Source organism: Bufo gargarizans, chromosome 5, assembly GCF_014858855.1.
Source record: "Bufo gargarizans isolate SCDJY-AF-19 chromosome 5, ASM1485885v1, whole genome shotgun sequence".
Taxonomy (NCBI): domain Eukaryota; kingdom Metazoa; phylum Chordata; class Amphibia; order Anura; family Bufonidae; genus Bufo; species Bufo gargarizans.
Genome location: NC_058084.1, coordinates 172,823,697 through 172,933,689, shown reverse-complemented (window position 1 = coordinate 172,933,689; position 109,993 = coordinate 172,823,697). Strand labels below are relative to the sequence as shown.

At 45.3% G+C, this 109,993-nt stretch overlaps 1 protein-coding gene across 1 annotated transcript; it reads left to right on the top strand.

Moving 5' to 3' along the window:
* The first annotated feature begins 1,486 nt into the window (after nucleotides 1-1,486).
* Nucleotides 1,487-87,513, top strand: LOC122939369 (collagen alpha-6(VI) chain-like). The gene is made up of 17 exons (XM_044295435.1): nucleotides 1,487-1,642; nucleotides 2,921-3,049; nucleotides 5,062-5,124; nucleotides 5,245-5,307; nucleotides 9,871-9,933; nucleotides 10,131-10,181; nucleotides 38,332-38,367; nucleotides 39,849-39,911; nucleotides 40,929-40,988; nucleotides 41,298-41,333; nucleotides 47,553-47,589; nucleotides 48,332-48,343; nucleotides 52,371-52,864; nucleotides 65,382-65,478; nucleotides 65,690-66,340; nucleotides 85,818-85,896; nucleotides 87,444-87,513. Exons 1-17 carry the CDS (start codon nucleotides 1,487-1,489, stop codon nucleotides 87,511-87,513), a joined length of 2,160 nt encoding a protein of 719 aa, XP_044151370.1.
* The last annotated feature ends 22,480 nt before the right edge of the window (nucleotides 87,514-109,993 follow it).

Genomic DNA, 109,993 nt, shown 5'->3' with positions numbered 1-109,993 from the left:
TTTTACAGTATTGAGCCCCTGTGATGGAACTCAATAATGGAAAAGAATAATGCTTTTATTCTAGTGTTTGTGAAATTGATTATATCATTTTTGGGAATTTTTTATGTACAGTATTAGCTTTCAATGAGGAAAATATAGCAGAGAGCACAGTGGTGCTTTTAACACCATGATATATTCAATGCATACATCAGAAAATCCTCGCATGTACTCACAGCCCTGACATATGCAACTATATTCCATACAGTTACGTGAGTTGCCGCATTGACTTTCATTGCAAAAAAAAAAAAGGTAAGCCAAATAGTACACACAAGCTCGGACTGGCCCACAGGGGTACAGGTGAAACCCCCAGTGGGCCCCTGAGCAAGGTGGGCCCTTAGTCTCCCACCCCCTGCACAAGTGGCAAATAACAAAGTAGACCTACTGCTCTACATATAGATAGGCAGTGTACAGCACCTCAACCAGCCTGTGTCCATTGTGACACAGTAAAGGGAGTTGTATGGGGAGGCAAGTATTTTCCTCCCAGTGTGTTCTGCTGGACTGATTGGCGGCCAGGTGGGGGTCAAACAAAGGACTTGATCTCAGGTGCCAGCAGGGGCATAGCTACAGGGGGTGCAGAGGTAGCGGTCGCTACTGGGCCCAGGAGACTGAGGGGGCCTAAAGACCCTTGTGTCGCGTAAGAAGACCTATATTATAGAAAGTGCTTGCTGGTCAAGTTACACCTCTGACTGGAGGGAAGGGGGTTAGGTCAAGAATTAGGCATGGGGGGGGCGTATCATTTTTTTCCTTAGGCAGCACAAAGGTTATGTGCTTCCCTGCCCCTGGCCAGAAAGCACTGATGGAAGGGGGGCCCAAGCTGAACTCTTGCACCAGGGCCCGTGAGCCTTTAGCTACGCCCCTGGGTGCCAGTTTGGGTTTTTGGCAACACCTAGCTGCCTTTAAAAGACAGCTAGGATCAGCAGAGGAGATCTCTGTGTTGGGATCTGAGACTTGTGCCAGGGTTGAGAGCTGAGACCCGTGTGAGGGGAAACAGGCCGACTTAAGCCTGCTGATGGACTTTTTGTGGCAGAACAGCCCGCCAGGTGTGAACTTTTTGTTTTGTGAACTTTCTAAAGAGTGAATAAACACTGAACTTTTTTATTTAAGAACTGGTTTGTGCTTCTATACTGCGTCCGCTTATCGTGTCTATCAGAGCGAATCCCCACAATTGGTGGAAGATGCGGTCAATCGCAGTGAGCCTGGCGTAAAAGCCAAAATATTTTTGTTGCTTTTTTTCGGGCACTGTTGCATGTCCTGGATAAAGCCTGCTAAGTTGCAACCAGCATCACGGGACAAGATGGAGGAGATAATAAAGCAACTGGTTCAGGCCAACCTAAGGCCACAACAGACCATGGAGCAACAACAATAGTTGTATTCAGAGGACAAAAAGAGACACTAAGAAGCCTTACGTGTACAACAAGAAACAAACCAGCTGCTGCTGCAACAAGTGATGGCTTTAGAGAAGCCAGGGATGTCTCAGGGAGTCCACGATGCCTGGAAAGCAGTCCTCACAGCGATTCCCAAGATGGCACCAACAGATGACGTTGAAAACCTACCTGGCGGTGTTCGAGAAGGTGTCCGTGAGGGAGAGTCTACCCCGAGACCAGTGGGCTGAGGTCATCGATCCGTTCCTGGCATCCGGACCCCAACAGGTTTACTTCGATTTACCGGACGAGCAAGCAGCAGACTACTATAAGGTCAAGTGTGAGATCCTGTCAAGACTGGGGGTGTGTTGGTCTGGGAATGTGTTGGTCTGGGACCATTGGGTGTATCAATGAGAGTTTAACCCAGCTCAGCCAGCGAGACTCCAGTATTATAATTTGCTGCATCTCTTGCAAAAATGGCTACCGCCTGACGTTCTGAGTTCCACTGCCATGTTGGACCGTATTGTAGCTGACAAATTCTGAAGGGCATTGCCACCACCCCTCCTGAGCTGGCTTGGCCAGATATCTCCTACTAGTGCCCTGGAGATGGTGGACCTGGTCGAACGGTATGGGGCTACTGAGGAACTCCAGGGGGGAACTCTGGGGAAGGGCGTAATAAAACCCAGAAAATACCCGCACCAGACCCAGTGACCTGAGCTGAGAAAGACCGTAAGGGATGTGCCCTTTGGGGATCCAGACCCGATAATCTGCTGGCGGTGTCATGAGCCCGGCCATGTACTGGCTGACTGTCCCCACCTGATTGAGCCCATGGACACAAACTTTGGGTACCGACAGTCATTGCATGCCAGAAGGGTCGGTGCGTCAGAAACTCCAGAGGCTCTCAATAATAAACATTTGTGTCAAGTGGAGGTGGGAGTCACTTCCGTGGTGGCTCTGCTGGATTCAGGAAGTCTGGCGACCTTTGTGAGGGCTTCCCTCGTGCGACCAACTGAGTTTACGGGCTGGAAAGTCAGAGTGTTCAGCATACATGGAGATTTGAAAGAGTACCCCACTGCTTTGGTGTCCCTAAGCACGTCGGCAGGCGGATCCATGTTGGCAGGCGGATCCATGAGGTGGCCATAAACACGAGCATGCACTATGAATTGATATTAGGAAGAGACTTTCCGTTGTTCCCAGTCCTGTGGCAGGTTGTTGTACATACTGATCCCCGAGAGATCGGGAAAGCTTCAGTAGCGAAGCCTGGCCAAGTTGAGGTGTTAGAACACAGGAAACCAAAGGTGGACTTTTTGTGGCAGAACAGCCCGCCTGGTGTAAACTAACACCAATACTGCAAGGTGACTTTTTGCTTGAAAGTGACTTTTTGTTTTGTGAACTTGCTAATGTGGGAATAAACATGGAACATTTTGATTTAAGAACTGGTTTGTGCCTCTATACTGCGTCCGCTTATATATGCTCTCTGCTGCTGTGTGAGCAGGTAATATTTGGCTTTATCCATACAGTGGTCCCCCAAAATAAAGTTTACTGGTGGATCCTATGCAACCCAGTCCGACACCGAGTACACATATCTTGCAGGATCTCCTGTACTGAAAGGTGTAGCCAACTATGATTTTCAGATTGGTGAGAAAAAGGTATAGAGAATAACAGGCCCATTAGGAACTATGAATATGTTTTACATACTGTATATTGTGGGAGCATTCCTTTCGTATATGGCACCTCCACAGACTTGGTGTGATTATGACCTAAAACGTAAAGGTGTGTAAGGGTATATACACACGTCGCAGATTTTTTTTGCGGAAATTTCTATGACTGAAAATTAGCTACATTCCTATAAATAGAGTTATTTTGGAGACAAGCAATTCAATTTCTGCCACCATGATCAGGTAAACGTTGCAGTTGCAGATATTTATGTAACAAATCTGCCACATAGGAATTTACCCTAAGGTTAAAGGGCATCTGTCAGCAGATTTGTACCTATGAAACTAGGTGACCTGTTGCATGTGTGCTTGGCAGCTGAAGGCATCTGTGTTAATCCCATTTTCATATGTGCCGACATTGCTGAGAAAATGAAGTTTTAATAAATGCAAATGAGCCTCTAGGAGCAATGGGGGCATTGCCTTTACTCCTAGAGGCTCTGCTTTCTTTGCAACTGCTGTGCCCTCTACACTTTGATCGACAGGACGAGTCAGTGAAAAAGTCATCATGCCTTGGTGTGCCCATTGATCACCACGTGTAGGTAGGGTTTTGGCCGTGTGTTGCAGCCGAACCGTCTGTTCTTACCCTTCATGCACATGGTCATGTCTGTATTTTGGTCTGCAAACAAAGGACCCGCAAAATACAGATACCTTTTATGTGCATTGAGGACTGTCCTTAGTTTCAATATGTACTAGAAGAGGTCATGCTTTATAATTTGCAGAACAGCCATTTGGATCCGCAAAAAATATTGATGTGTGTATGACCCCATAGAAATGAATGGGTTGGTTTTTCATCCGCAAAAATGCAGATAGCACAAAAATAATAAATACCAAAGTGTGAAAGAGGTCGAAACTATGTAAGGCTACTTTCACACTAGCGTTCGATCGGATCCGTTCTGAACGGATCCGATCATAATAATGCAGACGGAGGCTCCGTTCAGAACGGATCCGTCTGCATTATATTGGCAAAAAAAAGCTAAGTGTGAAATTAGCCTGAGCGGATCCGTCCAGACTTTTACATTGAAAGTCAATGGGTGACGGATCCGCTTGAAGATTGAGCCATATTGTGGCATCTTCAAACGGATCCGTCCCCATTGACTTACATTGTAAGTCTGGACGGATCCGCACGCCTCCGCACGGCCAGGCGGACACCCGAACGCTGCAAGCAGCGTTCAGGTGTCCGCCTGCTGAGCGGAGCGGAGGCTGAACGCCGCCAGACTGATGCAGTCTGAGCGGATCCGCATCCATTCAGACTGCATCAGGGCTGGACGGAAGCGTTCGGGTCCGCTCGTGAGCCCCTTCAAACGGAGCTCACGAGGGGACAGCCGAACGCTAGTGTGAAACTAGCCTAAGCTGGCTCACCAGTTTACAGGAATTTATCCTAAATGTATGTCTGGTCAATGTCAGTCAGTTTGAATACCCTTTATTTTAAATTACAGCTCAGAAAATACTTTAAGCCTGCCAAAAATAATAATTTGAGAGTTTTAGCCATCACGCATTTCATTTTTTGCAATGCACTTACAATAAATATTTTATCTTATCTGTTGATAGGCTATATTGTAAGCTTGTTTTCTATATTAAAAGGAATTCATATAGTATACAGTAGCAATTAATATTTTTACTTTCAATTAGTTGATTAAATCATACATAAAATGTATTTGTATAAATGTAATCTTACACCAGAAAATCAACATAATCTAATAACCAGATCAAATAATAACCTGTAAAGAAAAGGGGCTCAAATATCTCCAATAGGAAACATATAAACTCATAAACTACAGAAAATGCTTACTTCAAGTTCTTGTTTTAATGGTGGTTCTGCATGTTAGGATCCAATTGTTTCCCAAATTGTTTCTAAATATCACCTCAAAAAAATACTACATATTAAAATCTGGTATTCAGGGATATATGTATAGATATGTAGTAAAATCAGTTTACTGTCCCTATAGGGAGGTGAAGGTATTCCAGGAATTCATGGAGACAAGGGAAGAAATGGTCCAGATGGCATTCCGGTATAGTCTGATATAATGCATGTTTTTAAATTCCATTAAATTTTGAGAAAAATTATATATATATATATATATATATATATATATATATATTGTAATTTGCATGTGTCCTCTTTTACACAGGGTCCCTTTGGTATTCCAGGAGGTAAGGGAGAGCCGGGCAACCCTGGACAAAAAGGAAAGAAGGTTTGTAAAATATTATTTTGGTAAAACATTGCATTCTATTTATATGCAAAAAGTTATTATAAATATTAATTATAATATTTGAGTAGAAATTTCCTAACATCATACACCCGGAGAAACAATTCATTTTCCACCCTTCAGTACAGTATTCAACCATCTCCCTATCCAAGCCTTTATTATATTTTAATGCAATGTATTCAGTTATTTTTATTTCAATATTGTTTTCATGGTTGTCTATTTAAGTTTTTTTTATGGGGAAATATGTGAAACAGAAATTGTTAGTGTTTAACCTTTACATAAGAAGTTGCCAATTGTTCTCATAGTAGCTAAATCCTTGGATCTATGCAGGGGTAAACAACTGAGGGTTCCTGAGCAATAACAGCTGGCCCCTGGCCCACCCATAATAGCATAATCTTCTTCAAATTACAACCATAAATATTTTCAGCTAGTTCAGGGAAAAGAGTCACAATTCCCGCTGTCCTTTTGTGATTAAAAGGTAAATAATTGTTTCATTGGTGATCTAGGGTTTATTAGGGGTTACTTTCTAATATGTTTGCGGTGGAGGTTTTTGGTAAGGATGTGTTCCGAATATCCTCAATGCCAATAACCTTGTGGTCTTAGTTGGGGAAAGGGTTAATGATTGCAACTCTAGTGGTCTACAATGGCAACTGGGTTAATGGTAACATTTTAGAGAATGTCAGCAACTAGTTTGTTCTAGGACAGTGAAGAGATTGAATGCTTACAGTCCTGGTTGTCCAGTGGAGTGAAGTACTGTTGTAGTTTTTTTTGGGGGGGAATAAATATTTTTTAGCAAGCGCCTTCAACCTGCCACCTGAAACAGAAAATACATACTTACCTGCTCTATGCCACACTGGTCATCCCTTCTGGCACTGCTGTCTCCAACTTCTGGTCCCTGCACTGTTTTCTTCCAGTGGTGCATGACTGGCTTCAGTGTTGATGTGCTGCTTGTGGTTAGATGACCACTGAAGCCAGTCATTGGCTGGAGTGATGCATAGAGCCATGTCCATGCACCCCATGAAGAAAACAGTACGGAAACCAGAAGAAGGAGACAGCAGAGGCAGCACAAACGCAGCAGCATGGAGCACGTAACTATGTTTCAGGGGGCTGGCTGTGGGCACTTGCTAAAAAAAAATCATTATTCCCAATAAACCCCTTTAAAGTGTTACTGTAATTTCAGATTATTTTTAAATCTCTTAGGACATACTGCCCTCCAAGAGCCATAATTATTTTTGTCTTCTGTTCTGTTTTAATGGCACTGTTTATTTTAGGCTACTTTCGCACTCACGTTTTGGGCGGATCCGTAGTGGATCTGCAAAAAACGGATCTGTTACAATAATACAACCGCATGCATCCGTCATGAACGGATCCGTTTGCATTATCTGTAACATAGCCAAGACGGATCCATCTAAAGTCAATGGGAGATGGATCCGTTTTCTATTGTGTCAGAGACAACAGATCCGTCCCCATTGACTTACATTGTGTGCCAGGACGTTTGGCTCAGTTTCCTCAAGCGGGCAGCAAAACGCTGCAGGCAGCATTTTGGTGTCCACCTCCAGAGCGGAATGGAGACTGATCGGAGGCAAACTGATGCATTCTGACCTGTCCTTTTCCATTCAGAATGCATTAGGGTAAAACTGATCCGTTTTGGACCGCTTGTGGGAGCCCATGACGGATCTCACAAACGGAAAGCCAAAACGCCATTGTGAAAGTAGCCTTACCATAGTTTCTATTGGAAAATAGGAAAATAAAATCTTTGTGCAATTAAATTTGTGCAATTTAGTTTTTACACTATTCACTGTGCTCTAAAATTGACATTGAGGACCTTATTCTGTGGGTCAGTATGGTTATGGCGATACCAAATTTATGTGATTCTGACACTTTGCCTGAGAAACTATGCCTCTTGCATGTCGTTTCAGGCAGGTACAGTAACCATGACAGGCTTGTGAACCTTCCCAAGGCCCCAGACTGTCATGGCAACTGATTGGAGACTGGTGATTTTGCCACTGGAGCTCCTTTTCCTAACTCCACAGATGTCATAATCAATATTGACCATGCCATCTGATTGGTTAAATGAATGGAACTGTAGTCATCACTGATCCCTGACCTTGTGGCCAGGTACTGGCAACTGCCTCGTATGGAGTGGGTACAGCGAGTGAGCCTACTCCATACTCCTTACATAGCACCACAACTTAAAATGCTCTACTGAGCACTGAAGATGCCTCTGTGTAACATACAGAGGCTTCCAGCCTACCTCTTGTCACTACCCCAGTTACTAACTATGTACTTGTGCCCCAGCTATTAATGCCCATCATCCTACCTATCTGACTTACATACAGTCAGATCCATAAATATTGGGACATCAACACAATTCTAATATTTTTGGCTCTATACACCACCGCAATGGATTTGAAATGAAACAAACAAGATGTGCTTTAACTGCAGACTGTCAGCTTTAATTTGAGGGTATTTACATCCAAATCAGGTGAACAGTGTAGGAATTACAACAGTTTGCATATGTGCCTCCCACTTGTTAAGGAACTAAAAGTAATGGGACAATTGGCTTCTCAGATGTTCCATGGCCAGATGTGTGTCATTCCCTCATTATCCCAATTACAATGGGCAGATAAAAGGTCCAGAGTTCATTTCAAGTGTGCTATTTGCATTTGGAATCTGTTGCTGTCAACTCTCAAGATGAGATCCAAAGAGCTGTCACTATCAGTGAAGCAAGCCATTATTAGGCTGAAAAAAAACAAAACAAACCCATCAGAGAGATAGCAAATACATTAGGTGTGGCCAAAACAACTGTTTGGAACATTCTTAAAAAGAAGGAACGCGCCGGTGAGCTCAGTAACACCAAAAGACCCGGAAGACCATGGAAAACAACTGTGGTGGATGACTGAAGAATTCTTTCCCTGGTGAAGAAAATACCCTTCACAACGGTTGGCCAGATCAAGAACATTCTCCAGGAGGTAGGTGTATGTGTGTCAAAGTCAACAATCAAGAGAAGACTTCACCAGAGTGAATACAGAGAGTTCACCACAAGATGTAAACCATTGGTGAGCCTCAAAAACAGGAAGGCCAGATTATAGTTTGCCAAACAAGATCTAAAAAAGCCTTCACAGTTCTGGAACAACATCCTATGGACAGGTGAGACCAAGATCAACTTGCACCAGAGTGATGGGAAGAGAAGAGTATGAAGAAGGAAAGGAACTGCTCATGATCCTAAGCATAACACCTCATCAGTGAAGCATGGTGGTGGTAGTGTCATGGCATGGGCATGTATGGCTGCCAATGGAGCTGGTTTTCTTGTATTTATTGATGATGGGACTGCTGACAAAAGCAGGTGTTTCGGGCAATATTATCCTCTCATATTCAGTCAAAGAACTCATTGGACGGCACTTCACAGTGCAGATGGACAATGACCCAAAGCATACTGCAAAAGCAACCTAAGAGTTTTTTTAAGGGAAAGAAGTGAAATGTTATGCAATGGCCAAGTCAATCACCTGACCTGAATCAGATTGAGCATGTATTTCACTTGCTGAAGACAAAACTGAAGGGAAAATGCCCCAAGAACAAGCAGGAACTGAAGACAGTTGCAGTAGAGGCCTGGCAGAGCATCACCAGGGATGAAACCCAGCGTCTGGTGATGTTTATGCGTACCAGACTTCAGGCTGTAATTCACTGCAAATAATTTGCAACCAAGTATTAAAAAGTGAAAGTTTGATTTATGATTGTTATTCTGTCCCATTACTTTTGGTCCCTTAACAAGTGGGAGGCACATATGCAAACTGTAGTAATTCCTGCACCGTTCACCTGATTTGGATGTAAATACCCTCAAATTAAAGCTGACAGTCTGCAGTTAAAGCATATCTTGTTAGTTTCTATTCAAATCCATTATGGTGGTGTATAGAGGCAAAAATATTAGAATTATGTTGATGTCCCAATATTTATGGACCTGAATGTAGGTGTTTTCAGCACTCAGAAGAACTTAAGAACCTTTAACAACACTCAGTTAGAGCTTTGCTATGAAAGACTCTTTAAACCCTGTTTTCTAGTACAAAGAAACATCTTTCCCTAATAAAATATATAACAAAAATGGTTTATATCCCTGTCCTTATACAATACTAAAAATAAACTGAAACATCAGTTGCTCTTTAAGTTTTTTAGCAACATATATACAAAAAATGAAGATAAGAACTATTTTGCCATGGGCCCCTCCTATTCTAAAGAAAAAAAAATCTAATAAGGTTAAACGAGATGAAAAATATGCCAAAAATATCTAATGTTAGGGACATTGTTTAAATAAAACCTTTTTTTAATCATTTATTAACATTATTATAGTTGCTGATTATTTATACAATTTTATTAGTTTTGCATGTTAAATGTCCCATTCAGTTAGTACACCATGTGAAGATGAAGCAATGGCATATTGGCATACACACACAGACATTAAATAGACCGTATTAACAACTTATAGTATCATGCTAATGAAAGCTATGTGCATAACATATAAAGGAAGAAACATTTTGTTCTGTTCTTTGGCAGGGTGAACCTGGAGAACAAGGAGAAAAAGGAGACTTTGGGGGAAAAGGACTCAGAGGCGTTGAGGTACCGTGGCAGTTGAGACACAAGTTTTGGAGAGGTTCCACTGTACTATATTACAAACTGGTATAAGAAACTTTCTGCTCCATTTAGGCTTCCACCAAACAATCATAATTAGTTCAATGCAGAAAGGATATTATTTTAAATACACTTCCAATAGTGTACAACTCCTATAATACTTCTATATAATTATATTTTGATAGGGTGAAAAAGGTCTAGATGACTACGGAGCACCTGGCGAAAAAGGAGACAAGGTGAGTTTGTTGCCCATGCATGATACATACTAAAAAAATTACTTATATGAGATTTCAGCCAGGAGTTTTTCTATGACTTCCAGCAACGTTTGCAAAACTGGTTTTGTTTTAACTGTGGTAATATGATTTTCAGCTATATTTAGATAGAAGTATGCATTGTTAGTTGGCCTACGTTAGAGTACAGAGGACTCCATTATAGGGTAGACTTGCTTTGTGTGACTAGATAACATAAATATATGTAGCCAGTTGATTTTCCGTTTTGTTGGTGTTATTTTTGAGATCAAGAATAGCGCCACAATTGTAGCTATTCTTACTGGTAAAATGATGGAAAGCGGGAAGACCCTGATGGATCTTATTAAAGGGCTTCTGTCACCCCACTAAACTCTTTTTTTTTTTTTTTTTATACTTATAATCCCTATCCTGCAATATAGCTATACATTATGTTATTAATCATTTTCGTTCTGTAGATATGTCAAAAAACGTACTTTTATAATATGCTAATTACCTGTCTACCAGCAAGTAGGGCGGCTACTTGCTGGTAGCAGCCGCAAAAAAACGCCCCCTCCTCCTGTTGATTGACAGGGCCTGCCGCGATCTCCTCCTCTGGCTGGCCCTGTCAGCATTTCAAAAATCGCGCGCCTGTGTTGATTCGGCACAGGCGCTCTGAGATAAGGAGGCTCGCCTCCTCAGCACTCCCTCAGTGCGCCTGCGCCGATGACGTCTTCTCTTTCGGTGACGTCATCGGCGCAGGCACACTGAGGGAGTGCTGAGGAGGCGAGCCTCCTTATCTTAGAGCGCCTGCGCCGAGTCAACACAGGCGCACAATTTTTTAAATGCTACAGGGCCAGCTGGAGGAGGAGATCGCGGCTGGCCCTGTCAATCAACAGGAGGAGGGGGTGGTTTTTTGCGGCTGCTACCAGCAAGTAGCTGCCCTATTTCCTGGTAGACAGGTAATTAGCATATTATAAAAGTAAGTTTTTTGACATATCTACAGAACGAAAATGATTAATAACATAATGTATAGCTATATCGCAGGATAGGGATTATAAGCGGATTTATTTTGTAAACTGGGAATCATAAAACGTAACATTTACTAAGTCATTTAAAATAGTGATTACCACTGGGTGAGAGACAATTACATTTACCTCCACTATTGTAAATCAAATTAGTGAAAAAAGGGTGGGTCTTACCACGTCTTTGCAACATCCACAACCTATGGTGGAAGGTCCTGGCAGTTGGTGATACCTGGAACCAGCGTGACCAGGGTGCTTGTGTTAGGGTTGGCACTTAAACAGCTCCTACTATGCCCTATTATGGCTTTCCTACCTCAATGAAGGTTAGGGGCTGTTCTTATTGCCTGCCTAGCACACATGGAGCACCCGCCCCAACAGGGGCGACCCCACACCGAACCTTTCCCTCAGTATGGGTCTAGTATTCTGTATAGCCCTAATTACAAAGCCCTACATGCCATGTTTCTGTCTTGCTTTCCAGACATCATCAGGGGACTTCACACATGTATTCAAGGGCAACTAAAATCAAAATCACAAACATACACTAAGTACAGGTCACACATATTTCTGAGTACCAAACATAGAGTAACTTTTTAGCAAACTCAGATTACTTACTGAAAGATCAAGGTCGTTTTCACCTCGTACCTTTACTCAGGATGGGTGAGCACTCAATAGTTGTTGTCCCCCTCCTTATATTCCCCACCCCCCAGTGGGTGTACGCCCCCCTGATTACCTGCCTCACCTGTCCGCGTCCTCAGAGGTGCATGTTACTGCATGTAGAAAGCACGCCGCTCGCGTGCGTTCCACCGGACTGGAAGCTGGAATCACATGGTGCGGGCTAACCGGAAGTGAGGTAAGGACCTGCGTCTGAGCGTCACTAGTTACATAGCAACCTCCAGGCTCATATCTGCACGGCCCGATCATACAGCAAATGATAACTTGCCTGTTTTTTATATATGCACAATCGCAACTAGGATTTCAATTGGCAGGACAGCCGAGCCCATGCCACGATCCTCAACATGACAGCTGCCGGCTGGGTCATGGAGACAAATACATTTACTTCATTATATAGTATAATGTCCATATTCCATCCAATTAACTATTCATTTTTCGGACCAAATCAACCATCAAATCTCACATGCTCATCACATCAGATGAGCAAATGTGAGTTTAAGGGAGGTTTGGCCAGATTGTTACACTACTGTTAGTTCCACTTTTGAATGATGGGATCCTACTACAGCTTGTTCCAAATGGGCAATAATCATATGAAACAACAGTAATTCTGTTGTTCATTCAGGCCGGACGGGTGGACTGTCTTAAGATAGAAGATCCACTTCGCTTCGCATTGAAGGATCCTCTTATTAAAGTCGCTCCGTCTCATTCCTGGCTTGATCTTTTCAATCCCCATGAAGGAGAGGCAATCCGGCCTACCGTCATGTTCGGTGTTCACATGTCGTGCCACCGATGTGTCTCTGCCATTTTTTATATCACTCACATGCTCTCCTATCCTTCTCCTCAATTCCCTACCTGTCTTACCGACGTATTCTTTTCCGCAGTCACATGTGATTTTGTATACTAATCCCATGCTTCTGCAGTTAATGATGTCCTTGACTATGTATGTTTTGCCGGTGTTGTTGCTCCTAAATGACTTTGCCTTGGTCATAAAGGGGCACACCACGCATCTACCACATTTGAAGTTGCCACTAATGCCTCTCTCAAGCCATGTTTTTTTTTTTTTTTTGGGAGGCACTGGTGTATAGTGGCTATGTACCATCATGTCACGGATGCTTCTGCCACGTCTATAAGTGATGCTGGGGTGCCCCTTTACGACCTTACAAATGTCAGGGTCCATTTGAAGCACATGCCAATGTTTCGATATAATATCTCTGATTGCAGAGGAACAACCGTTGTATGTGCTAATGAGACGGATCTCCCTGTTTTCATTGGAACCCATATTCGTGGGGGTATCCCCTTGTCGGGCAAGTAAAGACACTCTGTCCTTATTGAGGGCCATCTGTTACGCTGGCGTCAGTACACCTGCTGGATATCCACGATCTAAAAATCGAGTTTTCCAGGTCATCGCCTTGTTTAATAAAGTCCGACCGCCTGGAGCAATTCCTCCTCAGTCGCAAGTACTGGCCTCTCGGTATTCCCTTTCTGAGGGGGTACGGATGGCTACTTTCCCATCTCTGGAGGGAATTCGTAGAGGTCGGCTTACGATATATGGATGTCTCCAGACAAATCATGTGGTTTATGCTGACACAGATGTCTAAAAAGAGGAGTTTCGATGGATCACATTCTGATGTGAAATGGAGGCCTATCTCGTTTTGGTTTAGTTGTTGAACCCAAACAGAGAAGGTCTCCATACTCCCCTTCCAGATGACAAAGACGTCATCTATAAAGCGCGCCCACTTTTGAGCGCACTGTAACTCGATTGTAGATTCATCTCTGAATACTATAGTATTTTCCCACCAGCCCAGGAACAAATTGGCATACGATGGAGCACAAGGACTCCCCATCGCCGTGCCCCTGAGCTGGTGGAAAAAACGCCCATTGAATAGAAAGTAATTCCTTTTCAATGAAAACTCCAGCAGTTCTAGTACAAAGGCATTGTGTGCCTTAAAGTGTCTCCCCCTTGAGGACAGAAAATATGATACTGCATACAAATCCCATTTGTGTGGGATAGATGAGTATAGGGCTTCCACATCTACACTCCCCAGTATGCAGCCCTTATCAAGATGGATATCCTCTATCTGTCTAAGGAGGTCCCCAGTATCTTTTACATGAGATGATAGGTAAAGAACAAAAGGTGCCAAGATTTTGTCTATGTACACTCCTAGGTTTTGGCTCAGGCTATCAATGCCTGATACAATCGGGCGCCCTTTCAAGGGCTCATAGCCTTTGTGTACCTTTGGAAGGCTGTAGAATGTGGCGATTTGGGGACACTCGGGATACAGGAAATCCAACTCCTCCTGACTGATTAGTTTGGCAAGTTTTGCCCTATCTAGAATACATTTTAGCTCTTTTTTAAAAACAGGGGTCGGGTCGCTCTGTAGAATTTCGTAACAATCCCGTGAAGCTAGTAGGTTCTCACACTTTGCTTCATAATTCTTTGTACTCAGGAAGACTGTGTTCCCACCTTTGTCTGATGGCTTAATGACAATGCTTTTATTCTTAGACAAGTCATCCAGTGCACACAGTTCATCCTGAGTACAATTTTGGGGTGCTGAATACAAGTGGGTAGTCTCCAGGTCAGTGCTGACCAGTTTTAGGAATACGTCCACACAATTCGTCTCGCCTATAGGGGGTGCCCTCTTACTCTTTTTTTTATAGATAGGGCAAAAACAGGGAGATCCGTCTCATTAGCACATACAACGGTTGTTCCTCTGCAATCAGAGATATTATATCGAAACATTGGCATGTGCTTCAAATGGACCCTGACATTTGTAAGGTCGTAAAGGGGCACCCCAGCATCACTTATAGACGTGGCAGAAGCATCCGTTACATGATGGTACATAGCCACTATACACCAGTGCCTCCCAAAAAAAAAAAAAAACATGGCTTGAGAGAGGCATTAGTGGCAACTTCAAATGTGGTAGATGCGTGGTGTGCCCCTTTATGACCAAGGAAAAGTCATTTAGGAGCAACAACACCGGCAAAACATACATAGTCAAGGACATCATTAACTGCAGAAGCATGGGATTAGTATACAAAATCACATGTGACTGCGGAAAAGAATACGTCGGTAAGACAGGTAGGGAATTGAGGAGAAGGATAGGAGAGCATGTGAGTGATATAAAAAATGGCAGAGACACATCGGTGGCATGACATGTGAACACCGAACATGACGGTAGGCCGGATTGCCTCTCCTTCATGGGGATTGAAAAGATCAAGCCAGGAATGAGACGGGGCGACTTTAATAAGAGGATCCTTCAATGCGAAGCGAAGTGGATCTTCTATCTTAAGACGGTCCACCCGTCCGGCCTGAATGAACAACAGAATTACTGTTGTTTCATATGATCATTGCCCATTTGGAACAAGCTGTAGTAGGATCCCATCATTCAAAAGTGGAACTAACAGTAGTGTAACAATCTGGCCAAACCTCCCTTAAACTCACATTTGCTCATCTGATGTGATGAGCATGTGAGATTTGATGGTTGATTTGGTCCGAAAAATGAATAGTTAATTGGATGGAATATGGACATTATACTATATAATGAAGTAAATGTATTTGTCTCCATGACCCAGCCGGCAGATGTCATGTTGAGGATCGCGGCGTGGGCTCGGCTGTCCTGCCAATTGAAATCCTAATTGCGATTGTGCATATATAAAAAGCAGGCAAGTTATCATTTGCTGTATGATCGGGCCGTGCAGATATGAGCCTGGAGGTTGCTATGTAACTAGTGACGCTCAGACGCAGGTCCTTACCTCACTTCCGGTTAGCCTGCACCATGTGATTCCAGCTTCCGGTCCGGTGGAACGCACGCGAGCGGCGTGCTTTCTACATGCAGTAACATGCACCTCTGAGGACGCGGACAGGTGAGGCAGGTAATCAGGGGGGCGTACACCCACTGGGGGGTGGGGAATATAAGGAGGGGGACAACAACTATTGAGTGCTCACCCAAATCACCGTTGTTTGAGGTGAGACACAGACTGACATGGGACACTTCCCATGATACAGCATGGATAAGAACTACCCACTATCCTGAGTAAAGGTACGAGGCGAAAACGACCTTGATCTTTCAGTAAGTAATCTGAGTTTGCTAAAAAGTTACTCTATGTTTGGTACTCAGAAATATGTGTGACCTGTACTTAGTGTATGTTTGTGATTTTGATTTTAGTTGCCCTTGAATACATGTGTGAAGTCCCTTGATGATGTCTGGAAAGCAAGACAGAAACATGGCATGTAGGGCTTTGTAATTAGGGCTATACAGAATACTAGACCCATACTGAGGGAAAGGTTCGGTGTGGGGTCGCCCCTGTTGGGGCGGGTGCTCCATGTGTGCTAGGCAGGCAATAAGAACAGCCCCTAACCTTCATTGAGGTAGGAAAGCCATAATAGGGCATAGTAGGAGCTGTTTAAGTGCCAACCCTAACACAAGCACCCTGGTCACGCTGATTCCAGATATTACCAACTACCAGGACCTTCCTCCATAGGTTGTGGATCTTGCAAAGACGTGGTAAGACCCACCCTTTTTTCACTAATTTGATTTACAATAGTGGAGGTAAACGTAATTGTCTCTCACCCAGTGGTAATCACTATTTTAAATGACTTAGTAAATGTTACGTTTTATGATTCCCAGTTTACAAAATAAATCTGTTATATTTGGGTGTAACCAGATATCACTACACATCCATCATAGTGTGGCGGTATAATTAATATTATTTCAATAGGGATTATAACTGGCCAAAAAAAAATATGAGTTTAGTGGAGTGACAGAAGCCCTTTAAGGGCTTGTTCACACGACCGTGGGAAGCCCGTGCCCATGCTGTGCACCGCAAATTTCAGTCCGCAATGCACGGGCACTGACTGTGGCCCAGTAGCATGGGGATCGAGAACCCATTCGCCTGAATAGGTCCTTGATCCGTCTTTTCCGCAGAAAGATAGAGCATATTCTAGCTTTTTGCATTGCGGAGGCATGGAACAGAACCCCAGGAAGCACTCCGTAGTGCTTCCGTAGTGTTCCGTTCTGTGCTTCCGTTCCGCATCTCCAGATTTGCGGACCCATTGAAGTCAATGGGTCTGCATCTGTGATGCAGAATGCACACGGAACGGTGCCCGTGTATTGCGGATCCGAAAATGCGGGCTGCAATACGGCAACGGGCAGCACACATTCGTGTGAATGAGCCCTAAAGTTGATGGGGTTTATCAGTGATTGGATTAGTCAGGAGATGGATTAGCCACAGCTCCATGGTTAGTTATCTGCTGTAGCTGAACTAAGTGTGGTTTGTCTATAAATGTTTCTGATTCCCATTTTAAAAAAAAGATTGTGCACTGTTTTAATTTTTGAAACTGAGACTAAATAGGATTATTTTATTAAGTGTTTAGTGCTTTGCTTTTGTTTACATTTATTATATTGTTATGGGATTTGTGCCTTATGTATAGTAGCTGCTATAGGCAGGGCAGGGTTTAAGTTGCATAGCGACCTGTGCGGGACATTTTTTGGGGGCACCTCTTCTACCACACACACCTCCAAAACCATTATTGGGAATAACATACATTAAATTAATAGCATTAATTTAAAATGTAACTTAATTTTATGAAGAAAAGAATGCACAGCTAATACTTAAAGGGGTGTTCCCACCTGGAACATTTATGACCTATAAATAGGATATGCCATAGATGTCTGATAGTGTGCCACCTCTGCGGGCTGCTCCTATCTAAAGAATGGGGCCCAGAAGTGAATGGAGAGCAGCTTTTCCGCTTGCTCTGCTATTTTTTGAAGTCCCATAGCAGCGAATGGAGAGGATGCCATGCATGCACAGTGTGCCTGAAACACTAATAGTGGTGCCATACAAAGCTCATGACATAAATACAGCACCAGAACCAAGCCAATTACATAAATACAGTATCAGAACCAAGCCAATTACATAAATACAGTATCAGAACCAAGCCCATTACATAAATACAGAACCAAGCTCATAACATAAATTCATCACCAGAACTAAACATATTACATCACTATAGCTCCAGAACCAAGCCCATTATATAAATACAGAACCAAGTTCATTAGATAAATACAGCGCCAGCATAAAGCCTGTTACATAAACACACCACCAGAATCAAGCATGGAATTTAACTACAGAACCAAGCTCATAACATACATACAAAGCCAGAACCAAGTCCATTACATACAGTAAATACAGCACCAGAACCAAGGATTGTACAGTGTGAAACTACAGCTCACAGTATTTAGTAAACAGGTATAAAGATATGTTGGGAATTAGACACAAACTATCTCACCCTTAAGCAAACCCTATATGTCAAAAGGGTAGGGGCTAAATGTCCCTGCCTAGCAAATATGGAGCACCCGCCCCGAACCTGTCTGTGATGTGGCCGTATCCCTAAAAAAGACCCTTACTCTATTCCTGACATGACATGTTTCATCCCAGATATGGGAATCATCAGGGGGTTAATGAGTGAAAAAAAATATATTAAATGCAATAAGTTTGAGAAAACAAAGACAGAATAGCAAACAAAAATACCCTAATTCCTATTCCTCCCCTATTAGGTATAGAAGGGAGAAGAAAAATGGAAATAAAGAAAGATAGGTATTGAACTAGTTGTTATGTGCTCCTGGACAGATAGAAAGTTAGTGACGGGCAACAGAAATACAAAAGTTACCAAATTATAGCTTCCCCCTCTCTAAATAAATAACAGTGGTTATTGCCCTACTAATTTCTTTCAAAAATGATTTTTATTAGAATTTTTTAAACCCGGGAACAAAAATTAGCAAAAAGACAGGGAAGTGTCCCCATGAATCTCACCATGTCAGATGCAGACCATTTACATTTAGCCACTTACAGGTGACATCTCCTCTGGAGTTTTTCTCTTTCCTTTTCTTTCTATCTGGTTCAGACCTCCATAGTTAGGTTTCTCAGGCCACGATTCATCTCTGCAGAGTTTGCCACCCAGATGTCTTCATCTTCTCATTTCACTTACACAAACTCCTGTTAGTACCACATGCTGTTCCCTGATTTTTGCAACATACACAGTGTGCCCTGAAAATAATGCACCACACACACAGTGTCCTTAATGGTAGCGCCCTCTATAGATTATGCTACACAGTCTGTGCCCTCATTCTGTGCTGCATGCCCTGTGCCCTCACACTGTATATTGTATAGTTCCACATGCTCTGTGACCCCATATACAGTGTCACGTGCTCTGTGTTCCCTTTTGTAGCGCTACATGCTCTGTGCCCCCATGCTCTCTCTGTGCCCTCTGATATACTCTGTGAACACATGTGCCCCTGTCTTCTCCCTGTGCCTTCTCATGCTCTGCACCCCCATGCTCTCTCTATGACCTCTCATGCTCTCTTTACCCCCATGGTCTGTCTGTGCCTTCTCATGCAATCTGTGCCCCATGCTATGTCTGTGCCCTGTCAAGCGCTTTGTGCCCCCATGCTCTCTCTGTGCTTCCATGCTCTCTCTGTGCCCTCTCATGCTCTGAGCCATCAAGCAATATGTGCCCCTATGCTCTCTCTGTGCCCCATGCTATGTCTGTGCCCTGTCAAGCTCTTTGTGCCCCCATGCTCTCTCTGTGCCTCCATACTCTTTCTGTGCCCTCTCATGCTCTGAGCCATCAAGCAATATGTGCCCCCATGCTCTCTCTGAGCCACCATGTGTCTGTGCCCTCTCATGCTGTTCCCCCATGCTGTCAGTGCCATCAGAGCCTCTTTGTGCCTTCAAATTCTCTTTGCCCCATATAATACTTACCTTTCCCTGGTCCCACAAAGTCTTCCTGCATTGCATTCCTGAATATGCCAGCGAGGCTGGCATCTTCAGAACGTCACAGGTGGTGCAATGACATCATCGCACCGTCTGCATCACGAAAGAGAGCTGAATTGCAGGCCAGGGAACCGATGGTTTCCTTGTCCTGTCAGCACTGCAGATAATGCTCAATTATACCTGCATTCTGTGGACACAGATATAATTGAGTGCAGGGGAACCCGGAAACCAGGTAAATCATCCCAGTTCCCCAAGAGGGGACAGTCTGGCACCCCCTTCTGCTCCGTTCTTGATAAATTTGGAGCTATATTTTGTAGTTTTTTTATCAAAAAATCTTGCTATGGTTTTTGCACCTCCCAGCTTTTTTAGTAAAGTAAGTCAGGGACAGTGAGTCATTTCATTAGAGGATGAGAAATATAAGGCTCTACAGCATCCTGTCACCTTCAGTCTCTGGGGGAAAGATTGAACTCCTCTTCCCGAAGGCTGTATTAAACTACTTACATTTTTATATTCATTAAAGGGATATTCCCATCTTATAAAGTGATGGCATGTCATATGTGTAACGGGGTTTTGAGAGCGCCCCCTAGTGTCTTTGGGGTCCCTAAACCTAGTTAACTCACTATGCCTGACAGGCGGATCCTGAGCCTCCGCTATCTGGGAGCTGGGGTACATGTCTGCGGCAGTGCCTCCACCCAGTGGAGCATCCGGGGTAGGGATGTGGGGTCCCACTGGGAACATACTTAGTGCAATGAGACTGACACACCTAACTGGAATTTACTTTATATAGTAAGCAGCAAATTAACCAACGTACATAAGAAAAATACAATAGAGTAATACAGGTAACAATGCAATGTGGATTTTCCTCACCCACCCACAAGCACACCTGTGTCCCACCCGCTTATCTTCGCCCTAGTGGCCGTTGGTGCACATGGGAGAGTTGGGGCCCTTATAAGTCCTGCTCTGCAGGGTCACTGAAGCAGCCTGAGCTGTGTAATGTCCGTCACTGGACCTCAGAGTCTTTACTGTGAGTGAGGAGACAGGTGCCCTGTGGTGATACAGGGAGAGGTTTGGCTTACCCTCACAACACGATTAGCCAGGCCAGTCAGCAGCAGTCTCCTCTCACTGGATTCACCAGACGTCTGGACTCAGTGCTTGTCTTTGCCAGCAGGCCCCTCTCTCAGCAGGTGTGATCTTGGGTAAAGCAGGTTCTCTCAGCAAGGTTCCATCTCTGTGCTGCAGTCTCTCACAACATGTCCTTTCTCTGGCTGAGCATGTAGTAACTTCCAGAAAGCTCCAGGACCTACGATGATGTCACAATCATGTGACCAATGCTCAATGTTTTATTAACAGCATACTGAGTCCATCTGCCATCTACTGGGCATTTCAGATAATGCAGCCTGTGTAACTTCACAGGGTTACATGCTCCCCCTTGAAAATACTTGCCTTCCACTGGCAAGTCCTAGCCAGGGAGCTTAACAAAAACTCAACAGAAAAAGGTTTAGCATACGTACAGTACAGTTAACACAGTAACATCCTAGCTAGCTAGTTATCTAGGGTAAAGAGTCGCTAACATTTACCACTTCAGCTAGTGCATGTAGGAAAGTGGCCATTTTAGATGCTGCTTGTGTCAGCGGGGCATAACTGGGCTCTCCTATATTATCATAAACTAGGGCCCTAGGGGGTTGCCGCACTCTGGTGCTGTGTCTCAGTTCTCGCTGTGGGAGAGGATCTTGGGACATCAACTGTGGAACTTCAACTCCTGCCCTCGAAGTAGAGTCTCTAAGGGAAGTTCCAGGCACAAAACATGGACTTTCTGGATTCAACCTTGGAGAACTTTGTGACCCAGGAGAGGTTTCAGGACTTGGTGAAACCACAGGAGTTAAAGGAGGCAATTGCTGTGTTTCTTCTGCGGGTGATGACCACCACTGATCCTCTGCACTGGGAGTTCCCGGGGTCTCCTCTGTCCCATTTCCAGGACTCTCTGCTGGGTTTTCCTCCAGTTCTTCACTACTCTCTTCCTCTTCATCAGCATACACAACTGGAAGCAGATGGTTTCTATGCCAAGCCTTTATTCGGCCCTCCGGGCCCCTAATGTTGTACACTGGCAGTCCTTCCAGTTTGGACACAACCTCAAACAGGATATCTTTCCATCTGTCAGCCAGTTTGTGTTTTCCAGGCACACCTAGATTCCGGAGAAGAACTTTATCCCCTGCTTGAATCTCCCGATATCTCACCTTAGAATCATACCTTCTTTTGTTCCGTTCTTCCATCTTTGCTGCAGCTTGGGTAGCCAACTCATAGGCCCGATGAAGGTTTTGTTTGAGGTTCCTCACATATTGAAAGTGTGTAAGTTGAATCTGTTCCATCAGGAGACACTCCCAAACGGACATCTATCGGCAATCGAGCTTCTCTTCCGAACATTAGGAAATAGGGTGAGAACCCTGTAGATTCATGCCTTGTACAATTGTATGCGTGGACCATGGCTTCCACATGTTTACTCCAAGACCGCTTCTCGACTTGCTTGAGAGTCCCTAGCATATCTAGGAGGGTCCTATTGAATCGTTCTGGCTGTGCATCCCCTTCCGGATGATAAGGTGTGGTTCTGGACTTCTGCACCTGCAACATGTCCAACAGCTCCTTGATCAACTTACTCTCAAAGTCTCTACCTTGATCAGAGTGTATCCGATTGGGTAGTCCATAGTGAATAAAATACTTCTGCCAAAGGACTTTGGCTACAGTCACAGCCTTTTGATCTTTAGTGGGGAAGGCTTGAGCATATCTGGTGAAATGGTCCGTTACCACCAGCACATTTCCAATTCCCGCTGTATCGCTCTCAATGCAGAGATAGTCCATGCACACAAGATCCATGGGTCCCGTACTTTTCAGATGACCCATAGGGGCAGCTCTCACAGGCAGGGTCTTCCTCTGGATACACCTCCTGCATGCCTTTACATGTTGCTCGACATGTTCCCTCATGCGAGGCCAATAGAACCGATCTTGTACTAGGCCATAGGTCTTGTCCACCCCGAGATGCCCATGTTGATCGTGGAGAGCTCTCAGGACCATCCCACGGTGTCTGTGCGGTAGTACCAATTGTTTTCTGTCAGGGTGATCATGATACTTCACAACCCTATAGAGTACTCCATCTTCGAGATGTAGTCGGCTCCATTCTCTTCGGTATAATTCTCTTTGACTCACAGGTAGAGAAGTCAGCAATTTAGGATTCTTAGTCTTTATGGCTCTGATAACTATCCCAATATACCAGTCCTGCGCTTGAGCCTTCCTCTTGTCTTCTGTGGTTATACTGGACCACTGTTGAAGCATGACTGGAGCATGGAACACCTCAGGCACGGCTTCTGGAGAGTGGCTAATGGAGTCTATCCCTCTTAGCTCAGGCAAATTCTTCTTGACTCTCGGCCACCACATACATCTGACAAAAGGCTCCTACCCCCGGCCCAGGGATCTCTTCCCACTCCTCTTCTTCTTGGTGAGGAGGGAGTCTAGGTCTGCGGGACAGGGCATCTGCGCTGACATTCTTGGGCCCAGGCTTGTACTTCAGGCTGAAACTGTAGCTTGACAAGGCAGCCAACCACCTATGTCCTGTGGCATCCAGCTTAGCTGTAGTCTGGATGTAGGTAAGTGGATTGTTGTCAGTCCTTACTTCGAATGTTGCTCCATACAAATAGTCATGCAGCTTATCCACGATGGCCCACTTGAGTGCCAGAAACTCCAATTTATGGACTGGATAGTTCTTCTCTGCTCCTGTAAGACTTCTACTTATATAAGCCACCGGCCTCAATCCTTCTGGATAACTTTGGTGCAATACACCCCCTAGGCCTTCCATACTGGCATCCACATGGAGGATATATGGTTTCTCAGGGTCTGCATAGGCTAAGACAGGAGCTTCTGTAAGTCTCTTCTTCAATGTCAGAAAGGCATCTTCACATCCTGAAGTCCATTTTTCTCCAAAGGGGTCTTTAGGATATAGTGCCTTAGCACCCTTTACGTCAGAGGTAATCTTCAGTAGGTCATGTAACTCCCGAGCAATCTTTGAGTAGTCTTTCACGAACCTTCGGTAGTAACCACAGAATCCGAGAAAGGACCGCAACTCACTGATGTTATTTGGTCTTGGCCAATTCAACACTGCTTCAATTTTAGCAGGATCTGTGGCTACTCCTTCAGCGGAGACTATGTGCCCCACATAAGTGACAGAGTTCTGGGCAAATCGGCATTTGTCCACTGATAGCTTCAGGCCTTCAGCTTGAAGTCGATCCAACACCTTTAGCAATCTTTGTTCATGCTCCTCTGGTGTCTTCCCGAAGACAATTAGGTCATCTAGATACACTAGACACTCTTTGGGATTCATATCCCCCACAGTTTTCTCCATCAGCCTCTGAAAAGTAGCAGGAGCTCCTGTGACTCCCTGTGGCATTCTGGTAAACTGGAAGAACCCCAAAGGGCAGATGAACGCTGTCTTTTCCTGATCCTCCTTCTTCATGGGTACCTGATAATATCCAGACCTCAAGTCAAGCACACTGAACCACTGGCTGCCAGATAGGGCGTTCAGAAGATCCTCTATCCGGGGCAAAGTGTACTGATCTGGCACAGTCCTCTTGTTCAGAGTACGGTAGTCCACACATAGCCGAACTGAACCATTCTTTTTCCTCACTACCACAATAGGTGAGGCATAGGGGCTCCGGGACTCTGTGATGATGCCTGCTCCTTCCATCTGCTGGAGTATGTCCCGGACATCTTCCACATCTCGAGGGGGTATTCTTCTTGACCTTTCTCTGAAAGGAGTAGGATCAGCAAGTCTTATAGCATGGGTGGCACTCTTAGAACACCCCACGTCCATCTCTGCTCTGGAGAACACTCCCTCTCGGGTGGCCAGTTTTGAACGCAGGCTGTCTTTCCACTGCTGTGGTAGAGGGAGAATCTTCTAGATCAAAATCTAAAGGTGCTTTCACATGATCCTTCTGTTCTGCACTCACAGACATGATGGACGAAACTTGATCTAAAAGGTGTATCACACCAATCTTTTGATGACGATCAATCCGGATTTCTGTGGGGGTTAAATTCTGTACCATCACAGGAAAGCTCCGACACCACCTTTTTCGCCAATCTTTTACCTCAGGTATGAGAGTCCACCCCTTCTTCTGATCCTCTTCAGGCAGAGACTCAATAAGGTATTGTCCAGTTCCCCCCAACATTTCATGGTGCATTGAGGCTATGGCTCGTAAGGTTTTGGTCTCACCAGGCTTCACAAATGCGGATTCTGTTCCTGAATAGTGGCACGACCCTGGTTTTGTTTCAAGGGCTAGTCGTCTACACTCTTTTCCTAGGACAGGGCTGACCTCCATCAATCGGTCTAAGGAGACGTCTCCCACTTCGGTCAGATAGGCCTTGAATACATCCTGTACCATCTTTGCATTAGTACCCAATATTATTGGGGCACACACTTTCTTGGCTGCAGGGCATATCAAAACTTCCAGCTCCATAGGACATATCATCCCGGTGTTTAACTGGGGAATAGTTATGGTCACTTTTATGCATCCCTCCACAGGTTGAGCTTGAGACCCAACGCCCCATAGCTGAAACTCTCCTGCAGGTTCCATAGGAATGTGTTTCAAATGACGTTCATAGAAGTCTCTGTAGATAATGGTGACTTGAGAACCTGTATCTAGTAATGCTGAAGCATGAATTCCTTCTACTTGCACGTGTATCAAAGATTTTGGCCCAATCTTGGCCCCTACAGATAAACTATATGTAGGCCGGGTCTTCCGTCGCTTGTAAGACCTGGTCATTTGAGTCTCCTCAAGCTCGGTTGCCAGCACCTCCACATCCACCTCCATGGAATTCGCAGGGCACTCCCGCTGAAAATGCCCTGACTTTCCACATTTAAAGCAGTCCCCTCGGCGGGGTGAATCCTCAGGAAACAGTTTTTTCTGAGTCTTCCTGTGTTGCCCCCCACTTCCAGGGGGAGGATCTGCTCTCTCTGGTGGTGATTTGCATAAGAGCTCCAATTCAGCCACCTTCTTCCTAAGAGCTGACAGTTCTGTATCCTCTTTCTCCTTCTGTAGGGGTGGACACGTCTGATCTTCCAATCTCCTGGCTGTATTTATTAATGTGGAATAAGGCAGAACTTTATCATCCAACTTGGCTCTCAGCAGAATCATAACTGGATTATTGGTCAAACCACCTCTCTGAATTTGCTTAGATAGCCGAGCATCCAACTCAGAGGCAGTGACTGCTCCTTTATGGAATAACTTTCCAAGCGATAGCTGTAACCGGTTGATATAGTCAGTGGCTTTTTCATGCTCCTTCTGCTTAGTGGCTAGGAACTTAACCAACAGATCATCCAAATCTTCTGATCTCCCATAAGCATCCTGTAAAACTTGTAGATAGTCGTGCACAGTAGCTTGCCCATTTACTCCCTTGTACAGTCTTATCATGTCTGTAGCGGGAAAACGGAGACTCTCCACCAACCGCTGTTTCTTTATGGTATCCGTACAAGACCATTCCTCCAACAACTGCATAGCATTATCCTTCCAGACCTCAAAAGGCTCTTCTCCTGAAGGAACAGGCTGATTCCCAGAAAACACCTTTAGTTTGCGGTAACTATGAGTGTGGTTTGCCGTCACTATGGCTTCTGAGAGTTTCTGTAGTATGTCCGATACATCACTACCTCCTGTAGGCAGGGTGCGTACTTCAGGGTTGTCTGGTTTCAGTAATGCTGTAGATGGATGAGATTCTGCTTTAGGAGTAATCATCCCCTGTCCTCTAGGAGGATGGGCAGCTTGTTTAGGAATGGCTCCGGTCTTTCCGGGGATGGGAGTCAGGAGCTTAGAATAATTTTCTGTGACATAATCTCTCTGTTCTAATTTAAAGGGTTGTTGCAGTGAGACCCTTTCTTTCTTATCAAGGAGAGCGTACACTAAGGAGCATCCTTCATCCGGGGCTCCATATAAATGAACGTTGGTAGGCATCTCATGGTCTCCCAAGTCCGTATGACAATATATTAACATGTAAGTTTGGCCTCCGGAATCCTGCAGGATATCCCTGACGGTCGCCATTTCTATTCCCAGTCGAATTTCTACACACAAGATGACGTGATTCATCTCACAGCAGGATGGGACTTTGCATAACATCACAGCTTGCTGTAATGGTACATTTCTTTGCTGGGCCCACTCTTTTGCAAAAGGAGGGAGTGGCCTGAGGACTTAACTTATTCTCACTGGTTGTACCCCAGTTCATCTCAGCAGTGCCTCCACATGTAACGGGGTTTTGAGGAGCGCCCCCTAGTGTCTTTGGGGTCCCTAAACCTAGTTAACTCACTATGCCTGACAGGCGGATCCTGAGCCTCCGCTATCTGGGAGCTGGGGTACATGTCTGCGGCAGTGCCTCCACCCAGTGGAGCATCCGGGGTAGGGATGTGGGGTCCCACTGGGAACATACTTAGTGCAATGAGACTGACACAGCCTAACTGGAATTTACTTTATATAGTAAGCAGCAAATTAACCAACGTACATAAGAAAAATACAATAGAGTAATACAGGTAACAATGCAATGTGGATTTTCCTCACCCACCCACAAGCACACCTGTGTCCCACCAGCTTATCTTCGCCCTAGTGGCCGTTGGTGCACATGGGAGAGTTGGGGCCCTTATAAGTCCTGCTCTGCAGGGTCACTGAAGCAGCCTGAGCTGTGTAATGTCCGTCACTGGACCTCAGAGTCTTTACTGTGAGTGAGGAGACAGGTGCCCTGTGGTGATACAGGGAGAGGTTTGGCTTACCCTCACAACACGATTAGCCAGGCCAGTCAGCAGCAGTCTCCTCTCACTGGATTCACCAGACGTCTGGACTCAGTGCTTGTCTTTGCCAGCAGGCCCCTCTCTCAGCAGGTGTGATCTTGGGTAAAGCAGGTTCTCTCAGCAAGGTTCCATCTCTGTGCTGCAGTCTCTCACAACATGTCCTTTCTCTGGCTGAGCATGTAGTAACTTCCAGAAAGCTCCAGGACCTACGATGATGTCACAATCATGTGACCAATGCTCAATGTTTTATTAACAGCATACTGAGTCCATCTGCCATCTACTGGGCATTTCAGATAATGCAGCCTGTGTAACTTCACAGGGTTACATGCTCCCCCTTGAAAATACTTGCCTTCCACTGGCAAGTCCTAGCCAGGGAGCTTAACAAAAACTCAACAGAAAAAGGTTTAGCATACGTACAGTACAGTTAACACAGTAACATCCTAGCTAGCTAGTTATCTAGGGTAAAGAGTCGCTAACATTTACCACTTCAGCTAGTGCATGTAGGAAAGTGGCCATTTTAGATGCTGCTTGTGTCAGCGGGGCATAACTGGGCTCTCCTATATTATCATAAACTAGGGCCCTAGGGGGTTGCCGCACTCTGGTGCTGTGTCTCAGTTCTCGCTGTGGGAGAGGATCTTGGGACATCAACTGTGGAACTTCAACTCCTGCCCTCGAAGTAGAGTCTCTAAGGGAAGTTCCAGGCACAAAACATGGACTTTCTGGATTCAACCTTGGAGAACTTTGTGACCCAGGAGAGGTTTCAGGACTTGGTGAAACCACAGGAGTTAAAGGAGGCAATTGCTGTGTTTCTTCTGCGGGTGATGACCACCACTGATCCTCTGCACTGGGAGTTCCCGGGGTCTCCTCTGTCCCATTTCCAGGACTCTCTGCTGGGTTTTCCTCCAGTTCTTCACTACTCTCTTCCTCTTCATCAGCATACACAACTGGAAGCAGATGGTTTCTATGCCAAGCCTTTATTCGGCCCTCCGGGCCCCTAATGTTGTACACAGGCAGTCCTTCCAGTTTGGACACAACCTCAAACAGGATATCTTTCCATCTGTCAGCCAGTTTGTGTTTTCCAGGCACACCTAGATTCCGGAGAAGAACTTTATCCCCTGCTTGAATCTCCCGATATCTCACCTTAGAATCATACCTTCTTTTGTTCCGTTCTTCCATCTTTGCTGCAGCTTGGGTAGCCAACTCATAGGCCCGATGAAGGTTTTGTTTGAGGTTCCTCACATATTGAAAGTGTGTAGTTGAATCCGTTCCATCAGGAGACACTCCCAAACGGACATCTATCGGCAATCGAGCTTCTCTTCCGAACATTAGGAAATAGGGTGAGAACCCTGTAGATTCATGCCTTGTACAATTGTATGCGTGGACCATGGCTTCCACATGTTTACTCCAAGACCGCTTCTCGACTTGCTTGAGAGTCCCTAGCATATCTAGGAGGGTCCTATTGAATCGTTCTGGCTGTGCATCCCCTTCCGGATGATAAGGTGTGGTTCTGGACTTCTGCACCTGCAACATGTCCAACAGCTCCTTGATCAACTTACTCTCAAAGTCTCTACCTTGATCAGAGTGTATCCGATTGGGTAGTCCATAGTGAATAAAATACTTCTGCCAAAGGACTTTGGCTACAGTCACAGCCTTTTGATCTTTAGTGGGGAAGGCTTGAGCATATCTGGTGAAATGGTCCGTTACCACCAGCACATTTCCAATTCCCGCTGTATCGCTCTCAATGCAGAGATAGTCCATGCACACAAGATCCATGGGTCCCGTACTTTTCAGATGACCCATAGGGGCAGCTCTCACAGGCAGGGTCTTCCTCTGGATACACCTCCTGCATGCCTTTACATGTTGCTCGACATGTTCCCTCATGCGAGGCCAATAGAACCGATCTTGTACTAGGCCATAGGTCTTGTCCACCCCGAGATGCCCATGTTGATCGTGGAGAGCTCTCAGGACCATCCCACGGTGTCTGTGCGGTAGTACCAATTGTTTTCTGTCAGGGTGATCATGATACTTCACAACCCTATAGAGTACTCCATCTTCGAGATGTAGTCGGCTCCATTCTCTTCGGTATAATTCTCTTTGACTCACAGGTAGAGAAGTCAGCAATTTAGGATTCTTAGTCTTTATGGCTCTGATAACTATCCCAATATACCAGTCCTGCGCTTGAGCCTTCCTCTTGTCTTCTGTGGTTATACTGGACCACTGTTGAAGCATGACTGGAGCATGGAACACCTCAGGCACGGCTTCTGGAGAGTGGCTAATGGAGTCTATCCCTCTTAGCTCAGCAAATTCTTCTTGACTCTCGGCCACCACATACATCTGACAAAAGGCTCCTACCCCCGGCCCAGGGATCTCTTCCCACTCCTCTTCTTCTTGGTGAGGAGGGAGTCTAGGTCTGCGGGACAGGGCATCTGCGCTGACATTCTTGGGCCCAGGCTTGTACTTCAGGCTGAAACTGTAGCTTGACAAGGCAGCCAACCACCTATGTCCTGTGGCATCCAGCTTAGCTGTAGTCTGGATGTAGGTAAGTGGATTGTTGTCAGTCCTTACTTCGAATGTTGCTCCATACAAATAGTCATGCAGCTTATCCACGATGGCCCACTTGAGTGCCAGAAACTCCAATTTATGGACTGGATAGTTCTTCTCTGCTCCTGTAAGACTTCTACTTATATAAGCCACCGGCCTCAATCCTTCTGGATAACTTTGGTGCAATACACCCCCTAGGCCTTCCATACTGGCATCCACATGGAGGATATATGGTTTCTCAGGGTCTGCATAGGCTAAGACAGGAGCTTCTGTAAGTCTCTTCTTCAATGTCAGAAAGGCATCTTCACATCCTGAAGTCCATTTTTCTCCAAAGGGGTCTTTAGGATATAGTGCCTTAGCACCCTTTACGTCAGAGGTAATCTTCAGTAGGTCATGTAACTCCCGAGCAATCTTTGAGTAGTCTTTCACGAACCTTCGGTAGTAACCACAGAATCCGAGAAAGGACCGCAACTCACTGATGTTATTTGGTCTTGGCCAATTCAACACTGCTTCAATTTTAGCAGGATCTGTGGCTACTCCTTCAGCGGAGACTATGTGCCCCACATAAGTGACAGAGTTCTGGGCAAATCGGCATTTGTCCACTGATAGCTTCAGGCCTTCAGCTTGAAGTCGATCCAACACCTTTAGCAATCTTTGTTCATGCTCCTCTGGTGTCTTCCCGAAGACAATTAGGTCATCTAGATACACTAGACACTCTTTGGGATTCATATCCCCCACAGTTTTCTCCATCAGCCTCTGAAAAGTAGCAGGAGCTCCTGTGACTCCCTGTGGCATTCTGGTAAACTGGAAGAACCCCAAAGGGCAGATGAACGCTGTCTTTTCCTGATCCTCCTTCTTCATGGGTACCTGATAATATCCAGACCTCAAGTCAAGCACACTGAACCACTGGCTGCCAGATAGGGCGTTCAGAAGATCCTCTATCCGGGGCAAAGTGTACTGATCTGGCACAGTCCTCTTGTTCAGAGTACGGTAGTCCACACATAGCCGAACTGAACCATTCTTTTTTCTCACTACCACAATAGGTGAGGCATAGGGGCTCCGGGACTCTGTGATGATGCCTGCTCCTTCCATCTGCTGGAGTATGTCCCGGACATCTTCCACATCTCGAGGGGGTATTCTTCTTGACCTTTCTCTGAAAGGAGTAGGATCAGCAAGTCTTATAGCATGGGTGGCACTCTTAGAACACCCCACGTCCATCTCTGCTCTGGAGAACACTCCCTCTCGGGTGGCCAGTTTTGAACGCAGGCTGTCTTTCCACTGCTGTGGTAGGGGAGAATCTTCTAGATCAAAATCTAAAGGTGCTTTCACATGATCCTTCTGTTCTGCACTCACAGACATGATGGACGAAACTTGATCTAAAAGGTGTATCACACCAATCTTTTGATGACGATCAATCCGGATTTCTGTGGGGGTTAAATTCTGTACCATCACAGGAAAGCTCCGACACCACCTTTTTCGCCAATCTTTTACCTCAGGTATGAGAGTCCACCCCTTCTTCTGATCCTCTTCAGGCAGAGACTCAATAAGGTATTGTCCAGTTCCCCCCAACATTTCATGGTGCATTGAGGCTATGGCTCGTAAGGTTTTGGTCTCACCAGGCTTCACAAATGCGGATTCTGTTCCTGAATAGTGGCACGACCCTGGTTTTGTTTCAAGGGCTAGTCGTCTACACTCTTTTCCTAGGACAGGGCTGACCTCCATCAATCGGTCTAAGGAGACGTCTCCCACTTCGGTCAGAAAGGCCTTGAATACATCCTGTACCATCTTTGCATTAGTACCCAATATCATTGGGGCACACACTTTCTTGGCTGCAGGGCATATCAAAACTTCCAGCTCCATAGGACATATCATCCCGGTGTTTAACTGGGGAATAGTTATGGTCACTTTTATGCATCCCTCCACAGGTTGAGCTTGAGACCCAACGCCCCATAGTTGAAACTCTCCTGCAGGTTCCATAGGAATGTGTTTCAAATGACGTTCATAGAAGTCTCTGTAGATAATGGTGACTTGAGAACCTGTATCTAGTAATGCTGAAGCATGAATTCCTTCTACTTGCACGTGTATCAAAGATTTTGGCCCAATCTTGGCCCCTACAGATAAACTATATGTAGGCCGGGTCTTCCGTCGCTTGTAAGACCTGGTCATTTGAGTCTCCTCAAGCTCGGCTGCCAGCACCTCCACATCCACCTCCATGGAATTCGCAGGGCACTCCCGCTGAAAATGCCCTGACTTTCCACATTTAAAGCAGTCCCCTCGGCGGGGTGAATCCTCAGGAAACAGTTTTTTCTGAGTCTTCCAGTGTTGCCCCCCACTTCCAGGGGGAGGATCTGCTCTCTCTGGTGGTGATTTGCATAAGAGCTCCAACTCAGCCACCTTCTTCCTAAGCGCTGACAGTTCTGTATCCTCTTTCTCCTTCTGTAGGGGTGGACACGTCTGATCTTCCAATCTCCTGGCTGTATTTATTAATGTGGAATAAGGCAGAACTTTATCATCCAACTTGGCTCTCAGCAGAATCATAACTGGATTATTGGTCAAACCACCTCTCTGAATTTGCTTAGATAGCCGAGCATCCAACTCAGAGGCAGTGACTGCTCCTTTATGGAATAACTTTCCAAGCGATAGCTATAATTGTAAAAATATGAATATTCAGAGAGGGCTCACCTGTATAATCAAGAGTGGAAGTGGGTGCACCTACCAAGAGGATTCACCCAATCCTCTAAGTAAAAAGTGGCAGGATCAGAAGAGAAAGTGGTAGGGCACACCAATATTCGGAATCACAAGGATAATTACAATATTTTATTATTAGGTGACATACACTGTTAAATAGCACACATAAAAATTAAAAACTGTAAAATACAATAAAATAAAAATAAAACAAGCAAGCATATAAATCAATAATCTTGCTAATGTTGCCCTAAAGTCGATTTAAATAGTGAATGTTATCTTTCCAGGTGGGTTAATTAACCCAATCAATGTCCCAATAAATAAATGAAGTGGGAAGTAAATCCGCTGTTTGGATAAAGTCTTTTCTTTAGTAACAGATATTGCGACTAAGTAGTCGCTGCGCTTACGTGAGCGCTACAATGTTGCTGCCTGCAAAGGCTGTTGTACTCACAGTTTATGGTGAAAATAGAGTCGGCTTGCTGCTTCACAGGTGGCGTCCCACGTGTGATCAGCAGTAATGATGCAGGTTACAGCAAAGTAGATTCGGGATCTTCAGTGCTTCTTATATGGACGTGCTGTCTCGGAGATTAGCCGACAGGTATTTAAGCTGATCTTTTTCCAAGAATAGACCACAAAGTCGGCTCTCCCAGTACGCCAATTTCACACCGATCCCTTGCGTCTTTACTTTTCTTTTCTTTTAGCGCTTCCAGTCCTCCGGTATTATGTTCTGTTCCATAGGATAGTTAGCTATAATTGGTTGATATAGTCAGTGGCTTTTTCATGCTCCTTCTGCTTAGTGGCTAGGAACTTAACCAACAGATCATCCAAATCTTCTGATCTCCCATAAGCATCCTGTAAAACTTGTAGATAGTCGTGCACAGTAGCTTGCCCATTTACTCCCTTGTACAGTCTTATCATGTCTGTAGCGGGAAAACGGAGACTCTCCACCAACCGCTGTTTCTTTATGGTATCCGTACAAGACCATTCCTCCAACAACTGCATAGCATTATCCTTCCAGACCTCAAAAGGCTCTTCTCCTGAAGGAACAGGCTGATTCCCAGAAAACACCTTTAGTTTGCGGTAACTATGAGTGTGGTTTGCCGTCACTATGGCTTCTGAGAGTTTCTGTAGTATGTCCGATACATCACTACCTCCTGTAGGCAGGGTGCGTACTTCAGGGTTGTCTGGTTTCAATAATGCTGTAGATGGATGAGATTCTGCTTTAGGAGTAATCATCCCCTGTCCTCTAGGAGGATGGGCAGCTTGTTTAGGAATGGCTCCGGTCTTTCCGGGGATGGGAGTCAGGAGCTTAGAATAATTTTCTGTGACATAATCTCTCTGTTCTAATTTAAAGGGTTGTTGCAGTGAGACCCTTTCTTTCTTATCAAGGAGAGCGTACACTAAGGAGCATCCTTCATCCGGGGCTCCATATAAATGAACGTTGGTAGGCATCTCATGGTCTCCCAAGTCCGTATGACAATATATTAACATGTAAGTTTGGCCTCCGGAATCCTGCAGGATATCCCTGACGGTCGCCATTTCTATTCCCAGTCGAATTTCTACACACAAGATGACGTGATTCATCTCACAGCAGGATGGGACTTTGCATAACATCACAGCTTGCTGTAATGGTACATTTCTTTGCTGGGCCCACTCTTTTGCAAAAGAGGGAGTGGCCTGAGGACTTAACTTATTCTCACTGGTTGTACCCCAGTTCATCTCAGCAGTGCCTCCACATGTAACGGGGTTTTGAGAGCGCCCCCTAGTGTCTTTGGGGTCCCTAAACCTAGTTAACTCACTATGCCTGACAGGCGGATCCTGAGCCTCCGCTATCTGGGAGCTGGGGTACATGTCTGCGGCAGTGCCTCCACCCAGTGGAGCATCCGGGGTAGGGATGTGGGGTCCCACTGGGAACATACTTAGTGCAATGAGACTGACACACCTAACTGGAATTTACTTTATATAGTAAGCAGCAAATTAACCAACGTACATAAGAAAAATACAATAGAGTAATACAGGTAACAATGCAATGTGGATTTTCCTCACCCACCCACAAGCACACCTGTGTCCCACCAGCTTATCTTCGCCCTAGTGGCCGTTGGTGCACATGGGAGAGTTGGGGCCCTTATAAGTCCTGCTCTGCAGGGTCACTGAAGCAGCCTGAGCTGTGTAATGTCCGTCACTGGACCTCAGAGTCTTTACTGTGAGTGAGGAGACAGGTGCCCTGTGGTGATACAGGGAGAGGTTTGGCTTACCCTCACAACACGATTAGCCAGGCCAGTCAGCAGCAGTCTCCTCTCACTGGATTCACCAGACGTCTGGACTCAGTGCTTGTCTTTGCCAGCAGGCCCCTCTCTCAGCAGGTGTGATCTTGGGTAAAGCAGGTTCTCTCAGCAAGGTTCCATCTCTGTGCTGCAGTCTCTCACAACATGTCCTTTCTCTGGCTGAGCATGTAGTAACTTCCAGAAAGCTCCAGGACCTACGATGATGTCACAATCATGTGACCAATGCTCAATGTTTTATTAACAGCATACTGAGTCCATCTGCCATCTACTGGGCATTTCAGATAATGCAGCCTGTGTAACTTCACAGGGTTACATATGATTTGTGAGGACCTGACCCCCATGAACCCTGGAATGAAGGAGCCGTAAGGCCCACACACCCCATAGCCACCATGGATCTTGAAAAAATTCCTACAGACTTAATTTTAATTAATAAAACTATGTTGCCATAATAATATTCTAGGGGGAATTTTTCAAGCTCTGAACTCCAGAATTTTGGCTTCAAGGAGTCGCACCGTAAGGATTTGTGACTTTTGGGCATATTTGAGCAAAAATGTTGCAGCTTTTTGCATTTTTAAACCACTCGCTCCAATTTTCAAAAGTGTGTAGGAAAGTGGGTGAGGTTAGCTATGTTAATTAATATCACTCCAGATTTATCACTGTAACTTTTTTAAAAGTCACAAAAATCACTCCATTAGTAGAGTGGTGTAAAAAAACTGGAGCAGCATTTCTAGACAAAAATGTTAGTTCTAAAGACAACTGGATCCATTTGATAAATTTGGCACAAGGTATGCCAACGCAGACTCCACCAAAATAGACTTCAACTATTACCTTCATGATACATTTTTCTACTATTGTTTTATTACATAATTAAAACACTAATTAAAATGAATGGTAATATTATAACAAATTGACATCCGTTTTCATAGTTTATCAGCTCTTGTATTTGTTTATATTGGTATTCACAAGTTTTTATTTCCTTTCATCCTTTATAATAAATTCTTACGCACTGAGGGGGTCGTTTATCAAGCTGAAATATGCCTATATTAGGCGTATTTCTGATGCAGATTGCGGCACAACAGCTAGTTGCGCCACAATCTGCGACTTCTCCCTGCTCACGTTAAGTCTAAAAAGGTACAAGCTGCAAACAAAGCGGGTTAGACAAAAGGGGTTAGTCAGCACATCCCAATGCGCAGGCGCACGTTGCTATGGCTGAAAACATAACATAGAACAAAACATACACGAATGCAACAGCACTCTGCAAACCAAATAAAGTACAAAAATGAATTATATTGCTAATGCTATGCTAATAAATTAGAGATTCTTGGCAAATCATTTTGTACAAAATTATTTGACTAACCCCCTTTGTTTGCAGCTTGTATTGGAGGTGTGGCTGACTCTCCTGTTTGGTCGTGCACCCCTGAATAGCCTGTTTACCTCATAGGCAGATTTTTAAATTAGTTTGAGTAACATAGTATATAAGGTCGAAAATAGACATTTGTCCATCCAGTTCGGCCTGTCATCCTGCAAGTTGATCCAGAGGAAGGCAAAAAAAAAAACAACCTGTGAAGTAGAAGCCAATTTTCCCCACTTTAGGGGAATAAAAAATTATTTCCCGACTCCAATCAGGCAATCAGAATAACTCCCTGGATCAACAACCCCTCTCTAGTAGCAATAGCCTGTAATATTATTACACTCCAGAAATACATCCAGGCCCCTCTTGAATTCCTTTATTGTACTCACCATCACCACCTCCTCAGGCAGAGAGTTCCATAGTCTCACTGCTCTTACCGTAAAGAATCCTTTCTATGTTTGTGTACAAATCTTCTTTCCTCCAGACGCAGAGGATGTCCCCTCGTCACAGTCACAGTCCTGGGAATGAATAGATGATGGGATAGATCTCTGTACTGACCCCTGATATATTTATACATAGTAATTAGATCTCCCCTCAGTCGTCTTTTTTCTAAAGTGAATAACCCTAATTTTGATAATCTTTCAGGTTACTGTAGTTGCCCCATTCCAGTTATTACTTTAGTTGCCCTCCTCTGGACCCTCTCCAGCTCTGCTATGTCTGTCTTGTTCACTGGAGCCCAGAACTGTACACAGTACTCCATGTGTGGTCTGACTAATGATTTGTAAAGTGGTAGGACTATGTTCTCATCACGGGCATCTATGCCCCTTCTGATGCAACCCATTATCTTATTGGCCTTGGCAGCAGCTGCCTGACACTGGTTTTTGCAGCTTAGTTTGCTGTTTATTAAAATTCCTAGATCCTTTTCCATGTCAGTGTTACCCAGTGTTTTACCATTTAGTATGTACGGGTGACTTGCATTATTCCTTCCCATGTGCATAACTTTACATTTGTCCGTGTTAAACCTCATCTGCCACTTATCTGCCCAAGCCTCCAATCTATCCAGATCGCTCTGTAGTAGTATACTGTCCTCTTCAGTGTTAATTACTTTACACAGTTTAGTGTCATCTGCAAAAATTTATACTTTACTATGCAAGCCTTCTACAAGATCATTAATAAATATATTGAAGAGAATAGGGCCCAATACTGACCCCTGAGGTACTCCACTAGTGACAGTGACCCAGAGTGTGTACCACTAATAACCACACTCTGTTTTCTATCCCTCAGCCAGTTACATACAGATGTTTTCTCCCAGTCCGAGCATTCTCATTTTAAATAATAACTAAGTATAAAGCTTAGTTTGCTCTGCATGCATGTTGGTACTTGTAGTCCCTGGATTTAATGGAGGCCATTTTGGCACTGAAAATGATAAAAACCAAAGGGGGCCCAGCATGCATGCGGAACCTACATCCCCTAAACTTCATGGTCGCTGTCATGGCACTTAACAGGTTGAACTTAGTGTTAGGTTCCCGTCTTACAGAGATCACCTTGACGTGCGGCAAACAGGCTCAAATAATTTTGTACAACATGATTTGCCAAGCATCTCTAATTTATTAGCATAGCATTAGCAATATAATTAATTTTTGTACTTTCTTTGGTTTGCAGAATGCTGTTGCATTCGTGTATGTTTAGGTTTAAGAAGGTAGTCATGGTGTGTACGGGAAAGGGGACGGGCAGAGGCCCTTCTCATTTACTATTTTCTATACCTGTTTTAGGTGTAGAAAAAGGTCTAGATGTAAGACAGCTCGGAAGCAGTCTTACATTTACAACTGACGCTGACTGCACTGAAGTTATAAGGAGGCCAGCGCCTCTTCATAACTACGGCGGAACCACTGCCAGCTATGGGCCTTTATTAAAAACGCCTGTCTTAATAAATATGCCCCGAAATCTGTTTCAAATAGATAAAACTTTACATGTTACAGAAAAAATATTTGTAAGTGAAACTATTTTGCTTTGTCTACAGGGGCAGCAAGGACAGCAAGGAGACATTGGTATTAAGGTACTTGTATATGTTTACTGTTCTTCTAGATAACTTCCTGTCCTATACCCTCTTTTCTTTTTCTTCACAATATAATATTCTTAAAGTTTAATACAGAGTTTAAGAGATGTCATAATTTACCTATATGATACATTACATATACTGTGGCGCTTAGTCATCTCCATGTACTGTATATACTTTTTACAAATGTTGTTTGGAAAGCTCTAGCGATGTGATTAATATATAACAACCACAGGGGTTCTCTAGGATTTCCTTATTAATGGCCTGTTCTCAGGATAGAACATCAGTATGAGATCAGCCAAGTCCCCCGCTGATCAGCAGTTTGGGAAGCGAGATGGTTCCCCACAGATCTAGTAAGCGCTGCAGACCCCCGCTGATCTAATAATGATGACCTATCCTGAGTCATCAAAATCCTGGAAACCCCTTTAAAACTAATAAGCAGTGCAAGATAACTAAAATAATACAAAATGCTTATGTTTTTCATAGATTTTAAATGGAACCTCTCATGTTGAACATGCAGTTCAGTTTGGTGGCAGCAGGTTATCGAGCAAAGGAGTTAAGCAGACTGATATATTTTTAGTATGGGAAAGATTAAAGGGAACCTGTCAGCATGAAATGCAGTACAATATGTAGGCAGCATGACATAGAGCAGGAGGAGCTGAGCAGAATGATATATATTAAATAATGAGAGAAAAGAAGAAATGAATCGCACATCCACTGCTAATGCTATGATCTCATCCCTGCGTTCCTGCAGGAGACAGCACAATTGTTCATTACATAGAATGATATATAGTTTTGCAGGAAAAGATTCAGGAAAACCTGTAATTTAGGAATTGAAATTTCTGCCCTTTTTAAGCATTTGAGTCATGTGGGCGGTCCTACTCAGTGGTTGACATCCTTCCCTGTATTCTTAGTTGTGCAGAGTTAGCTGTCAATCACTGAGTAGGACCACCCACATGACTCCTATGCATAAAATAGCACAAGTATAAATGCTTAAATTACACGTTTTCCTGAATCTTTTCCTGCAAAATGTATATCAATCTGCTCATCTACTGCTGCTCTATAACATAATTTATTGACTTTTTTTTACTTCTCATTCTGGGCTTAAATGTCCAGTGAGAGGTACAGCTGTTTCTGAGTTCAAGGTGTTGTTTGCCAGTCCCCTACCCTTCTGAGAAGACATGTAGGTAGCACTCTTCTCCAATCACTGGCGCTGTCAGAAGGCTCAGCATCTCTGATCGGAGATCCACTGACTCAACAGGGTCTCATTCTCACAGTCCACCCACACTGCCAGAGCACTGAACAGTACCCCGGTACTATAGTTTAGGGGATTGTTAACTCTTTATGTGCATCTTATAGATACCCGTATTTATTTTGAAATGTAAATACATAGTGTAAAAGAAGAGTTTTCTTTCATTTAAATATAATGCTAGAAATGAAATGAGAAGCAGGTGTATTTTAATTTGGCAACATCTTCCCAGGGAGAGCGAGGACATCCTGGTGTAGAAGGAGATCAAGGACACAAAGGAGAACCAGGAAAAACAGTAAGTATCATGCCTTTAATATTGAGATGACTGATGACTGAATTAACTATGCTAATAAAATAATAATCTCTGCATAAATCCATTTTGCCGTTGTTGCAAACAATGGCTAATAAATTTGCTACCCTTTTCTAGAATTATCGTGGCCAGCCTCCATCGCATGCATCTAAATAATACTTGCTTTCCACAGTGTAGTCTCTTTAGGCACAGTTCAAGTCCATAGTTCACACAGGCCCTGACCTCACTGTCATTTACTGCACATATGAAGTGAGTGTCACTTCATATGTAAAAAAAACACATGGTTGTTTGAAGATACCTCAACCCAACCTACATACACCGAGGCACAATATTTCCAGCATTGTAATGTCCACGGTAAATTCAGACTCACGGCACTAGAAAAATGACCCCTCCTATTACCTGGCACCTCCAGCAGGAAAGCATCCAGAAATGCTACTCCGGGTGTCATCGACTAACAGCACTTCTGAGACAGCTGCTCACCAGCTCCTACTACTAAGATCCGGGGGGGCCACAAAAACCATAAAATACACTGTCATTTGTAGTTTGAAGTAAGAGGTTTCTATTTATCTATTTGGATTAAAGGGGTTTTCCAAGTGTTTAATACTGATGGCCTATCCTCTAGATGTGTCATCAATATTTCATTAGTTGCAGTCCGCCACCCCCACCAATCAGTGGTCCAACCTTCTCACAGCTTCCCAAGCATAACTCCATTGGATAGCAACTGTGCTTTTTATTGCAGCTCAGGCCCATTCACTTGCCATGTGACCGATGAGCGTAATATCACTGGCCTAAAAAGAGGCCACAGCACTTACCGGAGCACTGCAGCATCTTCAACCAGCTCATCAATGGGGTACCTGTAGTCGGATCCACACTGATCTGATACTGACGACTTATCCTGAGGATAGGATATCAGTTTTAAACCCTCTGGACAACCCCTTTCTTGACTATAGACATATTCTGTTCATTGATCCAAATTTTAATTATGTATCTGTTTAACCATAGATCTATGGGAGGCAAGGTGATGTAGGAGATCCAGGTTTACCAGGACATCTTGGTAGAAGGGTAAGGCAGATTAATTTTACACTGGTCAAGTCATCTGCTTGAGGATTATACAATATTGCTTACAATATGGTTTTCATGGTTTTTAGATATTCTATTATTTAACTCAGAATCAAAGCATATAAATGATACATCGGAGCTTATCGGAACCATATCTACTGTAGCCGTTGTAGAGAACGCATCTGAACCTGAATATACAATATTTGTTTAACATGGCCTAGAATGAGGAAGGAGCCTGAGTGGTTCTTTGTACTTTGTGTAATCTTCACTTAATCATATACGCTAACTTACCATTCTTTCTTTCACCTCCAGGGACAAAAAGGAATTCGAGCCCAAACTGAACAATCTGTATGTACTAATTAAATGATTTTACTGTGTAAAGTTGACTCTCTGGGCATGTTATATGTCTTAGTTAAGTGCGTTTTTTTCTAGATGTGTCTGAAGATATGTGTGCACTCTTGATAGGAAGGTCTGATATCTTTAATGTATGGGCAATGGAGCAAAAACACGTTTAGTGCTGTTGTAGATGATGAAACTTATTAGTTTGATAACTCCCGTAGTCTTCTATGGAAAAATGTACACAAGTATCACCACTACCAAAAACAAGGTTGCCGACAGTCCGTAAAAATAGGTGACTTTTTTCCTGTGTCCGTGAAAAAAATGTCAGTGATTTTTAAAGGCTGATGGTACTTGACTAGATTATTTTGGTGGTAATTATCTTCATTTTACAGCTCACAATAAATGCTTGTAATGAGTTCTTACCAGTATAGTCAGCTATAGACATGTATTACTTCTTTATCTTCTTTATCATTCAATATGGTTTTCCAATTTGTCCATAACAAATGTTGGCTGTCCATGATTTTGGGTTAAGTTGTACAGAAAGAAAGAACATTTCTGGTTGGCAGCTCTGATGAAAAATTAGTGTTAAATGGAGTAACACTAAACTATATCATGTAGAATACATTCTGATATAAATCGAAGTTACTGGCATGAAGTCTGAGGCTCTGTTACTATCAGACTCTGATGACACTTCCCTTTCCAATTTCATTCAGGTTCAGTGTTCACATACAGGTGAAACTCGAAAAATTAGAATATTGTGCAAAAGTCAATTTATTTCAGTAATGTAAATTAAAAGGAGTTGCATTAATGCAGCTCAAAATGAGAATTTCTTGAAAAGGTTCAATATTCTAGGCTCAAAATGTCACACTGTAGTCAGCTAAATAATCCATACCCCCTGAGCAAAGTGTACCTCCAAAATTGAGACTTTGTGGTTTCATAACCTGTAAGCCATAATCATCCAAATTATAATAAATAAAGGCTTCAAATATCTCGCTTTGCATGTAATGAGTCTATCTCATATGTTAGTTTCACCTTTTAAGTTGCATTACTGAAATAAATTAACTTTGCACCATATTCAAATTTTTTGAGTTTCACCTGTACAATATATCCAAACCTGCAGTATTTAATCCAGGATGTGATAATGATTTAGATCAGGCATGCTCAACCTGCGGCCCTCCAGCTGTTGCAAACTACAACTCCCAGCATGCCTGAACAGCCTACAGCTATCAGTCTACAGCAGGGCATTGTGGGAGTTGTAGTTTCACAACAGCTGGAGGGCCGCAGGTTGAGCATGCCTAATTTAGATGATGACTACACCAATCAGTAACCTGTCAGGTTTTGTGCCTCTAATAGCTAATCATAAGGTTTACTACTGTTATATCCTGAACTAAAAGCTTGACCCATTAGTGGACACTTCAGGAAACATTTATCAAGTCTGCTATGACAGTTTTGTGGTGTACAAATGTCACAAGTGATGCCTGGGTGTGACATTTGGTGCACATTTTTGCAACTTTAAATCTCAATTATGATATGCGACTTTTTAACCACCTCCCGACCGCCTAACACGCCGATGCGTCCGGGAGGTGGTTGATTTGTTCCTCCTGGACGCATCGGCGCGTCATCCCGCGATACCCGAGATTTCCTGTGAACGCGCGCACGCAGGCGCGCGCGCTCACAGGAACAGAAGGTAAGCGAGTGGATCTCCAGCCTGCCAGCGGCGATCGCTCGCTGGCAGGCTGGAGATGTGATTTTTTTTAACCCCTAACAGGTATATTAGACGCTGTTTTGATAACAGCGTCTAATATACCTACTACCTGGTCCTCTGGTGGTTCCTTTTGTTAGGATCGACCACCAGAGGACACAGGTAGGTCAGTAAAGTCGCACCACACTACACTACACCCCCCCCCCGTCACTTATTAGCCCCTTATAAACCCCTGATCACCCCATATAAACTCCCTGATCACCCCCCCTGTCATTGATCACCCCCCTGTCATTGATCACCCCCCTGTCAGGCTCCGTTCAGACGTCTGTATGATTTTTACGGATCCACAGATACATGGATCGGATCCGCAAAACACATACGGACGTCTGAATGGAGCCTTACAGGGGGGTGATCAATGACAGGCAGGTGATCACCCATATAGATTCCCTGATCACCCCCTGTCATTGATCACCCCCCTGTCATTGATCACCCCCCTGTAAGGCTCCATTCAGACGTCCGTATGATTTTTACGGATCCATGGATACATTGATCGAATCCGCAAAACACATGCGGACGTCTGAATGGAGCCTTACAGGGGGGTGATCAATGACAGGCGGGTGATCACCCATATAGATTCCCTGATCACCCCCTGTCATTGATCACCCCCCTGTAAGGCTCCATTCAGACGTCCGTATGATTTTACGGATCCATGGATACATGGATCAGATCCGCAAAACACATGCGGACGTCTGAATGGAGCCTTACAGGGGGGTGATCAATGACAGGCGGGTGATCACCCATATAGATTCCCTGATCACCCCCTGTCATTGATCACCCCCCTGTAAGGCTCCATTCAGACGTCCGTATGATTTTTACGGATCCATGGATACATGGATCGGATCCGCAAAACACATGCGGACATCTGAATGGAGCCTTACAGGGGGGTGATCAATGACAGGCGGGTGATCACCCATAAAGATTCCCTGATCACCCCCTGTCATTGATCACCCCCCTGTCATTGATCACCCCCCTCTAAGGCTCCATTCAGACGTCCGTATGATTTTTACGGATCCATGGATACATGGATCAGATCCGCAAAACACATGCGGACGTCTGAATGGAGCCTTACAGGGGGGTGATCAATGACAGGCGGGTGATCACCCATATAGATTCCCTGATCACCCCCTGTCATTGATCACCCCCCTGTAAGGCTCCATTCAGACGTCCGTATGATTTTTACGGATACATGGATACATGGATCAGATCCGCAAAACACATGCGGACGTCTGAATGGAGCCTTACAGGGTGGTGATCAATGACAGGCGGGTGATCACCCATATAGATTCCCTGATCACCCCCCTGATCCATGGATACATGGATCGGATCCGCAAAACACATGCGGACGTCTGAATGGAGCCTTACAGGGGGGTGATCATCCCATATACACTCCCTGATCACCCCCTGTCATTGATCACCCCCCTGTAAGGCTCCATTCAGACGTCCGCATGTGTTTTGCGGATCCGATCCATGTATCCATGGATCCGTAAAAATCATACGGACGTCTGAATGGAGCCTTACCAGGGGGGTGATCAATGACAGGGGGTGATCACCCATATACACTCCCTGATCACCCCCTGTCATTGATCACCCCCCTGTAAGGCTCCATTCAGACGTCCGCATGTGTTTTGCGGATCCGATCCATGTATCCATGTATCCGTAAAAATCATACGGACGTCTGAATGGAGCCTTACCAGGGGAGTGATCCATGACAGGGGGGGTGATCAGGGAGTCTATATGGGTGATCACCCCCCTGTCATTGATCACCCCCCCTGTAAGGCTCCATTCAGACATTTTTTTGGCCCAAGTTAGCGGAAATATATATTTTTTTTGTTTGTTTTTTCTTACAAAGTCTCATATTCCACTAACTTGTGTCAAAAAATAAAATCTCACATGAACTCACCATACCACTCACGGAATCCAAATGCGTAAACATTTTTAGACATTTATATTCCAAACTTCTTCTCACACTTTCGGGCCCCTAAAAAGCCAGGGCAGTATAAATACCCCACATGTGGCCCCATTTCGGAAAGAAGACACCCCAAGGTATTCCGTGAGGGGCATATTGAGTCCATGAAAGATTGAAATTTTTGTCCTAAGTTAGCGGAAAGTGAGACTTTGTGAGAAAAAAACAAAAAAAAAGTCAATTTCCGCTAACTTATGCAAAAAAAAAAAAATTCTATGAACTCGCCAGGCCCCTCATTGAATACCTCGGGGTGTCTTCTTTCCAAAGTGGGGTCACATGTGGGGTATTTATACTGCCCTGGCTTTTTAGGGGCCCGAAAGTGTGAGGAGAAGTCTGGGATCCAAATGTCTAAAAATGCCCTCCTAAAAGGAATTTGGGCACCTTTGCGCATCTAGGCTGCAAAAAAGTGTCACACATCTGGTATCGCCGTACTCAGGAGAAGTTAGGGAATGTGTTTTGGGGTGTCATTTTACATATACCCATGCTGGGTGAGAGAAATATCTTGGTCAAATGCCAACTTTGTATAAAAAAATGGGAAAAGTTGTCATTTGCCAAGATATTTCTCTCACCCAGCATGGGTATATGTAAAATGACACCCCAAAACACATTCCCCAACTTCTTCTGAGTACGGCGATACCACATGTGTGACACTTTTTTGCTGCCAAGGTGGGCAAAGGGGCCCACATTCCAAAGTGCACCTTTCGGATTTCACAGGCCATTTTTTACAGATTTTGATTGCACAGTACTTCTCACACATATGGGCCCCTAAATTGCCAGGGCAGTATAACTACGCCACAAGTGACCCCATTTTGGAAAGAAGACACCCCAAGGTATTCCGTGAGGGGCACGGCGAGTTCCTAGAATTTTTTATTTTTTGTCACAAGTTAGCGGAAAATGATGATTTTTCTTTTTTTTCCTTTTTTCCTTACAAAGTCTCATATTCCACTAACTTGCGACAAAAAATAAAAAATTCTAGGAACTCGCCATGCCCCTCACGGAATACCTTGGGGTGTCTTCTTTCCAAAATGGGGTCACTTGTGGCATAGTTATACTGCCCTGGCAATTTAGGGGCCCAAATGTGTGAGATGTACTTTGCAATCAAAATGTGTAAAAAATGGCCTGCGAAATCCGAAAGGTGCACTTTGGAATATGTGCCCCTTTGCCCACCTTGGCTGCAAAAAAGTGTCACACATCTGGTATCGCCGTACTCAGGAGAAGTTGGGTAATGTGTTTTGGGGTGTCATTTTACATATACCCATGCTGGGTGAGAAAAATATCTTGGTCAAATGCCAACTTTGTATAAAAAAATTGGAAAAGTTGTCATTTGCCAAGATATTTCTCTCACCCAGCATGGGTATATGTAAAATGACACCCCAAAACACATTCCCCAACTTCTCCTGAGTACGGAGATACCACATGTGTGACACTTTTTTGCAGCCAAGGTGGGCAAAGGGGCACATATTCCAAAGTGCACCTTTCGGATTTCGCAGGCCATTTTTTACACATTTTGATTGCAAAGTTCTTCTCACACATTTGGGCCCCTAAATTGCCAGGGCAGTATAACTACCCCACAAGTGACCCCATTTTGGAAAGAAGACACCCCAAGGTATTCTGTGAGGGGCATGGCGAGTTACTAGAATTTTTTATTTTTTGTCGCAAGTTAGTGGAATATGAGACTTTGTAAGAAAAAAATTAAATAAAATAAAAATCATCATTTTCCGCTAACTTGTGACAAAAAATAAAAAGTTCTATGAACTCACTATGCCCATCAGTGAATACCTTAGGGTGTCTACTTTCCGAAATGGGGTCATTTGTGGGGTTTTTCTACTGTATGGGCATTGTAGAACCTCAGGAATCATGACAGGTGCTCAGAAAGTCAGAGCTGCTTCAAAAAGCGGAAATTCACATTTTTGTACCATAGTTTGTAAACGCTATAACTTTTACCCAAACCATTTTTTTTTTTTTTGCCCAAACATTTTTTTTTATCAAAGACATGTAGAACTATAAATTTAGCGAAAAATGTATATATGGATGTCGTTTTTTTTGCAAAATTTTACAGCTGAAAGTGAAAAATGTCATTTTTTTGCAAAAAAATCGTTACATTTTGATTAATAACAAAAAAAGTAAAAATGTCAGCAGCAATAAAATACCACCAAATGAAAGCTCTATTAGTGAGAAGAAAAGGAGGTAAAATTCATTTGGGTGGTAAGTTGCATGACCGAGCGATAAACGGTGAAACTAGTGTAGTGCCGAAGTGTAAAAAGTGCTCTGGTCATGAAGGGGGTTTCAGCTAGCGGGGCTGAAGTGGTTAAAAAATTGCTAAAAGTTGCATCTCCATGCCAGGCAACCCCCTGGTGTACTTTTACAGACATACAGTAGAAATACACCACATTTCACATAAATTTGGCCCAACCTCACAATTCAAAGACACTTTGCACTTACAACTGACGGCAAAACCACTAAAATGATAAATTCCCACTTTCTTCTTTTATTTGCTGCACAGCCTTGTGAGCTAATTAACTACATCCGGAAGACCTGTCGTAAGTATAATCCTTTTTTTAATCACACATCTTCCACTGGAAAAGTTTCATATTATTTTCTAAAGCTAATGCTTATCATGTAGGTTTTGCCTATATGCAGAAACATATGATTATTATTTGAAATGGAGAATAGTGGGGCAGATTTACTGTTGAATGCTCCAGCAGCAAAAATCAGGTGTACATGCCTTTCACCATTTATTAACAGTTTTAGACATTTTTAGACATTTTTGTCCACCTCATCCAGCAATTTATAGTCGGAGAGTGATAGTTGACATCTATGGCAATAACTGTGTATATCAGCATCAACCATTAACAATGTGTCTGCTGAAAGATCGGTCCATCTGTGGCTGTGCCGTAGCAGTAAGCTGCACTGCCAGGTAAATAACAACGGAGACTTGGCACTTGAAAGATCACCACAGTTCCCATTTCTTTCATTCAGCTATTTGTCGGGTGCTGGGAGCTGTAACAAATATTAATGGCCTCTCCTTAGAGTCCAGGAAAAAATAAATGTTTTAATAAAATGTATCAAAAGGAAGTGATACTGAATTACATTCCTGTCATAGCATTGTACATTGGGAACCATTTCCCAGCCAAGCTGCATGGCATCGGGTGATCATCTTAATGTTATTAATATGTTATGTAATTTAGTAATAACTAATGTAGGCCTTGTAACTGTACCACAGTACCACATACTAACTGTACCATAATGTAACATTGACATTGTCTTTGTCTTCCTTTTCAGCTTGTTGTCAAGGTAAGATTTATTTTTTGTACGCTCTTCACCAAGGAAACTGTAGATATGCAGCATATACAGGTGAAACTCCAAAAATTAGAATATCGTGCAGAAGTCCATTTGTTTCAGTAATGCAAATGAAAAGGAATTGCATTAATGCAGCTTAAAATTAGAATTTTGTGAAAAGGTTCAATATTCTAGGCTCAAAGTGTCACACTCTAGTCAGCTAATTAATCCATATCCCCTGAGCAAAGGGTACCTCAAAATTGTGACTTTGGGGTTTCATAAGCTATAAGCCATAATCATTCAAATAGTGACAAATTAAGGCTTTAAATATCTCGCTTTGCATGTAATGAGTCTATCTCATATGTTAGTTTCACCTTTTAAGTTGCATTACTGAAATAAATTAACTTTGCACAATATTCTAGTTTCACCTGTACAATATATCTAAACTTTGCTGTATGTATATGTGTATATATATATATATATATATATATATATATATATATATATATATTTTTTTTATTATTATTATTATTATAACGGAATTAGCTCTGCAACAGTAGGGGACATTTATCAAGGCATTTTTTTCGTGGTCTTGATTCCTCCTGCACCACTGGAGGATGCATACAATTTATATAGAGGCGCATACCTCTCATAGATGATGTGCATCCTTCCTCTGGCAATACACCCCAGTCTAAAATCTATGGCAGCCGCCTAGCTTCCTTAGGTTTCCACTTTATTCATGGCAGAAAACTGGCGTTTAGACAGAAAAATGTGGAAGCTGCTGCGATGCCCCCTTTTTCCACCACTTCTGAAATGGTGGAAAGTTGCAGATTTTGCCACAAAAATGGTGTGTAACAAAAAGTGCAACACTAGTATGCCACTATTTTGGAGTAAATAACTTAGTAAATGTCCCCCTTAACTGTTTACATTAAGCCTCAAAATCAACTACTTTAGTGCTATCTAAATATAAGTTTCCCTGACTAAACTAGTGGCTTATGTTGTGGTCAAAATATTAATAGTTGTGATCAGCCCGCATCATAGTTAGTGTAAGGAAAAGGCAACTCCATCTTCCCTCAGCCGCAGCCAGAGAACCACACCAATGCTACCATCTTCATTCAGTTCTGAGCAACTCCTCCCTCCTCCTTGCCCAGTATCCGTCTTTTATTGACTAAAACAAAAGGTGTAAAAGGGGCTGGCCCAAGACAAGGATACAGGAAGTGATGACATATCAAAGGACAGGGAGGGGCAGCCAATGTGGCTGTGCAGACAATGGACACACCCCATACAAACACATGTATACAATAATCTACCATTACCACTGAGAGACATGATGACAATCTATAAAACACACACACATCCTAAGATAAAATTTCCACAACAGTCCCTCCTCTTTGTCATATGCTCCCCAGTGTCCCTTGACGAATCTTGATCTTCTTTGCAAAAAAAAAAACTGTCTTGTCTACGAAAAGTCCTGAATCCATAAAACAAAACAGATGATGGAAAACAGAAAGTCAATCTTGACACGTAGCTTCTTTTCTTCGGGAGGTGACTTAGGAGGTGGCGTTTCGCGTTGGTCGCCGGCTGGTTTGGAATCCTCTGCATCTGGTCCATGGTTTGGTCTTCAGGGCGTCTTGTCTGTTCGGGCTTCGGTATATCAGTCGATTAGACATCAGGAACATCTCACTCCGGCGTATAGAAGGAATGGAGACAAAAAACATAAGTATATGTCCTATTTCCTTTCGCCCGGATCCAATGGAAAACCAGTGAGCCCCAAGACTTTAAAAAGGATTCTGACTCTCACTAGTCATAGCTCCGCCCCTGCCCTGCTCCTGTCAGTATGGGCCTGACCCTTGTCAATGGTGTCTGCTAGCCTGGCATAACCATATACCTTCCTCACAACTGGAGGATCCCAAATCTACGGGTCGCCTAGCTGCCCAGACACCCATACAGGATTAACAAGCGAGGAGCAGGAGCCAGAGCTAATATTAATATTGTCTATCAACAAATGCCTCCTTGTAACAAACAAAAGTGATACTCTGCATTCTTTGACTTAGTTGAGCAGCTTCTTGCAGTGACCGGTGTGGATCCAGTTGTCTCGTCCCTCGAACTTCAGAGAGGTTGGCGTCATCAGCATCACCTGGAATGGCCCAAGATATCTCGGCTCTAGTCCCGTCCCCGGATGTTTCTTTAGCACGACCCAATCACCTGGTTGGCTAGAATGAACACTGGTTATTGAGTCTGGGTCCGGGAGCAATTCCCGAACCCGGAGGCAGCCACTCCTACCTGGCTCGCCATCTGTTGTGGTAAAAATATTAATAGTTGTAATCAGCCCGCATCATAGTTAGTGTAAGGAAAAGGCAAAAACAATCAAATCGCTTTCCATAGCAAACTGACAAAGATGGCCGACAAGCATGGTAAAGATGGCCGACAAGCATGGTAAAGATGGCCGACAAGCATGGTCACACAAAGGAAATCAAGATAGTGTCTACAATATCCAGCAATAAAAACAGTTTTTATATTTCCCTATGTTTAAACCAGAGTAAAAACCTCCACTCTATGGGTGATTTACAGGCTAACAATACAAAAACCACTCTGAACGCTGTCTCTAATGTACAGACACTAAAACCAATTGCTGCCTCTATAAAATCGCCTCTTACAAAATCACAGTAACATAAAAAGTTAAGAAGTTACAAAAAAAACACAATTCCCTGTACTGCTCATCATACAATCTCTGTACAATCAACACAATGGAAAAACACTTACCCCATTCCTTACACCACTCGATGCGGCAGACAACAACCACATAGGTTGTTTGAACAGATTTTTCTTTCCTCTGATACCAGCAGATTGGAGGACACAGATTTCAGTTCACAAAGAGCAAAACTTTCTCAAAAATGAGAGTAAAGAAAAGGATATTACCTTATGCCGGCCTTTTATGCTTTTTGAAAATTAAACTGTGTCTCCTTTTAAGTTCTGCCGATAACAGGGAAAAAAAATTATTTCCTTCCTGAGCTCGCCATCTGTTGTGGTCAAAATATTAATAGTTGTGATCAGCCCGCATCATAGTTAGTGTAAGGAAAAGGCAACTCCATCTTCCCTCAGCCGCAGCCAGAGAACCACACCAATGCTACCATCTTCATTCAGTTCTGAGCAACTCCCCCTCCTCCTTGCCCAGTATCCGTCTTTTATTGACTAAAACAAAAGGTGTAAAAGGGGCTGGCCCAAGACAAGGATACAGGAAGTGATGACATATCAAAGGACAGGGAGGGGCAGCCAATGTGGCTGTGCAGACAATGGACACACCCCATACAAACACATGTATACAATAATCTACCATTACCACTGAGAGACATGATGACAATCTATAAAACACACACACATCCTAAGATAAAATTTCCACAACACTTACTACCAACACTCCTACAAAATTACATTAATGTGTGTTACCTCAGAACAAGATTAATGTCCATTTTGAGGCTAGCAATCACAGTGACAATCTCACTAGACAGGTTCTGTCTCCTCAGATGGCGCTCTCCCTCTAGTGCACACCTTGCATCTAGATAGCCCAATAAGCATCTGGACTTGTGTTACAAAGAAAGCTTGAAATTGAATGATAGGCTCTACTACCAACCTGACCATCATTCCATAAAAATCCAGGCCCGAAAACAGGACTTACTAAAGCCTTTAGCAAACTTCTTTTTTTCTAGGAGTACTTGGCTTTCCTGGATTCCTTATATCTCGTCCAACTTTCCCTGGAGAAGATATATACTACCTGGAGGCTAGTACACATATAAAAGAAATCTTGTAGAAATATAACAATCCCTGATCACTTTTCCTGTCATCGTCTCACACTCGATAGGGACGAGGGAAACATCAGATTCATGTATGCATGAATTAAAACTTTTATTTTTCATTTGCTGACTTGGAGTGTACGCTGTATCAAGAAAATTGGAATGTTACTCTATTAGTTATGAACAAATTAAGGCAAGCCTCTGTTATGTATCATTAACTTGACACTTTTTATAACATTTTCCCTTCCTAGGACAAACCACCTGCCCTGTGTATCCAACAGAATTGGTGTTCGCACTGGACATGTCCAATGACGTGAAACCAGAAACCTACAATAAAATGATAGAAATTGTGACTTATATATTGAATAATATTACTGTCAGAGGTAATAACTGTCCTACTGGTGCAAGAGTGTCTGTGATGTCCTATAACCAATATCCCAGGTATCTGGTGAGGTTTTCAGAGTTCCAAAGCAAAGAAAAATTGCTTAATGTCATAAAGAACATACCTCTGGAAAGTTCCAGTGAAGTTCGCAGTATTGGAAAAAGCATGAAATTTGTAGCCAGGAATGTCTTCAAAAGATCTCTACAAGGAGCCACTGTAAGAAAAATTGCACTGTTCTTCAGCAATGGTCGCACTGATGACCCTGCTGCACTCAGCACAGCCATCATGGAATACAACGCTCTTGAGATCATACCTGCAGTTATATCATTTACCCCAGCACCTGCAATCAAACGATCCTTTTCAGTAAGAATTAGTTTTATCTCATATATATATATACAAGTTGATGGAATGGAATTAAACTTTATATGTGTGATCGTAATAATGTTATATGGAAGTGATTACAATATTAGAGTGAAAGGGTAGGTTTATTGAGGAAAACTGTAAAAGGAGGTTCTAGTACCCTGTTGGTTGCCTCTAGCCTGCATACAGTATGAGATATAATTGACCAACAAGTTATAGGTTCAATATGATATCCTGCAGCACATTTAGTCATAGATGTTGCAGTTGGGCCTCATGTTTCAGCTGGGCTTGTAGATCCTTCATACCTTTGCAGACCATAATATGGATACTGTTGTATTCATGTAGCCTCAGTCTTAGGCACTCCTGCACCAGATCATGAGGCTTACTTCTACTTCAGTTTATCCTCTCAAAGACATGTGCTCTCGCTATATCCGAAATAAAGCAATAATTAGGTCACATGACCAAAAAGGTCCTTTGCATCCATGCAACGTATTTTCCAACAGTATACTGCTAGTCACCACTAGGTGGCAGCATAACCTCAGTGTTGTTTGCAACATACACCTATACAGCGGAATACATTCATATCACAGTGCAGTACCGTACATTATCAATAGTAGGTTTCTCACTGCCCATGAGTGCCGCTCAGATGCAATGTCCTTCTTATCCTGCCCAAAGCAAAATTACTCCCTCAGAGGTGTGAAATACTGCTTTAGGCTGCCTGCAACATTGCCCACTATTTAACAGGTATGTCCAGGACTTGTGCACACAATGTGTTTCAGCCTCCTAGTGCATTACCTTGGCAGCACCTGGCATTTCACAGCAGTATATACGTCTGCTAAAAAGCACATAATATGGCAGATCACATGATACCATATACTACATTGTGCTGTTACAATAAATAAGTTATACATTATGGGTGTATTTTCAGTCATTTGAAATATAGTCATATAAAAGTGACCACCACAGGTCAGACAGTAACCTATCACAATGAGTTAACTGTAAAGGATATGTAATTTTCTTGTAAGAGGGGTATAGCTGTTTCCAACTCTGTTACAGTCACATCAAAACCCCACTGGCCTAAAACCGGCTTCAGACAGTCATAATGTAGCCACAATTTATCAGCCTCAAGACCCGGGGATTATGCTTGCTATACCGGGTTAAATTGCAACCACATTACAGCAGTGTGGCCAAAGTGTGGCTTTCTTTATAAGGTTCTGCTGGAGGACCCCATTGAAGGTCAATTTTATTTTATTTAGGGATGAGCGAACTCGAACTGTATAGTTCGGGTTCGTACCGAATTTTGGGGTGTCCGTGACACGGACCCGAACCCGGACATTTTCGTAAAAGTCCGGGTTCGGGTTCGGTGTTCGTCGCTTTCTTGGCGCTTTTGTGACGCTTTCTTGGCGCTTTTTGAAAGGCTGCAAAGCAGCCAATCAACAAGCGTCATACTACTTGCCCCAAGAGGCCATCACAGCCATGCCTACTATTGGCATGGCTGTGATTGGCCAGAGCACCATGTGACCCAGCCTCTATTTAAGCTGGAGTCACATAGCGCCGCCCGTCACTCTGCTCTGATTAGCGTAGGGAGAGGTTGCGGCTGCGACAGTAGGGCGAGATTAGGCAGATTAACTCCTCCAAAGGACTTGATTAACTGATCGATCTGCAGCTGTGGATCATTGAGCTGCTGATCCTCAATTGCTCACTGTTTTTAGGCTGCCCAGACCGTTTGTCAGTCACATTTTTCTGGGGTGATCGGCGGCCATTTTGTGTCTTGTGGTGCGCCAGCACAAGCTGCGACCAAGTGCATTTAACCCTCAATGGTGTGGTTGTTTTTTGGCTAAAGCCTACATCAGGGTGAAGCTGTCACACCAAGTGCATTTAACCAGCAATAGTCTGTTCATTTTTTGGCCATATACAAAATCAGGGGCAAGCTGCGCCTGTCACCAAGTGCATTTAACCCTCAATGGTGTGGTTGTTTTTTGGCTAAAGCCTACATCAGGGTGAAGCTGTCACACCAAGTGCATTTAACCAGCAATAGTCTGTTCATTTTTTGGCCATATACAAAATCAGGGGCAAGCTGCGCCTGTCACCAAGTGCATTTAACCCTCAATGGTGTGGTTGTTTTTTGGCTAAAGCCTACATCAGGGTGAAGCTGTCACACCAAGTGCATTTAACCAGCAATAGTCTGTTCATTTTTTGGCCATATACAAAATCAGGGGCAAGCTGCGCCTGTCACCAAGTGCATTTAACCCTCAATGGTGTGGTTGTTTTTTGGCTAAAGCCTACATCAGGGTGAAGCTGTCACACCAAGTGCATTTAACCAGCAATAGTCTGTTCATTTTTTGGCCATATACAAAATCAGGGGCAAGCTGCGCCTGTCACCAAGTGCATTTAACCCTCAATGGTGTGGTTGTTTTCTGGCTAAAGCCTACATCAGGGTGAAGCTGTCACACCAAGTGCATTTAACCAGCAATAGTCTGTTTATTTTTTGGCCATATACTACATCAGGGGCAAGCTGCGCCCGTCACCAAGTGCATTTAACCCTCAGTAGTGTGGTTGGTCAAGCTGTGACACCAAGTGCATTTAACCAGCAATAGTCTGTTCATTTTTTGGCCATATACTACATCAGGGGCAAGCTGCGCCCGTCACCAAGTGCATTTAACCAGCAATAGTGTGGTTATTTTTTGGCCATATCCCAGTCTAATTCTGTCACTAAATCCATACCGGTCACCCAGCGCCTAAATACTAGGCCTCAAATTTATATCCCGCTAAATCTCTCGTTACCGCTGTCCTGTTGTAGCTGGGAAAGTTATTTAGTGTCCGTCAAAGCACATTTTTTGTTCTGGGTTGAAGTACAATTCCCAATTTAGCAATTTCATAATTTAGTGGTTTCTGCTATATCAGAGCTATTTGAAATCTATCCCTAAAAGGGTATATAATATTCAAGGTGCACATTGGGTCATTCAGAATAACTTCACACACACCCGCTACTGTGTATTTTCAAGTCTAATTCTGTCACTAAACCCATACCTGTCACCCAGCGCCTAAATACTAGGCCTCAAATTTATATCCTGCTAAATCTCTCGTTACCGCTGTCCTGTTGTAGCTGGGAAAGTTATTTAGTGTCCGTCAAAGCACATTTTTTGTTCTGGGTTGAAGTACAATTCCCAATTTAGCAATTTCATAATTTAGTGGTTTCTGCTATATCAGAGCTATTTGAAATCTATCCCTAAAAGGGTATATAATATTCAAGGTGCACATTGGGTCATTCAGAATAACTTCACACACACCCGCTACTGTGTATTTTCAAGTCTAATTCTGTCACTAAACCCATACCTGTCACCCAGCGCCTAAATACTAGGCCTCAAATTTATATCCTGCTAAATCTCTCGTTACCGCTGTCCTGTTGTAGCTGGGAAAGTTATTTAGTGTCCGTCAAAGCACATTTTTTGTTCTGGGTTGAAATACAATTCCCAATTTAGCAATTTCATAATTTAGTGGTTTCTGCTATATCAGAGCTATTTGAAATCTATCCCTAAAAGGGTAGATCATATTGAAGGTGCACATAGGGTCATTCAGAATAACTTCACACACACCCGCTACTGTGTATTTCCAAGTCTAATTCTGTCACTAAACCCATACCTGTCACCCAGCGCCTAAATACTAGGCCTCAAATTTATATCCCGCTAAATCTCTCGTTACCGCTGTCCTGTTGTAGCTGGGAAAGTTATTTAGTGTCCGTCAAAGCACATTTTTTGTTCTGGGTTGAAGTACAATTCCCAATTTAGCAATTTCATAATTTAGTGGTTTCTGCTATATCAGAGCTATTTGAAATCTATCCCTAAAAGGGTATATAATATTCAAGGTGCACATTGGGTCATTCAGAATAACTTCACACACACCCGCTACTGTGTATTTCCAAGTCTAATTCTGTCACTAAACCCATACCTGTCACCCAGCGCCTAAATACTAGGCCTCAAATTTATATCCTGCTAAATCTCTCGTTACCGCTGTACTGTTGTTGCTTGGAAAGATATTTAGTGTCCGTCAAAGCACATTTTTTGTTCTGGGTTGAAGTACAATTCCCAATTTAGCAATTTCATAATTTAGTGGTTTCTGCTATATCAGAGCTATTTGAAATCTATCCCTAAAAGGGTATATAATATTCAAGGTGCACATTGGGTCATTCAGAATAACTTCACACACACCCGCTACTGTGTATTTCCAAGTCTAATTCTGGCACTAAACCCATACCTGTCACCCAGCGCCTAAATACTAGGCCTCAAATTTATATCCCGCTAAATCTGTCCCTAGTGCTGTAGCTGGGCGAGTTATTTAGTGTCCGTTCAAGCACATTTCTTGTTCTGGGTTGAAATACAATTCCCAATTTAGCAATTTCATAATTTAGTGGTTTCTGCTATATCAGAGCTATTTGAAATCTATCCCTAAAAGGGTATATAATATTCAAGGTGCACATTGGGTCATTCAGAATAACTTCACACACACCCGCTACTGTGTATTTCCAAGTCTAATTCTGTCACTAAACCCATACCTGTCACCCAGCGCCTAAATACTAGGCCTCAAATTTATATCCTGCTAAATCTCTCGTTACCGCTGTACTGTTGTTGCTTGGAAAGATATTTAGTGTCCGTCAAAGCACATTTTTTGTTCTGGGTTGAAGTACAATTCCCAATTTAGCAATTTCATAATTTAGTGGTTTCTGCTATATCAGAGCTATTTGAAATCTATCCCTAAAAGGGTATATAATATTCAAGGTGCACATTGGGTCATTCAGAATAACTTCACACACACCCGCTACTGTGTATTTTCAAGTCTAATTCTGTCACTAAACCCATACCTGTCACCCAGCGCCTAAATACTAGGCCTCAAATTTATATCCTGCTAAATCTCTCGTTACCGCTGTACTGTTGTTGCTGGGCAAGATATTTAGTGTCCGTCAAAGCACATTTTTTGTTCTGGGTTGAAATACAATTCCCAATTTAGCAATTTCATAATTTAGTGGTTCCTGCTATATCAGAGCTATTTGAAATCTATCCCAAAAAGGGTATATAATATTCAAGGTGCACATAGGGTCATTCAGAATAACTTCACACACACGCTTCTGTGCATTTCCAAGTCTAATTCTGTCACTAAATCCATACCGGTCACCCAGCGCCTAAATACTAGGCCTCAAATTTATATCCCGCTGAATTTGAATACAATACATTGGGCCAAATAATATATTTGTTGTTGTGGTGAACCATAACAATGAGAAAAACATCTAGTAAGGGACGCGGACGTGGACATGGTCGTGGTGGTGTTAGTGGACCCTCTGGTGCTGGGAGAGGACGTGGCCGTTCTGCCACATCCACACGTCCTAGTGTACCAACTACCTCAGGTCCCAGTAGCCGCCAGAATTTACAACGATATATGGTGGGGCCCAATGCCGTTCTAAGGATGGTAAGGCCTGAGCAGGTACAGGCATTAGTCAATTGGGTGGCCGACAGTGGATCCAGCACGTTCACATTATCTCCCACCCAGTCTTCTGCAGAAAGCGCACAGATGGCGCCTGAAAACCAACCCCATCAGTCTGTCACATCACCCCCATGCATACCAGGGAAACTGTCTCAGCCTCAAGTTATGCAGCAGTCTCTTATGCTGTTTGAAGACTCCGCTGGCAGGGTTTCCCAAGGGCATCCACCTAGCCCTTCCCCAGCGGTGAAAGACATAGAATGCACTGACGCACAACCACTTATGTTTCCTGATGATGAGGACATGGGAATACCACCTCAGCATGTCTCTGATGATGACGAAACACAGGTGCCAACTGCTGCGTCTTTCTGCAGTGTGCAGACTGAACAGGAGGTCAGGGATCAAGACTGGGTGGAAGACGATGCAGGGGACGATGAGGTCCTAGACCCCACATGGAATGAAGGTCGTGCCACTGACTTTCACAATTCGGAGGAAGAGGCAGTGGTGAGACCGAGCCAACAGCGTAGCAAAAGAGGGAGCAGTGGGCAAAAGCAGAACACCCGCCGCCAAGAGACTCCGCCTGCTACTGACCGCCGCCATCTGGGACCGAGCACCCCAAAGGCAGCTTCAAGGAGTTCCCTGGCATGGCACTTCTTCAAACAATGTGCTGACGACAAGACCCGAGTGGTTTGCACGCTGTGCCATCAGAGCCTGAAGCGAGGCATTAACGTTCTGAACCTGAGCACAACCTGCATGACCAGGCACCTGCATGCAAAGCATGAACTGCAGTGGAGTAAACACCTTAAAACCAAGGAAGTCACTCAGGCTCCCCCTGCTACCTCTTCTGCTGCTGCCGCCTCGGCCTATTCTGCTGCTGCCGCCTCGGCCTCTTCCTCCGCCTCTGGAGGAACGTTGGCACCTGCCGCCCAGCAAACAGGGGATGTACCACCAACACCACCACCACCACCTCCGTCACCAAGCGTCTCAACCATGTCACACGCCAGCGTTCAGCTCTCCATCTCACAAACATTTGATAGAAAGCGTAAATTCCCACCTAGCCACCCTCGATCCCTGGCCCTGAATGCCAGCATTTCTAAACTACTGGCCTATGAAATGCTGTCATTTAGGCTGGTGGACACAGACAGCTTCAAACAGCTCATGTCGCTTGCTGTCCCACAGTATGTTGTTCCCAGCCGGCACTACTTCTCCAAGAGAGCCGTGCCTTCCCTGCACAACCAAGTATCCGATAAAATCAAGTGTGCACTGCGCAACGCCATCTGTAGCAAGGTCCACCTAACCACAGATACGTGGACCAGTAAGCACGGCCAGGGACGCTATATCTCCCTAACTGCACACTGGGTAAATGTAGTGGCAGCTGGGCCCCAGGCGGAGAGCTGTTTGGCGCACGTCCTTCCGCCGCCAAGGATCGCAGGGCAACATTCTTTGCCTCCTGTTGCCACCTCCTCCTTCTCGGCTTCCTCCTCCTCTTCTTCCACCTGCTCATCCAGTCAGCCACACACCTTCACCACCAACTTCAGCACAGCCCGGGGTAAACGTCAGCAGGCCATTCTGAAACTCATATGTTTGGGGGACAGGCCCCACACCGCACAGGAGTTGTGGCGGGGTATTGAACAACAGACCGACGAGTGGTTGCTGCCGGTGAGCCTCAAGCCCGGCCTGGTGGTGTGTGATAATGGGCGAAATCTCGTTGCAGCTCTGGGACTAGCCAATTTGACGCACATCCCTTGCTTGGCGCATGTGCTGAATTTGGTGGTGCAGAAGTTCATTCACAACTACCCCGACATGTCAGAGCTGCTGCATAAAGTGCGGGCCGTCTGTTCGCGCTTCCGGCGTTCACATCCTGCCGCTGCTCGCCTGTCTGCGCTACAGCGTAACTTCGGCCTTCCCGCTCACCGCCTCATATGCGACGTGCCCACCAGGTGGAACTCCACCTTGCACATGCTGGACAGACTGTGCGAGCAGCAGCAGGCCATAGTGGAGTTTCAGCTGCAGCACGCACGGGTCAGTCGCACTACAGAACAGCACCACTTCACCACCAATGACTGGGCCTCCATGCGAGACCTGTGTGCCCTGTTGCGCTGTTTCGAGTACTCCACCAACATGGCCAGTGGCGATGACACCGTTATCAGCGTTACAATACCACTTCTATGTCTCCTTGAGAAAACACTTAGGGCGATGATGGAAGAGGAGGTGGCCCAGGAGGAGGAGGAGGAGGAAGAGGGGTCATTTTTAGCACTTTCAGGCCAGTCTCTTCGAAGTGACTCAGAGGGAGGTTTTTGGCAACAGCAGAGGCCAGGTACAAATGTGGCCAGCCAGGGCCCACTACTGGAGGACGAGGAGGACGAGGATGAGGAGGAGGTGGAGGAGGATGAGGATGAAGCATGGTCACAGCGGGGTGGCACCCAACGCAGCTCGGGTCCATCACTGGTGCGTGGCTGGGGGGAAAGGCAGGACGATGACGATACGCCTCCCACAGAGGACAGCTTGTCCTTACCCCTGGGCAGCCTGGCACACATGAGCGACTACATGCTGCAGTGCCTGCGCAACGACAGCAGAGTTGCCCACATTTTAACCTGTGCGGACTACTGGGTTGCCACCCTGCTGGATCCACGCTACAAAGACAATGTGCCCACCTTACTTCCTGCACTGGAGCGTGATAGGAAGATGCGCGAGTACAAGCGCACGTTGGTAGACGCGCTACTGAGAGCATTCCCAAATGTCACAGGGGAACAAGTGGAAGCCCAAGGCCAAGGCAGAGGAGGAGCAAGAGGTCGCCAAGGCAGCTGTGTCACGGCCAGCTCCTCTGAGGGCAGGGTTAGCATGGCAGAGATGTGGAAAACTTTTGTCAACACGCCACAGCTAACTGCACCACCACCTGATACGCAACGTGTTAGCAGGAGGCAACATTTCACTAACATGGTGGAACAGTACGTGTGCACACCCCTCCACGTACTGACTGATGGTTCGGCCCCATTCAACTTCTGGGTCTCTAAATTGTCCACGTGGCCAGAGCTAGCCTTTTATGCCTTGGAGGTGCTGGCCTGCCCGGCAGCCAGCGTTTTGTCTGAACGTGTATTCAGCACGGCAGGGGGCGTCATTACAGACAAACGCAGCCGCCTGTCTACAGCCAATGTGGACAAGCTGACGTTCATAAAAATGAACCAGGCATGGATCCCACAGGACCTGTCCGTCCCTTGTCCAGATTAGACATTAACTACCTCCCCATAACCATATATTATTGGACTCCAGGGCACTTCCTCATTCAATCCTATTTTTATTTTCATTTTACCATTATATTGCAAGGCTACCCAAAGTTGAATGAACCTCTCCTCTGCCTGTGTGCTAGGCCTAAATATATGCCAATGGATTGTTGCAGTGGTGGCTGACGTGAAGCCTCATTCTCTGCTATGACATGCAGACTGATTCTCTGGTGACATGAAGCCAGATTGTCTGTTACGGGACCTCTCTCCTCTGCCTGGGTGCTGGGCCTGAATTTATGACAATGGACTGTTGCAGTGGTGGCTGACGTGAAGCCTGATTCTCTGCTATGACATGCAGACTGATTCTCTGCTGACATGAAGCCAGATCCTCTGTTGCGGGACCTCTCTCCTCTGCCTGGGTGCTGGGCCTAAATTTATGAAAATGGACTGTTGCAGTGGTGGGTGACGTGAAGCCTCATTCTCTGCTATGACATGCAGACTGATTCTCTGCTGACATGAAGCCAGATTGTCTGTTACGGGACCTCTCTCCTCTGCCTGGGTGCTGGGCCTAAATATCTGACAATGGACTGTTGCATTGGTGGCTGACGTGAAGCCTGATTCTCTGCTATGATATGAAGACTGATTCTCTGCTGACATGAAGCCAGATTGTCTGTTACGGGACCTCTCTCCTCTGCCTGTGTGCTAGGCCTAAATATATGCCAATGGATTGTTGCAGTGGTGGCTGACGTGAAGCCTGATTCTCTGCTATGACATGCAGACTAATTCTCTGCTGACATGAAGCCAGATTGTCTGTTACGGGACCTCTCTCCTCTGCCTGGGTGCTGGGCCTAAATTTATGACAATGGACTGTTGCAGTGGTGGCTGACGTGAAGCCTGATTCTCTGCTATGACATGCAGACTGATTCTCTGCTGACATGAAGCCAGATCCTCTGTTACGGGACCTCTCTCCTCTGCCTGGGTGCTGGGCCTAAATTTATGAAAATGGACTGTTGCAGTGGTGGGTGACGTGAAGCCTCATTCTCTGCTATGACATGCAGACTGATTCTCTGCTGACATGAAGCCAGATTGTCTGTTACGGGACCTCTCTCCTCTGCCTGGGTGCTGGGCCTGAATTTATGACAATGGACTGTTGCAGTGGTGGCTGACGTGAAGCCTGATTCTCTGCTATGACATGCAGACTAATTCTCTGCTGACATGAAGCCAGATTGTCTGTTACGGGACCTCTCTCCTCTGCCTGGGTGCTGGGCCTAAATTTATGAAAATGGACTCTTACAGTGGTGGGTGACGTGAAGCCTGATTCTCTGCTATGACATGAAGACTGATTCTCTGCTGACATGAAGCCAGATCCTCTGTTACGGGACCTCTCTCCTCTGCCTGGGTGCTGGGCCTAAATATCTGACAATGGACTGTTGCATTGGTGGCTGACGTGAAGCCTGATTCTCTGCTATGATATGAAGACTGATTCTCTGCTGACATGAAGCCAGATTGTCTGTTACGGGACCTCTCTCCTCTGCCTATGTGGTAGGCCTAAATATATGCCAATGGATTGTTGCAGTGGTGGCTGACGTGAAGCCTGATTCTCTGCTATGACATGCAGACTGATTCTCTGGTGACATGAAGCCAGATCCTCTGTTACGGGACCTCTCTCCTCTGCCTGGGTGCTGGGCCTAAATTTATGAAAATGGACTGTTGCAGTGGTGGGTGACGTGAAGCCTGATTCTCTGCTATGACATGAAGACTGATTCTCTGGTGACATGAAGCCAGATCCTCTGTTACGGGACCTCTCTCCTCTGCCTGGGTGCTGGGCCTAAATTTATGAAAATGGACTGTTGCAGTGGTGGGTGACGTGAAGCCTCATTCTCTGCTATGACATGCAGACTGATTCTCTGCTGACATGAAGCCAGATCGTCTGTTACGGGACCTCTCTCCTCTGCCTGGGTGCTGGGCCTAAATTTATGAAAATGGACTCTTACAGTGGTGGGTGACGTGAAGCCTGATTCTCTGCTATGACATGAAGACTGATTCTCTGCTGACATGAAGCCAGATCCTCTGTTACGGGACCTCTCTCCTCTGCCTGGGTGCTGGGCCTAAATATCTGACAATGGACTGTTGCATTGGTGGCTGACGTGAAGCCTGATTCTCTGCTATGATATGAAGACTGATTCTCTGCTGACATGAAGCCAGATTGTCTGTTACGGGACCTCTCTCCTCTGCCTGTGTGCTAGGCCTAAATATATGCCAATGGATTGTTGCAGTGGTGGCTGACGTGAAGCCTGATTCTCTGCTATGACATGCAGACTGATTCTCTGGTGACATGAAGCCAGATCCTCTGTTACGGGACCTCTCTCCTCTGCCTGGGTGCTGGGCCTAAATTTATGAAAATGGACTGTTGCAGTGGTGGGTGACGTGAAGCCTGATTCTCTGCTATGACATGCAGACTGATTCTCTGGTGACATGAAGCCAGATCCTCTGTTACGGGACCTCTCTCCTCTGCCTGGGTGCTGGGCCTAAATTTATGAAAATGGACTGTTGCAGTGGTGGGTGACGTGAAGCCTCATTCTCTGCTATGACATGCAGACTGATTCTCTGCTGACATGAAGCCAGATTGTCTGTTACGGGACCTCTCTCCTCTGCCTGGGTGCTGGGCCTGAATTTATGACAATGGACTGTTGCAGTGGTGGCTGACGTGAAGCCTGATTCTCTGCTATGATATGAAGACTGATTCTCTGCTGACATGAAGCCAGATTGTCTGTTACGGGACCTCTCTCCTCTGCCTGGGTGCCGGGGCCTAAATATCTGAGAATGGACTGTTCCAGTGGTGGGTAACGGGAAGCCAGATTCTCTGCTATGATATGAAGACTGATTCTCTGCTGACATGAAGCCAGATTGTCTGTTACGGGACCTCTCTCCTCTGCCTGGGTGCTGGGCCTAAATTTATGAAAATGGACTCTTACAGTGGTGGGTGACGTGAAGCCTGATTCTCTGCTATGACATGAAGACTGATTCTCTGCTGACATGAAGCCAGATTGTCTGTTACGGGACCTCTCTCCTCTGCCTGGGTGCCGGGGCCTAAATATCTGAGAATGGACTGTTCCAGTGGTGGGTGACGGGAAGCCAGATTCTCTGCTATGGAACCTCTCTCCAATTGATTTTGGTTAATTTTTATTTATTTAATTTTTATTTTAATTAATTTCCCTATCCACATTTGTTTGCAGGGGATTTACCTACATGTTGCTGCCTTTTGCAGCCCTCTAGCCCTTTCCTGGGCTGTTTTACAGCCGTTTTAGTGCCGAAAAGTTCGGGTCCCCATTGACTTCAATGGGGTTCGGGTTCGGGACGAAGTTCGGATCGGGTTCGGATCCCGAACCCGAACATTTCCGGGATGTTCGGCCGAACTTCTCGAACCCGAACATCCAGGTGTTCGCTCAACTCTAATTTTATTTTTAAATAACGCTGGTAGGTCAGTCTACTTCATCCGTCATTTGTCAGCTGTGCGCTGCATTGTTATAAACAAAACCACACAGCCCAGATGTGAACAGGAACCTAGATGGGATAGTTGAGTGAGATTCATCATGATGGCTCAGGTTATATAAACGCCAAAGTGTCAAGAGCTATTAGAGTTGTTTCACTTAGTTATGGAAATATAGCCTGATCCAAAAACCTAACTGAGGCAAACTGTTTCCAATCATCTTGGATTCATTTTGCATAAACCAAATGAAGAAAAATAAAATATTTTGTTATGTTGTGTATTAACTATAAACTTATATATAGATCTTTATGACAATCACTTTTTGATGTTTCAACAGATTGATGATTCGGGGACATTTCGGTTGATTGAGATTTCTGCACAAGATGATTATGAATCTCAAGTACAGACCTTACTGAAGTGTACCCTTTGTTATGGTAAGAAGTGAGAACTGAGGACAGAATCATACCCATTACCAAGGATACATTTTATCAGTTACTGAAAAGTAGTTATTTGTATATGCTGCTTAGTCTGCAGCAGCATTTATACACCAGAATTGTGTTACAAATTGTGCAACATATGCACCAAACTCTTGGTATCTTTCAGCTTGCCCTTCATTTTTCCTAAGTGTTTATGTTCTGTTTTCAGATACATGTAAACCAGATGTATTCTGTGCGGAAAGTAGTTCTGTACTAAAAAAGGCACCTATGGATGTGGGTTTTCTCTTGGACAGTTCTTATCACATGACAGTTGATGAGTATGCAGCAGCAAGAAACTTCATCGGCACATTGATTGACGGGCTTGATATTCCGAACACTGGTGCTCGAGTGGCTTTGGTTAGTAGTGCAACCCCCGGCTTTAGCCCAGACAATGAAGGGAAGCCTTATCTTGAATTTGATTTTTCAACATATAGAAGTACAGAGCTTATGAAGAGACACCTCCAGGAAAACACCCATAGCTTGCGAGATCCACCAGCTTTTGGACTTTCGTTGAAATGGATGCTTGAAAACATCATGGCTAAAACACCAGACCTAAAGAAAAATAAGGCCATTATCATGATATTAGCTGGGGAGACAAGCGACTGGGATAAACAAACTCTGAGGGAAGTTTCTTTGGAAGCCAAGTGTAAAGGTTTTGCTCTGTTTGTACTTTTCATTGGCAGAACTTATAATAATACTGAACTGATGGAACTTCCAAGTGCTCCCACAGAACATCACCTCCTCCAGCTGGGTGAAGTCCACAAACCAAATTTTGGATATGCAGCCAGATATACCCGGGCATTTCTGAAATCTGTTAAATGTAAGTTTTACAGTAACAATACTTTTTATTTTATCCACTGATTCTTTTAGTCCTACATTCTAAAAGTAACATTCTTACTATATTGACTATATTTCAAGCTATAATTGAATAACAGACGATTAAAAGTAAATATTTTTTCTCCAGGGGTTTATGGGTTTCATAGCCTGAATGTATATGGGAGTTCTTTTGTTTTGGACCCTATCTACTGAGATGGCTATCTAAAAGATCTCACACTCCAGGACATCAGAGAATTATACAGACAGCTCATTAAATGGAATCTGTCACCATATGCCTCCTACTCTAGGTCATTCAAATGACATTTCAACTTCCTGCTGATTCAAAAGCAGTTTACCCCCATCGCAATCGGTGGCCCCATTCCAGAGAAATTTATACTTTTGTTATATACAAATGACCTGCTTTGTGCAATAAGGGCATCACCTTTGCACCTTGTTGCACCTGAAGCACCACTTCCTTTGGCTGCTGGCCAAGCCCCCCTCGCCCCCATTTGAGATTACATGCCCCTGACTACAGCAAAAGGGAGCAGAACGTTAGATGCAAAGAGGTGCAATAGTGACACAGGTTTCCCTCAATGGGGCCACCAATCGAGATGGGACACACTGGGTTTGAATCAGCAGACAGGCTCACCTCACATCTGAAAAGTCATTTGGATTACTATGGAGGTAGGTGGTGACAGATTCTCTTTAAAGAGAACCTGTCACCATGAAAAACAATACAATCTGCAGTCAGCATGTTATAGAGTTCAAGGAGGCAGCGACGGTAGCAGTCAGTAGAGATGTCGCAAACATAAAATTTTCAGTTTGCGAACGGCGAACGCGAATTTCCTCAAATGTTCGCGAACGGGCGAACCGGGCGAACCGCCATAGACTTCAATAGGCAGGCAAATTTTAAAACCCACAGGGCATTTCAAACGGATCCGTCAATAAACTGACTAAACGGAGCCAAACGGAAGTCATTCAGACGGATCTGTTTGAACGGATCCGTCTGTATTGTGGATCCGTTTGTCACGTTGGTCTCCGATTTGTCATCCGTTTAGCGGATCCGTTTTGGAATGAGAAGCATTTCTAGGTTCCATCTTCATGTATTCAGATCCATAGGGTTGTAATGCTCCTATATTTCTCCAGGGCTATCTTGTTGAAATTCAAAGCTGGTCCGGCTTTGATAATGGACCACACCTTTCGGACTCTTGTACACAACTACATGCATGTAAAGATGTATAGTGTTCGTTAGCGGGCCATATGTCCCTGATCGTCATTGATCGTGCGTACGGGAGTACAGAGCATCATGATGCTGACCATGTTGTGCCGCAAACTGGGCTATTGTCCCGCACTCATATGATCTATTAGTGCAAGACTATATCCCCGCGGGCAGCTCAACTTGCACAGAATCATTGTACACTATGATGCTGTGTACTCTCGTGCGCACGATCAATGCCACTACGGGACATATGGCCCGCTCACGGACCGTATGTCTCTTGGGGCATAAAGTCGTGTGCAAGAGGCCTTAAAGGGGTTTTCTCATCTCATACAATGGGGGCATACCACTTTAAGATATGCCTACATTGTCTTATAGGTGCGGGTCCCACGGCTGGTACCCTCACATATATTAAGAACGAAGCCAAGAAAGTAGATGAGGTCGCACTGCGCTGCTGCCCTCCATTCATTTCTATGGGAGAGGCGGGGATTAGCGCTTGGTGGTGGACATACCATGGGAAATTTCTTGTCCTCCAGCAACAGTGCTCCCCGCTCCGTTCTGGATATAGGTGCGGGTCCTACCAATGTTACCCACACCTATCAGACAATGGGGGCATATTCAAGTGAAATCCCCCCATTTTCTATGTGAATACCCCTTTAAAAACTGTATGTCCCTTGCGTGTCCCTTGTGGTAATCACACTATATTAGAGCGTCATCGGGAAATCATTAAACGTTAAAATCACAATTTATTAATGAATTCCTGATGATGCTGATGGACCGTGACTCCCACAAGGGCTCATATGAAAGGGCACAAGATTGAACAATGAACAAGCATTTGCTTGTTCATGTGCCAATCATAGGGTCTACGATCAATAAAGAGCTAAAAGATAGCTCATTATTGATGGTCATGTTTTAATGGATCTTACCACATTGGCACTAATGCTGTTTTGATATAAAAACTACCAAGGGTGTTATAATAAACGCACAGTAGTGAGACTAGGGTAGTTTTAATTTCAACACAGCTGTAGTGCCAAGGTTACCCTGTACAGGACAATAAAAACACAGACACAGTGCAGTAAACTCTAAACATTTTTTTATTTTTAATACAGTAAATAAATAAAATAAATATAAACCTATTTTTTTTTATAACTGTTCATAACTGTGAGGGGTGGTGGACTGTTGTGGACTCGATGGTCTGGGGCTGGCAATGGTAGCCCCCCTGTCCTGGCGATCCACTGAGGTGAAACTATGGGCCACAGGAAAGGATGCAGGGCGTAATTGCGGGGTGTGGAGAAAGGAAGTGCAGCACGCCAGACCTGCAGGGTATTAGCGACAGTGAGGTCGCGGTATGGGCAATCGAGGGTTACTCACTTTTCTGAGGAGAACCCTGGGCAGGCATGCAACAGTGAAGGAGAGGTAGACACTAGTTCCTCTGGGGCACACTCTGTGGATAGGGACCAGGCCTGATGGTATGTGAGGAGCCCTGGATGTTGTAGGTGTTTTGAGTGCCTTAGGTAAGGTCCCTTTAAAAATCGTGATGCCAGTGCCTGTAACGGTGGCACACCGGTTTGCAGGAGGAGTAATGGAGTACACAGTTGGTAAACCAAACGTTGCTTTACTTTTAGAAAACAGTCCAACTTTGTACATGTAGTTACAGTAGATGATAATGCAGTCCTTTATAGTACATATGCACAGCAGGTTTACTTGCTAGCACAGCAGGTTTCAATCTTGCAAGATACTTGGAGGGTATGCAGTTAATGCTTGGCAGTACAATGCTGCTCTATCCCCACAGTGATACTAGCCGGCTGGATCCCAAGGCCCGGATGCCTAATTGCTGGCTTAAATCCTTGGTATAAAATCCTTCCTCTAGTATTGGCACTTGCTTACGGTTACAATACCTTCTTTTCCTAGCTGTCTTCACTGCTGGATTGGAAAGGTGACTGCAGGTTTCTCCCAGGAGGTGCTCTCCTACTACTGGGGTATCTCAACTGAGCTATCCTTAGCCTCAGGAGCTTCAGGCTGACTAGATGACTCCTCTAGTGCCCTGGAATACACTACTAAGGTTGGCGGTACTTTCCACTGGTGTGGGATGGGGGGTAGGTGTGGTATGGGGGATAGGTGTGGGATAGGGGTGGGGGGGTTGGGGGCGGTGCATGATTTCCCATGACCCGTTCTCTAGCATGATCTTAAACTCATGCAACTGCTCGGGCGTCATTGAGTCCATCAAACTGATTATGCTTAGCCCATAATGGTAGTTTGGGCTGCGTTGAAACGCCGACTCCGCCCCCTCCCAGCGGCGAATCAAGTCAGCACCAGACTGCTGGTATTCAGGGAAACCTGGGAAGGGGCAACACCTTTACTAACCCCTGGCCCCTTTACCCAACCTTGACCCATAACAAACAACACCGACAACGGTGTCACTTTTATTGCTGGGTGGTGATCGGCCACAGCTTATTTATTAAAGCGGCAAACCTTAATAAACCATAATATCGGAGCAGTATGCCAAACGCTGGCTCCAGCGGGCAAGTTAAACCGTAATCATCAGAGCGGTATGCCCACCGCTGGACTCCCAGCGGGCAAGTTAAACCGTAATCATAAGAGCAGTATGCCCACAGCTGGACTCCCAGCGGGCAAGTTAAACCGTAATCATCAGAGCAGTATGCCCACAGCTGGACTCCCAGAGGGCAAGTTAAACCGTAATCATCAGAGCAGTATGCCCACAGCTGGACTCCCAGCGGGCAAGTACGCCATCTGCTCCCACCATATCTCCGCTGTACTCAAATGCCGCCAGCTGTTACTTCATAGACTCAACCAGAACTTGCGACTCTCCAAAGCCAAAATCCACGGAGCAATATCCAAACTGCTGGACTCCCTGCGGGGGCTCTGAAAATAGAAAAAACAAAACAGAATAACCAAGTATCCATAACTGATCACAACCGAGCACCTCGCCCGCCTCTCAGAGATAACCGCAAAGGGAGGGAGGGCCAATTTTGCTTCCACTTGCAAGAGGAAGTGCCGGAACAGGGGAGGGGTATATGTAACCTACAGGATTCCTGCACCGCCCCCATCCTGACTAAGGAGGATCCCCCCGAGAATATTAACCCTTAACAGCCCCCTGATCTCCACCTTATTTAACTATTAACATACGGGGCCAGCTCACTGAATGCCCTGAGGGGGAAAAGGGGGGATGGGGTGACCATCAGTCCCTAAGCACCCTCCCTATACAGTCGGGCGCTTGCAAAACTCCATCTGATGTTGGGCAAAACCTTCTAGAGCGTCGGAAATGACCTCTACAAGATTCGCATAATCAGCTCGATTTGGCCTACCGGATCTCTGCCCGCTCACCAGGGCTCTCAAATTTTGGCGAAAACCTAAGAGCAGAGGGACCCGGTAGGGGACCCGGATTATCCTGAGCTGATACATGAGGGACAGGAGGGCTGGTTCTGGTGATTTGTTCCGATTCCGCCTCAGGAGGTTGTTCAGGCTCCCGAGTTCTGCTGGCACTTTTGTAGGAAAAAAATAAGGAAAGTTAGGAATTGTTCTTTAAATAAAACATCCATGTTCTATGCTACGTATACCATAGGGGGCTGGCCAAAACAGGGGAGCCAAACGCTCCACTGTCTCAGACAGCCCCTTACACTCAGATGGAGAGAACAGTTGTCCCTCTGACTGTAGGGGGCTGGCCAAAACAGGGGAGCCAAATGCTCCGCTGTCTCAGACAGCCCTGTACACTCAGACGGAGAGAACAGTTGTCCCTCTGACTGTAGGGGGCTGGCCAAAACAGGGGAGCCAAATGCTCCAATGTCTCAGACAGCCCCTTACACTCAGACGGAGAGAACAGTTGTCCCTCTGACTGTAGGGGGCTGGCCAAAACAGGGGAGCCAAACGCTCCACTGTCTCAGACAGCCCCTTACACTCAGACGGAGAGAACAGTTGTCCCTCTGACTGTAGGGGGTTGGCCAAAACAGCGGAGCCAAACGCTACCCAGTCTCAGACAGCCCCTTACACTCAGACGGAGAGAACAGTTGTCCCTCTGACTGTAGGGGGCTGGCCAAAACAGGGGAGCCAAACGCTACCCTGTCTCAGACAGCCCCTTTACAATTTATTTTTTTAATTTAATTTACAGTTGTTAAAAATATTTACCTTCTTGGTGCCATTGCCTTTCGTAGGAACCCCAGGGCCGCCGTATGGATGTAGGTGGTCCCTGACGTTCCTCCGGAGCCACTCGGGGCCTGAACCTCCTTGTTATAATCCCTCCTGAAGCGGTCCCGGATAGATCGCCAACGCGTTGTAACCAGTTTGACTATAGAAAAAAACTATAAAAACTAAAATCAGCATGATGAAAGGAAAAGAACAATATTTTAATGTATTAAAATACATATTGTTTTACTTACCATATTTCTCCTGAGCCACCGCATTTAGATCCCCCCAGGTCTCGAAAAGTTCGGCACAGATGTCCCTCCAGAGCCGCTGGGTACGACGATGATCAGCGTGGTGGCAGTCGGAGTGGTCCCATAATCCTGGACGCGCCTCCACCAGTTAGGTGAGGAGCAGGTTATCTATGCTCGGAACCCCAAACTCCTCATCTTCCCTGGAGGAGCCTACGGAACCCTGAAAAAAAAGGAAATACAAAATTTTATGTAAATCCTAATACAAAATGCAAATTAAAACTACTTAATTCAAGACTTACACGCCTACGACCGCCACGCTCATTCCTGCTGACTCTGGAGGCGACTGGGGGATCCTCGCTGGCGGCTCTAGGTGCAGATTGCTGAAACAAATTTTTTTTTTTGTAAGAATGTATTTAAATAAATAAAAAATTAAGATATATATATATATATATATATATATATATATATATACTTACTTCTTGAGAGCCCCGGTCCGGGCTTGGTCCACCTCCCCTGGACGCTGGTGATGCGGTAGGTGAGCCGGCCACTTCCGGAGAGCCCTTCGCAGATGATGAAGAAATCTATAATAAGAGCACATACTGATTAATGCAACAAATCAAACAGTAAAAACTCCAAGTGTTGATTTTATACTTACCGGCCACTGGATACGACGTCGCCTTCTGGGTGGGTTTTTCCAGTCTATGGTCTTCTTTGAGGACATCTGTACGCAACAGAATACCAGGCAAAATACAGATAACGTTAAAGGAACTTGTAGAGCACTATTTCCTCATATATCAACATTTTTTTTTTTTAATACTTACTTTTTAAAATATATATACATATTTGTGCTTGCCCACCGCAGAACTTTCTTTAAATTTTTATTTTTTTATTTTTTTGGGAACGACCCTAATAATGAAATGATGAAAAAAATTAATCCAACAGGAGCCATAATCCCCCCAAGTGCCATAAACACCCCCAGAGACAGCAGCCCCGCATAGTGTCAGCAGCCCCCCACAGTGACATCAGCCCCCCAGTTCCAAACAACCTTCCCACAGTGCCCTCAGCCCCCCCAATGCCAGCAGCCCCCACAGTTCCAGCCACAAAAACCCCTGCAGTGCCAGAAGCACTGCACAGTTCCAGCCACAAACACCCCCCAATGCCAGCAGCCCCCACAGTTCCAGCTACACCCCCCCCCCGCAGTGCCAGCAGACCCCACAGTTCCAGCCACAAAAACCCCTGCAGTGCCAGAAGCACCGCACAGTTCCAGCCACAAACACCCCGGCAGTGCCAGCAGCAACCACAGTTTCAGCCACAAACACCCCCGCAGTGCCAGAAGCACCTCACAGCTCCAGCCACAAACATCATCACAGTGCCAGCAGACCCCCCCAGTTCCAGCCACAAAAAACCCTGCAGTGCCAGAAGCACCGCACAGTTCCAGCCACAAACACCCCTGCAGTGCCAGCAGCAACCACAGTTTCAGCCACAAACACCCCCACAGTGCCAGCAGCAACCACAGTTCCAGCCACAAACACCCCCACAGTGCCAGCTGAAACCACAGTTTCAGCCACAAACACCCCCACAGTGCCAGCAGCAACCATAGTTTCAGCCACAAACACCCCCACAGTGCCAGCAGAAACCACAGTTTCAGCCACAAACACCCCTGCAGTGCCATCAGCAACCACAGTTTCAGCCACAAACAGGGCTGCCATCAGAAATTTTGGGGCCCCTTACACAGCTCAAGGCCTGGGCCCCCCCCTCCTACCCCGCCCCTTTAGAATCCGTCCTGACTCCACCTCCCCTCCACCCCCAAGGACCTACCCCCAATTTCATAATTTTTTTACAACTACAAAGACAGTAAAAAGTGATAATCAGTGATTTCAGTAAGGAATTCATTTTTGACCAAATAATATGAAGCCTGCTACCACGACAAGGTAGACTCTTTTAAGCAGGACCCTCCACTAACACTAACTACACTACCTGTTCTAATCTGCCCTAGCAATCTTCCCCTGGTACATAAAAAAAAAAAAAAAAAAAAAGCACAAGGTTTATTGTTACAGTGTTATGGCGGATCTGTGGATGACGTACTGTTATGGGGGGAATCTGTGGAGGACTTACTCTTATGGGGGGAATCTGTGGATGACACACTGTTATGGGGGATCTGTGGATGACACACTGTTATGGGGGAATCTGTGGATGACACACTGTTATGGGGGAATCTGTGGATGACACACTGTTATGGGGGATCTGTGGATGACACACTGTTATGGGGGAATCTGTGGATGACACACTGTTATGGGGGAATCTGTGGATGACACTGTTATGGGGGAATCTGTGGATGACACAGTTATGGGGGATCTGTGGATGACACACTGTTATGGGGGATCTGTGGATGACACACTGTTATGGGGGATCTGTGGATGACACACTGTTATGGGGGATCTGTGGATGACACACTGTTATGGGGGAATCTGTGGATGACACACTGTTATGGGGGAATCTGTGGATGACACACTGTTATGGGGGAATCTGTGGATGACACACTGTTATGGGGGAATCTGTGGATGACACACTGTTATGGGGGAATCTGTGGATGACACACTGTTATGGGGGAATCTGTGGATGACACACTGTTATGGGGGAATCTGTGGATGACACACTGTTATGGGGAATCTGTGGATGACACACTGTTATGGGGGAATCTGTGGATGACACACTGTTATGGGGGAATCTGTGGATGACACACTGTTATGGGGGAATCTGTGGATGACACACTGTTATGGGGGAATCTGTGGATGACACACTGTTATGGGGGAATCTGTGGATGACACACTGTTATGGGGGAATCTGTGGATGACACACTGTTATGGGGGATCTGTGGATGACACACTGTTATGGGGGATCTGTGGATGACACACTGTTATGGGGGATCTGTGGATGACACTGTTATGGGGGATCTGTGGATGACACTGTTATGGGGGATCTGTGGATGACACTGTTATGGGGGATCTGTGGATGACACTGTTATGGGGGATCTGTGGATGACACACTGTTATGGGGGAATCTGTGGATGACGCACTGTTATGGGGATCTGTGGATGACACTGTTATGGGGGATCTGTGGATGACACACTGTTATGGGGGGATCTGTGGTGTTATGGGGGATCTGTGGATGACACTGTTATGGGGGATCTTTTTTTTTTTTTTACATTGGAACTGCCCGGGCCCCCCACAGGGTCTGGGCCCCTTACTGGGGTATCGGCTGTGCCATCAGCAACCACAGTTTCAGCCACAAACACCCCCGCAGTGCCAGAAGCACCTCACAGCTCCTGGCAGCAGCCCCCCCCAGTGCCAGAAGCCCCCCATAAAGGCAGCCCCCACCACCAGTGCCAGCAGCCCCCACTGTTCCAGACACACACACCCCTTCCCAAGTGCCAGCAGCCTAGAAATAGAGAGATAGATAGTAAAAAAAGAAACAGACAAAACGTCATATACTTACCAGTCTCACCAAGTCGATAATCCAAAATGGCCGATGATGAGGGGGAGGGACAGGAAGTTACTGGGCATGCGCAGAGACGTGAACGGTTTCTAACGGATCCGTGTCAAAGCGGAGCCAGGACAGACGGATCCGTCCCCATTGACGGCCAGGCGGACACCAAAACGCTGCAAGCTGCGTTCGGGTGTCCGCCTGCTGAGCAGAACGGAGGCCAAATGGTGCCATACTGATGCATTCTGAGCAGATCCTTATCCACTCAGAATGCATTGGGGCTGTACGGATCCGTTCGGGGCCGCTTGTGAGAGCCTTTAAACGGAACTCACAAGCGGAACCCCGAACGCAAGTGTGAAAGTAGCCTTATCTGTGTGTGTCCTTCTTCTTACTTCCAATTTGGGGCACCGTGTGTGCGCCGTGCAATGTACTCTGCCACACGGTATGAGTGGTGTGTTAGCTAGTACTATTCTTATCAGTTTAATCCCTGTTACGTCCCCTATCCGGGGACTTGTGTTGAATTGATTTTAGGAACAGGGAGATGGAAAAAGCAGCTTGGTTATTACAGAGAAATAATAAATTGACTTTAGTTTTATCTGCAAGGTATTGTGACACCCTGTAACGGTATGAGTGGTGGCCTGGCCAGTGGCCACAGTACAGTCTGTCGGCCAGACACTCACTGGCTTGCAACTGCGATTATATTTATTACAGAGAAAAAAAAAATTGACTTTAGTTTTATCTGCAAGGTATTGTGACACCCTGTATGAATGGTGTGCGCACAGTACAGTCTGTGAGCCTGCAGCCTCTCACTGTCTGGCAACTGCGATTATATTAAAAAAAAAAAATAAATTGACTTTTTTTTATCTGCAAGGTACTATGACACCCTATATGAGTGGTGTGCACACAGTACAGTCTGTGGGCCTGCAGCCTCTCACACACGGGCAGACTACTCCAATAAATATATATATATATATATATATATAAAAAAAACAGACTGATGTACCAGCCCTAAAAAGGGCTTTTTGGGGTGCTGTCAGGACGCTGTCCTTACAGCAGATGAGTCTGTGGACACAGAACACTGCCCTAGCTATCGATTTCCCTATTAAATCAGCAGCAGCTACACTGTCCCTCCTCTCACTAAGAATGCAGCTTCCGAATGAATCTAAAAGGGATGCTGTCCAGGAGGTGGGAGGGTCTGGGAGGGAGGGTCTGCTGCTGATTGGCTGGAATGTATCTGCTGACTGTGAGGTACAGGGTCAAAGTTTGCTCAATGATGATGTATAGGGGCGGACCGAACATCGCATATGTTCGCCCGCCGCAGCGAACGCAAACAAGCCATGTTCGCCGTGAACTGTTCGCCGGCGAATAGTTCGGGACATCACTAGCAGTCAGTCAGTGCGTAGTGTTGGGGTTAAAATTACCTACCCGGCGGTATGGCAGTTTTTTGTTAAGCCGCTGGAGGAGGTGAACATGGCCATTTGCCGAATCTGTAGGCAGAAGGTAAAGCATGGGCAGAATGACACTGTTGGCACCACAGCCCTGCGTCAACATATGCAGTGTTACCATAAAGTGGCCTGGGAGAACCGTGGCTCCAATGTGGTGGTCCAGCCTGCTGCAGCAACCACTCCATCACCCAGTGGCATGCACCTGATTTCAGGTTGTCAAGGCTCCACTACCTCAGCCTAAGGATGCTGTCTGTCCTTCCCATCATCTACTTGTCTTTATGCACCTGCTCCTCACTCTCCTACTCCTCGTCAGTCATTCCATCAGCAATCGATCACCGAAGCGATTTCCAAGAGACAACAGTCTGCGAGCACTCATCCAATGGCGCAGAAGCTGTACATACTCTTTGCCAAGTTGCTGGTGCTGCAGCCCTTACTATTTCAAGTGGTGGACTCTACACCTTCCAGAGAACTGATGGATTGTGCCGAGCCGAGCTAGAGAGAGAGTCACAAGTCATCATTTTGTTGCCAAAAATGCAGTACCAGCCCTGCACAAATATGTAGAACAGAAAATTTGCCAGCCCTTGAGTCTTTCGGTGACTGTCAAAGTGCATGGTAGCGCTGATGTGTGCAGCTGTAACTACGGTCAAGGACAATATATGTCCTTTACGGCCCACTGGGTAAATGTTGTTCCTGCCCAGCCAAACCAGCAACTTTGCCAGGTGATGCCGATTCCGTCTCCACGTTTTTATGCTGTTGGTCCTGCGACAATGTCCTCCTCATCCTCCATCGTGTCCTCAGCCTCCACTGCAGGGACAATTCACAGTGTTCTTCCAGCATACCACATGCGCAGGGCACAGCGTTGTCATGCTGTTCTGCACCTCATTTGCCTGGGCGAACGGAGTCACCAGGGGAGGAATTGCTCCTTGTCCTTCACCAAGAAATTGAATCCAGGCTTTCTCCCCAACAACTCAAAATCGGAATCACGGTGACCGACAACTGGAAGAACATGGTGTCGCAGCTGCATCAAGGAGGGCTGAGCCATGCTCCATGCATGGCGCAAGTGTTAAATTTGGTTGTCAAGCTGTTTCTGAAGTCCTCCACCCATCTGCAAGGCATCCTAAAAATGGCCAAGAAACTTTGCATGCACTTCAGCCACTGGTACACCGGCAAGCACATGCTCCTTTGGTTGCAGCCGCAGAAAGGGGTCCCCCAACATAGACTGATATGCAATGTTTCTACCCATTCAAATTCCACCCTCCATATGTTGGACTGATTATATGAACAGAGAAAAGCCATAAACGATTTCTTGATGATCCAAGTGGATAGGAGTACTCCCCTGTGTAACTTCGATGTCAGCCAGTGGCAGCTCATGTGTGACACCTACCGTTTGCTTGGTCCCTTTGAGGTGGCCACATTATTTGTCAGTTGCCAGGACTACGGGATGAACAACATCATTGCACTGCTTCATATCCTGAAACAGATCCTGGTAGATCTGGCTGGTCAGGGGACTGGAGACATGGTGCCTACATCTCACAGCCACATGAGCCCTGTGGGGGCTGAACTGGAGGAGGACATTGGAACACAAGCAATGTGTAGCGAAATGGGTGGTTTTCCTATAAAGGTGACAGGAGAGGCGAGCAGGAGCAGCCAGAGGAGCAAGAGGGAGATGAAGAAGATGAGGCAGATGACCTAGACACACCGTGGCAGTATGCAGTGGAGATGCGCAAATGGCCCGCTGCATGCTCACTTGCTTGGGTAGTGAGAGCCAAATTGTCACAGAGGGATGATTTCTGGCTCTTCACCTTGTTGGACCCTCGCTACCGGTCCAAAATGGGGGCCTTTTTTACACCGGCTGAGAGGGAGGACAAACTGAACTACTACAGAGACATCCTATGTAGTCAGTTGGCCACTGCCTTTCTGCGCCATCGTCCATCCTCTTGCAGGTATGACCGGGGGGCCCTCTGCACTCTCGTTCCACTGCCATGGCTACTGTGTCAGTGTGGGGGGTAGGAGCAGTACCAGCTCAATCAATAACAGCTTGAGTCTAGAGTCGATGATGAGCAGCTTTCTTAACCCGACTAGTGAAGAAAGTACTCACCAGCAGCAGCAGCTAGACCTGGAGCAGAATCTGAACCAGCAGGTGGTGGCAAACTTGAACAGCACCCTGCCACCCTACGTTGATGAACCGCGGGACTACTGGGCAGCCACACTGGATTTCTGTCACTACCAGAGCTTTGAGACGTTCTCATAGCTCTGTTTCCACACCCCCTGTGATGATGTCACTACTAGAGCTAGGAGGAGTTCTCTTCCCTGTTTCTCCGCCTCTGTGATGAGGTCTTTACTTTTGGTTTCCTTCCTCCCAGCTGTTCCTCCTGTGTTTGATTTTGCTGCCTTTAAATCACCCCTCCTCCTTTGTAGAGGTGCGGATTATACTCTTCATTTTGAGCTGTATCGCTCGCTTGAGTGTCTTCACCTGTGTTACTTCTCTTCACTGGATCTGTGTCCTGCTGATGCGAGTACTTCAGATATCGTCTGCTGACTTCGGATCTGTTTGCACTGCGGCTGCAGCACCTCAGTTAAGTGTACAGACATTGTGTTTATCTGTTCTTTTCTGACTGGATCCGAGGCGACCCCAGTTCCCTCCATATACTGAGCAGGGCACCGGTGGCCGTGCCCCTTCCACTATTGTAGGGGTTTCAGTGGTCTTCAGCCTCAGGTACGCGGGCATGTCTCGATCTACCATTCGGATCCGGACATGCGCATAGCAGCTTAGGGAGAGCTTTTAGGGTCTGCCAGGGGTCACCCTTATTCCTCCCTAGAGTAGGTCCGTCAGTTGTTATTCTCTGTGTACACTCTTGTTGCTTGTTTACAGCCGTGACAATTTCTGGCCACAACTGGCCGAGTTTGCCCTGGAAAAGCAGTTCTGTCCGGCCAGTAGTGTGGCATCAGAGCAAGTATTTAGTGCGGTAGGGGCCAGAATTACCCCAAGGAGAACTCGCCTGTCCACCCAAAATGTGGAGAGACTGACCTTTGTCAAGATGAATCAGGCATGGATCAGCCAGGATTTCCACCCACCAATGCCTGGTGCATCAGATTAGATCTTCCAAGCTGCCTCACCCAAACCTTGACAAAACAGATTGTTTTCCTCTGGCTACCTGCCTCAACTACTATTCTGATACTGCCTCCCACCTGATGTCACACATCTGATGCCAAGTGCTCCTTCTTACACCCACCATCATCAGCGGGTACTGCTATTGCCAACCACCTCCCTACTCTGTCACCGGGTAACTTTATGGTCTCCTGATGCTGCTGCCACCTCACCACTCTGTCATTGTGCCACTCTATGGCCTACTCATGCTGCTTCCACCTCCACACTATGTCACCTTGCCACTCTGTGGCCTCCTCAAGCTGCTGCTGCCACCTCCACACTATTTCACCTTGCCAGTCTGTGGCCTCATGTTACTGCTGCTGACATCTCCAAACTTTGTCACATTGCTACTCTGTGGCCTCCTCATGCTGCTGCTAAATCAATACTATGTCACTGGGCCACACTAAGGCCTGATCATGCAGCTGTTGCTGCTGCCACCTCCACACTGTCAACCTTTCCACTTTGTTGCCTCCTCATGCTGCTGCTGCTGTGGCCACCTCCACACTATGTCACCTTGCCACTCTGTATTCTCCTCATGCTGCTGCTAAATTAACACTATGTCACTGGGCCACTCTGTGGCTTCCTCATGGTGCTGCTGCTGCCACCTCCACACTATGTCACCTTGCCACTCTGTGGTCTCTTTATGCTGCTGCCACCTCCACACTCTGTTAATGTGCTACAATGTGGCCTCCTCATGATGCTGATGCCACCTCCACACTATGTCACCTTGCCCCTCTGAAGCCTCCTAATGCTTCTGCTGCTGCCACCTCCACACTATGCCGCCTTGCAACTCTGTGGCCTGATCATGCTGCTGATTCTGACACCTTCACACTATGTCACCTTGCTACTCTGTGGCCTCCTCATGCTGCTGCTACATCAACACTATGTCACTGGGCCACTCTATGGCCTCCTCATGCTGCTGCTGCCACCTCCACACTATGTCAACTTGCCATTCTGTGGCCTCCTCATGCTGCTGCTAAATAAACACTATGTCACTGGGCCACTCTGTGGCCTCCTCATGCTGCTGCCACCTCCACACTATGTCACCTTTCCACTCTGTGGCCTCCTTATGCTGCTGCTGCCACCTCCACACTATGTCATCTTGCCACTCTGTGGTTTTCTTTATGTTGCTGCCACCTCCACACTATGTCATTGCGCCACTCTGTGGCCTCCTCATGCTACTGCTGTCACCTCCACACTATGTTACCTTGCAACTCTGTGGCCTCCTCATGCTGCTGCTACCAAGTCCACACTATGTCAACTTGCACTCTGTGGCCTCCTCATGCTGCTGCTGTCACCTCCACACTGTGTCACCTTGCCACTCTGTGGTCTCCTCATGCTGCTGCAAAATTAAAACTATGTCACTGGGCCACTCTGTGGCCTTCTTTAAGCTGCTGCTGCTGCTTCTGTCACCTCCACACTATGTCCCATTGCCAGTCTGTGGCCTCCTCATGCTACTGCTGCTGACATCTCCACACTATGTCACCTTGCTACTCTGTGGCCTCCTCATGCTGCTGATAAATCAACACTATGTCACTGGGTCACTCTAAGGCCGACTAATGCTGCTGTCACTGCTGCCATCTCCACACTGTCAACCTTACCACTCTGTGGCCTCCTCATGCTGCTGTTGCTGCAGCCACCTCAACACTATATCACCTTGCCACTCTGTGGTCTCCTCATGCTGCTGCTAAATAAAAACTATGTCACTGGGCCACTCTGTGGCCTCCTTTAAGCTGCTGTTGCTGCTTCTGCCACCTCCACACTGTCACATAGCCAGTCTGTGGCCTCCTCATGCTACTGCTGCTGACATCTCCACACTATGTCACCTTGCTACTCTGTGGCCTCCTCATGCTGCTGCTAAATCAACACTATGTCACTGGGTGACTCTAAAGCCTGCTAATGCTGCTGTCACTGCTGCCACCTCCGCACTGTCAACCTTGCCACCCTGTGGCCTCCTCATGCTGCTTTTGCTGCTGCCACCTCAACACTATGTCACCTTGCCACTCTGTGGTCTCCTCATGCTGCTGCTAAATCAACACTATGTCATCTTGCCACTCTGTGGCCTCCTCATGGTGCTGCTGCTGCCACCTCCACACTATGTCACCTTGCCACTCTGTGGTCTCCTTATGCTGCTGCCACCTCTACACTCTGTCAATGTGCTACACTGTGGCCTCCTCATGCTGCTGCTGATGCCACCTTGACACTATGTCACCTTGCCACTCTGTGGCCTCCTCATGCTTCTGCTACTGCCACCTCCACATTATGTCACCTTTCCACTCTGTGGCCTCCTCATGCTGCTGATTCTGCCACCTCCATACTATGTCACCTTGCCAGTATGTGGCCTCCTCATGCTGCTGCTAACTCAACACTATGTCATTGGGCCACTTTGAGTCTTATTTATGCTGCTGTCCCCTCAACATTATGTAAATCTGCCACTCAGTGTGGCCTCCTCATGCTGCTGCTACCACCTCCCCACTGTCACTAGGCCATTCTTTGGTCTCCTTATGTTGCTGCTACCTCAACACTATGTCATTCCGCCACTCTGTTGACTTCTCAAGCTGTTCTCCCACCCTCCTTACTCCATGACTGGGCCAGTATTTAGCTTTTTTGGCCTGGTTGACATCATCATTTATTTGACCCTACTTCTGATCTGTCAGATGGAAGGAAAAATGAGAAGCACAGATCCTTTCTGTGTAGCATATGTAAGTCCTGTATGGTATCATTAGAATTGGCTTATGATTTGTTAGCCAAAAGCAGGTGTGGGTACAAAACACAGAAGACATGCAAATATTCCATTCATGTGTTATCTCTGTTTGGATCCACTCCTGTTTCTTTGGGCTTTATTGGTAATACTTATTTGGTAATACTGATGGATTACTGACCAAATGCTGACCGAGTGAAGGCGGATGCTCAACAGAATGGATCCGTTATTTTGTCACCCTCTCCACTCTGTCAGGGGAGCTCTACTTGTATCAGCAATAGAACAGGTTGTAGACATCTTTGTGGAATCATCTGACAATAGTGTAAAAGGAGTGCGCTCTTCCAAGCTACAGTAGTAGCCTCTGCACAGTTCTTTATACCTGGCTCTAACATCGACCTGTAAGGCTGAATTCACACTTGAGTTATTTGGTCAGTTTTGGCCCTGTAATTGCCCAAATAAGTGAAGTGTGCAGTAATTTTAAGAGAAACGCCTGTCATGTACTGACTCACAGTATTGTTTTACTACCAAAGCAGACTCCCTATGCGTGTTACTGCAGGGCACAGTGTTCTACACCACTGTACAGGCTCTCTACAGCCAGGAAATAGCTGTTTTATAACGTGATTCGCCCCAAGTAAATTCAGACCGAATCTTTTTGCAAAATTTGGCGAACCGGCCAAATAGAATTTTTGAGAAGTTAATTTATTTCTTATTACAATATGTAACTCAAAATGGTAACATGCAGACAACTACAAACTTGTTCCACAAAAACAAGACGACATATTTCTGCATTTCTGCAAAAATAAAACCATTTCTGAAGGCCAAAAATCGCCTTATTAAACATTCTTCCTGTGAGTGTATTTTTAGAACAATAATGTGCAGAAAAATTAGTTGTCTAGTGTAACAACAATTACAAATTTTGACATTTTTCTAAAGACCATAATTTGCAGCCAATATCAATACAAAGACCTACATTATTTCTACTGAAAGAATTTAGAACTTAGATTTCTATAATCTTCTTTGGTGAGGTAAATTTGGTTTACTAGGAATACATATGGCAGGCGCAGTACTATGAAGTGCCTATTGTGCTGTGGTATTAGAAGTATTTTAATATCTCTGACTTTTAGTCTAACCAGACAGTCTATTACTCTGTAATTCCTCTAGCGCCGTTCTATGGAAACAGTAGGTTTAAAGAGCACACCAAATTCTTGAAATAACTTCTTTATTAACTTCAACTTTTCTTCATATAACACTGCCACCTCTGCAGCAGATAGTCCATGTACATAACACGTGTTGAAAAGATATCACAAAATGGCGGTATGCATAAGATGGTGGTTCAAGTGTTCAATCTTGTCATTCAAAGTTAAATGGTGGATAGATTTCTCTCCTGAGTATCTATACTCTCACTTTAAGTTATTTAAGCACTTTATGATCTCTCTGAAAGGTACATCTGAGATTTAATAGTTCTACTGGCTAAGGCCTCTTTCACACTTGCGTTGTCCGGATCCGGCGTGTACTCCACTTGCCGGAATTACACGCGGGATCCGGAAAAACGCAAGTGTACTGAAAGCATTTGAAGACGGATCCGTCTTCAAAATGCTTTCAGTGTTACTATGGCAGCCAGGACGCTATTAAAGTCCTGGTTGCCATAGTAGGAGTGGGGAGCGGGGGAGCGGTATACTTACAGTCCGTGCGGCTTCCGGGGCGCTCCAGAATGACGTCAGAGCGCCCCATGCGCATGGATCATGTGATCCATGCGATCACGTCATCCATGCGCTTGGGGCGCCCTGACGTCACTCTGGAGCGCCCCGGGAGCCGCACGGATGGTAAGTATACTGCTCCCCCGCTCCCCACTACACTTTACCATGGCTGCCAGGACTTTAGCGTCCCGGCAGCCATGGTAACCATTGAGAAAAAGCTAAACGTCGCATCCGGCAATGCTTAAGGCCGGATCCGGATCAATGCCTTTCAATGGGCATTCATTCCGGATCCGGCCTTGCGGCAAGTGTTCCGGATTTTTGGCCGGAGCAAAAAGCGCAGCATGCTGCGCTATTTGCTGCGGCCAAAAAACATTCCGGAACGGAAGACATCCTGATGCATACTGAAGGACGGACTGTCCATTCAGAATGCATTAGGATAATCCTGATCAGTATTCTTCCGGCATAGAGCCCCGACGACGGAACTCTATGCCGGAAGAAAAGAACGCAGATGTGAAAGAGCCCTAAACTGGGTTTTCAGTTTTCAGTAACTATTTGCAGATTGGTTGAGTATGATCTGGTATGGTTATATGCAATTTGTATTGCAATATGTAATCTAAATGCTTGCAATTTGTATGGTTGCAATTGGTGGAACTATAAGTAAACACATATATATATCTAGTTCAGTATACAGTTCTAAACACAATACTAATATGAACATTATATAACTGTTTTAACTACCTATTTTGGCCTCTTGCTCCCAGAAAACAGCTCACAGTGGAGTGAATGTCTCTTCAGCTCCTGTCTGTGAGGCTGGCTGTGATTGATGTAAACTCTTGCTGTGTGAGAAGCTGGCTATGATTGGTCTAGACTTCTGCCCAGCAACAAAAGATTAACACTATGCTTTCTGTTTCTGCTGTGTCACTGAGCTTACCTGACATTGCAAAATGAATCTTAAAGGCATATTATCTTTTTCTGCTTCTGTGAACACAATATATAACAGTTATGACATCCAAAACATGAAGTCACAGTAAATAACTCTGCTTTTGTCTTTAACACATAAACATGGGAACTGTATTAAGGCTATTGGCAGGTCTAGCTGTATACACATATAAGCTATACTAGCAACCTAGGACAGGTCCTAGCTGGCCAGCTACAATACAGGAGGTCCCAATGCAATTGTGGCCATATTTTGGACACTAAAATGTGGCCACATAACAGCCTACTAAAACAAGCTAAAATAACATGTCATTTTTTATACAGTTTTTGGAGCCAAGTGCAGGTATTGGCTAAGGATATTAGAAGATAAAATATGTATAAGAATGTGGGTGCCAAATTTATTGCCAGCTTTATAAACTATTTTTACAATACTAATCTTGTGTATATGTTGGTTTTATTTACAGTGTCAATAAACAAATATCCTCCACCAGAATTCAAATCAAATTGTCTCAATGTGAATGGTAGAAGAACAAAAAGAGTGATGTGAGTATTAAGTACAACTCCTTTATACTTCTTCGTACTGCTGTATAATGATCTCCAGATAGGAGATAGGAGAGCATGATCTTCTCTGTGTGTGCTGTGTATGGGAGACATCATAGCAGATAATCTTCATCCACTAACTCAGGGAAAACTGACATTTAGAGATGAAGCCTGCAGAGGGGAAAGCTGGTGAAAAATGTTGAATACAAGTCAAATAATTTTCAGATATACAGATATAGCATTATTCCTCATGTAGACAAATATGTTGGTTTATTCTGAAAAACCAAATGAAATGACATGTAGACTTTAAATATTTCATCCTAATAACAGTGACGTTGACCCAGTGGTAATGTAGATCTGGATCAAATGTAGCAAATGTACATTTCTTCTTTTTTTAAATGGTGTGTCCAACTTTTGACTGGTACTATGTATACTTATATCATACCAGTCAAATATTTGAAAACACCTTTTAATTCCATGTCTTCCACAACTTAGATTCATATTGAAGACATTGAAACAATGAAGTAACACATAGAATTAGGTAGTAAACAGAAAAGTGTTAAATAAGCCAGACTATGTTTATTATGTATTTTAGATTCTTTAAAGTATCACCCTTTTGCCTTGACAACACCTTGCCTTCATAATGTATTTTAAATCATTATTTGTGTTGTGCATTGGTAGGGTTGGTACACAGTTCCATACAGTGCAAACCCTATTCTAAGCCACGTCAGGACAAGAACCACTCAACTAAGTAAAGGGAAACAATACTCCATTACAGTAAGACATGAAGGTCAGTCAGTCTAGAAAATAAGCACATCTTTGAATGTATCCTCAAGTGCAGTCATTAAAAACCATCAAACACTGATGCAACTAGCTCCCATGAGGCCCTCCTGGGGAAAAAAAAGACAAAGACTTACCTCTGCTGAAGATGATTCATTATAGCTACCAGCCTCAGAAACCGCAAATTAACACCACCTAAAATTAGAGGCTACATACATGATTTGTAGAGATCAAGTACCAGACGGTTCTCTACATCAGCTGTTCAGAAGAGATTGCGAGAATCAGGCATTTATGGTTGAACTGCTACAAAGAAGCCGCTACTGAGGAACAGTGATGGTCAGATCGCAGTGTTCGCCAACGAACACATTCGGGCTGCCATCTTGACTCACCTGTCCGGCGATGCACAGGTAAGCCCTTACTTGTGCCGGGAGCCGGTCTGAAATCAAATGCGGTCACCGGGAGCAGGCAGTTCCAAGAACAGCCCGATGAAGGCCCCTGGCGGCTGTTCTCTGAACTGCCTGCTCCCGGTAACCGCATTTGATGTGGGTTTCTACTGAATTCCATATGTATTCCTTCCTTATTTTCATGTCTTCAACATGAATCTACAATGTAGAAAAGAAAAAGAAAAACATGGAATGAAAAGGTGTGTCGAAACACTTTTGACTCTTACTGATGATATGTATATATATATATATATATATATATATATATACTAACAAGTAAAAGTGTAACAAGTAAAACATGTTTCTCTTTATGACCTCATATTTTAGATTAACACAAGATAAGAAAAACAACAAGTCACTTTCTCCAAGAAATGAAGTGATAATCCCCAAAATATAAGACTTCAGAAATTAGACCAATTTCAAGAAAATGAGTGTTTAAAAAAATATTGAAAGGTAGAATTAAAAAGCAGGACTAAGTGCCATGTGGGCACCTTTACAATGCCCATATTCAAGGCAACTAACCTTTATGGAAAACTAATGGCATAAGTAAAAGGAAAAGGAAGACAGAACAATTAAGGTTTACTAGAGAAATTAGTACTACAGTGTATGTGAACAGAAATCTGCCTATAAGACATTGAACTAGACATGAATGCATCGATTGTAAATAAATCAAGTTAATTTGGAAATTTCCAAATACTTTGGTTCCAACAAATGTGAGGTTTTCCAACAAGTCAATCAAAATTGCATCTGCCATTTAACATATCACAATACATGGAAAAAGAGAAGATTAAGGGCTCATGCACACAACCGTATGTATTTTCCAGTCCTCAAAAAACTGATCCACAAAAAATACAGATGACGTCCATGTGCATTACGTATTTTGCGGAATGGAACAGCTGGCCCCTAATTGAACAGTACTATCCTTGTGCCTCATGCGGACAGTAATAGGACATGTTCTTGCTTTTTGTGGAACGGACATACGTAAACGAAATGCACATGGAGTAACTTCCGTATTTTCTTGCAGACCCATTGAAATGAATGGTTCTGCATATGGTCCGCAAAAAAATGAAAGGGACACGGAAAGAAAATACGTTTGTGTGCATGAGTCATAAGAAGCATCACAAGGCCCCGCCCTAGCAGGCTTGTCCATAATGTCTTGCAGCCAACCTATATCACAGGCATTGCATCAGATCCCAGCCAGGATCTACCATGTTTTTTTGGAATGATACATTGGAAGCATGGCACATCTGTTAGAGGAATAAGATCTTAAAACACACAAAACAGCTAGTTTGGCGTCCAAGGTTGTTGCACAGTGAAGAGAAGACAATAGCTAGTAAGCGTGTTAGGGTACTTTCACACTAGCGTTTTTGTTTTCCGGTATTGAGTTCCATTCTAGGTGCTCAATACCGGAAAAAAACTGATCAGTTTTATCCTAATGCATTCTGAATGGAGAGCATTCTGTTGCGTTTTTTGGCTGGTGAAAATACCACAGCATGCTGCAGTTTTCTCTCCGGCCAAAAATCCTGAACACTTGCTGGAATGCCGGATCCGGCATTAATTTCCATCAAAATGCATTAATGCCAAGTTTTCCATCAAAATACATCCTTTCTTTCTGCCCGTGCATGTGCAGACCATTAAATCTTTGAAATAAATAAATACCGGATCTGTTTTTCCCGATGACATCCAGAAAGACGGATCCGATATTGCAATGCATTTGTGGACCAATGGGTCATCAATATCAGATCAGCAGGGGTCCGACACTCTCTTCTTGTTCGCTGCTGCATTTGTAAGAGCAGCGATGAGCAGGAAGAGAAATGGGAGACAGTACATACACACTGCGAGTGCCATCTCCTCATACAGCTGATTGGTGGGGGTGCCGGGTGTTGGACCTCCACTGATCTGATATTGATGATCTATCGTTAGGATAAGTCATCAATATAGGAGAACCCAGAAAACCCCCTTTAAGTACCCCAGGCTTGCCAGCCATTGGCTGGTGAAGATTAGGGCTGCATTAGTAGCCCTTTAAGAGCTGGGTAGCACAGATGTGCATACTCTACGGGCATACTGGAGAGGCCTAGCTGGCAAGTGCAAACCAAACATGGGACTTCAGCAGCCGCGCCCGCTGCTGGAGGGAAGGGGAGGATCACTGGAACAGAAGAAGCAGCAGCTGCAGCAGAGTAAGAGTGACAGTGCCCATGCCTACCCTAAGGAGTGGAAAGGTGGCAGGCAAAGGCCACTGACATAACCCATCCTATGTCCTCTCTTTATTCAGACATTTTGTCACAGGACGCCGGAGACGCGCATCCTTCCCCTTGCGCCACCGATGTCCTGTTCCTTTCCGGCAGCTGCAGGAGGCGCCTTCCGCACAGAGCGGGGAGCCGCTCGGCATCTCCGCTGCCATGGCAACGGAGGGTGGAGCGCGCCCAGCCGCACGCTCATTCTATGTGTGGCCGGTGTCCAAAAATTTGATTTGCAACTAATGTGAATTTCCTCGTGGTAATGAATCACAATTTTTCCTAAAATGGTGGATACAATGGTGGCTACACGTGTGAGGACATGGGGCAAGGAACTCTGGGAAGGCAGGATCACCCATAATGCCATGCATGCAGCCAGTCAGCAGCCAGCCCTGTGATGTCACAGCCCTATAAATAAGGCGGCCATCTTAGATTCTGCTATTCACCAGCGTGCTTAGCGCAGGGAGAGACGTTGCAGGCGCTAGGGAGAGTGATAGGGAAAACATCATTGCATTGTGAAAAAAAAGTGATTTATAAGTGCAGGGAAAGTATAGGGAGGAATCATTTAACAGCATCTTAGTGCAGGGAGAGACGTCAGACCAAGCGCTAGGGACAGTGATGGGTAAAACCTCAAAAAAAGCGATTTACAAGTGCAGGGAAAGATTATTCGGGGATCTAAACAGCCATTATATAGCTCTGTCATTCCAACAATTTGTTCTTGGGGGTGCGTGAAAAAAGGAAAATATATATGTAGTTCACTGCTGCAGCTATACAGGGAGTGCAGAATTATTAGGCAAGTTGTATTTTTGAGGATTCATTTTATTATTGAACAACAACCATGTTCTCAATGAACCCAAAAAACTCATTAATATCAAAGCTGAATATTTTTGGAAGTAGTTTTTAGTTTGTTTTTAGTTTTAGCTATTTTAGGGGGATATCTGTGTGTGCAGGTGACTATTACTGTGCATAATTATTAGGCAACTTAACAAAAAACAAATATATACCCATTTCAATTATTTATTTTTACCAGTGAAACCAATATAACATCTCAACATTCACAAATATACATTTCTGACATTCAAAAACAAAACAAAAACAAATCAGTGACCAATATAGCCACCTTTCTTTGCAAGGACACTCAAAAGCCTACAATCCATGGATTCTGTCAGTGTTTGGATCTGTTCACCATCAACATTGCGTGCAGCAGCAACCACAGCCTCCCAGACACTGTTCAGAGAGGTGTACTGTTTTCCCTCCTTGTAAATCTCACATTTGATGATGGACCACAGGTTCTCCATGGGGTTCAGATCAGGTGAACAAGGAGGCCATGTCATTAGATTTTCTTCTTTTATAGCCTTTCTTGCCAGCCACGCTGTGGAGTACTTGGACGCGTGTGATGGAGCATTGTCCTGCATGAAAATCATGTTTTTCTTGAAGGATGCAGACTTCTTCCTGTACCACTGCTTGAAGAAGGTGTCTTCCAGAAACTGGCAGTAGGACTGGGAGTTGAGCTTGACTCCATCCTCAACCCGAAAAGGCCCCACAAGCTCATCTTTGATGATACCAGCCCAAACCAGTACTCCACCTCCACCTTGCTGGCGTCTGAGTCGGACTGGAGCTCTCTGCCCTTTACCAATCCAGCCACGGGCCCATCCATATGGCCCATCAAGACTCACTCTCATTTCATAAAACCATAAAACCTTAGAAAAATCAGTCTTGAGATATTTCTTGGCCCAGTCTTGACGTTTCAGCTTGTGTGTCTTGTTCAGTGGTGGTCGTCTTTCAGCCTTTCTTACCTTGGCCATGTCTCTGAGTATTGCACACCTTGTGCTTTTGGGCACTCCAGTGATGTTGCAGCTCTGAAATATGGCCAAACTGGTGGCAAGTGGCATCTTGGCAGCTGCACGCTTGACTTTTCTCAGTTCATGGGCAGTTATTTTGCGCCTTGGTTTTTCCACACGCTTCTTGCGACCCTGTTGACTATTTTGAATGAAACGCTTGATTGTTCGATGATCACGCTTCAGAAGCTTTGCAATTTTAAGAGTGCTGCATCCCTCTGCAAGATATCTCACAATTTTTTACTTTTCTGAGCCTGTCAAGTCCTTCTTTTGACCCATTTTGCCAAAGGAAAGGAAGTTGCCTAATAACTATGCACACCTGATATAGGGTGTTGATGTCATTAGACCACACCCCTTCTCATTACAGAGATGCACATCACCTAATATGCTTAATTGGTAGTAGGCTTTCGAGCCTATACAGCTTGGAGTAAGACAACATGCATAAAGAGGATGATGTGGTCAAAATACTCATTTGCCTAATAATTCTGCACTCCCTGTATGGTGAAAGCGTTTTAGTGGCGTATTTCGGTACAAAGAGAGAAATATATACACAGTTCAGTTTTGCAGTTATTTGCTCTAAAAGCGTTTACTGGCCTATTTCAGTGCAGAAAGAGAAATATATACGCAGTCCACTTTTTCAGTTATTTGCGCTAAAAGCGTTTACTGGCCTATTTCAGTGTAAAAGGAGAAATATATACTGTAACAGATCTCCTGGCACCCCGACTGGGTATCTCCATTGATGGATGCTCCTAGTGCTTGCCGAGGACTCCAAGCACTCCGCTCGACACAGTAACCACCACAGGAACAAGGAACAGCTCTTACAAGAGCTAGGGGTTATAGCCAAGAGATTATACAGCGTACAGCAATCCACACACATGAGACGAGGCTCTCTCTTGAAGGTGAAACAGGAACTCTTTAATGGGTTATTTTTCAGCCTTTTATGCAGGTCTCCTAGCAAGGGACACTCCCCCTGGGGACCTTGTGGAAGACTGTGACAGTTTATATATTAGCCAATCACATGTACTTACAGTATTGAAACCTTCCCAGCAATTGTACACAAAGCCCCCTTCCCTCTGTCTGTAACGCAATCAACAAAATGCAATGGTCATTGTCTTTGAGGCCATAAACAAAATACAATTGCCAAAACACAATAGGGTCTGCCTGTGATACAATTACCAAACATAATGGGCTAACTTTATCACTCACAGGCAGAAAACACACATTTTTCCCAAAACACAGAAAACACCTCAAAACCCCACATATCCCCATAATTCCCGAATTCCATGGAAGTCACATTTGGCCGACCGCAAGCATGGCTTTCCTGCCCAAAAGAGATCCACAGATATAGGCTGTGCGGCCGGTCTGTCTTCTCCTTCAAAGTTAGTATATGGGCCATAATCCTGAGGCAAGAGGCTGGCAAACAGGCCCCTCTAAAACCCAGTGGCGAGGTTATTTTCGCCACATATACGCAGTTCACTTTTGCAGTTATTTGCGCTAAAAGCATTTAATGTGGCCTAGGTCTGTGCAAAAAGAGAAATATATGCGCAGTTCACTTTTGCAGTTATTTTCGCTAAAAGCATTAACTGGCCTATTTCAGTACAAAGAGAGAAATATATACGCAGTTCAGTTTTGCAGTTATTTGCGCTAAAAACGGTGCAGTTATATGTGGTAAAGGCCTTTTTGCGGTGAAATTTTTTCTGAGTGTTATATGAAACTGGCCTTTTTTTCGTCACATTTATGGGTGATTGTACACCTCCTTTTGCGCTATGGGCTGAATTACGTAGTAGTGAAATTTGTTATATGAAACAGGCTTTTTTTCTCAAGATTTATGGGTGAATGTACAATTCCATTTGCGATATGGGCCGAATTACGTAGTGGTGAAATTTGTTATACGAAACTGGCTTTATTTCGTCAAATTTATGGGTGATTGTACACCTCCTTTTGCAGTATGGGCCAAATTACTTAGTTGTGAAATACTTTATGTGACACAGACTTGATGAACTTTGCAACTCTTTTGGGCTCCAAGCAATCTTGAAGCTTTGTCTTCTCATTGTCTATAGCTACTAGAGGCCTGTTCATGCCAGGTCGGTTCCCACAGAAGTATCTGGCTCAATATGCAGCCGATACCGCACTTGCATCAATCTTGACTGGATTTGTGTCTAGATGGAGAGAATAATTTTTTTTTTTAATGCTTTATCACAACCAAGTCTTAGAATCAAACAGAAAACTGGCCTGTTTCTACTGTCTTAGGTAACACTTTATTGAGTAATCGTGGAAAGTCAAAAAACAGTTGTCCACTAATCCCATAAAGGCCTTTTCGGTGCGGGTTAAGCACAGATAAGTCATTACAAGGACTGCTGCCAATTATCAGATCGAATTGTCCCCATTATTCAACCTGTTTCCTGGTTATATTTAGAGATGAGAGAATTAAAAAAAAAATTGATTTGGCCAGTTTGCAGAATTTTTCAAAAAAATGTGCTTCGATACGAATTTAATCGCATTGAATTGTGTTAAAATGGCTATTTACTGGCTACTGAGAGCCTTTATAGTAGTGTAGAACACTGTGCCTTGTAGTAGCACGCATAGGGAGTCTGCTTTGGTTGTGAAAAGTAGAGCCAAATTGATAGGGTGGAGAGGGTGTCAGCAGTAAATTTATGTTGACGTAACTGATAATTTTGCCCTTCCTCTGATCTGTCAGAAAAATAACCCACAAAAAACGGATCCTGTCTGTGGAGCATATGCTTTTACTCTGTCAGCATTTGCTCAATAATCCATCAGTATTGCTAATGCCAAAAAAAAAAAACAGGAGTAGATGTAAAACAGAGAACACATGAATGGAATATTTGTATGTCTTCTGTGTTTTCTACCCACTCCTGATTTTGGCTACCAAATCATAAGCCAATTCTGATGGGACCATACAGGCCTAACAGCTGCTACACATAGAGGATCCGTTGTGCGTCTCATTTTTCCTTTCTTCTGACAGATCAAAAGAAAGGTCAAATAAATTATGTCAGACAGGCCAAAAGGCAAAATATTGGACCAGTCATGAAGTGGGGAGGGTGGGAACCACATGAGAAGTCCACAGAGCGGACCTATGACATTGTGGTGAGGTGGAAGCAGGCCCAATGACAGGGTCTGGAGATGGCAGCAGTATAAGCCCGAGTAGCACAATGACCAAATCTGGAGGTGGCGGCATCAGGAGAAAGCCACCGAGTGGCACAATCACAGAGTCTGGGGGTGGCAGATGCAGCAGCAGCATCAGGAGAAGGGTACCGAATGGCACAATGAGTCTGTAGATGGCAGCAGTATTATGAGGCCACCGAGTGTAACAATGACAGAGTCTGGCAGCAGCATCAGTAGGTTGTCATTGTTTTCATGTACTTTTTGTATACTGGTTGTTTCATAATATATATTTTTCTCACACTTTCCGACTTCACACGACCTCACACTTCGTCATTCGGGCCATACAGAAAAAGGAGTTTTTAAGTCACCCATAATTTTAACAGAAAAAAAAAACACTTTGAAAGAGTGGCACAATGACAGAGTCTGTAGATGGCAGCAGCATGAGGAGACCACAGGGAGGCAAGGTGACATAATGTGGAGATGGCAGCAGCAGCAGGATACAACAGAGTGGCAATATTATATATTGTGGAGATGGCAGGAGCATGAGGAGACCACAGAGTGGAAAGATGAAATAGTTTGGAAGTGGCAGCAGCATCAGCAAGCCACAGAGTGGCAAGGTGACATAGTGTGGAGATGGCAGCAGCATAAGGAGACCACAGAGTGACAATGTGCCATAATGTGGAGATGTCAGCAGCAGCATCAGGAGACCACAGAGTGGCAAGGTGACATAGTGTGGAGATCGCAGCAGCATGAGGAGACCACAGAGTGGCAAGGTGACATAGTGTGGATATGGCAGCAGCAGCATGAGGAGACCACAGAGTGGCAAGGTGACATAGTGTGGAGATGGCAGCAGCATCAGGAGAACACAGAGTGGCAAGGTGACAGAGTGGAGATGGCACCAGCATGAGAAGGCCACAAAGTGGCAAGGTGACATAGTTTGAAGGTGGCGGCAGTATCAGGAGGCAACAGAGTGGCAAGATGACATAGTGTGGATATGGCAGCAGCAGGATACCAAAGAGTGGCAAGTTGACATAGTGTGGATATGGCAGCAGCATGAGGAGGCCACAGAGTGGCAAGTTGACATAGTTTGGAGGTGGCGGCAGCATGATGAGGCCACAGAGTGGCATGGTGACATAGTGTGGATATGGCAGCAGCAGCAGCAGGATACCGCAGAGTGGCAAGGTGACATAGTTTGGAGGTGGCAGTAGAATCAGGAGGCCGCAGAATGGCAAAGTGACATAATGTGGATATGGCAGCATGAGGAGACCAAAGAGTGGCAAGGTGACAAAGTTTGGAGGTGGCGGCAGCAGCAGCATCAGGAGACCACAGAGTGGCAAGGTGAGATAATTTGGAGGTGTCAGTAGAATCAGGAGGCCACAGAATGGCAAAGTGACATAATGTGGATATGGCAGCATGAGGAGACCAAAGAGTGGCAAGGTGACATAGTTTGGAGGTGATGGCAGCATCAGGAGGCCACAGAGTGGCAAGGTGACATAGTGTAGATATGGCAGCAGCAGCACCAGGATACCACAGAGTGGCAAGGTGACATAGTGTGGACATAGCAGCAGCAGTATCAGGAGGCCACAGAGTGGCAAGGTGACATAATGTGGAGATGGAAGCAGCAGGATACCACAAAGTGGAAAGGTGACATAGTGAGGAGATGGCATCAGCATGAGCTTGCCACAAAGTGGCAAGTTGACATAGTTTGGAGATGGCAGCAGCATCAGGAGAACACAGAGTGGCAAGGTGACAGAGTGGAGATGGCACCAGCATGAGAAGGCCACAAAGTGGCAAGATGACATAGTTTGAAGGTGGCGGCAGTATCAGGAGGCAACAGAGTGGCAAGGTGACATAGTGTGGATATGGCAGCAGCAGGAGGAGGCCACAGAGTGGCAAGGTAACTTAGTGTGGATATGGATGCAGCATGAGGAGACCACAGATTGTCTAGGTGACAAAGTGTGGAAATGGCAGCAGCAGCATCAGGAGACCACAGAGTGGCAAGGTGACATAGTTTGAAGGTGGCAGTAGAATCAGGAGGCCACAGAATGGCAAAGTGACATAATGTGGATATGGCAGCATGAGGAGACCAAAGAGTGGCAAGGTCACATAGTTTGGAGATGGCGGCAGCATCAGGAGGCCACAGAGTGGCAAGGTGACATAATGTGGATATGGCAGCAGCAGCACCAGGATACCACAGAGTGGCAAGGTGACATAATGTGGAGATGGAAGCAGCAGGATACCACAGAGTGGAAAGGTGACATAGTGAGGAGATGGCATCAGCATGAGGAGGCCACAGAGTGGCAAGTTGACATAGTTTGGAGGTGGCGGCAGCATGAGGAGGCCACAGAGTGGCAAGGTGACATAGTGTGGATATGGCAGCAGCAGGATACCACAGAGTGGCAAGGTGACTTACTGTGGATATGGAAGCAGCATGAGGAGACCACAGAGTGTCTAGGTGACATAGTGTGGAGATGGCAGCAGCAGCATCAGTAGACCACAGAGTGCCAAGGGGACATAGTTTGGAGTTGGCAGCAGAATCAGGAGGCCACAATATAGCAAAGTGACATAATGTGGATATGGCAGCATGAATAGACCACAGAGTGGCAAGGTGACATAGTTTGGAGGTGGCGGCAGCATCAGGAGGCCACAGAGTGGCAAGGTGACATAGTGTGGATATGGCAGCACCAGTATACCACAGAGTGGCAAGGTGACATAGTCTGGAGATGGCAGCAGCATCAGGAGACCACAGGGTGCCAAGGGGACACAGTTTGGAGGTGGCAGCAGAATCAGGAGTCCACAGAATAGCAAAGTGACATATTGTGGATATGGCAGCAGCAGGAGACCACAAAGTGGCAAGGAGATTTTGTGTGGAGATGGCAACAGCATCAGGAGACCACAGATAGGCAAGGTGACATAGTGTGGAAATGACAGCAGCATGAGGAGGCCACAAAGTGGCAAGGTGACATAATGTGGAGACGGCAGTAACAGCAGCAGCATCAGGAGACCACAAAGTGACCCTGTAACAGAGCAGGGCAGTGGGGTCCAATACCAGTAACCGCTGGCGAAGTTGGGTGCAAGAATGAGCACTTGGCATCAGATGTGTGGCACCAGGCAGGTTGCAGCATCAGAGTAGTAGCTGAGGCAGGTAGTCAGAAGAAACCGTTCTCTTTTATCAAAGTGTTGGTGTGGCACCATGGATGATTGGAAATTCTGGCTGATCCACCCCTGATTCATCTTGACAAAGGTCAGTCTCTTCACATTTTGGGTGGACAGGTGAGTTCTCCTTGGGGTAACTATGGTCCCGCCACACTAAACACCCGCTCTGATGCCACACTACTGGCCGGGCAGGACAGCTTTTCTAGGGCAAACGCTGCTAGTTGCGGCCACAAATCCAGTTTGGCTACCCAGTAGTCCAGCGGATCTTCAATGTGCTGTCCAAGTATGCCACCACATGCTGGTTCAGGTCCTGCTCCAGGTCTACCTGCTGCTGCTGGTGAGTAGTTTCTTCACTATGCGGGTGAAGAAAGCAACCGATCAGCAACTCTAGACTTAGGCTGCTGCTGATGGATCTGGTACTGGTCCTTCCACCCCACCCCTCCTTAGCATCAATGACAGTGGAACGTGAGCGCAGAAGGCCCCCCGGTCAGACCTGCTAGAGGATAGACAATGGCGCAAATAAGCAGCGGCCAACAGACTACATAGGATGTCTCTGTAGTAATTCAGTTTGTCCTCTCTCTCGGTGGGTGTAAAAAAGACCCCATTCTGTACCGGTAGCGAGGGTCCTACAAGATGGAGAGCCAGAAGTCATCCCTCTTCCGAATGGTGACAATTCAGCTGTCATTATGCAAACAAGTGAGCATGCATCGTGCCATTTGTGCAAGTGACTTGGAGGAACTCCCTGCCTTCATCTCCACTGCATACTGCCACGGTGTGTCCGGGTCCTCTGGCTCATCTTCCTCATCGACCTGTAGCCCCTCTGGCTGCTCCTGCTCCTCCTGTCCTGTCAGCTGAGTAGAAAGCTGCTTTGTTAGGCTCCTTTCACACTAGCGTTCGCTGGTCCGCTCGTGAGCTCCGTTTGAAGGGTTATGGAACAAAAAAATCAAATGGAAGACCCAAAAAAATCATCAGCATTGAGCCTGAGGATCCAATTGGCTGTCCGTTAAGACACTGGACGATCTTCGACCCAAATTAAGGCGCTGACTGCAGCCCCATAACCATCAGACGGCATCTGAGACTGAAGGGCTTAAAAAACAAAAAACGTCTTCAAAGACCGTCTCCTTGAACGCCACAGAACTGCTCGTTTGGACTTTGCAAGAGAGCACCAAACTTTTCTAAAGAAAAGTCAGAACTGCTAGCTTCTAGACTTCAGGAATGGAATTTGCTACAACGAGGGACCACAACTTCACACTTCCATCATCGACATACCAAGTTAGCTGCATACTATGCAATGGAAAGCGATGTCTGTTTCTGTACTGATGTAAATGGTCTTATGATGGAGTTAGATGGTTCACATGTTCCCGATGAATGGAGGCTATTCATAGACTCTAGCAAAACAAGTTTTAAAGCTGTCTTGTTGCACAATGGTAACGAAAAACCATCTGTTCCATTGGCTCATGCGGTTGGAATGAAAGAGACCCATGCTTCTATGGAGTTAATTTAGAAAATTATCAAATACTCAGAACATAAATGGAAAATTTGTGCTGATCTTATAGTGGTAGTACTGCAGAGATATTTCTCTCACCCAGCATGGGTATATGTAAAATGACACCCCAAAACACATTCCCCAACTTCTCCTGAGTACGGAGATACCACATGTGTGACACTTTTTTGCAGCCATGGTGGGCAAAGGGCCACACATTCCAAAGAGCACCTTTCGGATTTCACAGGCCATTTTTTACAGATTTTGATTGCAAACTACTTCTCACGCATATGGGCCCCTAAAATGCCAGGGCAGTATAACTAGCCCACAAGTGACCCCATTTTGGAAAGAAGACACCCCAAGGTATTCCGTGAGGGGCATGGTGAGTTCCTAGAATTTTTTATTTTTTGTCACAAGTTAGCGGGAAATGATGAATTTCTTTTTTTCCTTACAAAGTCTCATATTCCACTAACTTGCGACAAAAAATTATTGCGACAAACAAATTCTAGGAACTCGCCATGCCCCTCACGGAATACCTTGGGGTGTCTTCTTTCCAAAATGGGGTCACTTGTGGGGTAGTTATACTGCCCTGGCATTTTAGGGGCCCATATGCGTGAGAAGTAGTTTGCAATCAAAATCTGTAAAAAATGACCGGTGAAATCCGAAAGGTGCTCTTTGGAATGTGTGCCCCTTTGCCCACCTTGGCTGCAAAAAAGTGTCACGCATGTGGTATCAACGTACTCAGGAGAAGTTGCGGAATGTGTTTTGGGGTGTCATTTTACATATACCCATGCTGGGTGAGAGAAATATCTTGGTCAAATGCCAACTTTGTATAAAAAAATGGGAAATGTTGTCTTTTGCCAAGATATTTCTCTCACCCAGCATGGGTATATGTAAAACACATTCCCCAGTACGGCGATACCACATGTGTGACACTTTTTTGCAGCCTAGATGCGCAAAGGTGCCCAAATTCCTTTTAGGAGGGCATTTTTAGACATTTGAATCCCAGACTTCTTCTCACGCTTTAGGGCCCCTAAAAAGCCAGGGCAGTATAAATACCCCACATGTGACCCCATTTTGGAAAGAAGACACCCCAAGGTATTCAATGAGGGGCCTGGCGAGTTCATATAATTTTTTTTTTTTTTTGGCATAAGTTTGCGGAAATTGATTTTTTTATTGTTTTTTTCTCACAAAGTCTCACTTTCCGCTCAATATGCCCCTCAGCGAATACCTTGGGGTGTCTTCATTCCAAAATGGGGTCATTTGTGGGGGGTTTGTACTGCCCTGGCATTTGAGGGTCTCTGCAATCATTACATGTATGGCCAGCATTAGGAGTTTCTGCTATTCTCCTAAGGCCTCATGCACACGGACTTTTTTTTTGCAGTCCGCAAAAACGGTTTCCGTTGTTCCGTGATCCGTGTCCGTTTTTTCTTCTGTGGGTCTTTCTTGATTTTTGGAGGATCCACGGAAATGAAAAATGAAAAAAAAAAGTCAAGTTTGCCTTTGAAATGATAGGAAAAACGGACACGGATCACGGACGCGGATGACAATCTTGTGTGCATCCGTGATTTTTCACAGACCCATTGACTTGAATGGGTCCGTGAACCATTGGCCATGAAAAAAATAGGACAGGTCATATTTTTTTCACGGACTGGAAACACGGATCACGGACGCGGATGCCAAACGGTGCATTTTCAGATTTTTCCGTGGACCCATTGAAAGTCAATGGGTCCGCGGAAAAAAACTGAAAACGGAACAACGGCCGCGGATGCACACAACGGTCGTGTGCATGAGGTCTTATATTGAGCATACAGGTAATGAGATTTTTTTTTCCGTTAAGCCTCTGGGCTGAAAGAAAAAAAGATGAACGGCACAGATTTCTTCATTCACATCGATCAATGTGGATGAAAAAATCTCTGCCAAAAAAAAAAAGGAGGGGAAAGGCGTCTGCCAGGACATATGAGCTCCGCCCAACATCCATACCCACTTAGCTCGTATGCCCTGGCAAACCTGATTTCTCCATTCACATCAATCGATGTGGATGAATAAATCATTGCCGGGATTTTTATTTTTATTTTTTATATACAAAGTGTTTGCCAAAGCATATGAAGACTGCCACCTCCTCAGCTCAAATGCAAAGGTATCTTTTACTGCAGAGGAGAAATCTCGTCTTGCAGCGCCGCATACACCGACTTGTGTGTAATCTGACAGCAGTGCAATGCTTCTGTCAGAATGCACATCAGTGCTGCAGCTAGTCGATCAGTTGGTCCACCTGGAAGGTAAAAAAAAACAAAACAAAAAAGAAAAAACCAGGCCGCAACGCAATAATTTTATTAACTTTATAAAAACTTTTGAACAGAACATATAAACTTTAACTTTTTGAACTGAACGTTAACCTTTTTACTTACTGGTGATTTATTTTTTATTTTTTTACCTTTATAGGACAAACCTCTCCTTCCCCATGGGACAATGTGCAAAGCGCAAATCGCCCAAAGATGTGGCGAAGTGCATTATGCACTTTGTCCCAGGTGAAAGGAGAGGTTTGCAGCAGCTCTGTGTGTAAATGGGCCCTAATAGCCCTGTGTGCCTGTCCTGGTGAGATGTGATCCCTATGCTAGGTGTACCTGTGTGTGGTACTTCCGGAAACACTCTCCAAAGCATAGGGCAGGGTGGTCAGGGCAGTCAGGACAGAAATAGCAGGTGTCACGCCTTATTCCACTCCTGCTACAGACACAACATTTTTTTCGGGGTGACGGTTGGGTTGAGGTACCAGCAACGACATTGGGGAAATGTCGCTCGTGTAGACGGCTAACTACACTGGTGGATGGGGCCACGGAACCTCCTGGGTACAGGAGGTTCTCGATCTCTTCCTGAAATTTGAGGAAGGATCGTGTTCTCCCAGCCTTACTGTAGAGAACAAAACTATTATATAGAGCCAATTGAATTAAATATACAGACACCTTCTTATACCAGCGTCTGGTGCGGCGGGACACTAAATACGGAGACAACATCTGGTCATTGAAGTCCACCCCTCCCATTGGAAGGTTATAGTCGTGGACTGAGAGGGGCCTTCAATGACACGGGTTGCTCGCTCAATTTGGATTGTCGTGTCTGCGTGAATGGAGGAGAGCATGTAAACGTCACGCTTGTCCCTCCATTTCACCGCGAGCAGTTCTTGGTTACACAAGGCAGCCCTCTCCCCACTTGCAAGATGGGTGGTAACGAGCCGTTGGGGGAAGCCCGCGCGACTAGTTTGCGCGGTGCCACAGCAGCCAATCTGTTCTAGAAACAAATGCCTGAAGAGGGCCACACTTGTGTAAAAATTGCCCACATAAAGATGGTACCCCTTGCCAAATAAGGGTGACACCAAGTCCCAGACTGTCTTCCCACTGCTCCCCAGGTAGTCAGGGCAACCGACCGGCTCCAGGGTCTGATCTTTTCCCTCATAGACATGAAATTTGTGGGTATAGTCTGTGGCCCTGTCACAGAGCTTATACAATTTGACCCCATACCGGGCGCCCTTGCTTGGGATGTATTGATTGAAGCCAAGGCGCCCGGTAAAATGTATTAGGGACTCGTCTACGCAGATGTTTTGCTCTGGGGTATACAAATTTCTGGTTGAAGTGGTCTATGAGGGGCCGAATTTTGTGGAGCCGGTCAAAAGCTGGGTGGCCTCTGGGACGGGAGGTGGTGTTGTCGCTAAAGTGCAGGAAATGCAGGATGGTCTCAAATCGTGTCCTGGACATAGCAGCAGAGAACATGGGCATGTGATGAATTGGGTTTGTGGACCAATATGACCGCAATTCATGCTTTTTAGTTAGACCCATGTTGAGGAGAAGGCTCAGAAAAATTTTAATTTCGGAAACTTGGACTGGTTTCCACCGGAAAGGCTGGGCATAAAAGCTTCCCGGGTTGGCGGTTATAAATTGTGTGGCATACCGATTTGTTTCTGCCACAACTAAGTCCCAGAGCTCCGCAGTCAAGAACAGCTAAAAAAATCCCAGGGCCGAACCGATCTGAGCTGTCTCAACCCGAACTCCAGACTGGGCGGTGAAAGGGGGAACTACAGGTGTGGCTGAAGTTGGGGACTGCCAATCAGGGTTTGCCCGCACCTCAGGGATTCTAGAGGCTCTACGGGTCTGTCTGTGCGGTGGCTGCGACGGGGTAACTACTGCACGTGCCACCGTACCAGCTTCAACTGCCCTTCTGGTGCTCGCCACTTCACCATGTTGTACGGCAGTGCTGGTACTAGGTCCAGGATGGGCTGCGCTGCTGGTGTATGCCTCACCACGTAATCTGACAGCACCAGCCCCACTCTGCTGCCCTTGAAGCGGACCCTGCGCTACCTGTGGTCTAGCGACACGGGGCCGGGTACGCCTGGTGCTATCAGGAACCTCAACCTCCTCGTCCGAACTTTGAGTCAGACTGCCACTGCTTTCTACAGGTTCATATTCTGACCCGCTAGATTTATCAGATGAGGGTTCCCATTCCTCATCCGACTGGGTCAGAAGCCTGTAGGCTGCTTCAGAAGAATACCCCCTGTTTGACATTTGGGCAACTAAATTTAGGGGTATTCCCTGAGACTACCCAAGAAAAAAAGCAAGCCTTGGGAGGCTAGCAAAGTACCGGAGGCCGCTGCGGTTGATAAAAAATATCAAAACAGATTTTTTTTATCGCCGCAGCGCTTGTGAAGTGAATGTGCAGTGATCAAAAAATATATATTTTTTTGTCACTGCGGCGGGGCGGGCGTGGGTGAACGCACGTGTGGGCGACCGATCAGGCCTGACACTGTGTTTTGGGTGGAGGGCGAACTAAGGTGACACTAATACTATTATAGATCTGACTGTGATCACTTACAGATACTATAAAAGTACAAATGCTGATTAGCGATACGCTAATCAGCGAATAAGTGACTGCGGTGCGGTGGGCTGGGCGCTAACCGATCGCTAAACTACCTAACCAAGGGGCCTAAACTATCCTAAAACCTAACAGTCAATACCAGTGAAAAAAAAAAGTGACCGTTTACACTGATCACTTTTTTCCCTTTCACTAGTGATTGACAGGGGGCAAGAAGGGGTGATCAAGGGGTTAATTGGGGTGCAGGGGGGTGATCTGGGGCTAAAGTGTGCTGTTTGGTGTACTCACTGTGAAGCCTGCTCCTCTGCTGGAACCAACTGACCAAAAGGACCAGCAGAGGAGCAGGGAAGCCATTTAACACATAATATTTACTAATATGATATGTTATATGGCTTCTGATTCGACATTTTAAAAATCGCCAGCCCGCCAGCCACGATCATTGGCTGGCAGGCTGGTGACGAAATTGTTCTCGTTCATTTGCCGGCCTGCGATGCGCATGCGCGGGCCGGCTCAGTCCGAAATCTCGCGTCTCGCGAGATGACGCACGGATGCGTCCAGGAGGAATGAATCAACCGCCTCCTGGACGCATCCGTGCGTTCAGCGGTCGGGAGGCGGTTAAATAACATAAACTACGTAAAAATAAAAACTAATAATCTTGGTCTAGGAGGACCAGGTCCATATGGAGTAGGAGGTTGAGGAAGCGGTGGATGTGGCGGTGGAGGAGGAGGAGGTAGCCTACACTGCTTTTTGGTTTAAATTTTTTATTTATTTTTTTAAATTAGGGTACACCCCAAAACATTGTTAAATATAACCTGTGATAACCCCCTCCAGTCGTGCTAAACACACGCTCAGACAATACACTGGCTGCAGGGCAGGCCAGCACATCCTAGGAGTAAAGGGCAAGCTCAGGCCATGTGCCCAATTTGGAGACCCAGAAGTTGAAGGGGGCAGACCCATTATTCAGTCCTTATAGGCATGTGCACACATACTGCTCCACCATGTCGCATGTTACCGTGATGTCCGTGATCCAATTGGATATTTTCTCTATCAACTTTCGATGTTCTTTTCTGCGCCTACCATGGTGATCATGGGTGGCGGGGAATCAGGGTTCCAAGCTGGAGAGGGAGCCTGAGAAAGGGATACCACATCCAAGGGAGGTCAATGGATGAAATTAAATGTAATCGAGTGGAAATGTGGGGACAAAGTATTGAAGCATAAGCTTCCAAGTTATGGAGGGGGAGCGTGGCAGTTACTCACTCCCGATTTGGGGAGGTAGTGACGATAAATAATATTACATGACTCTTAAGATGCCCTGTTATTGGAATGATTAATAACAAATTATAGGGAATGTCACTGGTGTATTTTGGATTTTGAAACGTTAGCCAGGAGAGGCCCTGCTGTCGCTTTGTTGACTCTAGATAACTTCTGCCTGATCGCACGTCCCTGTGACGTCCACGATTCATTTGGATATCTTCAACTTTCGATGTTCTTTTCTGAGCCTACCATGTTGATCACGGTTATCGGCGAATCAGGGTTCCACGCCGGAGAGGGAGCGTGAGAAAGGGAGACCTCATCCAAGGGAGGTCAATGGCTGCAATGGGATGAAGCGGAAATGTGGGAAAAGTTATTAAAGCAGAAGGATCAAATGAAAGGGCCAATTAAAGACGAATTTTAGAATTTTAAGTCCCTGTCACCTATGCAGAGCAGGGGCTTTTCATCGCCAGAAATGGGTTAATGTCACCCAACAATGGAACAGATTATTTTTACAATTTTGGTCCCTGTCACCTATGCAGAGCAGGGGTTTATTCACGGCAAAAAATTGTAAAATGTCAACCCAAGAATGTAACAGAAAAATTTGTGGAATTTTTTAACCTGTCTACTAGGTAGAGCATGGGTCTATCACAGCCAAAAATTGTTGAATGTCACCCGAAAATGTAACAGAAAAATTTGTGAAATTTATTAATCTGTCAACTAGGTAGAGCAGAGGTATATCACAGCCAAAAATGGTTGAATTTCACCTGAAAATGTAACAGACAAATTAGTGATTTTTTTTTTACTGTCTACTAGGTATAGCAGTGGTATATCACACCCAAAAATTTGTGAATTTCACCAAAAATTTAACAGAAAAATTAGGAAAATGACATAAAATAAAAGGTGTTGGTGGAAGCAGCAGTGGAGGAGGATGAGGTAGCCAACACTAGTTTTTGGTTTAAATTTTTTTTATTTATTTTTTATTAGGGTACACTCCAAAAGAGTGTGAAATATCCAAAATTCAAGAATAAGCAATTGCGCTGAGTATAACAGTGGCTGGTTAAGACCGGTATAAATATCTATTCTGCACAAGGTTCGGACAAGTCCTGTGGGATCCATGCCTGGTTTATTTTAATAAACGTGAGCTTGTCCACATTGGCTGTGGACAGGCGGCTGCGCTTGTCTGTGATAACGCCCCCTGCCGTGCTAAACACACATTCAGATAATACACTGGCTGCAGGGCAGGCCAGCACCTGCAAGGCGTAAAGGGCAAGCTCAGGCCATGTGCCCAATTTGGAGACCCAGAAGTTGAAGGGGGCAGACCCATCATTCAGTACGTGTAGGCATGTGTACACATACTGCTCCACCATGTTGGTGAAATGCTGCCTCCTGCTAAGACGTTCCCTATCAACTGGTGGTGATGGTTGTCAAGCTAACCCTGCCTTTTGAGGTGCTGGCGGTGCCCCAGCTGCGTTGGCAACCTCTTCATCCTCTTAAGCCTTTGCCTTGTGCTTCCACTGTGTCCATGCTGTCAGGTGGGAATGCCACCAGCAGCGCGTCTACCAGTGAGCGCTTGTACTCGCGCATCTTACGATCACGCTCCAGTGAGGGAATTAAGGACAGTACATTGTCCTTGTAATGGGGATCCATCAGCGTGGCCACCCATTAATCAGCACAAGTTAGAATGTGGGCAACTCGGCAGTTGTTGCAAAGGCACTGCAGCATGTAATTGCTCATGTGTGCCAGGCTGCCCAGAGGCAACAAAAAGCTGTCCTCTGTGGGAGGTGTATCGTCTGTGTCCTCTGCATCCCTCCAGCCATGCACCAGTGATGGCCATGAGCTGGTCTGGGTTCCACCCTGCTGGTAACAAGGTTCCTCCTCCTCCATCTCCTCATCCTCCACCTCGTCATCCTCCAGAACTGTGCCCTTGCTGGACAATTGTGTACCTGGCGTTTGTGGGTGCAGGAACCCACCTTCCCAGCCACTTGTGAATGACTAGCCGGAAACCCTATGAAATGATCACTCTTCCTCCTCCTCCTCCCGTGCCACATCCTTTTCCATCATCGCCAGCAGCGTTTTTTCAAGGAGGCATAGAAGTGGGATAGTAACGCTGAGAACGGCGTTATCGGTGTGGCCATGTTGATCGGAGTACTCGAAACAGCGCAACAAGGAGCACAGGTCTCGCATGGAGGCCCAGTGATTGGTGGTGAAGTGGTGCTGTTCCACCGAGCAACTCATCCGTGCGTGCTGCAGCTGAAACTCCACTATCGCCTGCTGCTGCTCACACTGGCTGGCCGGCATGTACAAGGTGGAGTTCCACCTTGTGGGCACGTCGCATATGAGGCGGTGGGTGGGAAGGCCAAAGTTACGCTGCAGTGCTGACAGGCGAACAGCAGCAGGGTGAGAACACCGAAAGTGCGCACAGGCGGCCATCACTTTATGCAGCAGGTGTGACATATCGGGGTAATTTTTAAGGACTCTCTGCACCACCAAATTCAGCACATGCGGCAGGCAAGGGATGTGCGTCAAACCGGCTAGTCCCAGAGCTGCTACGAGATTTCACCCATTATCGCACACCACCAGGCCGGCTTGAGGCTCACTGGTACCAACCACTCATCGGTCTGTTGTTCAAGGCCCGCCCACAGCTCCTGCGCGGTGTGGGTTTTGTCCCCCAAACAGATAAGTTTTAAAACTAACTGCTGTCGTTTAACCCAGGCTGTGCTGAAGTTGGTGGTGAAGGTGTTACACTGACCGGATGAGGAGCCGGTAGAGGATGAGGAAGAGGAGTAGGAGGAAAAAGCAGGAAAAACAGGAAGCAAACTGAAGCGCCCTGCAATCCTCGTGGTGGAAGGACATGCGCCAAACTGCTATCCGCCTCAGGCCCAGCCGCCACTGCATTTACCTAGTGTGCTCTTATGGAGCTATAACGTCCCTGACCGTGCTTACTGGTCCACGTATCCGTAGAGAGGTGCACCTTGCCAGATGGCGTTGCGCAGTGCACACCTAATTTTGTCCCCCACTTGGTTGTGCAGGGAAGAGATGGCACGCCTGGAAAAGTAGTGGCGGGACAGCCACCGCCATAAGGCTTTTAAAACTCTCCATCTCCACCAGATGGAATGACATCATTTCAAAGGACAGTAATTTTGAAATGCTGGCATTCAGGGCCATTAATCGTGGGTGGGTACGGGAGTACTTCCTCTACAGCTCCAGTGTTTTTTGGAGATGGAGAGCTGAACCCTTCCATGGGACATTGTGGAGATGCTTGGTGACCCAGATGGTGGTGTTGCTGGCAGATCCTCTGTTTGCGGGGTGGCAGGTGGCACTGTCACTCCAGAGACAGATAAAGAGGCCGAGACTTCAGCAGAAGAGGAAGCAGGAGGAGCCAGAGACCTTTCTTGGTTTTTGAGGTGTCTACTCCACTGCAGCTCGTGCTTTGCACTTAGATGCCTGGTCATGCAGGTTGTGCTCAGGTTGAGAATGTTTAAGCCTCGCTTCAGGCTCTGATTGCACAGCGTGCAAACCACTCGTGTCTTGTCATCAGCACATTGTCTGTAGAACTGCCACGCCAGGAAACTCCTTGGCGTTGGCTTTGGTGTGCTCGGTCCCTTGCTGCGGTGGGCAGTAGCAGGCATACTGTCTAGGGATGGCTGCTCCGCTTTTGCACCCTGCTCCTCTTCTGCTGTGCTGGTGGCTCTGTGTGACCACTGCCTCTTCCTCCAAACTACACAGATCACTAGCATGACCTTGATTCCATGTGGGGTCGAGGACCTCAATCGTCCTCCACATCATCTTCTACCCAGTCTTCACCCCTGCCCTCCTTGTCGGTCTGCACACTTTCGAAAGCGCCAGCAGTTGGCACCTGTGTTTCGTCATCATCCGAGACTTGCTGCGATGGTCCTCCCATGTACTCATCTTAAACATAAGTGGTTGGGCATTGGTGCACTCAATCTCTTCCACTTCTGGGGCAGGGCTAGGTGGATGCCCTGGGAAACCCTGCTAACAGAGTCATCAAAAAGCAGAAGAGACTGCTGCATGACTTGGGACTGCTTGGCTGATTTGCAAGAGGGTGAGGTGAAAGACTGATGGACATCAGCTGCAGGTGCCAACTCTGATCTTTCAGCAGGAGACTGGGTGGGAAACAATGTGAAGGAACTGGAGACACTGTCAGCAAGCCAATCTACAATCGCCTGTACTTGTTCTGGCCTCACCATTCGTAGAGCCACATTAGGCTCGAACAAGTACCGCTGAAGGTTCTGTCGACTACTTTCACCTGAGGAAGGTGTTTCACTTGTGCGTGTAGCTGGCACAGATCGACCACGTCCTCTCCCTGCAACAGGAGCTCCACCAGCAGCACCACGACCAGGGACACGTCCCTTTTTTGACGCTCTCCTTATATTTCTCAAATTTAGGATCTTTCCCAAAATGGGTATTTATTTAATACCAGAATAGCACAGCAGTATGTAAAGGGTGTATCTCACAATGACACATGCAGCAAAGTCTGCAAAATTAAGATTTTTGCCCTAAATGGGTGTTTTTTTAATAGCAGAATAGAACAACAGTATCTAAAGGGTGTATATCACAATGACATATGCAGCAAAGGCTGCAAAATTTTGTTTTTGGGCCCTAAATGGGTGATTTTTTTAAATAGCAGAATAGAACAACAGTATCTAAAGGGTGTATCTCACACGTACAGATTCAGACAAGGCTGCAAAATTAAGATTTTTGCCCTAAATGTGTGTTTTTTTTAAATACCAGAATATGACAGCATTATATAGCGCTTTAATTTCACACGTACAGATGCAGAGAAGGCCGCAAATTAAGTATTTTGACCTAAATGGGTGTTTTTTAAAACCCAGAAAATTATAGCTGTATTTCTAGCTTAAATTGCACAGTGACTAATGCGGCAGAAGCCCAAGCTGGAGAGTATTGCCCAAA

Excerpts from the sequence above, each read along its gene's own strand:
- LOC122939369 (XM_044295435.1), top strand. The coding sequence starts at position 1,487 with ATGGCTTTAGAGAAGCCAGGGATGTCTCAGGGAGTCCACGATGCCTGG. Across the intron at positions 3,050-5,061 it reads TTCAGATTGGTGAGAAAAAG|GGAGGTGAAGGTATTCCAGG; the intron begins GTATAGAGAATA and ends CTGTCCCTATAG. Across the intron at positions 10,182-38,331 it reads CTGGCGAAAAAGGAGACAAG|GGGCAGCAAGGACAGCAAGG; the intron begins GTGAGTTTGTTG and ends CTTTGTCTACAG.